This window comes from Aquarana catesbeiana, linkage group LG01, assembly GCF_042186555.1.
Source record: "Aquarana catesbeiana isolate 2022-GZ linkage group LG01, ASM4218655v1, whole genome shotgun sequence".
Taxonomy (NCBI): Eukaryota; Metazoa; Chordata; class Amphibia; order Anura; family Ranidae; genus Aquarana; species Aquarana catesbeiana.
In genome coordinates this window covers 289,729,569-289,873,747 of record NC_133324.1, presented here as the reverse complement: position 1 = coordinate 289,873,747, position 144,179 = coordinate 289,729,569, and the positions used below count along the sequence as shown (strand labels likewise).

At 44.5% G+C, this 144,179-nt stretch overlaps 3 protein-coding genes and 1 pseudogene across 4 annotated transcripts; 2 read left to right on the top strand and 2 right to left on the bottom strand.

Annotated features, from left to right (window-relative positions):
- Window positions 1–8,932: 8,932 nt before the first annotated feature.
- RNF10 (ring finger protein 10) lies at window positions 8,933–37,197 on the bottom strand. Of its 2 annotated transcripts, XM_073629302.1 has the most exons (17): window positions 36,646–37,197; window positions 33,496–33,677; window positions 33,209–33,405; window positions 32,970–33,060; window positions 31,501–31,685; window positions 29,420–29,556; window positions 28,670–28,830; window positions 22,094–22,213; window positions 21,353–21,566; window positions 21,138–21,271; window positions 15,890–16,007; window positions 14,250–14,351; window positions 13,886–14,047; window positions 13,710–13,795; window positions 9,820–9,877; window positions 9,576–9,731; window positions 8,933–9,481 (listed from the first exon to the last, which is right to left on the bottom strand). In XM_073629302.1, the coding sequence occupies exons 1-17, from the start codon at window positions 36,749–36,751 to the stop codon at window positions 9,408–9,410; spliced, it is 2,283 nt and encodes a 760-aa protein (XP_073485403.1). In that variant the 5' UTR covers window positions 36,752–37,197; the 3' UTR covers window positions 8,933–9,407. The 2 variants fall into 2 exon arrangements, with proteins under 2 accessions (XP_073485403.1, XP_073485402.1); XM_073629301.1 differs by having other exon boundaries at window positions 13,710–14,047.
- A 19,014-nt stretch (window positions 37,198–56,211) lies between these two features.
- Window positions 56,212–101,918, top strand: COQ5 (coenzyme Q5, methyltransferase). The gene is made up of 7 exons (XM_073629300.1): window positions 56,212–56,450; window positions 73,035–73,184; window positions 84,386–84,610; window positions 96,778–96,884; window positions 99,389–99,477; window positions 100,440–100,551; window positions 101,643–101,918. Exons 1-7 carry the CDS (start codon window positions 56,297–56,299, stop codon window positions 101,742–101,744), a joined length of 939 nt encoding a protein of 312 aa, XP_073485401.1. The 5' UTR covers window positions 56,212–56,296; the 3' UTR covers window positions 101,745–101,918.
- A 20,914-nt stretch (window positions 101,919–122,832) lies between these two features.
- Window positions 122,833–127,468, bottom strand: DYNLL1 (dynein light chain LC8-type 1). Its single transcript, XM_073629299.1, has 3 exons — window positions 127,310–127,468; window positions 126,716–126,853; window positions 122,833–123,179 (listed from the first exon to the last, which is right to left on the bottom strand). Exons 2-3 carry the CDS (start codon window positions 126,845–126,847, stop codon window positions 123,042–123,044), a joined length of 270 nt encoding a protein of 89 aa, XP_073485400.1. The 5' UTR covers window positions 126,848–126,853; window positions 127,310–127,468; the 3' UTR covers window positions 122,833–123,041.
- Window positions 127,469–139,296: 11,828 nt separating this feature from the next.
- On the top strand, window positions 139,297–139,401 carry LOC141124321 (U2 spliceosomal RNA; annotated as a pseudogene).
- Window positions 139,402–144,179: the final 4,778 nt, after the last annotated feature.

The window sequence follows — 144,179 nt, the reverse complement described above, 5'->3', positions numbered from 1 at the left end:
CTCTTTTTCCATCCCACAGAGTAACACAGTTCTTTATTTTGCATAGAGTGTATCCTACACCAGAATTTTTGTATAAGATAGGCTGCAGGGAGAACTTACACTGCTAGATGTGGCCATCCACATGCTAATCTTATACAGTGCCTTGAAAAAAGTATTCATACTCCTTGAAATTCTCTACATTTTGTCATGTTACAACCAAAAGCATAAATGTATTTTTTTTGGCATTTTATGTGATAGACCAATACAAAGTGGCACATAATTGTAAAGTGGAAGGAAAATGATAAATGGTTTTCAAATTTTTTTACAAATAAATGTGAAAAGTGTGGCGTGCATTTGTATTCAGCCCCCCTGAGTCAATACTTTGTAGCATTGCCTTTCGCTGCAACTACAGCTGCAAGTCTTTTTTGGGTATGTCTCTACCAGCTTTGCACATCTAGAGAGTGACATTTTTGCCCATTCTTCTTTGCAAAATAGCTCAAGTTCTGTCAGATTGGATGGAGAGAGTCTGTGAACAGCAATTTTCAGGTCTTGCCAGATTCTCAATTGGATTTAGGTCTGGACTTTGGTCATTTGGGCCATTCTAACACATGAATATGCTTTAATTTCAACCATTTTATTGTAGCTTTGCTTATATGTTTAGAATCGTTATCCTGCTGGAGGGTGAACCTCTGCCCCAGTCTCAAGTCTTTTGCAGACTCTAACAGATTTTCTTCTAAGATTGCCCAGGATTTGGCTCCATGCATCTTCCCATCAACTCTGACTAGCTTCCCTATCCCTGCTGAAGAAAAGCATCCCCACATCATGATGCCACCACCATGTTTCACAGTGGGGATTGTGTGTTCAGGGTGATGTGCGGTGTTAGTTTTGTGCCACACAGCGTTTTGCTTTTAGGCCAGAAAGTTCAATTTTGGTCTTATCTGACCAGAGTACCTTCTTCCACATGTTTGCTGTCCCCCCCCCCCCCCCCCCCCCACATGGCTTCTCGCAAACGGGACTTCTTATGGCTTTATTTCAACAATGGCTTTCTTCTTGCCATTCTTCCATAAAGGCCAGATTTGTGGAATACATGACTAATAGTTGTCCTGTGGACAGATTCTCCCACCTGTGGATCTCTGCAGCTCCTCCAGAATTACCATGGGCCTCTTGGCTGCTTCTCTGATTAATGCTATCCTTGCCCAGCCTGTCAGTTTAGGTGGATGGCCATGTCTTGTAAAGAGCATGGCACAACTGCAAATCTACCATTTTCGGATGATGGATTGAACAGTGCTCCGTGAGATGTTCAAAGCTTGGGATATTTTTTTTTATAACCTGCTCCACAACTTTATCCCAGACCTGTCTGGTGTGTTCCTTGGCCTTCATGATGCTGTTTGTTCACTAAGGTTCTCTAAAAAACCTTTGAGGGCTTCAAAGAACAGCTGTATTTATACTGAGATTAAATTACACACAGGTGGACTCTATTTACCTATTCTAAAGGCAATTGGTTCCAGTAAAGCAGAAATATGTCACAGCAACAAATACCATAACATTAGCAGCACTAAAATAATCCAAACATTTTAGGATTTGTTAAAAGTTCACTAGAATAGTTAAATAAGTATGAAGTCCACTTTATATAAAAATGAGGCAGATGTAAATGTAGGATTTTTCCATCACAGAAAAAACATTGCTGATAAACAATCACCTCCTCCACACTGCATGTGTCACAATCCCCCTAGGAAATACACTTACCAGATGATACTGGGTTATACGTCAATGGATGATGTCTGCTCACTGCATACACTCCGTCAGATGATACTGGGTTATACACCTTGACATATAAGTGTATAACCCAGTATCATCTGGTAAGTGTATTTCCTAGGGGGATTGTGACACATGTGGTGTGGAGGAGGCGATTGTTTTTTATTAGCAACGTTTTTTCTGTGATGGGCAATCCTACATTTACAGTTGTATGCAAAAGTTTAGGAACCCCTGACAATTTCCATGATTGTCATTTACAAATATTTGGGTGTTTGGATCAGCAATTTCATTTTGATCTATCAATAACTGAAGGACACAGTAGTATTTCAGTAATGAAATTAGGTTTATTGGATTAACAGAAAATGTGCAATATGCATCAAAACTAAATTAGACAGGTGCATAAATTTGGGCACCCCAACAGAAAAATCACATCAGTATTTAGTAGAGCCTTCTTTAGCAGAAATAACAGCCTCTAGACGCTTCCTATAGCCTGTAATGAGTGTCTGGATTCTGGATGAATGTATTTTGGACCATTCCTCCTTACAAAACATCTCCAGTTCAGTTAGGTTTGATGGTTGCCGAGCATGGACAGCCCGCTTCAAATCACCCCACAGATGTTCAATGATATTCAGGTCTGGGGACTGGGATGGCCATTCAAGAACATTGCACTTGTTCCTCTGCATAAATGCCCGAGTAGATTTTGAGCAGTGTTTTGGGTCGTTGTCGTGTTGAAATGTCCAGTAACTTCAACTTTGTGACTGATTCCTCAACATTATTCTCAAGAATCTGCTGATATTGAGTGGAATCCATGTGACCCTCAACTTTAACCAGATTCCCAGTAGCGGCCACACAGCCCCACAGCATGATGGAACCTCCACCAAATTTTACTGTGGCAAGTGTTTTTCTTGGAATGCTGTGTTCTTTTGCCGCCATGCATAACGCACCTTGTTATGACCAAATAACTCAATCTTTGTTTCATCAGTCCACAGCACCTTATTCCAAAATGAAGCTCGCTTGTCCACATGTGCGTTTGCATACCTCAAGCGACTCCATTTGTGGCGTGTGTGCAGAAAAGGCTTCTTTCGCATCACTTTCCCATACAGCTTCTCCCTGTCCAGTGCGCTGAATTGTTGAAGGATGCACAGTGACACCATCGGCAGCAAGTTGATGTTGTAGGTCTTTGGAGGTGGTCCGTGGGCTGTTTTTGACCGTTCTCACCATCCTTCGCCTTTGCCTCTCCAATATTTTATGTGGCCTGCCACTTCTGGCCTTAACAAGAACTGTGCCTGTGGACTTCCATTTCCTCACAGTGGACACTGACAGCTTATATCTCTGCGATGCCTTTTTGTAGCTTTCCCCTAAACCATCATATAGAACAATCTTTGTTTTCAGGTCATTTGAGAGTTGTTTTGAGGCCCCCATGTTGCCACTCTTCAGAGGAGAGTCAATGAGAACAACTTGCAATTGGTCACCTTAAATACCTCTTCTCATGATTGGATGCACCTGTCTATGAAGTTCAAGGCTTAATGAGCTCACCAAACCAATCATGTGTTCCAATTAATTAGTGCTAAGTAGTTACACGTATTAACCACTTCAATACAGGCCACTTATACACCTTCCTGCTCAGACCAATTTTCAGCTTTTAGCGCTGTCGCAGTTTGAATGACAATTGCGCGGTCATCTAACACTGTACCCAAACTAAATTTTTATCATTTTGTTCCCACAAATAGAGCTTTCTTTTGGTGATGTTTGATCACCTCTGCGGTTTTTATTTTTTTCTAAACAAAAAAAAAGACCGGACATTTTGAAAAAAATAAAAGTTTTGCTTTTGTTTCTGTTAAAAAATTTTGTAAATAAGTAAGTTTCCTCTTTCACTGATAAGGCGGCCCAGATGAGGTGGCACCAATGAGCAGGCACCGACGATGGGCACTGATATGCAGCATTGATAGGCAGCACTCATGGGCAGCACTGATAGGCATCCCTGGTGGCACTGGCAGGCATTGTGAGTGGCAGCTTCCTGGGCACAGATTATTTCCCTGGGGGTCTAGGGAGCATACCTGGTGGTCCTGGGCGGGATCCGAGGGGGGGGCTGTGCTGATAAACAATCAGCACAGCCCCCCCCCCGTCAGGAGAGCAGCCGATCGGCCCTCCTCTACTGTCAGAAGCGAGTGAGGAAAAGCTGATCACCGGCTCTTCCTATTTACATTGTGATCAGCCGTGATTGGACACGGCTGATCACGTGGTAAAGAGTCTTCGTCAGAGACTCTTTACCTAGATTGGTGTTGCAGGGTGTCAGACTGACAAACTGCAACAACGAGGGGCGCACAGCGGCTCAATATCCTGCGGATGTCACATGACGCCCAGTCAGGATATCGAAACCACTTTGCTGCCATCATTCTGCTATATGGCGGGCGGCAAGTGGTTAAAAATCAACAAAATGACAAGGGTGCCCAAATTTAGGCACCTGTCTAATTTAATTTTGATGCATATTGCACATTTTCTGTTAATCCAATAAACCTCATTTCACTACTGAATTATTACTGTGTCCTTCAGTTATTTGATAGATCAAAATGAAATTGCTGACCCAAATATTTATAAATGACAATCATGGAAATTGTCAGGGGTTCCTAAACTTTTGCCTACGACTGTATTTACATCTGCCTCATTTTTATATAAAGTGGACTGCATACTTATTTTACTATTCTAGTGAACTTTCAACAAATCATAAAATGTTTGGATTATTTTAGCACTGCTAATGTTATGGTATTTGTTGCTGTGACATATTTCTGCTTTAGTGTTTTATTATTATAGTAGCTGCTTTTGTTATTTTAAAGTAACAACTTTTCATGAGCGCAGAGGGAGAGATACCAACTGATTGTTGAATTTTTTTCTAATTTTTCTGCCAATTGGTTCCACTAGATGTTAGGGGTATCAGAGTAAAGGGGGGCTGAATACAAATGCACACCACACTTTTCAGATATTTATTTGTAAAAAAAAAAATTTGAAAATCATTTTCCTTCCACTTCACAGTTATGTGCCACTTTGTGTTGGTCTATTACATAAAACACATTTACGTTTTTGGTTGTAACATGACAAAATGTGGAAAATATCAAGAGGTATGAATACTTTTTCAAGGCACTGTACATTTACTGTGGAGATGCCCAAAGTGTAGGCATTACTGGCGGGCAGGGGGTTTATCTCAACTTTAAAATGATTCATATGGTATTTCCCTGGCCATTTTTTTATGTATCCTGGGATATGTTGATTCCAATACATTGAACTTAAAGTTAATTGTTGCAGTTTTAAGATCCTTTTTATTGCATGAAAACTGATTGGTTCATGATGGGTATCCTCTACTCCGCCATCAGTAGATGAGTGGAAATTCAAAGTGAATAAATATATTGCTTTTGAGAAACACACGTACCTCTCTCGCAATGCTCTACATAAATTTGCTGCAATGTGGTCTAGTTCAGTGATGGCAAACCTTGGCACTACACTTCCCATGATGCTCACCTACACTGCAGAGTGCATATGCATCATGGGTAGTTCCAAAACATCTAGAGTGCCAAGATTCACTATCACTGGTCTAGTTGGATAGATACGATGGGCCTTTCTAATACTTTTTGTTGAGAACGTTGCTCTCATTGTATACTTGTGGGATATTTATTATGTTCAAGGGGTACAGGTGTTACACTGCTATATTTATCTAAAGGGTAACTCCACTTTTGTGGGGGAAAAAAAAATAGCAAATAAAGAAAAAAAAATAGCACATATACCGTATTTATCGGCGTATATCACGCACTTTTTTCCCCTTAAAATCAGGGGAAAATCGTGGGTGCGTGTTATACGCCGATCCCCGCTAATTGTGATCTATCGGCGGCGATCGCCTCCGACATTCACATAGCGTGCCGTTTTAAATATGGCGCCGCGGAGTTCGGAGGGACTCGGCGGAGCTGAACGAGCGCCGCCGAAATCACAGTGAGCCGAGATACACATAGTCGAGTGTTCTCGGCTCTTTCCGGCGCCGCTCACAGTCACGCCCAGTCCCGCCATTGGACCTGTGTTATGTCCATCATAGGGCAAGGCTGCACTGGGGTAAAGCTGCACTGACAAGGCTGCAATGACACTAACAAGGCTGCAGATGAACACTGATAAGGCTGCATTGATGGGCATTTTAATGTAAGTTTTTTCCTTAAACTTCCCTCCTAAAAGTCTTTTTCCTTAAAATTCTCTCATAAACTTGGGGTGCGTGTTATACGCCGATAAATACGGTAATTGTGACACTAATCATATTGTAATTGAATGTTATTAAAAATTACCTTTCCTTTTCAATCTGCAGCCAATGTAATTTTCTGAGAATATATATGGCTACCTGGGGTTGTTCTGTACACAGAGTGTTTTCTGACCACTCCCTGGAAACATTTCCTGCTTGTGTGACTGGCTCACCAATTTTCACAGAAGTCTACCTAAGATACAAGTCAGATTTCAGGGATCCCCTGCATCAAAAATGTCATTTTTGGAGAGATGCTTTCAATAGGAACACATCTAAAGGGATGCAGGTCCAGCAGATTTCCTTGTTAGTGCCCTGCTGTTGTCACACCTGACAGTTAATTATGAAACCACTCCCATTAGACCCACTCAGAACAGAGGCAGAGACAAACACACAGGGATTACTTCAGAACAACAGGTAGGAATCTGCAACAAAGTTTGTTATACTCCTTGCAATGTACATGGAACAACCAGAGGGGAATGTTTTTTTTTTTTTTCGACAAAAGTAGGGTTACACTTTTTTTTTTTTTTTTTCCCCCCTTTCATTACTATTTTGTTCTCCATTTTTCGTTTTCTATTCTGTGTGACTTATTGTGTACTTGTAAAGAAAAAATCTCTAAATAAAAAGTTTAACTACTTGCTGAATAGCCGCCGTCGTTATACAGCGGCAGGTTGGCTCCCCTGCGTGAATTGCAGCTGCTTTAAGGGGTATAGGGGCGCACACCGCGTGACATCGGAGCTGATGCACGTGGCCGGTGGCTGCGATGTCCGCTGGCGACCCACAATCGCTCCTGAGAGAGACAGAATTGGGATCTGTCAATGTAAACAGCAAGATCCCCATTCTATCAGGGAAGTAGAGAGATATGCTGTTCCTAGTAGTCAGGAACAGCGGTCTCTCTACTCCTGGTCAGTCCACTTCCCCCCAGTTAGAAACACCTCCCTAAGGAACACTTAACTCCTTCCCTGCCAGCGACATTTATACAGTAATCAGTAGCTATTTTTAGCTCTGATCACTGTATAATTGTCAATGGTCCCAAAAAAGTGTCCGATCTGTCTGCCGCAATGTTGCAGCCCCCCCCCCCCCCAAAAAAAAAAAAAAAAAAGTTGTTGCAGGTCACCACCATTACTAGCAAAAAAATAAAATAAAAATGCCATAAATCTATTTCCTATTTTGTAGACGCTATAAATTTTGCACAAACCAATATAAGATTATTGTGATTATTTTTACATTTTTTTTAGGAACTGCTAAATGTCAGGATCCTCCGTGTCTAATTCCCTGAAGTGGCAAACTCCCGGTCAGGGGGAAAAACACCTTAAAAAGGTGCTTCTAACCTCTTATCTGGGGCCACATCTAACAGGACCATCAGGGTCTTAAGCCAAGCAGAAAATTGCCAAGTTAACAGCTGCAGAACCCCATTTATTGTAGAAATTCTCCCATTTAGCACGGTTGAACAAAATATTTCAGCAATAAAATATTCTTCGGGCGAGTGCAAATTAGCATACATCACTTCCTCCAAGTGTGGTTGCAGTGGAAAGGACTTTGTGGCTTCCAGGAACACCAAACCAGTAACTTTACTCTCATCCAGGGCATCACTACCCTGGACCTAACAAAGCACCCTGCCAGCAAGGTCTCTGTACCCTGGAGATTGTTGCCAGCAGGATCCAGTGCAGATCAGCAACATTACAGGCAATACCCCCTCTTCGGGTACAGTCGCCTCTTGGCCATCAGGCTGTAGCAGCAGCTCTAGATAAAGCCCTCTTCTACCCCAGCAGAGGTGTTAAGAATAGTCCAAGAAATCAAGAACTAAGCCCTTCATAAAAACAACCAAAAACATCCATAACCTAAAAGGACACTTAGGCTGGCCATGCATGTTCAATTTTCTTGTACAATTTTCCATAAACTGTATGCAAGGGCCTGCCTAATTGGCTACAATTAAAAGTTGATCAGTTTTGACCTCATAATATGATTTTTGGTAAATCTAAAAGGAAAATTGTACAAGAAAATTGAACATGTATGGCCAGCCTTAGCTGAGCTAGGAGAGGGTTATGCCTGGCCGGGGTTTTCCTGCCTTTTTTGGCCACTGTTCATTCACCTGAAGGTGGCAGCATAACCCAAGTAGTCATAATTATGTAGTCCTCTGTGTCATGTGATGTACAATTAAGAAATAAATTTTGTATTTTCTTTACACTAATGCCTTAATCTTAGTGTACGTCCAGAATTGTATGTGTGCTGGAGAGTGTGGGCGAAGGATTAAAACCAGTTAGGTTTCTACTGCTATCACAGGTGCTTTGTGTGCCCTTTGTTCTCACATTGTCCCAGTGTCCATGGTTTTAGACAAAAAGATTTTTTGAACGGGGAAAATAAATAAATCCCACACGAACACAGCAGAGGTTTTAATCCCTCCCCCTCCCTTTGAGAGACTAAAGGGTTTTAGGCTGAAATTAAACTTTGTGATCTTTCCTCAGAACTCCTAGTCAAGGGGAGTAAATAAATTTCTATCCTCCTAAGGGAAGGACTGATTTCATAAGTGGTTTTCCTGGTACAACTTTCTGAACGCCATTTCCCCCAGTCCCTAAAACAGAAACCCGACATGTACTTATATAAGAAAATATTGCACAATCCTGTAATCCACAGGTTTTTAAGCCTTAGCCTTAGTGGGCAATAACTGGCAGTCCACAGGAAGATCTCTCACTAGTGTATTCTTGTTTATTGAAGGAGCTGATGTGAGCTACAATTAAAGGATTGTGGTGTCATGAAAGAGAATGCATTCATATTCATGAATATTTTGTAGGTAAATCAGATATGTTTAACTGCATATTGAGTACTGCTTTAAATGGAACCTAGGTTTATGGAGTTGACCTTAGCGTTAAACTGTTCTTGCCGTACGAGTCCCCACAATGCAGAAACGAAAAATGAACAAAACTAGACTTTTAATTTACAAGAAATTTATTGTTTAAATCTACAATTTGAGAAAAAAAAATAGATTCCTTCGACATGATAGCCACAACCAGAGTAATGATGCCTGTCTTCAAATAAAAAGCTTACTACAGAACATGGGCCTCCATTTAATACACAGGCCTACAGCCATTAGTTTCATATCATATACCTTTCCAATGGCAAGAAGCCCTTCAGGTCTGCTAAGCATTGCAACTTGCTCGTCTTCAATTGCTCCACAGCAACACACACTACTCTAGAGTTATACACTGCATCCAGCACCATATTCAGCCCTACAACCCTGGAGCCTTAAATTAGCATTGTGTAAGCAAATTATGGCTCACACACCCATCCAACCAGTGGCAAATAAAGAAGAAAATAAAAAAAAAATCAAATACTGCAGATAGTGATACCAAGCAATGAGTGCAGAGAAGATGGGAAGATGAAGATCAGATCAAATGTGCTCTGTTTATTTTGTGTGAACCATAGAGGTACTAAACAGAAGTTTTTTTTGCTTCTTTTTTCTCTTCCCTCCTTTCTCAACTGAAAAAACAACAACAAAAAAAAAAAACACACATTAAAGACATAAGGATCTTGAAGCAGAACTACTTAACCATTTTCAGAAGCACTCTCTTACTTGACAGAGGAGGAGTAGGAAGCGCAGAGTCCAGCTTCAGAAAGGCTGCTTCCATGGCCTCACTAAATGAATTCTGGAAGCTTGGTACTGGGACTCTCTCAGAGCAGTCACTCTCCCCATCACTGTCTGCAGGTCCTGTGCTTACTGCTGGACTTTCTAACATTTAACAAAGGACAAAATCAGTAAGATGCCTGTTTAAAATAATGGATGGATTGGGGGGGGGGGGGGGTGTAGACATGCTGACCTTTCTTTATTGCAGCTTTGGGCCACGATTCTGCTTTTGCTTTTCCAACCCTTAGCATCTACAAGAAATTAGTACAGTTAAGATACAACAAAAGAAGAAAGAAAAAAAATCAATTTCCATAAATTAGAAAGTATTTTTGGACCATTATTTAACAGGACCTCTAACAAAAAAAAAAAAAAAATATATAAAAAGGACTGCAGGAAAGGTCAATGACAGCTTAATATACAACATTAGAGAAAAATGAAAACAGTACTCCAACTTCAAACTGCATTAAAGGGCAGCAATTAGTTTTGGATGGAGTTTTTTTTTTGTCCGTCTGTGTCCTCACTGGGAAGATTAACTCTCTCCATTTGTCCATGTCCACCATTATTGAGATGAAAATTTTGGGTTGGTACCAGAAGAAAATAGAGGGGAAATCTTGTAATGGGGAAACTTGTTTCTGTGATATCTAAAAGGAGGTAATCCCCCCCCATTTCGCAAACCGTACAGAAAATAAAGGAAAACCTAAAAAACAAACATTTTTGGCCATAGATGTGCTTTATCCTAGAGCTGCACGATTCTGGCTAAAATGAGAATCTTTTTTTTTTTTTTTTTGGGCTAACTTTACTGTTTTGTTTTTTTTTTTATTCATTGAAGTGTATTTTTTCCCAAAAAATTGCGTATGAAAGACAACTGGGCAAATACAGTGTGACAAAATATTGCAGCAATTGACATTTTGTTCCCTAGGGTCTCTGCTAAAATTATATATAACTTCCTGCATTTACACGTTCTTAAAAACTTGGCAGACTGCCTGGATTTTTTCTTTACACACAGAAGTTTATCCCTTTGATCTAAGAAGGAAGTTAGTTACAAGGTTTCATGTTAAAAACTTGGCAGACAGCCGGATGTTTTCTTTTGACAGCTGAGTGAGCAGATAAGTCTCTCCACTTGTTATATGAAAAAATCAGCAAACTCTGCGATAGAGATGTCGGGGGTGAATCGAGAACATGATTTAATTGTGCAGCTCTACTTTATCCCAGTAAAACTCACTGTTCACTACAGAGTTCAACATAGAATAAAGTTCTGAGAAATTCAGTCCATGCCAAGCTTTGCTTCAATACAGGAGAGACAGTCTCTCTAAAAGCAAAACAAGGTGACAAAAGTCTATTAAACTCAAGCTATTGTGAATTACAATACCTTTGTTCCATAGAGAAAATGAATCAATGAAGCTACTGAAAATGTTTCTCAACTGAAAATGTATCTTTACAATAGGGGAATAGCTACCTGAGCCCAAGATCTGCAGCTAGATTAAAAGCCTAGTTGAAGCAACAGCCAGCTACGACAACTAACTGGACATGGAATTTCCAAGACAAATGGTAACCAGGGTATTAACCTTTATTTTGACTACATAAAGAGCCTTGCAGCGAAGAAGCCCATATAAACTTTGTGTGCACGATTAACAAGTCATTCCTGCACTTTAACCACTGGGCACTTAAACCCCCTTAATAACCAGACCAATTTTCAGCTTTCGGTGCTCTCACACTTTGAATGACAATTACTCAGTCATGCAACACTGTACCCAAATGACATTTTTGTCCTTTTTTTCCCCACACAAATAGAGCTTTCTTTTGGTGGTATTTAATCACCGCTGGGTTCTTTATTTTTTGCGCTATAAAAGAAAAAAAGACTGAAAATTCTGTAAAAAAAATGCATTTTCTTCGTTTCTGTTATAAAATTTTGCAAATTAGCAATTTTTTCTTCATATATTTTGGCCAAAATTTATACCACTACATATCTTTGGTAAAAATAACCCAAATCCGTGTATATTATTTGGTCTTTGTAAAAGTTCTAAAGTCCACAAGCTATGGTGTCAATCTCTGAAAATTGATCACACCTGAAGTACTGACGGCCTATCAAATTTCTTGAGACCCTAACATGCCAGAAAAGTACAAATACCCCCCAAATGACCCCTTTTTGGAAAGAACATTCCAAGGTATTTAGAAAGATGCATGATGAGTTTTTTGAAGTTGTCATTTTTTCCCACAATTCTTTGCAAAATCAAGATTTTTTTTTTCTCACAAAATTGTCATATTAGCAGGTTATTTCTCACACACAGCATATGCATACCACAAATTACACCCCAAAACACATTCTGCTATTACTCCCGAGTATGGTGATACCACGTGTGAGACTTTTACACAGCGTGGCCACATACATGCAGGGAGCACCTTCAGGCATTCTAGGAGCACCCAGGCCAATTCTGACATTTCTCTCCTACATGTAAAAATCATAATTTATTTGCTAGAAAATTACATAGAACCCCAAAACATTATATATGTTTTTTTTTTTTTAGCAAAGACCCTAGAGAATACAATGGCGGTCGTTGCAACTTTTTATCTCGCACGATATTTGCGCAGCAATTTTTCGAACACTTTAAAAAAAAAAAAAGTTTTGTGCTTTAAAAAACAAACAAAACAGTAAAGTTAGCCCAATGTTTTTGCATAATGTGAAAGATGAAGTTATGCTGAGTAAATAGATACCTAACATGTCACCCTTCAAAATTGCTCGTGGAATGGCGCCAAAGTGCGCTACTTAAAAATCCCCATAGGAGACGCTTTAAAATTTGTTACTGGTTACATGTTGTGAGTTACAGAGGAGGTGTAGGGCCAAAATTATTGCTCTTGCTCTACCGATCGCAGCGATACCTCACATGTGTGGTTTGAACACCATTTTCATATGTGGGCGGGACTTACGTATGCGTTCGCTTCTGCATGCGAGCACACAGGGACAAAATTTTTTTTTTTATTGTTCATTTTACTTTATTCATTTTAGTTTGACACTTTTTTCCAAAAAATACATTTTTTGATCACTTTTATTCCTATTACAAGGAATGTAAACATCCCTTGTAATAGGAATATGGCATTACAGGTCCTCTTTACAGCGAGATATGGGGTCAATAAGACCCCACATCTCACCTCTAGGCTGGGAAGCCTGAAATAAAAACAAACAAACAAAAAAAAAGATTCTGGCTTCGATCGTAGCGGCGAGTCGGTAGAAGCACCTGAGGGCGGCGGGAGGGGGACGTCCCTTCTCGCCTCCCGTAAGAATGATCAAGTAGCAGAACTGCCGCTATGATCGTTCTCATGGTGTAGGGAATCGCTGGCTGAAAAAGATGATATCTGAATGATGCCTGTAGCTGCACCCATCATTCAGATATCCCCGCACAAAGTCAAGGACGTCGTATGACGGCCGGCGGGAAGTGGTTAAAACACTTTTTTTTTTAACACAAAGTTGTCAATTTATTCAATATTTCTAACACATAGCATGTACATACTTCCACAGCCTGGCCACATACAGAGGCCGAGTATAGCAGAGCATGGCTGGGTATGGCTGAGCATCACAGAGTATTGCAGGATATGGTGGGGCATTGCAGAGTATTGCACAGGGAATTGCAGAGTATGGGGGGAATGGCTGAGCATGGATGGATGGATGGATGTGACTGCACGTCACTGAGCAGCGCTGTGGGCACTACACATCCAGCCCACAGCGCTGCTCCCATTCGATCTCTCCACCTCTGTACCGATCGATACAGGGAGGGGAGAGAAGAAGCGGCGCCATGACATGACGCCGGAGCGATCACATGGTTAACGGCCGCGATCAGCAGCCGTTTCCCGTGATGCGCTGAGTCCAGGGGTCACGGATGTTCCCGTGTGCGTGCCCCAGGGGGTGCGCGGGAGCGGTTTTCTGGGATCATGTCATATGATGTGCTCCCAGAGTTATCCAACCGCCCTGCAGCTGTAATTTGGCTATGGGCTGGTTGGTAACTGGTTAAATTACCTGAGAAAAAGAAAGCCTTCAAAATGTTTTTAAATATTTTCTAGTCCAAGAAATGAAAGCTTTCTATGACTTACCTGAGCAAAGGAAGGACACTGGGCACTGTCCTCTGGGATTACAAAAGGATCAATGGGACTTTCAGCACCTTGGCAAAACATAGGACCTACGAAAACAAATGTATTAAACCAGAAGTAATTTAACATTTTCAGGTCAAAAACAATCACTTGTCTTCTTAAGGTTAACAAATACTCACCACTCTGTGAAGCTGGGCTGCAGCTTAGAGGTGAGAGCGACATAGAGCTTTGTGAATCTGCAGTGGACAGTGCAGAAAATGAACCAGGGAATGTGAACTCAGCAGAGGAACTCACTGCAGGAAACTGTTGCAAGTTTTCCAGGGCAATATGCATTTCAGGATCTGCCCAAGTAAAAAATAAAACAAATTAAACACAACACCGCCATTAAGTCACCCCTGTACATAAGGCTGGCAGTTTTTACAGCACGATAAAAAGAATGTTCTGATCAGCAATGTAGCATGAAAATATTGCAGAGAGCGGGTTATGAAGCAGCGTAGACAAGGAAACTGACCAGTTCTGACCCAAGTCTGTGTGGGGGCTTACATTTTCCCTGCTTCTGGTTTTCTTCAATCTCAATTCTTTTCTCTCTGCGACGTTCATCACGTGCCTTTCTCTGACGCTGCCTTTTTCTCTTCTCTACTTCATCTAAAAGAGAAATGTTAAAGCATTAAGCATTTATACAGAGATTATGTTGAGCATGCTAGACTCTTGCTTTATATACTGAAGTAGACTTCCATACAAAAACAGTTGGTGCTGATCCAGAGGGTACTAGAGAAGGGATTTACACAAACACTGATGTCACTTATGACCTTTCTGCATCACCGATTAGAAGACTAAAGGACACATTGGGGTGCTATGTACTCTTCCAATACTGGGTCTAAAAGGGTGTACCTAGCTGATAAAGCACAATAAAATGATTATGGTCAGACCACACAGACCTGTTAAACGTTGCTTCCCAGATGGGCTGCCCCTTAGAAGAATGCAGCTAAGAATATAGCAACAGCTATAGGTCTCTGACATTCAGAGGAAGAAAAAAGTTTTCTCCACAGACTAATGGTCAGCAACTACAGACATAGTTTAACTGATCAAACACTTAAAATCTATTTACAAGTGGTATGCCCCAATCCTATACCATGGTTACAACTTCCATGATTCATTCTTTGAATATATGCCTGCAGATGTGAAAACCTATGTAGATAGCCTAAATTAATAAATCAAAATTTGGAGTCAGGTCTGATTTCTTTAGTCCACTTGCTTTTAGCACAGAAATCTCAAAAGTTATTTCCCTCAAAAGTTATAAGTTATGCCTTTTGACCATCTGTATACAACATTGTTTTACTAATAAAAACATCTCTACTATCATTTTAGAGTGAACTTCTAAAGGACAAGTTGATGGGATTGAATATTCTTGGTATTAATTTTTTAAAACTGGGCTTGAACTACCTGTTATAGCAATGACCTGAAGCAAGCATGCAGGGTAGCAATTCAGAGTTTACTGGTTGCATACTTGCTTCACATCTAGCCCTAGGTAGCGATATCAAGGAAGAGGATAACAGCTCCTAAGCCTGACAAAATAAATAAAATAATATTAGTAATAAATATACACACACTATTATATATATATATACATACACACACACACACACACTTTTAAGCTATAGATCACTGTTCTTTGTGAATTACTAACTGCCAATACAAGATTTTGTTTCAAATGGCCAATACAAGTGATCAGTAGGTTGCTCTGTTTAGGTAAGCTAAAAAGCATGACATGTTATTTACATTTCCCATAGATTATTATTATTCAGGATTTATATAGCGCCAACAGTTTACACAGCGCTTTACAATATAAAAAAGGAGACAATACGGTTATAATACAATAAAATACAAGAGGATTAAAAGGGCCCTGCTCAGGCGAGCTTACAATCTAATAGGGTGGGGCAGATGGTACAAAAGGTTGTAACTGTGGGGAATGAGCTGGAAGTGGTAAAAGATTAGTTGGAGACGTGATAGGCTTCCCCCTGAAGAGATGAGTTTTCAGGGATCGCCTGAAGGTAGCAAGAATAGGGGTACTAGCCGGACAGGTTGAGGTAGAGTTCCAGAGGATGGGAGAGGCTCTGGAGAAATCCTGGAGACGAGCATGGGAGGAGGAGGTGAGAGCTTGAGAGGAGCAGTTTTCCACTCACCAGCAAAGTAAGCCAAAGTTTGTTCTGAAACAGCAGGTGGTCCAAGTGCCATCTCGCAAATACTGAATTCACAGGTAAGAGGTAGATGGCAGAGATAACGGTGACGTCTTCGCACCTCCTAAAAGTAAAAAAATATACCAGGATCTTAAATAATGAATTTGTACTTTTTGCAGCTGAATTACTGTAATGGTTTGTACAGAACCACAGAATGACCTGCGATTACTTCATTTAAAGTGGGTAAAAAGAAGCATCATGCAGATTCTTAAACAAGAAGCTGAGAACAGTAAACCCACAGTAAATATCTACATTTGGTGTAACACTGACTAGGACAGAGGCAGCTTGCAGAGTATTCCTGGCAATTAATTTCCAGGTTTGGTGTTATATCGTTGAGAGCTAGAAGAAGCACTTCAAGGATAGGCCAGAAGGCACAGAAGCTCCAAATTGAAATTAAAAATAAAATTTCCTGAAGGTAGGGAAAAAAACAACTTTAAGATCTTTTACTCTTTTCTACAATACCAACCTCACACTGAGCTCTCACTCACATCAGTCATACTAATTACAAGAGGGATAGCAGCATCCTTTGTCCTTCACTCCTAAGCCCAAGGCTTATACCCTTGAGGTGTGCTGTGTTTCAACCCAAAGAACGTTCAGAGAAAAAGGATATTTCATGAAAAGATGGATTTTCTGACTTAAAAAAAAAAAAAAAAAAAAAAAAAAAACCACACATACAGGTGGTCCCCTAGTTACAAACATCCGACTTACAAACGACTCCTACTTACAAACGGAGGAAGACAACAGGAAGTGAGAGGAAATCTACCCCTAGGAAGGGAAATTCACTCCTGTAAGAGCTATTATGGGGAAAATGTACCTCCACTGATGCTTTATCACCAAGGCTTGTTTCCACAACAACCCAAAATTTTCAAAATCCAATTGTCATTGGGACAGAAAGTGAGGTGAAATCTTCTTAACAGGGGCACACACAGCAAAACAAATGTTACAGGGGTGTTAACCCTTCCCTATGCTATCCAAAAAGCTTAAAAATAGTTTTTTTGGCTGGAGCTACACTTAAAAAATGTACCTGTTCCGACTTACAAACAGATTCAACTTAAGAACAAACCTACAGTCCTTAACTTGTTTGTAACCCGGGGACCCCCTGTATTCAAGCTCCACAAACGAGAACCAACTAATGAACAACATTACTTCTGTTCCTCAAATAGATGTCACAAAGCTGGCCATACACAGTTCGTTTTTTTCTCATTCAGCCAATGGACTGAACAAAAACTGAATAAATTTCCCCATCCACACATTGGAGGTGGATAGCCGAATTCTCCCTGTTGTGTCATTGTACTCTGACAGGGGGGCTCCCCTGCTGTCAGAATACAGTGCTCAGAGCTGCAGCCGATTGGCTGGCTGCATGTGCTGATTGAAGCAAAATTTTCCAACAAGCCTGTTCATCAAAGACTTCTTATGAATGAGAAACAGTCAGATGGATCAAAATTGAGCTGGTCTCCTTGAACTTCGATCCAGCTTTGCCCAGCTTTACTCGCCCCCTACAATCAAAAATACCTCATAATCCTGGAAATACAGTGGGGACAAAAAGTATTTAGACCCCCTTAATTTTTACACTCTGTTATATTGCAGCCATTTGCTAAAATAAGTTCATTTTTTTCCTCATTAATGTACACACAGCACCCCATATTGACAGAAAAACACAGAATTGTTGACACTTTTGCAGATTTATTAGAAAAGAAATACTGAAATATCACATGGTCCTAAGCATTCAGACTCTGCTCAGTATTTAGTAGAAGCACCCTTTTGATCTAATACAGCCATGAGTCTTTTTGGGAAAGATGTAACAAGTTTTTCACACCTGGATTTGGGGATCCTCTGCCATTCCTCCTTGCAGATCCTCTCCAGTTCTGTCAGGTTGGATGGTAAACGTTGGTGGACAGCCATTTTTAGGTCTCTCCAGAGATGCTCAATTGGGTTTAAGTCAGGGCTCTGGCTGGGCCATTCAAGAACCGTCACAGAGTTGTTGTGAAGCCACTCCTTCGTTATTTTAGCTGTGTGCTTAGGGTCATTGTCTTGTTGGAAGGTAAACCTCTGGCCCAGTCTGAGGTCCTGAGCACTCTGGAGAAGGTTTTCGTCCAGGATATCCCTGTACTTGGCTGCATTAATCTTTCCCTCAATTGCAAACAGTCATCCTGTCCCTGCAGCTGAAAAACACCCCCACACCATGATACTGCCACCACCATGCTTCACTGTTGGGACTGTATTGCACAGGTGATGAGCAGTGCCTGGTTTTCTCCACACATACTGCTTAGAATTAAGGCCAAAAAGTTCTATCTTGGTCTCATCAGACCAGAGAATCTTATTTCTCACCATCTTGGAGTCCTTCAGGTGTTTTTTAGCAAACTCCATGCAGGCTCTCATGTGTCTTGCACTGAGGAGAGGCTTCAGTCAGGCCACTCTGCCATAAAGCCCCGACTGGTGGAGGGCTGCAGTGACGGTCAACCTTCTACAACTTTCTCCCATCTCCCGACTGCATCTCTGGAGCTCAGCCACAGTGATCTTTGGCTTCTTCTTTACCTCTCTCACCGAGGCTCTTCTCCCTCGATAGCTCAGTTTGGTCGGACGGCCAGCTTTAGGAAGGGTTCTGGTCATCCCACGTCTTCCATTTAAGGATTATGGAGGCCACTGTGCTCTTAGGAACCTTAAGTGCAGCAGAAATGTTTTTGTAACCTTGGCCAGATCTGTGCCTTGCCACAATTCTGTCTCTCAGCTCTTAAGGCAGTTCCTTTGACCTCATGATTCTCATTTGCTCTGACATGCACTGTAAGCTGTAAGGTCTTATATAGACAGGTGTGTGGCTTTCCTAAGCAAGTCCAATCAGTATAATCAAACACAGCTGGACTCAAATGAAGGTGTAGAACCATATCAAGGATGATCAGAAGAAATGGACAGCACCTGAGTTAAATATATGAGTGTCACAGCAAAGGGTCTGAATACTTAGGACCATTTGATATTTCAGTTTTTCTTTTTTAATAAATCTGCTGAAATGTCAACAATTCTGTGTTTTTCTGTCAATGTGGGGTGCTGTGTGTACATTAATGAGGAAAAAAATTAACCTAAATGATTTTAGCAAATGGCTGCAATATAACAAAGAGTGAAAAATTTAAGGGGTCTGAATACCTTGTCCCCAACTGTATGTAACAGAATACTGGACTTGTGCGTTTATTAAATCCTATGGTTCTCACCAAACTTTTATAGTATTCATTGCCATTTCCAGCACACTTTGAAATCATCCACAGCACCCTCAAATCCAGGCCACTCAATAATACAAAGTAATTTCACTTCTGAAGTCAGAGCTTTTGTCCTTTTGAGAAGTTAGGCCTTGTGTTAAGTTGACCAATGTTCAGGTGCAGGGAGCATAAAGGCTCCCTTTGACCGCCATTCTTTGTCGAGCACCCATGGTTTTAGGATTTCTGGGACACTCTGGAAGATATGTGAAGGTACATGGATTTTACCCCCACCAGTAGTTTATAACTTTTAAACTTCAGCACTGCTTCACCTAAAGCGACACTAAATATCCTTATTCTCCAAAAGTAATCCATAAGCATCTGCTACCTAATGGTCCTATAATAAATTTTTCATGAAATGGTTACAACGTATTTCTGCCTCCTTGCAACATCCCCCACAAGCTCCTGAAGCTTCCACCCACTTCCATTTGTTTGGAATGAACAGCGCATGCTAGTTGTGGTCACATTCACTGCTTTATGTGAGCAAGAGGGTGACTACGTTTCTATAGACCAGGGGGTCATAGAGAATGTAGCCACCCTCAAAAAGGAAGTTGGATCACAACAGCAAAACGCTAAAAAAGTGAAAAGCATTAAAGTGGTGGTAAAGGCTCAAGGTTTTTTACCTTCATGCATGCAAAAAACCTGCTGCGTGCAGCAGCCCCCCTAATACCTGAGCCGCATCGCAATCCAGCGATGTGCACGAGAGCTTTGGCTCTCCTGGGTCTCTCCCCCCTCATTGGCTGAGGAAGCAGCAGTAGCCACTGGTTGCCGCTATTGTCAATCACACCCAGTGAGCCAATGAGGAGAGAGCGGGTGCAGGACCGAGCTGGGCTCTGTGTGTGAATGGACACACAGAGCAGCAGCTCAGGAGTGAGAGCCTGCTTGGGTGTCCCCAGGAGGCAGGAGGGAGGAGCATGGAGCAGCTGCAGAGGCACCAGAAGAGGAGGATCTGGCTGCTCTGTGCAAAATCATTACACAGAGCAGGTAAGTATAACTTTAAAAAAAACAAAAATGAACCTTTAACCACTTGCCGACCATTATGCTGCATTTGTACTGCGGCAGAATGGCACGGCTGGGCAAAACAACGTTATGTAACGTTGCTTCGCCCTGTGCCCACTAGGGGGCGCGTGTGTGCCCCCTGCTAGTCCACAGAGCCGATGCGAGTGCCCGGCGGTCGGGATCACCGCCGGGCTCCCGCGATTGCTCGGGGCACACGGAGAACCGGGATCTGTGTGTGTAAACACACAGTTTTCGGTTCTCTGAGGGGAGAAGTCACAGATCGTCTGTTCATACAAAGTATGAACAGCGATCTCTTTCCCTACACAGTCCCCACCCACCTTCAGTTAGAACACACAATAGGGAACACATTAACCCCTTGATTGCCCCCTAGTGGTTAACCCCTTCACTGCCAGTGACATTTTTACAGTAATCAATGCATTTTTATAGCACTGATCGCTGTATAAATGCCAATAGTCCCCCAAATATGTCAAAATTGTCTGACGTGTCCGCCATAAAGTCGCAGTCCCGATAATAAGAAAATGGCAGATAGTTGCCATTACTAATAAAATAGATAAAAAATGTCATAAAACTATGCCCTATTTTGTAGACACTATAACTTTTGCGCAAACCAATCAATATACGCCTACTGCGATTTTTTTTTTTTTACCAAAAATATGTAGAAGAATACATATCGGCCTAAACTGGGGGAAAAAAAAAAAGTTTTTTTTTTATATATTTTTGGAGAATATTATAGCAAAAAGTAAAAAATAATGCGTTTTGTTCAAAATTGTCGCTCTTTTTTTGTTTATAGCGCAAAAATAAAAACCGCAGAGGTGATCAAATACCACCAAAAGAAAGCTCTATTTGTGGGAAAAAAGGACGTCAATTTTGTTTAGGTGCAAGGTTGCACGACCGCGCAATTGTCAGTTAAAGCGACGCAAATATCTCACCTCCGTCACAGTGAAGCCATCAATTTCTACCACTGTAGCAGTAATCATTTCAGGGCATTGCTCCAGGCTTCCATATTGATGGACAAGGCATCGCACGTTCACTGGATGCAGATATATGTGCTGACCGTCTACAGCTGTAGAGCAAAGGATATGTTATGTTATTAGTTAGAAATATAAACTGTTGAACTCGGATGGCAGTAACTTGCTACACACACCTTGATAAAAGTAATAGTAGTGAAGTGGCCCAGAGCAGGATGGAACAGCTGCTGGCTTACTCTTTTGAGCAAAAGTAGCTTCATCTGTGGGTACCAGATCACTGCCCTCAGCAGCAGAGACAGGTGCCAAGCTTGCAGACTCTAAAGACTGACACAAGTCTTCACATAATGGATCCTGAACCTCCTCATCAAAAGCAGATGCACAATTCACTACCTGTTAGGAAATGAAGAAAAGCATGCTAAGCAGACAGCGACATCTCCCATCTGTGTTTATTTTCACGTTAAAATAGTAGGTGTTTCCTATACTATGAACCTGCCTGTTTTTTTTTTTACGGATAAAAAGTGCATTGTAGCCTTTAATCATTTTAAACATATTTGTTTTCAATGTAATACACTTTTTTTTGCTCATTACAGCTTTGTAAAGGAAAGGGTAAAAAAAAAACCCATCAGAATACGGATGTATTGTTCAAAAATGTTGCTTTAAGCGTTAGCAATGTAGTAATATTATAAAACATGTCCTTATCAAACTTTCAAACCACTGCATTATGCAAATTCCACAAGTTACATAAGCAAGAGCTAAATATACATCTCAAGTTTTTTTGACTGTTTAGCTGAATGAGATTGTATTCAACAGCTGCCATTTACCATTCTAAAAGAACAAAACCTCTTAATGGCTTTGCTTACATTTATAGATGACCTAGTTTCTGTGTAAGATGGATATAAAAGGGTTTTGGTACTAACACTATAGTCAGAGTCTGACTTTTTCTCTTGAGTGTGTGTCTCCACCTCCAAAACCTCTGCATGTGCTTCAGTGGACACAACATCCCGTTTATAGGGTGCCCGAAGGAGGTCTTGACGATCCTGTAAAGGAATAATAAAAGTGCACATATCAGTGATGCAGAAAAGGTCCCAAAATGATGTCATTTTATAAAATATATCAAGCAAACAAGGAGCCGGCCACTCTGGAATACCTTCTGAAGTTTATTGATATGTGTAAAAGCAAATGGCTAACATGTTTCAGCAACTATTGTTAGATAATCACCTGAATGACCGCAACATACAGGGATATGTAATGTAATACTGACACATAATCACACACATAGGTTGGACTTGATGGACTTGTGTCTTTTTTCAACCTCACCTACTATGTAACTATGTAACTCTAGCCTTGATCACAGCACATTTAAGACAGAAAAATACACACACACAGAATACAAGTGATCAGAGAGTCCCCTCCCATTACTCAATTGACATCATTCCATTAAAGTAAATTGGAAACACCGCTGTGAATGTGCAGATTTCGGGTGGCAAGTTTTCTCCAAATATATCGCAATCGTTTAAAATCAATGATCTGGATAATCAATCTAGATGAGGGAATACATGGGAAGATAAATACAGTGTAAAAGAATTTTTTTTTTTTTTTTAATAAAAGATACACATATTAAATGCACAAACACCTACATGTCTCTTTATATATAATATCCGGTTATAACAAAGATTAAGCACTAATATATATGGCATATACAAAGAAAATTACCAGTTACACTTACCGGTAACGGCGTTTCTAGGAAATCTTCCAAGACAGCATACCTGATGACTGGTCTCACCCGACAGGAAACACAAACAGAGTTTAAAAGGCCCCACCCTTCCCTCTGGCCCTCAGTTGTGACAAAGTATTAGCCCACACCAGTGCAAGAGGGTACATTCTGTGAGAAATTGACATCACCCACAATTAAGGGTAGAGAAGTAGGCCTGCCATCCTGGAAGATTTCCTAGAAACACTAATACCGGTAAGTGTAACTGGTAATTTTCTCCAGTCATCTTCCAGGACGGCACACCTGAACAAGCAGCTCAGGCCTACCTTAGGGTGGGACCACCGCCTGTAAGACTTTCCTGCCAAACGCCAGGTCCTGAGGTGACAACAGCTCCACCATGTAGTGCCTCAGAATGGTGTTCTGGCTTGTCCATGTGGCTGCCTTGCAGATCTGGTCAACTGATGCGCCTGCTCTCTCTGCCCAGGAGGTCACCAGTGATCTAGTCGAGTGAGCTTTAAGGCGAGCTGGGACTGGTCTACTCGAGTACTCGTATGCTACCGAGATAGTCTGTTTTATCCACCTCGCTACAGTCAGTTTGGAGGCCTGGAGACCCTTTCTCTGGCCACAGAAACTAATAAGTGGTTGGATCTCCTAAAACATCTAACTCTTTCCAAGTAGACTAGTAGACACTGTCTAGCAAATTAAATTTTGCCTCCCTATCATTTTGGGGGTTCTCACAAAATGAGGGAAGCACAATCTCCTGTGACCTGTGTAAATTTGAGGTCACCTTAGGTAGGTACAGGGGGTCCTGTCTGAGGATTACCCTATCTTCTAGGAGCAAGAAAAAAGGCTCTTTAATTGTCAGAGCCTGTAAATCACCAACCCTCCAAGCTGTCGTAATTGCCAGAAGGAAGGCCATCTTAAGGGAAAGCAGTTTAACTGAAATCTGAGCCACCGGCTTAAAACGCCCTTTAGTTAGGGCATCCAGCACCAGGAACAAGTCCCACTGTGGAAACCTGTTTGTTTTCACCGGGGTTACTCTTTCCCTGGCTAACAAAAATCTTTTTATGAGAGGGTCCATGGCGAGCTTATTATCCAAAAATACGGATAGGGCCGCGACCTGGACCCTGAGGGTATCAACCCCCTCCTGGAGGAAGACCAGGACAATCTGGATCGTTTGGAGAGGGCCCTCTCTAGCTTGAGTCCAACGAGAGAAGATCCTCCAAACCTTTGCATAAAAATCCGCCTAATGACTGGTTTCCTGCTTAGTAAGAGGGTATCAATCACCTTTTCTGAACACCCACTCCTCCTGAGGATTTCCCTATCAAGCACCAGCCCAATCAATCAGAGAAAGGAACCCTGGGTCGGGATTGTAGAACTGGTCCCTAATAGAGAAGATCGCGTCTGGATGGAGAATATAACGGAGGGGTGATTGACCACCTCTTTAGGGTTGGGGAACCATGCCCTCCTTGGCCACCAAGGTGCAATTAGAATGAGACAACAGTCTATCTGATACAACTTCTGTAACACCTGGGTGATGAGTACCAGGGGAGGGAACGAATATGCCAGACCGAACCTCCAGCTCTGGGCTAAAGCGTCCACCCCTGGGAGCCCTGCTCCCTGGCGAGAGAGAAGAACTTCCGGACCCTTCCGTCTCTTCTGCAAGCAAACAGATCTATTTCTGGTTTGCCAAAGTGTTGGCTTACCAGCAAAAACACCTCACTGTTTAGCTCCCACTCTCCCTGATGGATGGGCTGCCTGCTGAGGAAGTCTACCTCTGTATTGAGGGTCCCTCTTATATAGATTGCTGAGATCGAGGGGATTCTCCTCTCTGCTTCCCCCAGGATCTCCTGGGCCAACTTCACTAGCCTCCGGGACTTCATTCCTCCCTGGTGGTTTAAGTAGGACACAGCCACTGCTTTGTCCGAGAAGACATGCGCTTCTCTCGCCCGGATCTGGTCCTCGAAAACCTAAGGCTTTCCCGACCGCCAGGAGTTCCCTGAAATTGGTGAAGGCCCGGCTCTGACCCTGGTCCCAGGGTCCAGAGATCTCCCAAGTGAGCCCCCCATCAGATTGCTCGGACTGAGCCACCAGAACAGAAAGTCTCTTACTTCCCCTGAGAGGGATACCCTTATGTACAGGGATTCCCTTCTCCTGTCCCAGGAGGAGAGAAGGAATCCCTGGAAAACCCGAGAGTGGAGCTGGGCTCAGGGTACTGCTGGAATGCACAATGTCATTACCCCCAGCACTCTCGTGATGGTCCTCTGAGAGACCCTCATGGGTTCGAGGAGAGCAGACACTGCCCAGCACCCTTGTGATCTTTTCCCGGGGAAGGAAAATCCTTTGAGCCACCGAGTCCACTAGGTATCCCAAATATACCTTGGGCTGCGAGGGGTCCAGGGAGGACTTCTCCCGGCTGATCGTCCAACCTAGAGATTTTAGGGTGGACATCACCTTGTCCCGGTCTGACCGGAGCTGTTGCAGAGACAAATTGTAGATCAGCATATCGTCCAAATAGGGAATCAAGGCTACTCCCTGGAGGTGAAGGAATGATACCGCCTCGGCAAGAACCTTCGCAAAGGTTCTTGGACTGGCCGCTAGGCCGAAGGTGAGCGCCCTGAATTGCCAATGTTAGATGCCCTGACCTGACTAAACCGCAGGAACATTTATTGTTTCTGGGCAATGGGGACATGAAGTTACACAGCCTTCAAATCCAGCGTGACCATGAAGACTCCCTCCTGGAGTTGCCTCCTGACCATGTAGATGGTTTCCATTTTTGCACTGCAAGTACCTGTTTAGTTTCCACAAGTTTATAATCAGTTGAAAAGTTTGGTTTCTGAAACAAATATGTGGAAATAAAACCCCAACCGATCTGATTTGCTGGAACTGGGATGATGACTTCCTGTTCTGCCAACTCCCGGACACACTCCAACAGGCCCCTTGCTTTCTGTGGGTCTTTGGGGAGAAGGGGTGGACAGGAACTCCAACCTGTAACCCTCTTTTACAAGGTTTAAAATGTATGGGCTCTGAGTGATCTCTTCCCATTGAGGGAGAACCTTGAAACGGTCCTTTAAAGGGGGTCTCAAAATTATTTTTTACCCTTATCGGGTTTAATCGGGAACTTTTTGCCCTTCTCCGCCGACCAGGACTTGCTCCAAGCCAGTCCCGAAGAGCAGAGAGCCCTCAAAGGGTACACTACAAAGTCATGACTTAGAGGTATAATCCCCATCCCACGTCTTTACTCAAAGAGCTCTCCTGGCTGAATTCAAGAGGGCTGCAGATTTGGCTGTCATGCTTACAGTTTCTACCGCTGCATCTGCCAGATAGGCTACTGCCTTTCCGATTACCTCCAGGGAATCCAACACTTCCTTGGTCTTGCACTCTTTCATGGCCTGTGCCATCTCCTTGCCCGCTGACTTATGGATGCACTTGAAGCAAAATGGCTTGGTGTGGTCCTGCAGGAGTTTCTCATTGCAGTACCCACAACGCTTTGACCTAGAGGGGCCCTTGGACTTGGACCTGCTGGCAGTCCCCTGGGCAGGGCATTCTGTTTTTATAAAAAACAACACAGACAAATCCCTGTGGTCTCAAGCGATGTGGCCGCACTTGGCCCGTGCTTCTCCATCCATCCGTCTTCTCCGACCGTGCAGGGAAGGATCGCCTTAGGCAGTCTTGGAAGGCACCAGGACCTCGGACCCCCGTTCCACTTCCGCCTTATCGCTCGCCTAACTGTGCCGTCCGCCGTCATTTTGCTGGAGCCTCTGTCCCCGGGAATGACCTGGTGGAAGAGATGCCGTCCGTGCACTCCACCCCTCTGCCTGGCCTCTGGACCTGCGCAGTAGCGCTGGCAGAACGCCGAGCATGCCTTGCCAGGGATCCTGCATGATTCTGGGAGGCTCTCGCCCCCCCCGGGCAGATGGGGGTTGCAGAGCAGCTCCTCCATCCCATCCACCACTGTCAGGTAGGAGGAGAGAGTGGGAACGTGGTCCCTGGAGTTCTGCCCACACTTTCACTGTGTCCAGGGGCCTCCAGCTCTCAGGGGGACTCTTCCGAATCCTGCTGCCCCCCGAGTACTCTTTGGGGACAATATCCCCCCTGGGTAAAGCCAAGCCTTACCAAACCCTCCATCCACCACTGGTGTGCCTAGGGTCTGACGCCTGGGGGGGACCTCAGCCCCAGGCCTTGGTCCAGAGAAAAAATAAAAAAAGGTTTTGCTGCATCTTGTGGGAAAACGCAATCAAGAACTGAGGGACAAAGGGAAGGGTGGGGCCTTTTAAATTCTGTTGTTGACTGCGTTTCCTGTCGGGTGAGACCAGTCATCTCTCAGGTGTGCCGTCCTGGAAGATGACTGGAGAAAAAAGGATTTAGAGCTTTTCCCAGGAGCGTGACATTGTTGCTTCTAGGCTTAGAGCACGATGTTACAAATCTCAGGATATAGAGAGCCACTGACATGATCTCTACGAGAGATAGAGCGATCTTTTGGTAAATGCCTGACGAGGGAAAAATATAAAAATAGAGGGGATGGAATTACAACTTTTGTGACCACTTATTCACAAGAATTCAATCAGATCAAAGACATCTTTAATACTTACCAGTATTACTTGCAGATAGAGAACTTAATGAGGTCATGAAAACTTGTTGCCCTTTTTTCAGTCGTCAGGCTACTACTCTGGGGAGGTATACTTTCCCCTAGTCTGTTTCATTCAAGCACCAACATCAGACATGGCTTCATACTAGGGATCGACCAATATCGTTTTTTCGGTGGCAATACGATCCAGATATTTCGGCCACCTCTCAGGCCGATATTCTCTGACGATCTTCTGTACATTTAAAATTTATATTTTTACTCTGTCCTTTTACATTTTTTTTTTTTAGGCAGTGACAAGTACTCTTTATGGAGAGATTGGGGGTCTAAGACCCCAAACCCCGCCACTGCATTTCAGAGTATTCAAAAAAAAACAAAACTTCAAGATCAGCATTTTTGAATACTTTCTATTTTTTAAAACTGGCGCCTTTATAGGATGCCAGTAATCAGGGAAGTGATGTCATCACATCACTTCAAAGTTACTAGATCCGAGACCCGAACAAAGCATCAGCTTTGTTCAGTTCTTCGGCCAGCCGGCGGATGTGCCAGTTGGTTGCTTGGGCCTCTTGGTGGGACGGGAGAGCCCGGGAGAGCGTGGGTGGGGTATATATAATTTAATCTTTGTTATAATGAAGATATATGAAGAGACATGTAGGCGTTTGTTGATTTAATACAAAAAAGTTATTTATTTATTTTTCTTTTGCACTGTATTTATCTTCCCATGTATTCCCTTCATCTAGATTGATTGTCCAGATCATTGATTTTAAACGATTGTGATATATTAAAACTTCCCAACTCTCTGATCACTGGTATCATAATATATATATATATATATATATATATATATATATATATATATATATATATATATATTTATTACTGAACCATATTTCAATAAACTTCAGAAGGTATTCCAGAGTGGCCAGCTCTCCATTTGTTTGTTTGCTTGAGATATGCTGCATTGATGTGTGGGAGGACATCCGAGCCTGAGCACCTGGGAAGGAACAGCCGACTTTTACTGAATAGCATTTTGCCTCATTGATCACAGCGGTGTTTTTTTCGCGTTGTATCTCATTTTATAAAATATATGCTTTATGTACTCAATCTTTGTGACTTTAGGCCACAATCACTACACAACATCAATTACTCAATAAGTATTTCCCCTGTGTTAGGCAAACCTTCCAACATGGAACTAACCTTTAAATCCTGAATGGCAGCTTCTATAAAACAAGCTTCAGGGGTTTCCCCCTCGACACTGTACTGTTCCAGGAGTGCTGCCTTCTCTTCATTTATGACCTGCTGCAAGATCTGTTCTTTGGAAGCCAGAAGAAGCTTGGAGAACAAACTATGTTCCTCATCTGGAAAAGATTGGGCATTGTAATCCATAACAAAAAACATTCCCAGTTTCATATAAGAATAATGGAAACCTATTACTTTCATCCCAGCAGCCACCTTTAAAGGATACGTTCACCTGTTGTAACATGTTACCCCCATATTCAGGGTGTAACATGTTACATATGTACCAGCTCCTGCACCCCCCCCCAATCTAAAGAAGAAACTTAGCTCCACCCACTCGTGCCATCCAGTCACAGGGTATCGGGGGTACAGGCAGACAGCTACACAGACAGTTTGCAGGAGCCGGAATTTCTCCCACGATCTACTGATCGTGCATGCAATGCTTTAAAAGGATCCTAACAAAAAAAAAAAAAAAAAAACACATGCTTTTTTTTAACTGCAAAAAAAAAAAAATGCATTAATTATTTTTTTAAAGTGAACTTATTATCCTTTAAGTTATTGTATGCATTTGTTTCAGTGCTAGACATTTTATTAAAAAAAAAAAAAAAAAAAAAAAAGCCCTCAGTACAATTTGTTTTCAATGCTCAAAATGGGTTTTACATTCATAAACTCAATTCCTACATGTGTACTCCATTTTCTATCACATTTTACCTCCCAGATGAATAGGCTCATCCAGCGTCATCCACTTTGATTTGGGCATTGCAACAAGGACACCCTTTTCTCTCCTCATTAGCTGCATCGTGATGGTATCACCCACACTATAAAGACGAGTTTCTGTGGCAGCAACACTGAAAGCAAAGGAGTAGAAACAGTTTAACTCATTTTGTCCCTACCCAATTTAATTGTGAGTCAAGTAAACCATTTCTGGATTGTGGAAAAAAAAAAAAAAACATTCAAGCATTGAAGCAAACACAAAAGCACTAGTTGAAACCACATTAGAGCAAACCCACTGGACGGCTATGGACATTCAACCACAAATATTCTTAAGCCTAGTACACACGGGCCACATGTCAGGCAGCATCAGCCAGTTCAATAGAAACTGGCCGACATTCGACCCGTGTGTACTGGGACCGTTCCAACAGAAGCCGGCTGTTCAGCTGGCTTCTGTCGAAGGGGCATGACCGAAAGAGGTCTGCTGATCGGCTCCTGATCAGCGATCTTAGCCAATGGCTTGACAGCGCTGACCAGAAGTGTTTTGGCCGGGAGCCGTCCCCCCGGTCAAAACACAATAAAACAGCAGGAGAGATCACTGTACTAACATCGGACTGTAAAAAACTAGCAGTGTTTACGAGGCTTTAATGTGTTACAAAAGGCAATTTTTTTCTTCAATTAAAAAAGTAAGCACCTGCTCTATGCAATCGTTTTGCGCAGAGCAGCCCTTAACCTGCTCTTCTAGGGTCCCCTACTGGCAATCTTGACTACTCCTTTCCATGTACCCCCATAGCATGCCACTTGCTATGGGGGTACACAGTGTGTGCTCTTTCCCAAGCTGTGCTCCATAGACACACACAGCGGGGCTGGCTCTGCCCCCTGCTTCCTCCTCATAGCATTTTTTTGACAGCAGCAGGAGTCAATAACTCCTGCTGCTGCCCGAGTCCCTGTGTGAAGAGGGGAGAGCAGAGATGCAGCCATGCATGCATAGTGATGGACCAATTAAGGACTCAAGTAAGCTTTTAGGGAGGTGGGAAGGACAGAAAGCAAGATGAGCTGAGCTGCAGGAGGGAAAAAAAAAAAAAAAAAAAAAAAAAAAAAAACACTTTTAAAGCTTTCATTGTTGAAATGGAGGATAAAATGATCCCCAGCAACTACAAGCTACAGAAGTCAATGAATGATTGTACTATAGAGAGAAAATTTACTGCCTGTTAATATGCAAATCATAAAATGCTCACAAGTTCACGTTAACCCTTTGCCAACCACATAATGCATATGTGTGGTGGCAGAGGGGGGCACCTCAATGGCCACATGCGTCTATATTGGCTGAGGTTTTGGTGCTGACAGTGTGCTCACAGCAGAGATGCCGAAGCCATTACAGACAGCTCCTGGTCTCTGATTGGGAGTTGGCGGGACGGACTCCAGGTCATGACCACTGTTGACAGCTAATCAGTGAGAATGTGATCAGGAAGGCCACCCAACCAATGGTGCCAAGACTAAGTTAAAGGGCCACAGGGAGGGGCGGGAAGAAGTTCGGAACCTCCAGGACTGCATTAGAATAGTACAAAAAAGTGGCATTCAAAAGACTACTGTTAGAACTTTCACATTCATAACCAAATCATTTTTATTTAAATCTACCTATAGACAATAGTAGGTGTCACAAAAAAAAAAATCTATGGAACCGATTAACACAACTTACCACCACACCTGCCACAGAGGTATAAATGTAAATTTATACATTGCTGGGGACGAGTTGCCTTATCACCTTTTGTCGTTTCTGCCAGCAGAATCTGTTAATTTACAGAAAACTGCAGTGTGTATGGCCCACAATAGGGTTACGTTTTTTGCAAAGGTATCGCTATGTATAGCTTGAAGCCGTTTAACATTTTGCTAATTTTCCTTTCACCACAAGCCCCACACCGAAAACAAAATTAAAGTGCCCCGACACGGATGACCAACGTATCACAGAATATGCAAGATTGAAATTGTTCCATGCCATGAAGGAAACATTCTTCCAGAGCTGTAACTGTATTGTGCTTGACAGTCTTTACCTAAAGTTTGAGGGTCTTCATATACATTACCTTTTAAGGTCTTTCTTTATAACAGAGCTATAACAAATTGGACACCTACTCCATTCCTTTTCACTCAGTGACAAGTAATGCAAGATGCAAGCCCAGCAGAAAATATGCCCGCAGCGGGTAATCTTGGCTGCAACCGGAGGATAAAGACAAATGGGACAGGAGGGCACTTCATGGCTGCAAATGCGCTGTAGAAATGAAGGAGGAGACATTTACCAAAAAGGTATAAAGGGATAATAGTGCCCATACCACAAAAAATTTGCAATGCTTGCACATTATTATTTATTTCAGGTACTTGTATAGCGCCATCAATTTACGCAGCGCTTTACATGTATATTGTACATTCACATCAGTCCCTACCCTCAAGGAGCTTACAATCTAAGGTTCCTAACTCACATTCATACATACTAGGGACAATTTAGACAAAATCCAATTAACCTACCAGCATGTCTTTGGAGTGTGGGAGGAAACCCACGCAGGCACAGGGAGAACACATAAGCTGAAACTGCCTTATAGTCTACATTTTTTATTAGGGAAAAAAAAAAAAAAAAAAAGAAAGAAAGAAAGAAAGAAGAAGAGGAAGGAGAGGAAGGAAAAGGAGAGGAAGGAAAAGGAGAGGAAGGAAAAGGAGAGGAAAGAGATATATACAAATTGCGTGGTCATGAAACACTGTACCCAAATGAAATGTTTTCACACAATACTGATTTCTATTGGTGGTAATCACCCCTGGGTTTTTTATTTTTTTGCTAAACAAACAAAAAAAATTAACACTTTTTCTTAACTTTTGTTATAAAAATTTGCAAATAAGTAATATTTTTTCTTCACTGATGAGACTGCACTGATGGGCAGCACTGATCAGTACCCTGATTAGCAGTGTGAACAATGTCCTGAAAGCCTTGCCAGTTAAACAGCTCTCCTTTCCCCCAACAGACACAGCGTGGGAGGAAAGGATTGCCGATAACCAGCAAGTCTGTTTACATGATCAGCTGCGATTGGACACAGCTGATCACATAGTAAAGGGCTGCTATTGATTGGCCCTTTACCCCAATCTGTGGGGTCTATAATCATTCACTTCAACCTTTTAAAAGGCAGATGAGAATGCAGTAAAGCCAGAAACTAAAAAACCTTGTGCCACCTGCACAAGCCTGCAGTGATAGCCTTGAAGCCCCCTCACTACTGCTAAACTGCAAAGCCCCAACACTTCCTGGCACTGTGGAACTTTGCCTGCCCTATGCTATCTATTGGCCAGTGAGACAGTCAATCATAGTGATGAGTCAAAATAGAATGTCGGAGCTTTCCCCGATCAGAACAGCCTATCATTCAGGAGTAGTGGTTATGGGAGTGGGTACTGAAGCCAACAGTCATGGCATAAACTCCATAACCAGGACCTACGGGAACTTTACAAAGCAAACCCACTGCAGTAGATAGCAGTTACCAAACACATTTTAACACACAAAGATGGGAATACTGACCACTTGTTCCACTAGGTCCCAGCCGACCAAAGTGTCTGGATCAGTGAAGTGGACACTGTAATCGTGATCATCCGATACCACAAATTGGCAGCTACAGAGAAAATCACAAAAAAAAAAAAAAAAAAAAAAAAAAAAAAAAAAAAAAGAAGAAGAAGGATTAGTCCAGTCTACAGAAAACACTTACATAATATACAAAGAAAGAAAAAAAAAAAAAAAAAAAAAAAAAAAACCACACTCACTTTGCTTGCAGAAATAACTCCTTGTTAAACGGCTTGTTGCCCCACTTGTTGCGTCTGCTCCAGTTTCCATGGCTCTCTCTATGTGCACCAGGATGACCTCGAGGCTCATACGTAAAGTTCAGCAAGTGGTTCAAGTTTATTTTCCTAGGTCCTGAATACTGGGCTGGGCTGAGCTCTGCCCGTTGATTCTCTGCTACCTGTAAACAAGAAAAGCGGCATGTGTTACCATCTACTAAATACTTTTCACTGTGCAGCTCACAGCTAGACCTTGCTTACACGGCCCTTACCTCTTCTCGTCTTCCATACGTAAACTGTTTAGGGACCCCTCTCTGAGGAGGAACCTTGTTAAAAGTTTTGCTTTTCTGTGGACCGGAGCGGCGGGTCGGGCCGGCAAAGCTCTCATTTTTGGGACAAGAATTTTCACGTTTGCGGCTGTAGCGTTGCTTTGAACTGCTGCCACTTTTCCCGTCTATAAGACAAATAAATGGAAGTTCCAAATAAGATTGTAAGACAAAGCCATGTACTATTTCCATAGGCAGAGAAAATGGTCGTCCCTGCAAACTGCTTCCTTCCACTGTAAATATTCTGTAAACAAACATGACACTGTATACCCCTATGACAGGGCGGGACGTTATCTGTAAGAGCACAGCTGGGTGGAGCAAGGTTTAGACGCTTTAATGCAAGATCAGATTGTGGAGAGTAAATCAGGTAACACACACAGCTCAGACAAACACACACTAATTTTTCCTTTCAACTATTTCTGCTCAAACTAAAATGATATATGTGCATTTGGTGTCTGCAGTCAGTGTTAAAATATAAAATACTTAAAGGAGGGTTATACTTCATGAAGCAATCTGCAGCAAGCTTTTTGGTGATACATAAACTCCAGGCTGATTATTTGAGCCAATGTTACTTATGCAATTCTGCAATAAACTGTTTTAGGGCCCGTGCACACCAAATGCAGTACTCCCAGCAATTTCCAGCCCAGCCCCAATGCACAAATACTAAACGGTGTTAGTTGCTGTGGTTTGCACTGAAAAAGATACAGTATGCAGTACTCAGCTCAGTGGGCTGTAAAGCGAACCACCACATTGCAATGGTGCTGCAGTAATAAAACTGTTGAATTGTCACTCATGACATTCCAATAACATTCAGCGAGGGTTAAAAAGTAAACAGCGTGATGTGCCGGATAAGCGAAGCATGCTGGTGAGAAGGGGCTCCTAAAGTGACCCTGTCCAAAAGCATACCTACTAAAAGAAGAGGAAATATACTTGCCTTTCTGGCAGCCTGTGTCTTAGTCTTAACTCCTTCCCGCTGCCGCCTCCCGGCCCTTTAAGAGCTTCTAAATGCCAGCAGATGGGAATTCGGGTCATGTGACCGCTGTGATTGGCTGTCACATGATTGGAAAGCTCCCAATCGCAAGTAGGCATCGGGAACTTCCCAGCCCTCACTGGAGACTGAAGGGAGTGCACTTTCAGAACAGAAAGCGGTTTCCGTAAGGCCGCATATAGTGTTAAAGCCCGCCCACGAGAGGCCGTATGCATGTGCCTTGTCAGCGAGAAGTGGTTATAATGCTGCTACTTTTTTGCTCCTCGGCCACTACATGTATTCCACCATTCTGGGTGTTTGGAATACCCGATCCACTGTTGTTCCTCCCCAGTTTGTACATTACTCCATGAAACAGGTAAATTTATCCAACTGGTTGAATACTTGCGGCAGCTAGAAAACAGCAATGTTCCAAGACAGGAACCACCAGAAAGGCAAGTATATTCACTCTTAGAACCCATTCACATCAGAAACTCACGTTCCATGCGCATTTCCCACACCACGTTCAAAATGTACTGCAGTTCCTATCTGCAGCGGGTGTCCACATTAAGTTAATGACACCCCAAACACAGGTCAAAGTACCATGCAATCCGGTTGCAGTTAGTTTCCAAAGGTAAAGCACTACTTTTGGTGTGGTGTGATTTGGGCTAAAACTTCAGCTTTAAAGTCGTACTGAAGTAGCTCGATTTAAAAGCTGCACTGGTACCAGGGCTTAAATGTTTATTAAAAAAAAAAAAAAAAGTGCACCTCCAGCCAAAACTTTAGTATTGAATAGAAAATTGGGTTTTCTGCTATATGGAGCCCTGTTACAGGGCTTTCTTCTCACTAAGGCCATCACACCAGAGAGTAAAGCTGCAAAAGCAAACTGTTGCCGCAGTTCCTGGTGTGGCCCACAGACCCCGTTCACTATAAACACAGGTCGCCGGTGGTCACAACTATTCGCTGCTCTATGCACAGCCAGCGATTATCTGCTGGACACACAAAGTGCATCTAGCCATGACCACTGCAGATAATCGCAGGCTGTGCAGGGAGCGATGCATAGATCCGTCCGCCAGCAACATTATAGTAAACAGGGCTGGCAGCCGCACCAGGAACTGCCGCTACAATTTGCAGGGGCTTAAAGTGGAACTAAATCCTCCTATTAATGTCTGCCAAGTAAGCTGCCATCTTGGCCTCTGTTTGATCTTCATCTGCTATGATGCTGCACATATGATCAGTTAGGACACCAGCCATTGGATGGTTTGACAGTGGTTGAGAGCACAACCAATGTGACAGTTACATTCCTGGCATGTTAACCTGTTAAATCTATGGGTTTACATCTGCTTTAAATTGCAAGTGTGCATGCAGCCTTAGACCCCATACACACTATTAGATTTTCTGCAGATTTTTGTCTTCAGATTTACCAAAACCATAGAGTGCAAGGGCCTGCCTGATAGCATACAAATTGAAACTCTTAAGGTTTGACCTCATATTATATGTTTTTTGGCAAATCTGAAGACAAAAATCTAATAGTGTGTATGGGGCTTTAGGTTGCGGAATCATCATGCGATTTCATACGGCTGCAGGACGTGTTTAAGATCTCATTACTTCTAACGGCACCCCAATCGCGCCGCACTTACCACGCAGCAAATCGCGACGCTGTTACCCAAAAGAAGCTCACGTTCCTTTTTGAGTAACAAGCGTTGAGAGCAGCACGATTTGGGTGCCATTTGAAGTAACGGCATCGCAAACGTGACCCGCTTTTTTTCCCCCCCATTACTTTTTTTTTTTACGGAAGAGGAGGGCTTTGATCCGTTCCAAAAAAACGGATGTTGAGGGAAGCGGATGTAAACGGATGATCCGTTTTTCCATAGAGATGCATTGACGAATGCAGTTTTATTATATATGAAATCAATTCTGCGATAGCCACATATGGAAAACACTGCCAGTGGTTGAAGCCTTCCTCTACCAGACTGAAAAAATACATAAGAGTACAAGAATGGGACTTGATTGTGTGTTGATTCGCCCTGACCTCCTGTTGGGTACACGGTTGTCTCTTGGAATGTGTGAGCGACCACAATAAAGGTGTGTGGTGTGTGTCGGGGATGGTGTCGGCCCCGCCCCCTCCTTACCACTCTTAGGCTTAGAGTCCCCGGCAGGCCCGGTGGAGGCCGATCGGTTCTGGGTCTTGCTGGGATTGGATCCGGGATCCATGTCTGTGGCCGAGCTGAGCGGCATAGACCGCGGGAAGGGCGGGGGCAGCACCGTGCAGGGGGCGGCTGGTAGCCAAGAGCATGGCGTTCAGGAGAGCTGGGGGACGAGGAGCGCGATTCATGGCGACATCTTGCTGTGTGTCCAGACAGAAAGAGAAATAATGACAGGAGACCGGAGGAAGGGAGGGAGAAGTGCACGGGATCGGGGAGCGGAGGGCCCCACGGGACGGCGAGCAGAGGACCGGGCCTTGTTGGCCTACTTCACAGATCCGATAGGGAGGCGGCCGGTCCCGAGCGGGGAGCGGACCCGGGTGCTTGGAGTCCCGCGGGGACTCTCAGGGAGGGGGAAGATGCGCAAAGGATCAGGAGCTGCCCCCTCCAGGAAGGAGCAGAGCTACGGACACCACTTCTGTAATGGCGACTGACCGCCTGACGGTGCCAGAGACCCGGATGACGGGTTTATATAGAGGGGGCGTGTCCTGGCCGTAAGGGCTGCCGGGAGTTGTAGTTTCAGAGGGGTGACAACAGAGACAGGGCTCATTCCTGGCCTGTGTGTCCAGAATAGAGTGTGGAATGTAGCTGGCTCTATATAGAACAAGATGTATTGGAGGGGCCTTTTTGTGCGGCCCTCGAGGCCACTGCTGATACTGATCAGTGTTTTCTTATTGCTCTGATAAACCTTTTAGATTGTAAGCTCTTCTGAGCAGGGCCCTCTTAATCCTCTTGTATTTTATTATATTATAACTGTATTGTCTCCCTTTTATATTGTAAAGCGCTGCGTAAACTGTTGGCGCTATATAAATCCTGTATAATAATGTTTCTAGACATCCCAACCTGTAAAGACTAATTTCAGGGAGGTGACGCTCTGCGCCCGCATACACACCAACCCACCCCGCAGCGAAATCTTTTTTAAATCACTTTTCACAATTTTTTCACAGTGCTTCTGGGGAAGGGGGTGGGGGGTATGTGGCAGTAGATGGTGTCAGTCATTTTTTAATTTTATGTATTGATTTTTTTTTACAATTTAATTTGTTTTTAATTTCTTTACCATGAGTGAAAGAAAAGTTTTTGTGTTATCATTCAAATTTTCTGAAAAATGGCCAAGAAATCAAATTCTGCCAGGGTATGTAAACTTATGAGCACAACTGTATCATGTCAGCAGTCTCTGACTATCTCTTGTATCACATCTGCAGCCTCTGACCATCTCTTGTATCGCGTCTGCAGCCTCTGACCATCTCTTGTATCACGTCCGCAGTCTGACCATCTCTTGTATCACGTCTGCAGCCTCTGACCATCTCTTGTATCACGTCTGCAGCCTCTGACCATCTCTTGTATCACGTCTGCAGCCTCTGACCATCTCTTGTATCACGTCTGCAGCCTCTGATCATCTCTTGTATCACGTCTGCAGTCTGACCATCTCTTGTATCACGTCTGCAGCCTCTGACCATCTCTTGTATCACGTCCGCAGTCTGACCATCTCTTGTATCACGTCTGCAGCCTCTGACCATCTCTTGTATCACGTCTGCAGCCTCTGACCATCTCTTGTATCACGTCTGCAGCCTCTGACCATCTCTTGTATCACGTCTGCAGCCTCTGACCATCTCTTGTATCACGTCCGCAGTCTGACCATCTCTTGTATCACGTCTGCAGCCTCTGACCATCTCTTGTATCACGTCTGCAGCCTCTGACCATCTCTTGTATCACGTCTGCAGCCTCTGACCATCTCTTGTATCACGTCTGCAGCCTCTGACCATCTCTTGTATCATGTCCGCAGTCTGACCATCTCTTGTATCACGTCTGCAGCCTCTGACCATCTCTTGTATCACGTCCGCAGTCTGACCATCTCTTGTATCACGTCTGCAGCCTCTGACCATCTCTTGTATCATGTCCGCAGTCTGACCATCTCTTGTATCACGTCTGCAGCCTCTGACCATCTCTTGTATCATGTCCGCAGTCTGACCATCTCTTGTATCACGTCTGCAGCCTCTGACCATCTCTTGTATCACGTCCGCAGTTTGACCATCTCTTGTACCACGTCTGCAGCCTCTGACCATGTCTTGTATCATGTCCGCAGTCTGACCATCTCTTGTATCACGTCTGCAGCCTCTGACCATCTCATGTATCACGTCTGCAGCCTCTGACCATCTCTTGTATCACGTCTGCAGCCTCTGACCATCTCTTGTATCACGTCTGCAGTCTGACCATCTCTTGTATCACGTCCGCAGTCTCTGACCATCTCTTGTATCACGTCCGCAGTCTCTGACCATCTCTTGTATCACGTCCGCAGTCTCTGACCATCTCTTGTATCACGTCCGCAGCCTCTGACCATCTCTTGTATCACGTCCGCAGCCTCTGACCATCTCTTGTATCACGTCCGCAGCCTCTGACCATCTCTTGTATCACGTCCGGAGCCTCTGACCATCTCTTGTATCATGTCCGCAGCCTCTGACCATCTCTTGTATCACGTCTGCAGCCTCTGACCATCTCTTTTATCACGTCCGCAGTCTGACCATCTCTTGTATCACGTCTGCAGCCTCTGACCATCTCTTGTATCACGTCTGCAGCCTCTGACCATCTCTTGTATCACGTCCACAGTCTGACCATCTCTTGTATCACGCCCGCAGTCTCTGACTATCTCTTGTATCACGTCTGCAGTCTCTGACTATCAGTTGTATCACGTCCGCAGTCTCTGACTATCTCTTGTATCACGTCCGCAGTCTCTGACCATCTCTTGTATCATGTCTGCAGCCTCTGACCATCTCTTGTATCACGTCTGCAGCCTCTGACCATGTCTTGTATCACGTCCGCAGTCTGACCATCTCTTGTATCACGTCCGCAGCCTCTGACCATCTCTTGTATCACGTCTGCAGCCTCTGACCATCTCTTGTATCACGTCCGCAGTCTGACCATCTCTTGTATCACGTCTGCAGTCTCTGACTATCTCTTGTATCACGTCCGCAGTCTCTGACCATCTCTTGCATCACGTCCGCAGTCTCTGACCATCTCTTGTATCATCTTGTATGTATGTCTTGCATAATGTCGGGAATTGCACAAAAACCACCCTTGTGGTGCATCCCACCCACACTGCAAGGGTTAAATGCCAGATAATTCTAGAATTAGAGGAACAAGGTACAATGCTTACCATATATCTCGCTCCAGCAGTCTCTTTTCATCTGTGCAACTGACCTTCTTAAACATCTTTTATAAGGCGGTCTGACTGGCAGTTGTACAATGATATCATCAAGTACAATGCAGGGCCAATAGCACTGTAGTATACATGAGGACAACAAGGGGCAGCTCTGAGCTTCAGGGAGAAGTGGGGGGCACCAAAGCCTGCTAAAGCGAGATATAAGGTAAATATTTCTTCCTCTACTTGGACGTAACAAGGAATTAAACCTTGCAGTGTGGGGGGACCCAATGCAAGGATGGTTTTTGTGCGATTCCTGGAATTTAATGGGAGGAGAGAACTTTGCCCTCCATCACCACATTCTGCAAGCCCTCCATCCAATTCTGTGGAGAGCACCTGAGAGTAAGACAGCACCTTGTTTCTTCCCCCAGTCAGTGCAAGTGTGTCAGCATCTTTAACAGCCACTAGCAATAATTGCATGTAAAATCCGACAGGCCGATTTTACCAAAGTTGATCGATCGATCAACTTGGGTACATTCAACTTGCCCATACAGGATTCGAATCACAGATTGCAGGCTGCTAGGTACAGGTGGGGATAAAGGGGCAATAATAGATTGTAAAGTGCCAGGTACAGTGGGGGGAATCACAGATTTCAGGGTGCAGGTGGGGACAGGGGACCACAGATTGTAGGGTGTTATGTATGGGGGGGAGGAGTCAGAATGTAGAGATGGAAGGTCCCAACAGCAGTATTGGTAGAAGGAAGAGTCAGACTGCAGTTTCCAGAATAGGTGGATGAAGATAAGGTCTAGGGGGGGCGTGGCCGGCCGGAGAGGAAGATGGACGTCTAAGCTCACAGCTCACCAGCCAGGGGACACAATCCAGCGCAATCGGCCGCTACAACGACGCCATCCACACCCATCCTCGCTCCTCACCTTCAGGAGACGACGATGCAGGCATCCAGAAAGAGATTTACCGACCACAGGCCCCAGAAACTGACTGAATTTGCCTATAAGCCGGTGGGCTGGGATATCCAAGATGGCGCCGACCAGGCCGCGCCGACCTTACACGGACCTCCCGGATGCCTTCACGGATGAATACACGGATCAAGGTACTGTAGCTGACCCATCCCAGGCTCTGGAGGGTGACCCCCCCCCCCCCCAGCAGCCCAGCCAAAGCTAAAATGCGGCTAGACACGCCGCCGCACCGATCACAGCGCCAGCAAATTGAGGCCCAGGCTCCTATTCCCTTCCCCCTAGACCAGGCCATGAACTCCTCTATGGCATCCTTCCCTACATCAGGCCAGCCAGTCATGGACACCACACTGAAGGACATGCTGCTCTCCCTCCAGACCTCCCTCATGACGGACCTCTCATCCATGTTCCACAGAATCACCTCTGATATTCACTTACTGGATGACAGGGTGACTAACACTGAGAGAGGGATACACGCATGCACATCCACAGTTAATGAAGTCATTGACGCCTATGACACAGTTAAAGAAGAACAGGCATGGATGCGGGCCAAGCTGGCCAACTTAGAAGACAGGTCCCGCAGGAACAACATAAAGTTGAGGGGTGTCCCTGAAGCCATACTCCCCGCGGACTTGCCGAGATACGCAAAAGAACTGATGCACATTGTGATTCCTGAAGCGTCTCCGCGTGATGTAATCATAGATAGGATTCACAGAATTGCCAAGCCTGCCCACCTAGCAACCTCGGTCCCCAGAGATGTCCTAATGAGGGTCCTCTTCTACCACATCAAAGAGAAACTCCTCATGGGGCTCAGAGCTAAATCACCCTTGCCTGCTCCCTACACTGGCATCCAACTCTTCCCCGACCTGTCCAAGTACACCCTCCAATCGAGAAGACAACTTAACCCGATAACCAAAAGCCTGCAAAATCACAAGCTACAATATAAATGGCGCTACCCCGCAACCATCCTTATTGTACACAATGGCCAAACGCACGCCATTGGAGATCTAGAAAAGGGCCTAAAACTTCTCCACTCTTGGCGGATAATCCCCGAGTTACCCAAACCACCTCCTTCAGACAGAGGACCCAACACGTCCCGCAACTCGCAAAATCGCAATCTCAACTGAAGGTGCATACATCATTACTGCACTTGGCCGATAACATTCATTATGGCTCCCCTGAGCTTTGGCAACCTGATTCTCCTGCCTTCTCCTTCCGGTATCACTGACTCTTTGCACCCCCTAATAGAGGATTATACGGTGTTCTTCACCCCCTCTAGAGATCCTTCTACCACTAGAAGCACCACCTCCAACAACTAAACCGAACTTTCCACTACTGGATCACTTCGACAAGCTTCACCACCTGTATTATACTATACAAGTTACTGTTCTTGCATTGACTTTTTTTTTCCTTTTTCTTTTCTTTATTATTACTGCATTCTAACACATTGCTCTATTCGCAGCATTCTAGTCCTATCTTTTTTCAGCCCTCCAGAATGCCACGAAGCTACCACTAATCCCTTGACCCAGGATCCTCCAGCACCTACCTCCACTACCAGCCTACTACCGCTACAACCTACACTCAAGTCTCGTACTTCTGCTACCCATCTGCTGAATCCCACCGCCAGGTACCTCCGGACCTACTCACCAACAACTAACTGTAAGTGTTGTGCACAACTCACACCGCAAGATGCCAATCACCATCCTCTCCTTGAACGCCAACGGGCTAAATCACCCCGCCAAACGTCACTCACTGTGGAAAACCGCCTCGGCTCTCCACAGCGACGTGCTGTGTATCCAGGAAACCCACCTACTGCATTCCAATACACCCTTATGCAACAACCACCAATATCCACACATCTTCCATGCCACGCACCCCACTAAATCAAGAGGGGTCATGATAGCGTTTCGGAACATTTTAGATTTCCAACTCCTTGATACATTATCAGACCCAGAGGGTCGGTTTCTTATCCTAATCTGCACAATCAACAAAGCAATTTATACCTTAATCAATATCTACGCCCCGAACTCGCACCAAATGAGATTCCTCCACAAAGTTCTTCGCTCTGCCAACACCATCCAAAAAGGCCACCAGATCATCTGTGGCGACTTTAATCTAGTCCCAGACGTCTTGATGGACTCCACCTCACCGACAAAACGCCGTGAATCTCCTTTAAAGAAACTCATCGCCTCCCAGGACCTATACGATGTCTGGAGATGCCACCACGGCTCTGAACGTGACTTTACTTTTTTTTCAGCCAGACACCGCTCGTATTCGAGAATAGACTTGTTCCTTTCTGACAAATGTATTTTGCAAAAAATATCTGACTCACAGATCCACACCACGACATGGTCGGACCATGCCCCCATATCTATTACAATACAGGACACCAATCTACAACAAAATACGCTTCTCTGGCGTGCTAACAACTATATTATACAAAACGACACATACGCCCCAGAAATATCAAAACACATCACTGAATTCTTCTCCTTGAACAAAGGCTCGGTACCCGACCCTGCCGTGGTGTGGAGCGCTCACAAAGCATTTATGCGGGGAATGTTAATTAAACTTAGCTCTCAGCATAAGAGGAAGAGGACGCAGCAGATAGACGAACTGACAATCCAGATAACGACCCTAGAGGACAGGCTCAAAAAAGACCCCCAAGACCCGCAGGCCAACCAACTACTAAACCTCAGACAGGAACTTAGAACACTACTCCTCCACTCCTACGAATTCCTTCACAGGAAACTTAAAGCGTCTACATACTCCACCTCTAACAAAGCTGGCAAGAAACTCTCCCAACGACTAAAAGGTAGACGTACCAAAACTAAAATAACCCAACTCATCCACCCCCATACGCACACCCCCTTAAGCAACCCCCAAGACATAGCTGATGCCTTCAGCACATATTATAAAGACCTCTACAACCTGAAACAGGACTCCAATACCCCACAACCCTCCCAAGATGAAACAGATCACTTCCTCTACAACCTAAATCTACCCAAACTGACTGAGAAACAACTGACCTCCTTAAATGCCCCATTCACTGATCAAGAAATTAAAAAAACCATAGACTCCCTCCCTAGCGGGAAGGCACCAGGCCCCGACGGAATAACCGGGGAATACTATAAACAATTTCATTCACAGTTGATCCCACATCTTAGTGACCTATTCAATCACGCTGCTTCCTCTTCTACCTTTTCGCCAGAATATTTAAAAGCGTTAGTTATTACGATACCGAAGCCAGGGAAGCAGTCGAATGTCCCCCAAAACTTCCGCCCCATTTCCTTACTCAACCTTGACCTCAAATTATACGCCAAAACTATAGCGACAAGATTACTCAAAATTATGCCCACAATTATAAACCAGGACCAAACAGGATTCACAAAAGGCAGACAAGCCTCAGACGCCACCAGGAGGATGATTAACTTTATTCACCATGCTGAGTCCACCGGAACGCCTTCTCTGCTCCTATCCCTGGATGCAGAGAAGGCGTTCGATAGGGTTCACTGGTCCTACCTAGCGTCGGTCCTCCGGAAGTTTGGATTTCAAGGCCAAATTCTCAGAGCCATTATGGCTTTATATTCCAACCCCGAAGCTCAGGTTCACACAGAAGGCATGCTATCCCGACCATTCCCAATTACAAACGGCACCCGCCAAGGATGCCCCTTATCCCCCCTCATATTCAACATGATCATGGAACCCCTAGCAGAACATATCCGCTCTAATGCCGACATCTCGGGCCTAAGGATTGGCCCTCATCACCACAAAATTAGCCTGTTTGCGGATGATGTTATCCTCTTCCTCACCAACCCGACTGCTTCCCTGGCAGAAGTACAAAAGATGCTAAATTGGTTTAGCTCGGTATCATACTATAAAATCAACACGACTAAATCCTTCATACTAGACATCAATGTAGACGCTACTATAAGAAACCTCCTCCAAGTACAATATTCATTTGCTTGGGCAGACTCTGACATATCATATCTAGGCATACAACTACCGAGGACGACTAAAAAACTCTATTCATGTAACTATCTTCCACTCCTCCAAAACATTCAAGCGACCACACAAAACATAGCGAAACACGAACTCTCCTGGACAGGTAGGCTTGCGGCCTTTAAAATGATCTGCCTTCCCCAAATACTCTACTACTTTCGAACCCTACCTATTCCCCTGCCCACCACATTCTTTAGATCCCTCCAGACGCTATTTAATAAATTCCTCTGGAAAGACAAATGACCCAGATGTGCCCACACAAAACTGGTCAAACACAGACTGGTAGGTGGCTCGAGCTCAATAGACTTCGAAGACTACCACCTGGCGGCTATCCTGGCCCAACTACCCTGCTGGTTTCAACCATCCCCGTCCACTCTGTGGGGCCACATTGAACAATCTTCACTCACAAGACCAAACCTGCAAACATGGCTACTAAGTATTCCCCTAGGCGCTCCAATCCCAAAATCCCTATTTCCCACCGTGAAAGCCTCAGCACAGGCATGGAAAAAAGCGTCATCCCAAATGCAATACTCTCCTATCACACCACAATCCCACATTCCCATACAATCCTTACTCCATTTAATGCCAGAAATCTCACTCTCGCCTTGGATCCTTAAAGGCATAAATTACATACAAGACATACTACAAGACAACCACATCAAATCATTTCCTCAACTACAAACCACATACGCCATACCCGCATCCGAATACTTCACCTATCTCCGTATACGTCACTGCTTGAAAACTATATCACTCCCCATCTACAATATACACCCCAAGACTTGGGAATACCTCACCAACCCCGACACAAAAATTAAAGGGATCTCATACTTTTATAATAACCTACACCAAAAACGTACCTTTACCAAACTGCCACCTCACCACACCTGGGTAAAAGACCTTGCCACAAATTTTACAGACACACAATGGCAACAAGCCCTCAAGACTATTTACAAATCCACCAAATGCGCAGCCCTATGGGAACTTACACAGAAGATTACACTAAGATGGTATCTGACCCCTGCCCGCATAACATCTTTTAACCCTCAAATCCCTAATACCTGCTGGAGTAAATCTTCCACAAGCGACCTACTACACATCTTCTGGTCGTGCACCAAACTACGCAAATACTGGGAAGACACCTTCCACTTAATCTCGACCATCACCCAAATCACGACCCCCCCAACACCGGCCCTAGCGATCCTCAACCTCACTATTGAGGACTTTCCTCACCCCCTCCAATTCACAACCACCCACATCCTCATGGCAGCCAGACTCAATATAACCAGACACTGGAAATCTGACACACATCTGACGCTTACTCAAGTCACTTGGTATCACTACACTACAGCTACGAGACCATCACAGCCACACTATCTGGGCAAGCCACAAAAATACGCAAAGCATGGCAACCTTGGACCGACTGGACTAGAAACTGCGCACCCCGCGCACAAACGAACAGATCTACTGACCCCTCTTCTTGACCGAGCAATACCTATCACTCATTTAGAATGTTAAGTTACCTTTATAACTGAAAATTTTTCACTGATTGGAACTGTCGTGTCTATCACAAAAGGGTCCGCTTCGCTCCTGTGCCACTAAAGGTCCCACATGGGGTGACACACTAGTGAAGGGGACCGAATACGTCCTTTCAGAGTTTCCTTTCTGTTAGCATAATACGAAATGACACGATTACTTCTTATATACTTATATACATGTTTCTACTAGATCCCTGTCTGTGGACAGAAGTTCATATCTATGATTGTTATACAGACGTCGTTGCACGACGTACAATGTTTAATTGTACAATGTACTCTTTAAAAATCTAATAAAAATATGGAATTAAAAAAGATAAGGTCTCAGATTGTCAGATGACTTCCTTGTCAGCCTTCCTTTCCTGAACTGGTAGATACAATGTTAAAGTATAACTAGAGGCAAAACCTTTTTTTTTTTTTTTTCGTTTTGGATAGAGTGGAGAGGGATTAGTACACCTGCTGTCTGTACCCTGTTAGGGAGATTCACCCTCTCCATTTGTCCTGTTTACCATTATCATTGAAAGTAAAAGAAAATCCCAAATTTTGTCCCCAAAAATAGAAGAGAAATCTTCCAATGCGGTCACTAGTGTTACATATAATATATATATATATATATATATATATACACATATATATATATATATATATATATATACACACACACATATTCACAGACAGGTGATACTCGAAAAATTAGAATATCGTGCAAAAGTTCATTTATTTCACTAATGCAACTTAAAAGGTGAAACTAATATATGAGATAGACTCATTACATGCAAAGCAAGATAGTTCAAGCCGTGATTTGTCATAATTGTGATGATTATGGCTTACAGCTCATGAAAACCCCAAATCCACAATCTCAGAAAATTAGAATATTACATGCAATCAATAAAACAAGGATTGTACATAGAACAATATTGGACCTCTGAAAAGTACAAGCATGCATATGTACTCAGTACTTGGTTTGGGCCCCTTTTGCAGCAATTACTGCCTCAATGCGGCGTGGCATGGAAGCTATCAGCCTGTGGCACTGCTGAGGTGTTATGGAAGACCAGGATTCTTCAATAGTGGCCTTCAGCTCTTTTGCATTGTTCGGTCTCATGTCTCTCATCTATCTCTTGGCAATGCCCCATTTTGAATGGCCTTTTCCTGACACTCCTCTCCAAACTCCGGTCATCCCTGCTGCTTGTGCACCGTTTTCTTCCACACTTTTCCCTTCCACATAACTTTCTATTAATGTGCTTTGATACAGCACTTTGGGAACATCCGACTTCTTTTGCAATTACCTTTTGAGGTGCTTTTGGCAGTGTGGGCAGGTGCCAAGTCCTGCTGGAAAACGAAGTCAGCATCCCCATAGAGCTTGTCTGCAGAAGTGCTCCAAAATCTCCTGGTAGACGGCTGCATTGACCCTGGACTTAATGAAGCACAGTGGACCAACACCAGCAGATGACATGGCTCCCCAAATCAACACAGACTGTAGAAACTTCACACTGGACTTCAAGCATCTTGCAGTGTGTGACTCTCCATTCTTCCTCCATACTCTGAGCCCTTGGTTTCCAAATGAGATGCAAAATTTGCTCTCATCAGAAAAGAGGGCTTTGGACCACTGAGCAACAGACCAGGTCTGTTTTTCTTTAGCCCAGGTAAGACGCTTCTGACGTTGTTCGTTGTTCAGGAGTGGCTTGACAAGAGGAATATGACATTTGAAGCTCATGTCCAGGATCAGTCTGTGTGTGGTGGCTCTTGATGCACTGACTCCAGGCTCAGTCCCCAACACTTTTGAATGGCCTTTTCCTGACACTCCTCTCCAGGCTCCGGTCATCCCTGCTGCTTGTGCACTGTTTTCTTCCACAATTTTCCCTTCCACATAATTTTCTATTAATGTGCTTTGATACAGCACTTTGGGAACATCCAACGTCTTTTGCAATTACCTTTTGAGGCTTCCCCTCCTTATGGAGGGTGTCAATGATGGTTTTCTGCACAACTGTCAGGTCAGCAGTCTTTCCCATGATTGTGATTCCTACTGAACCAGACTGAGAGACCATTTAAAGGCTCAGGAACCCTTTGCAGGTGTTATGGATTATTAGCCTGATTAGAGTGGGACACTTTGAGCCTAGAATATTGCACCTTTTCACAATATTCAAATTTTCCTCTGATTGTGGATTTGGGGTTTTCATGAGCTGTAAGCCATAATCATCATAATTATGACAAATCACGGCTTGAACTATCTTGCTTTGCATGTAATGAGTCTATCTCATATATTGGTTTCACCTTATAAATGAACTTTTGCGCGATATTCTAATTTTTTGAGTATCACGTGTGTGTGTGTGTGTGTGTATATATATATATATATATATATATATATATATATGCCAGCCCCTCTACTAGAGGCTGGCATAGCACACTGTCACTAGTTTTACAAAATGAGCGCTGTAAATACATAATATCAGCTGTCTTCAGGCTGGTGACATGACTCACGGCCGCTTTCCAGATCTGATGAATGGCTTCTGAGGGAGGGGCTGTGATCTCCCTCTGACGTCAGCCGGGGAGATCACGTGACCACTCGTGTCCTCCACAGAAGCCCTGTCTCCGAGCTGTAGAGCGGCCGCGAGTCATGTGACCGGCCTGAAGACAGCTGATATTAGGTATTTACAGCGCTCATTTTGTAAAACAAATGACCTAGTGTGCTATGCCAGCCTCTAATAGAGAGGCTGGCAGTGAAAATTTTATGATTTTAATTTACAAGCAATAGTAGGGAGGGGGGCGGAGACAGACATTGAGGCAGATGACCGGGAGGAAAGAGGGGGGGGGTGAGGGGGAGAGAGGAGAGCAGAGGGGATAGTGTTTGAAGAAGGAACGCATAGACCACTGTGATCAGGGCGGAGCTACCCTTGTCATCGTGGTCTATTTAAAGAGGGCATACAGGAAGTGCAATATTCAGGTTTTTTTTTTTTTTTTTACAGTTTAGAGGGGGGCAGATTACATAGCACAAGCGCTGTGTAATCTGCTTTAAGGTACCAGAATCTATTTTCTTTTTGGGTTAACAAACAATTTAATTTGCAGGGATTTCTTCTCACTTCCCGTTTGGCTATTGGACAGGAAGTAAAGAGAAATCTCCACAATGGGACAAAGATGGCGAGAAAAAAAAAATCTAGCCCTCCCTTTCTCTGTCCAAAATGAAAACAAAAAAGTTTTGCCCTTAGTTCTACTTTAAGTCTCTTTGTGTAAACTATTCTTGCTGACAGATGGCACAGGAACCTCAAGCACCCTCATCATCCACCCCCAGTAGCTAGAAAGTGAATGTAGTGAAGGATCAAGCAGATCCAAAGCTGTCATACTGTATGTGGCTGTAGGGAACAGGTGGGGGGGGGTAAAGTATCAGAATGCTGCAGTCCACTCCTTACTGAGATCCAAAGTGCCCCTCAGGATCCATCTTCCACTCTACAGAGGCTACCTACCATGGCTGTGGGTGGCCATGGTGGAATCACTCAGCTTGTGTCCACCTGTGCCCATTTTAGCCCAAGAAAAAGCAAACAGATTTTGAACTGCAGAGCGGTTTATAAACTGCACCATCATTTTCAAATCCATACAGGTGACAATCTTGCCCTGAGGGGCTATCATATTAACTGCTTGCCGAACAGCCGCCGTCATTATACTGTGGCAGGTCGGCACGTTCCTGTGAGCCATCGTAGCTGTATGTCAGCGCTTTAAGCAGGCGTGGGAGCCCACTCCACTGCGGGGGGACCCGATGCATGTGAACAGACACAAGGGAACACAGTTAACCCCTTGATCGCCCCCTAGTGTTAACCCCCTCCCTGCCAGTGACATTTACACAGTAATCAGTGCCTTTTTATAGCACTGATCGCTGTATAGATGTCAATGGTTCCAAAAAATTGTCAAAAGTGTCCGATCTGTCCGCCATAATGTCGCAGTCCCGATTAAGAAAAAAAAAAAATTATCGCAGATCACCGCCATTACTAGTAAAAAAAAAAAAATAATAATAATAAAAATGCCATAAATCTTTTGTAGACGCTACAACTTTTGCGCAAACCAATCAATATACGCTTATTGCGATTTATTACCAAAAATAAGAAGAATACATATCAACCTAAACTGAGGAAAAACTTCCTTTTTAAAAAAAAAAAATGGGGATATTTATTATAGCAAAAAGTACAAAACATTGTTTTTTCAAAATTGTCGCTCTTTTTTTGTCTATAGCGCAAAAAATAAAAACCGCAGAAGTGATCAAATACCACCAAAAGAAAGCCCTAACAATTTTGTTTTGGGTACAGTGTTGCACGACTGTGCAATTGTCAGCTAAAGCGACGCCGTAACGCAAAAAATGGCCCGGTCAAATCTTCCGGGGCTGAAGCCTTGAGAGTCAACATGTGCACCTGTATGGATGTATACCCCTGGGCACAGTCTATGTTGGGCACTGCATATATCCAAACACAACCATATCTTGCAATTCATTTGGACAGTCAGCTGTATGCAACACCTGTGGCTCCAGGGTGGCAAAATCAAAACGTATTATAAGCTCCAATACACCCGTATACATGAGGCCTAAAATGTAAGTGTACATACCCGTGTTGCAAAACTGTCAAAATGAAAAAAAGAAAAGCGCACACTGGGAGGTTGCCCATATAATGCGTTTCACCCTCACAGACTCAGTCGTAGCGTTACAACTAAGCCCATGAAGGGGTGAAACACGTTAGTGGCATGGCGTAAGAGACAAGCTGGGGCCTATTCGATACACATTTGACTGGGCAGTCTCTCAATGTGTGCACTTCTGTTTTTTTTTTTTCTCTTTTGGCAGGTCAATTTTTATCGGGCAAGATGGGGCCTTTGGAAGCCAGCACCCCGGCAGTGTTCGGAATCAGCGGGTTGAGAACTTTAGGGCTTGAAGCAGTGCTTTTCTGTCTACATGGGTTACCACTGATGCAATTAGTACAATTAACTGGTAGGTACCCTACCCCATAGCCTCCCCCCTCCCAGGCTTTTATAACTGGATTAGGGACAGATGAGTGGATCCACAACTATACTGCAGAGCTGCTTGTCAAATGTTCCCGGCAGGTCCTGTCTATATGCTTTCCACACCCCACTTATTCCTGTGGATTTCTGAGAATGAACTTGTGATAGGAAGTAATGGTAATAGTAACAAATTGGCAGGGCCTGGATTTGAACCCGGAACCTCTGCTTTGTCAAGCAATGCTCCAACCATGGACTTCCCGATTTAAGCCATGTCTCTGCACTTCCTGTTTTCCAGATTATTGTGCTCTCTCAGCCAGTATCCCTCTCCTGTCTTCCATGTTTTGCTACTACTCGTTGTCAACCCTTGGCTTGTTCCTAGACTACGCTTCTGCCTGATTCCAACCTGCAACTACTTGTTACCAACCTTTGGCATGTTTACCGACTACTCTTCTGCTTGATCCCTACTTGCTATATCTGTTTCTGAACCCCGGCTTGCTCACCTCCTGGTGGGGCGATCCCAAGGACCGCGACCTGGTACTAACACACAGCAAAATCCATCTCCACCTTCAGGAGCTCCGGTAACCCCGGTTAGTACTTAGACCCCGCACCTCAGGTGAGCCAGCATCATTCACCAGAGAGACTGCCTGTGTACCTATCCTTCTGGTTGGTGGTAGTTCCGCTACTGCTATAGCAACTGATCTTCGAGCCTGACCCCTGATCGTGAAACAATAGGTGTGCAGAAAGCATGCACAGGCCTGGCTGAGAATATTTTGATATGTGGCTCTGGAATCTACCAAGCAATATTTCTCTAAATTGGTGATAGATTAGGGTGTAAGATGTAGGGATCTTATCACATAAATGTAACTGCACAAAAAGGTGTAGTTAAACTTTAAGCGGTTTCAGAATGAATATATGTGCACTGGTTCAGGCACATAGTGGTAGAGCAAAAGTTGCAGCTCCCCACAGTGTCTTCCGTACACACCGCTTCTCCCCCACAGGGCCTTCCGTACACACCGCTGCTCCCCCGTAGTGCCTTCCGTACACACCGCTGCTCCCCCGCAGTGCCTTCCGTACACACCGCTGCTCCCCCGCGGTGCCTTCCGCACACACCACTGCTGCCCCACAGTGCCTTCCGTACACACCGCTGCTCCCCCACAGTGCCTTCCGTACACACCACTGCTGTCCCACAGTACCTTCCGTACACACCACTGCTGTCCCACAGTGCCTTTCGCACACACCACTGTTGTCCCACAGTGCCTTCCGTACACACCACTGCTCCCCCGCAGTGCCTTCCGTACACACCACTGCTGCCCCACAGTGCCTTCCGTACACACTGCTGCTCCCCCGCAGTGCCTTCCGTACACACCACTGCTGCCCCACAGTGCCTTCCGTACACACCGCTGCTCCCCCGCAGTGCCTTCCGTACACACCACTGCTGCCCCACAGTGCCTTCCGTACACACCGCTGCTCCCCCGCAGTGCCCTCCGTACACACCACTGCTTCCCCCGCAGTGCCTTCCGTACACACCACTGCTGCCCCGCAGTGCCTTCCGTACACACCACTGCTCCCCCCTCAGTGCCTTCCGTACACAACACTGCTCCCCCCGCAGTGCCTTCCGTACACAACACTGCTGCCCCACAGTGCCTTTCGTACACACCACTGCTCCCCCGCAGTGCCTTCCGTACACACCACTGCTCCCCCGCAGTGCCTTCCGTACACACCACTGCTCCCCCCGCAGTGCCTTCTGTACACACCACTGCTCCCCCCCGCAGTGCCTTCCGTACACACCACTGCTCCCCCGCAGTGCCTTCCATACACACCACTGCTCCCCCTGCAGTGCCTTCCATACACACCACTGCTCCCCCCCCCGTGCCTTCCGTACACACCACTGCTCCCCCCCGTGCCTTCCGTACACACCACTGCTCCCCCCCCCCGTGCCTTCCGTACACACCACTGCTCCCCCCCCCGTGCCTTCCGTACACACCACTGCTCCCCCCCCCTTGTGCCTTCCGTACACACCACTGCTCCCCCCCGTGCCTTCCGTACACACCACTGCTCCCCCCCCCGTGCCTTCCGTACACACCACTGCTCCCCCCACAGTGCCTTCCATACACACCACTGCTCCCCCCCCCCCCCGTGCCTTCCGTACACACCACTGCTCCCCCCAGAGTGCCTTCCGTACACACCACTGCTCCCCCTGCAGTGCCTTCCATACACACCACTGCTCCCCCCCCGTGCCTTCCGTACACACCACTGCTCCCCCCCCGTGCCTTCCGTACACACCACTGCTCCCCCCCCCCGTGCCTTCTGTACACACCACTGCTCCCCCCCCCCCCGTGCCTTCCGTACACACCACTGCTCCCCCCCCCCCCGTGCCTTCCGTACACACCACTGCTCCCCCCACAGTGCCTTCCGTACACACCACTGCTCCCCCCCCCCCGTGCCTTCCGTACACACCACTGCTCCCCCCAGAGTGCCTTCCGTACACACCACTGCTCCCCCTGCAGTGCCTTCCATACACACCACTGCTCCCCCCCCGTGCCTTCCGTACACACCACTGCTCCCCCCCCCGTGCCTTCCGTACACACCACTGCTCCCCCCCCCCCGTGCCTTCCGTACACACCACTGCTCCCCCCCCCGTGCCTTCCGTACACACCACTGCTCCCCCCCCCCCCCGTGCCTTCCGTACACACCACTGCTCCCCCCACAGTGCCTTCCGTACACACCACTGCTCCGCCCACAGTGCCTTCCGTAGACACCACTGCTCCCCCCCCCCCGTGCCTTCCGTACACACCACTGCTCCCCCCACAGTGCCTTCCGTACACACCACTGCTCCCCCCACAGTGCCTTCCATACACACCACTGCTCCCCCCCCCCCGTGCCTTCCGTACACACCACTGCTCCCCCCCCGTGCCTTCCGTACACACCACTGCTCCCCCCCCCGTGCCTTCCGTACACACCACTGCTCCCCCCCCCCCCGTGCCTTCCGTACACACCACTGCTCCCCCCCCCGTGCCTTCCGTACACACCACTGCTCCCCCCCCCCCCGTGCCTTCCGTACACACCACTGCTCCCCCCACAGTGCCTTCCGTACACACCACTGCTCCCCCCACAGTGCCTTCCGTACACACCACTGCTCCCCCCCCCCGTGCCTTCCGTACACACCACTGCTCCCCCCACAGTGCCTTCCGTACACACCACTGCTCCCCCCACAGTGCCTTCCATACACACCACTGCTCCCCCCCCCCGTGCCTTCCGTACACACCACTGCTCCCCCCAGAGTGCCTTCCGTACACACCACTGCTCCCCCTGCAGTGCCTTCCATACACACCACTGCTCCCCCCCCGTGCCTTCCGTACACACCACTGCTCCCCCCCCGTGCCTTCCGTACACACCACTGCTCCCCCCCCCGTGCCTTCTGTACACACCACTGCTCCCCCCCCCCGTGCCTTCCGTACACACCACTGCTCCCCCCCCCCCCGTGCCTTCCGTACACACCACTGCTCCCCCCACAGTGCCTTCCGTACACACCACTGCCCCCCCCCCCATGCCTTCCGTACACACCACTGCTCCCCCCAGAGTGCCTTCCGTACACACCACTGCTCCCCCTGCAGTGCCTTCCATACACACCACTGCTCCCCCCCCGTGCCTTCCGTACACACCACTGCTCCCCCCCCCGTGCCTTCCGTACACACCACTGCTCCCCCCCCCCCCGTGCCTTCCGTACACACCACTGCTCCCCCCCCCCGTGCCTTCCGTACACACCACTGCTCCCCCCCCCCCCCGTGCCTTCCGTACACACCACTGCTCCCCCCACAGTGCCTTCCGTACACACCACTGCTCCCCCCACAGTGCCTTCCGTACACACCACTGCTCTCCCCCCCCCCGTGCCTTCTGTACACACCACTGCTCCCCCCCCCGTGCCTTCCGTACACACCACTGCTCCCCCACAGTCCCTTCCATACACACCACTGAACAAAATATTACAGCGCACACATGCAAAATGACATTTACCTCCTGCAAGGCTTATTTAAAACACCTAGACATTTTCAAAAAGCGTTATCAAAAAATATGGGGATTTGGTCACACCATATTGTTACATGGTGCTTAAGCCCACTTACTGCGACAAAGTCCCCCCTAAAAATGTTTAGGTGTTTTAAATAAGCCTTGCAGGAGGTAAATGTCTTTTTGCATGTGTGTGCTGTAATATTTTGTTCTGTTGTATGGTCTTATGGCTGCACCATCTTTAATTTATCTTTTAGGCCCCTTTCACAATGGGGCAGTTTGCAGGCGCTATTGCGCTAAAAATAGCGCCTTCAAATCGATCTAAAACTGCTGCTACTGTTTCTCCAGTGTGAAAACCCCGAGGGCTTTCACACTGGAGCTGTGCGCTGGCAGGAGAGAAAAAAAACTCCTGCAGACAGCATCTTTGGAGCGGTGTATTCACTGCTCCTGCCCATTGAAATCAATGGGGCAGCGCAGCTATACCGGCGGCATAGCGCCGCTTTTAACCCTTTTTCGTCCGCCAGCGGGGGTTAAAAACGGACTGCTAGCGGCCGACCGCCACTAAAAATAGCAGTTCTACCACCGACGCCCCCATCACCCCAGTGTGAAAGGGGCCTTAGGGTGTGCGCCCCAGATATCTTGTTTGTTTCCCTATACACCATTGCTCCCCCGCAGTGACTTCCGTGAGGTATTTTATGTAATTCTTCTGCATCACACATTGCATTCCCCTGAACACCCCACCTCCCATATCATCGCCCACACAGTGTATATGTTCCCCATGTTTGGTCACACGCCGCTCTTCCTGTGTACTCCCCTGATCCGCACACATCTCTCACTGTCAACTCCTACTAACAAGGCGGACTACGCCATCATGAAGCAGCTCCTCCCTCCCATGTGACATCTGACGCCCCGCCCCCGGTTCCTGTGGCGGAGGTCAGTGTGTGGGGCGCATGTAGAGTATGGCGGCGCCCATGAGAGCAGTGAGCCGGTGTTGGCGGCCATGGTGGAGGAGGGGGACAGGCGGCTGTCTGTTCTCTCAGGACACACACAGCTCGGGGAGGGACACTCACTTTGGCTTCCAGACCGTGTCTGAGGAGGAGAAGGGAAAGAAAGGTAACCCCGTCCAGAGACTTCTATCCCATGTGTACAGGCTGACCCCATCTCTTCACTCAGGCGCTACACTAGTCCTGGGTGTCACTAGACAAGTCCTGGGTGTCATTACACTAGTCCTGGGTGTCACGAGTCCTGGGTGTCATTACACTGGTCCTGGGTGTCATTACACGAGTCCTGGGTGTCATTACACTGGTCCTGGGTGTCACTAGACAAGTCCTGGGTGTCATTACACTAGTCCTGGGTGTCATTACACTGGTCCTGGGTGTCATTACACTGGTCCTGGGTGTCATTACACTGGTCCTGGGTGTCATTACACGAGTCGTGGGTGTCACTAGACAAGTCGTGGGTGTCGCTAGTCCTGGGTGTCACTAGACAAGTCCTGGGTGTCATTACACAAGTCGTGGGTGTCACAAGTCGTGGGTGTCACAAGTCGTGGGTGTCACAAGTCGTGGGTGTCACAAGTCGTGGGTGTCACAAGTCGTGGGTGTCACTAGACAAGTCGTGGGTGTCACTAGACAAGTCGTGGGTGTCACTAGACAAGTCGTGGGTGTCACTAGACAAGTCGTGGGTGTCACTAGACAAGTCCTGGGTGTCACTAGTCCTGGGTGTCATTACACAAGTTGTGGGTGTCACTAGTCGTGGGCGTCACTAGACAAGTCGTGGGTGTCACTAGACAAGTCGTGGGTGTCACTAGACAAGTCGTGGGTGTCACTAGACAAGTCCTGGGTGTCACTAGTCCTGGGTGTCATTACACAAGTTGTGGGTGTCACTAGTCGTGGGTGTCACTAGACAAGTCGTGGGTGTCACTAGACAAGTCGTGGGTGTCACTAGACAAGTCGTGGGTGTCACTAGACAAGTCGTGGGTGTCACTAGACAAGTCGTGGGTGTCACTAGACAAGTCGTGGGTGTCACTAGACAAGTCGTGGGTGTCACTAGACAAGTCCTGGGTGTCACTAGTCCTGGGTGTCATTACACAAGTTGTGGGTGTCACTAGTCGTGGGCGTCACTAGACTAGTCGTGGGTGTCACTAGTCCTGGGTGTCATTACACAAGTTGTGGGTGTCACTAGTCCTGGGTGTCATTACACAAGTTGTGGGTGTCACTAGTCGTGGGCGTCACAAGTCTTGGGTGTCAATACACAAGTCCTGGGTGGCTCATTATATGTCTGACTCTGTCCTAGTTTGGGATATGTATTATGGATTTATTACCAGTACTTGTATAGCTCTGTCCATTTACGCAGCACTTTACATATATATCCACTTGTGCTCCGGAAAGTTTTACCTCCCCCCTGATGACCAGGCAATTTTTTTGCTATGCGGCACTCTGCTACTTTAACTGATAATTGTGCAGTCATGCAACGCTGTATATAAATGGAAATAACATAAAATAAATATTATATATATTAGGGTTGCACCGCTACTAGTATTTGAACAAGTATCGATACTCATGCAAATGCACCAATACTTTCAGGCTCCTTCTTTGAGCTGTCAGTGGAATAAAAAGAAACATTGTTTCTTGTATATTTCTATTTCTTCATCTGCAGACTAACACCTTATAAACCCTTAATTAACTCCCTATTTTCCTCCATTTAATTATTTTCCTGATTATTATTTTTTTTTTCACGTCTATTTTATAAACGATAAACAATTAAAACTTTTTTTTTTTTTGCTTTTGTGAATATTTTTACACACATAAATATTTACACGTTTCACATTGAAAAAGCACATCATTTTAAAAAAATCTATTTCATTTGTAAATAACTTTTCAATGCTTTGTACCATTGCTGAGAGCTAAAGTGAAAACAAAACAGTTGCGGTAGGTATCGGTAATTGGTATCGCCGAGTACTAAGAAAAAGACGTCCCCCCCCACTGCTCTTACCGGGCCTCCCGTGCCATCGGGAGGCCCGGTGACCAATCGGATGCCTCCGGCGGCTGGGGGCGTGCTGGAATGAAGCTGTGGGCGGCTTCGTTCCAGCCTACTAATTGTAAACGCAGAAGCGACGTCATGACGTCACTTCCCGTTTACTCGGCTGCCAATGGCGCCGATTTAAAAAAATTATACAGTGTTCAGAATCGCCGTTTTCGGCGATGTGAATACTGTGAAGTGCAAAGGAGGGATCAGGGGTCTTTTAGACCCTGATCCCTCCATAAAGAGTACCTGTCACCACCTATTGCTGTCACAAGGGATGTTTACATTCCTTGTGACGGCAATAAAAGTGATCAAAAAAATGTTTCCCCCCTCACCTTCCTCTACAGGAAACACAAATCAGATAGAATTTAAAAGGCCTCTCCCTTTCCTCTGACCCTCAGTTGTTTTGTGTTTCCAGACCCTCCAGGAGCACCGACACGTTTTTTTTGTTTTCTTATGGTCTGGTAACTGTGGTTGGTGGACCCCCCTTCTCTGGTTTCATCCAGGACTAGTTGTGGCCAAGTCCTGGATGATGGTCTGTACCAGAAGGGTTTCCTATTTCTAAGGGTTACTTGCCTGTGTAAATGGTGGCAACTCCCTTCCTTTCCCCAGCGCTGCTGTGTGGAACTGTGTCCTCCTAAATACTTCATTCCGGTGTACCAAGATGGCGTCAGGAGGACTTCCGGTGATGCAGCAAGATGGCGCTGGGACCGGAAGTCACATGACGCACTTCCGGACGGCGAGGTTTTATAAGGAGCATGGTGTGGAGACACTGAGGACATGCTGCAGGGGTATGGCCTGCTAAAAACACCATTCTAGGCGCAGTTTTTGCAGTACAGCAGCAGTCTTCTCTGCGACCGTTCTCTGCTTGCTTCATGGAGCCTGAGGACAGGTCTGAGGATGGAACGTCCGCTCGTGTTGAACCAGCGGCAGCATCCGGGTCCCATACTGCCCCCAAGGTAAGCCCTGGTCTGTGGGTAGCTACAGCAAGGGACTTCTTTTATATGGATCCTTTTTATTCATGGCCCTTGTTTCTGCTCTCTTCTAGGCCAAACCTGTGAAGAAGAAATGTGGGAACTGTAGAGCCAGGCTCTCTGATAGTTATAAAAAGCTATTTTTTGAGGATTGTATCCCACCCTGAGCTAGTTCAGAGTCTTCCTCCTTTAAGGAGTTAATGACTTCTATGAAGGAGTTAGTGGACTCTTTTCGGTCACTAAATGACAGGGTTACTAGTATAGGCCCTCCCTCTTTTAGACCCATAGCTCAAGATCCTTCAACCTCTGCCAAGTCCCTTCCCTTATTAGTATTTGAGACTATTAGTTTACGCAATACCTCTGATCTGGAGGAAGGTGAGAATTCAGTCTCTTCATCTGATGAAAAGTCTGCATCAGAGGAAGATACAGGTAGCTCATCTAAGTATCTTTTTCCAGTTGAGGATATTGATGAACTATTAAAAGCAATTTTATACCTCAGAGCAAATTGAGATGCCACAGCATGCTCAATCTGTACAGGATAAAATGTATAGGGGCCTTCAGGGACGGAAATCTAGAACCTTTCCGGTACATCAGTCTCTTAGAGACATGATTCTATCTGAATGGAAAGAACCTCAAAAAAGGTTGTTCCAATCCAGAGGACACAAAAGATTTCCTTTTCAGCCTGATTTTGAGGAGGTTTTCTTTAAGTGTCCTAGATTAGTTGCCCCTATGCTGCAGGTGTCCAAAAGATCAGATCTTTCTTTTGAGGATTCTGGGGTCCTTAACCCCCTCAATACAGTGCATTTTCGCCCCCTTCCTGCCCAAGCCATTTTTCAGCTTTCAGCGCTGTCGCACTTTGAATGACAATTGCGCGGTCATACAACACTGTACCCAAATGAAATTGTTATCATTTTTTCCCCACAAATAGAGCTTTCTTTTAGTGGTATTTGATCACCTCTGTGGTTTTTATTTTTTGCACTATAAACAAAAGAAGAGTGACAAGTTTTAAAAAAAACACAATAATTTTTACCTTTTGCAATAATAAATATCCAATTTTTTTTTTCTTTAAAACAAATTTTTTCTCAGTTTAGGCCGATATGTATTCTTGTACATATTTTTGGTAAAAAAAATCGCAATAAGCGTATATAGATTGGTTTGCGCAAAAGTTATAGCGTCTACAAAATAGAGGATAGTTTTATAACATTTTTATTTTTTTAAATTTTTTTACTAGTAATGGCGGCGATCTGCGATTTTTTTTTTTTTTTTTTTTTTTTTATCGTGACTGAGATATTGTGGCGGACACATCGGACACTTTTGACACTTGGGACCATTCACATTTATACAGCGATCCGTGCTATAAAAATGCATTGATTACTGTATAAATGTGACAGGCAGGGAAGGGGTTAACACTAGGTGGTGATTGAGGGGTTAACTGTGTTGCTAGGGAGTGATTCTAACTGTAGGGGGCGGGGACTCACTAGGGGAGGAGACCGATCGGTGTTCCTCTGTACTAGGAACATACCATCGATCTCCTCTCCTCTGACAGGACCGTGGATCTGTGTGTTTACACACACAGATCCACGGTCCTGCTGTGTTACCGGTAATCGCGGGTGCCCAGCGGACATCGCGGCTGCCGGGCACGCGCACCGGGTGCCTAGTGACACGGCGGGCGCGCGCGATCGCCGGCGGCGCGCGCACGCCCCCTGGTGGCGTAGGAAAGCGAGGACGTCATATGACGCCCGCCCGCCACGAGAGCTGCGCCGCCTGGCCGTCAATTGACGGCCGGCGGTCGGCAAGCAGTTAAGGATTAAATGGATAGGAAGGCCGACTTATTGCTGCATAGGGCCTGGGATGCTTCAGCTTTTTCTTTAGGCCCAGCGGTAGCATCCACCTGTGTGGCTAGAAATTTAGATGTATGGGTTCAGCGTCTAGATGATCTTCTGGCATCTGACACCCCCAAGGAAGAGATTAGAGAATCCCTCCCACTCATTGCCAAGTCAGTCGCCTTCTTAGCTGATGCAGCAGCAGGTTCAGTGAAATCCACAGCCAGGGCTTCTGCTCTCATTAATTCAGCTAGGCGGGCTATCTGGCTTAAATCTTGGGAAGGTGATCTTACTTCCAAGAATAAACTCTGTGGCATTCCTTTGGAAGGCAAACGGTTTGGTTCTTCCATAGAAGAAGTCTTATCTCGTTCCTCTGAGAAAGGTAAACGATTCCCTTCTTCCCAAAGGAATAAGCCCCAGAATAAGAGGCCTTTTCGTGGCTTCCAAAACAAGGCTAATTTTAAAGCCAACAGGCAACAGACTAAAAAGAAATGGTCCTTTAACAAAGACAAACACAAAGGGGGGGACTCCCTTTGCTCCTTCAGCCCCTTCCAAGAATACCCAGTGACGCCAGGTTAGGGAAGATTGTGCCATTTCATCAAGGAATGGGCAGAGATTTCCACCAATTCCTTCATCCTTCAAACTCTGGAAAAGGGTTACAGATTGGAATTCAAAAATCCCCCCCCCCCCAGAGGTTTTTTCTTACCCACCTGCCGAGAGACCAAGAGAGACGGCAAGCCATGTTAAATTTGATCTCTGTGTGGGAAACAGAGGGAGTTATTTCTCCTGTCCCAGAAAATCAGAAGTTCCAGGGATTTTATTCTCACGTCTTTCTGGTCAAGAAAGCTTCCGGCGGCTTTCGTATGGCCATAAATTTAAGCGTCCTGAACCAATACATAGTTTACAGACGTTTCCGTATAGAGAACATTTATTCAGTAAGAAATCTGTTGTTACCAGAGGTCTTCATGGTGACCCTGGACCTTCAGGACGCTTATCTTCATGTACCAATCTGCCAGAGCCACCGAAAGTTCCTCAGGTTTGCAGTGCTCGTGGGAAACGAGCCGTCTCATTGACAGTTCAATGCCCTTCCTTTTGGTCTCTCGGCAGCACCGAGGATTTTCACAAAAATCATGGCCGAAGTCATGGCCTTTTTTTGGATTCAAGGTGTATCAGTCGTCCCATATCTAGACGATTTTTTGATTTTTTTTTTTTTTTTTTTCTCAGGGCAAGGAGTCCCTTATTCAAGACCTGCAGTTGGTTTTGCAGACCTTTCAAAAATTAGGGTGGAAGGCGAATCATGCAGTTGCTGGGCCGCTCCAGACCCCTTCAGGCTTTTCTTTTGCTCCATTGGGATCGCAGGAAAAATTCTCTGGATCAGCTGGTAAAACTACCAGAAGGGAATTTTCTAGATCTCGCCTGGTGGGAGCAGCGAGAACATTACAGAGGGGAAAGGATTGGACACAACATTGCCCGGTCAAGATTACCACAGATGCCAGTCTGTGGGGTTGGGGTGCTAACTCACAGGGCTGGCAGGCTCAAGGAGCCTGGTTGCCAGAGGAAGCAGGTCGCTCCTCGAATTTCAGAGAACTTCTGGCTGTGAGGAAAGCACTTATGTCTCTGGGAGAGAGGGTCTATTCAAAGGACCTTTTAATATTTTCAGACAATGCCACAACAGTGGCGTACTTGAACAAGCAAGGGGGCACTCGCTCGGAATCACTCCTGTCATTAACGCAGCAGATTCTGTCCTGGGCAGAGATCTATGTCACTTCAGTAAGGGCAGTCCACATCAAGGGGTCAGAAAATGTGCTGGTGGACTTTCTGAGCAGGGTGAGCATCAGTTCCAGCGGTTGGGAACTACATCAAGGCACGTTCCAGGAGGTGGTGCTAAGATGGGTTCTCCCCACAGTGAATCTTTTTGCCTCCAGTCTCAACAAGAAACTACCGGCGTTCTTCTCTCTGGAGAGAGAAACAGAGTCCTTGGGGACAGATGCACTGTCCTTCCCTTGGGACTTCAGCCTGACCTATGCCTTCCCTCCTTTTCCCCTTTTGCCCCTAGTGGTTCGGAAAATTATTCAGGACAGAGCAGAAGTCGTTCTGATTGCCCCCTGGTGGCCCAGGAGGAGTTGGTTCTCCTCTCTGAAGGCCCTATCTGTGTATCCTCCCTGGCCCCTTCCAGTTTGAAAGGATCTACTCCATCAGGGACCGGTATTGCATCCAAACCCTCAGACCTTCCATTTGACGGCCTGGGGGCTGAGCGGCGCATCCTACAGTTAAATGGGTGTTCAGAGAGGGTTATTCATACTGTCCTGGATAGCCGTAAGTTGGTCACAAGAAGAATCTATGGGAAAGTTTGGAAAACTTTTATTTCCTGGCAAAGGAAATCTGGTTTAGATTCTTTTTCCCTTCCCGCATTTTAGATTTTCTGCAGGAGCGAGTGGAAAAGGGGCTATCTGTCAACACCCTTAGGGTTCAGGTTGCTGCCCTATCTTTATTTTCAGAGAGAAGACTAGCGGAAGATCCCTTAGTCAGGAGGTTCCTTTTAGCCAGATCTAGACATACTCCCAGGATCCTCAAACATGTTCCTCCCTAGGATCTGTCGTTAGTATTAAATGCACTAACAAGGGCTTCTTTTGAGCCTTTGCATGAGGCTTCCCTGAAAATTATTTCTTTGAAGTTGTCCTTCCTTTTGGCTATTACATCAGGGCGAAGGATTTCTGATCTAGAGTCTCTTTCCTGATTTTAGAGGACAGGGTGGTGATTAAACCCGATCCACTCTATTTACCCAAAGTTTCTTCCAACTTTCATAGGTCCCAGGAGGTAGTCCTCCCTAGTTTCTGCACCTCTCCCAAGAATACGGAAGAGGAAAGGTTTGGTCTTTTAGACGTAAAGAGATGTCTTCTGCTTTATCTAGAAAAGACCAGTGGGATCGTCCGAGCGAGAGCAATAATTCTAGCACTAGACCTCCTCGGTAACTCTAACCTGGTAACCGTAAAAAAAAATTGAAAGCGTCGCTTATGGAGAATTTTAGGTACTGTAGTTTGTCGCCATTCCACGAGTGCGTGCAATTATAAAGCGTGACATGTTTGGTATCTATTTACTCGGCGTAACATCATCTTTCACATTATACAAAAAAATTGGGCTAACTTTACTGTTTTTTTTTTTTTTTTTTTTAAATTCATGAAAGTGTCCCTTTTCCCAAAAATTTGCGTTTAAAACACCGCTGCACAAATACCGTGTGATAAAAAAATATTGCAACAATCGCCATTTTATTCTCTAGTTTCTCTGCTAAAAAAATATATATAATGTTTGGGGACTCTAAGTAATTTTCTAGCAAAAAATACGGATTTTAACTTGTAAACACCAAATTTCAAAAATAGGCTTAGTCATGAAAGTGTTAAAATGCAAATAAATTTATAACGTTTTTGAATTGCGTTTTTCTGGATATTTTTGTTCTGTCTCTGTTAAAATAAACCTACCATTAAACTATGGACTGATCATTTATTTGTCAGTGAGCAAACGTACAAAATCATCAGGGGATCAAATACTTTTTTCCCCTCACTGTATACTGGAATTTTATTTATTTTTTTATATAATAGCTTTACTTATAGCAGGACGGTGAGAAATCTGACATCACCAGTGCCATTATTACAGTGATCAATGCTAATAATATGCACTGTCACTGTACTAATGGCAATGGGCAGGAAAGGGTTAGCTGTTGTGCCTAACAAGTGTTTGTGTGTATCATGTGCTGCTTTTACTGGGGATCTAGTTTTCTTTGCATGCTTAGCAGGGAATGAAAAAGCAATCAGCTGTCACTGAACACAGCTCTGTGTTTACACTCAGAGCTGTGTTCGGGGGAAGATCAGAGCCAATTGCCAGTGGTCAATCACTGGCCGGGACTCGGTGATCGGCATGTGCAGTGACGAATCACAGCTGGGCAGGCGCACAATCCCCCTACCTGGAAATATAGAGTCACATAAATATGTGATTATGCGCAGCCGGCCTGCGCTGTCACAGTAAATGTACAGTGCGCAGTCGGCAAGTGAATATTGTACATTCACATCCCCCCACTTCCTGTCCCTGTGACCCCAGCACAAGAAATGAAAGGTGCAGGCGGCACAAAGGCCATGCTAACATGTCAGGTAACCCTTGACACCCCTCTAAAAAGCGGGTCATAGTAGATCACTTTTTAATGAATGTTAAGGAGGGATATTTTCCCTATTTCGTCTTTCAGGGCAGCACACTTGAGAGACCTCGGCTCCTCCCCTCTTAGGAAACACCGCCTCCACCAGACCTTTAAGTCGCCCCTTCCCTCCAGCCCGTCAGTTTTGGTGTTTCCTCCAGCAAGGAGACATCGCTAGGAACCTGGGCTAATTCAGCTGGTGAGGCTGAGGCCGGTGTAATCCTGGAAGGAGAGACAGAGGTCTCATAAACAGCAGAATGGATGGGGAATCTAGTTACCTGCAGTGGCATTGCGCTCGCTGTCTTCCCTTGGGGAAAGTGGAGGCCTGGGCGTACGTTTCTCCACTGCCTGGGTAGGGCGTTGCGGAGGTGTCCAGATCCCACTCGCTCTGGGGAGTCAGCATGGAGCTCAGCGCTGAGTCGGATGACGGCCGACGTAATTTCCGGCGGGGAGGGCACTTCCGTTCGACCCGCGGCTTCCGGTTCCGGCCTGCAGGACGGAAAACGAACGGCGCGACGGCTGGTGCCAGCTTCATTAAGGCTGTAGTGACAGCCAAAGGAGCATCCTGAGGCGGACCACTCCTCTGGCCTGAGGGATGTCTGAGACCGATGGTTCCCGTTCTGTGCCGGGTGACGTCAGCACCAGCCACACTAAGGTAAGTGGAACCCTGGGGTGGTGTTCCCTTACCATGTTCCCACTTAGCTCCATGGGTGAACCCCCCCTCCCTCCTAGTGGTCAGAGGGGAGGAGAGGCACGTTTGGGACCCTGGTGGTGGTTGGTCCTGGGGGGTGCACTCCTGGTGTTGGTCACATGATTTTTATTTTTTAAAAGAGACTTGCTGATGCTGGCGGGGCTTGTTTTGTTATTTCAGGACAAATCTGCAGAGAAAACCAAGCCCTTGCATGTGTCCTAAGAAAGTGCCCATCATGTAGGAGTACTTTAGGGGAGTCCTGGGGGAACGTTTTGTGCAATAAATGCATTGAAAGCCTAGTCAGGGAACACTCTATGGAACAGAGCTCTGACCTGGCAGCTTCTGTTAAGGAGCTTTCCAGCACTTTTCAATCTTTTAAATCATTGTTTGAAAATTTTCAGCCTATACAGCCCCCAGCCGGTCCTCTGCCAGCGCAGCAAGATGTCGCACCGGGTCCTTCAGGTCCCTCCGTCAATGAGGAGTTACCAGGGGGCTTCAGAGAGGCTTTGGAGGATGAACCGGATAGTGCATCCTCCCATTCCTCAAGAGAATCAGACGGAGGGAAGGTGGACGGCGAGTCCTCCAGAACCTCCCAATATAAACTCTCCTTGGTGGAAGTGGAAGAGCTCTTGGGAGCAATCCACACCACCATAGGCATCCAAGAGGAGAAGAAGTCTCTGTCTCTACATGACCGAATATACGTGGGTCTTGGAGAGCAGAAGAAAAAGGTTTTTCCGGTACACGAGGTCCTAGTAGATACCGTTAAAAAGGAATGGCAGGACCCAGAAAGGAAACCTTTCTTTTCTAGAGCCTTAAAGCGCAGATTCCCTTTTTCAGAGGATGAAGCTGCTGTTTGGAACAAGTCACCTAGATTGGATGCAGCTTTCTCTCAGGTATCCAGAAAAACAGACTTGGCGTTTGAAGATATGGGGGTACTCACAGACCCCATTGACAAGCGGATGGACTCTCTACTTAAAAAATCCTGGGATTCCTCTCTAGGCAACCTTAAGCCTGCCATGGCCGTCACAGTGGTGGCACGTAACATGGAGCACTGGCTAACACATATAAAAGCTCATATTGAAGCTGGGACTGCTAAGGAGACGATTCTCTCCTCCTTCCCAATGCTTTTGAAGGGGATCGCATACATTGCTGACGTCTCAGCAGAGTCGGTCCCTATGTCTGCTAGATCTTCTGCTTTGGCCAACTCAGCCAGGAGAGCTCTTTGGTTAAAGACCTGGCAGGGGGACAATACTTCAAAAGTCAAGCTTTGCGGAGTCCCTTTCACGGGGAACTTGCTGTTTGGTCTGGATCTGGAGGCGGTTCTTGATCGAACGGCCGATAAAAAGAAGGCCTTCCCCTTAAAGAAAAAGTTGGGGGAACAGCCTAAAAAGAAAAATCGCAAAGGAAGTTTAATTTTCCGAGAGCAAAGTCTCGGAAAAAAGTTTGGACCAACAAGGGCAGAGGGTGCGGAGGAGCAATGTTTCTGGCCCTTCCTCCCACAGTGGGAGTCAGTTACCTCCAATCCGTTTATACTAGGGATTGTAAGGAGAATTCTCAAGCGCCCCCCCCCCCCCACACACACACACAAGCTGCTAGTCACGGACTTGCCAAAGTGTACGGAAAAGGCAGCGGCATTACTAGCCTCATTGGAAGATCTAGAACAGCAGGATGTAATATCGCGTGTCCCATCCGGAGAAATAAGCAGGGGTTTCTATTCCCACATCTTTGTGGTTCGGAAGCCTTCGGGGAAATTCAGGCTCATCCTGAACTTGAAACCCCTGAACCTATCAATCTCCTACAAGAAGTTTCGGATGGATTCCATTTTTTCCGTAAAAACACTACTTCCTCCAAATTGCTACATGGCGTCCATAGATCTAAGGGACGCCTATCTGCACATTCCGATCGCAGAGGACAGTCAGAAATTCCTCAGACTGGCAGTAAGGTCCGGGGAGGAAGTAGTGCATCTTCAGTTCCAAGCCCTCCCCTTTGGGCTATCCTCTTCGCCCCGGAGGTTACGGAGCAGTTTAAAAAATCCGATTCCTTTTTTTGTTTCTTTTTCAGGGGCAAGGATGGGTTCCAAACCCTCTAGACACACTATAGCCAGATGGCTAAGATTGGCTATCAGTCAGGCCTATATAGCAAAAGGGGTGGAAGTTCCGAAAGGTATTAGGGCTCATTCCACTAGGGCTATGGCAACGTCACAAGCAGAGTGGGCTGGTGCTACACCCGATCAAATCTGCAGAGCAGCAATGTGGTCAAGTTTTAAGACTTTTTTTGTTAAGCACTACAGACTGGACTTATTGTCTGCCCAGGACCAGGCCTTTGGGCGTAAGGTTCTACAGGCAGTAGTCCCACCCTAGGGTAAGTGCTCGCTTATCCTCTCAAGTGTGTTGTCCTGAAAGACGAAATAGGGAAAATCGAAGTTACTTACCGGTAATGTTTTTTCCAAGAGTCTTTCAGTACAGCACCGATACCCACCCAAAATGTTGTCTTGCCACTAGGACGTGAGAACATCAGGAATATGAAGATTGTTATGATGTGTTCTTATGTCTCCCAAACTGGCCGGAGGTTCTCGTGCAAAAACTGACGGGCTGGAGGGAAGGGACGACTTAAAGGTCTGGTGGAGGCGGTGTTTCCTAAGTGGGGAGGAGCCGAGGTCTCTCAAGTGTGCTGTTCTGAAAGACTCTTGGAAAAAACGTTATCGGTAAGTAACTTCGATAAAGGCGGGAGAGGCTGTAACATGTTCCAAAGGTGAACTAAAAGCGTAACTTCATCCAAAAGGGAAGTTACACACTCCCCCCTCCACCCACTTCCTCCTCCCCTTTACATTTGGCATTTTTTTTTTTTTTTTTTTTTTTTGAGGGGAAGCAGATGCCTGATTTTGCCAGGTACCCGCTTCCCTACTTCCTGTCAGATCGCCATGGTGAGGAACAATTACTAAGGTCTCCCTTAGTGAAAATGCCGACGCCTGCACCCGAAGCCGATTCAAGAATGTTCTTGGGTGAGGACATCACTGGATCCAGGGGCAGGTAAGTGTCCTTATTTTAAAAGTCAACAGCTACAGTATTTGTAGCTGCTAACTTTATTTTTTTTTTGGGGGGGGGGGGGGGACTGGAGCTCCTATCTAAGGTAGCCATAGAAGATATGATTTTCTTTCCTGCATCCACGGGTTACAGGAAAGAAAATGGGAATCCTTCCCGTGGAGCTCTTGTATTCTTCCAGCGGTGGAAGCCATCACTGCTGTGATTATTGCTAGCTGCTATAGCAATAATCACATCCTAAAAATAAGAAATGCTGGTTGTTCCCAAGTCAATCAATGGATCAACTTGGGTATAATTAGCCTGCCCATGCATGGTTCGAATCTCCACCAGTCCCTGTTGAACCGGCCGAGATTCAAACCTTCAATGGCTGGTTTTAGCCTTTAAAGAAGAGTTGTATCTACCTAAACACTTGTAAATGCACATCCCAGTGGTTATATGCGATTGGGTACAGATGAGCAACCCTTGATTCCCAGCATGTCATAACTGACAATAGTGATAGCGGTTACATATGCAGTGATGCTCCCAGTGATGGTAAGGGTGGTCCTAGATAACAAAATATTCAGGTTGTCTGGTTTAAGAAATGGACTCATTTGCATACCAGCAGCTATTTGTGTTTCTCAGATAAAATTGTTGAGGTTATTTTTAAAACATTTCCGGAATCTAGAGCACTGCAAATCCAAATTTAAATTAAAATGTCTTTAAATGTAGTTTGATGAAAAAAAACCTAAGAATCCCAAAATGAGGCAAAATGCCATTCTGTGATTGTCAGCCTTTTCTGACATTAGATCTCAAAACTAAACCTTAACACAAATGGTGACCTTATGGCCTCATTTAAATGGGCACAGACACCTGTTGTCTGTGAATGGGCCGTGTGTTTTATGCAGCTTGAGCCACCAGGTGCTGATTGCAGGCTGCACAGACGCAGCCGCTTGTCCCAAGTTGACAATCTTGCGGGCTTTGGTGAGTGTCCCCTAAAGCACACTGTCTGCGAAAGTGTCTGATCACTTGCACAGCTGACAATTATGGATAAGCAGCTATATCCATGCAGCTACTGAATGGACAGCTTGCACGTTGCATCTGGCAGCCCAAACTGCATAATCATGCAGCCCAATCACAGACTACGGGTTTCGGGGGCCCATGTGAACAAGACCTTGTATCTGCTTCTATTAAAGTCTAATGGATGCACATAAACACTAAAAAAAGCAAACCTGTGTTTTTAACAAATTTTATTAGCTCTTACGTCAGTGGGCTTATGTATTATCAGAACTTTTTTTCCATGCAAGCCAACATCATAAGTACATACAAGGTACATCAAAGCAACTTGGAAGCATCAGAAAACCTTCTGTATTTGACTTACTCCTAAGGACTATGGCACACTAGCAATCATCTTACTAGCGACAACGCACCAGCGACAGGATTGCTATGCACAGCAGAGAAAATATTGTCCTACGTCCACATGTTGATCCCACTTTGTACATAAGATGGTTTAAGAGGACCTTACTCCAAAGGTCTGCATGGCTCTTTCAACTTAATGAGTATTTCTGAACAGAGGCTATAAACACCTTGCGGAAGTCCTCCACTGCCATTGGAACGTGGTAAGTGGGCACTTGAGTGGGGCAGAGGTTACCTTTTATAGTAGAGTCAAAACTAATCGATTATGAAAATAGTTGACAGCTATTTTCATAATCGATTAATCGGCCAGCTGATTAGTTGGCCTGCATACAGAACGCATTATTTGTTTACATATCAGGAAATACAGTGCAGTACACATACAGCTCAGTACACCATCCATACATGTCAATAAGTGCCTGAGAACTTGTCAATGTAAATGTGTGAGGAGCAATGGCTCATTGGACATGTAGTCCTAGGCAGAAGGTGAGTGGTTCTAAAGGCTGAAGGTTTTTTTTTTTTTTTTTTTTTTTACTTAGGGACATTCTATACTATACTTTGCAGCTTGCTATTGGGGCACTCTGAAGGCAGGAGGAGCCAGAAGCGTCGGTGGGGGACCCCAGAAGAGGAGAATCAGGGCTGCTCTGTGCAAAACCATTACACAGAGCAGGTAAGTATAACATGTTTGTTTAAAAAAAATAAATAAATAATTTTAAAGACTGTGCAGGGAAGATCAGCATCTGAACCCAGAGAAGATGGAGGTAATAGAAGGCATTACAATTACATTTAAAGTCAACTTTTACCAGTATTGTGCTTTATATTTAACCACTTCCCGCCCGGCCTATAGCAGATTGACGGCCGGGAAGTGGTTCTGTTATCCTGACTGGGCTTCATATGATGTCCAGCAGGATAACATGCCGGCGCGCGGCGATCATGGCGTGTCAGTCTGACACGCCACATCTCCGATCTTGATAAGGAGCCTCTGTCAGAGGTGAAATACCACCAAAAGAAAGCTCTATTTGTGGGATAAAAATTATAAAAATTTAGTTTGGGTACAGTGTTGCATGACCGCACAATTGTCATTGAGCCCTGGTTCACATTGATGCTACTTTGAAATCGCGCTACTTCACTTGAAGTAGCACAATTTCAAACTAGCAAGGTCAGCGCCATTTCAGGTGCTACTTGATAGACATCTGTGTCTTACTCCTAGTTATAATGCCCATATATCCTACTTCTGAGTGTATTATTTTTATATAAAAAATATATATATACACACATTCACTGTTTCACAGTATAAATTAACCCCTTTATAGTAGCGATTATCTGCTCTTTTTGTACTATAAAGGGATCATTTTGTTTTTTTTTTGTTTTTAACCCCATGATGACAGGTGATACAAAAAAAAAAGCATGCTGCTGCTTCTACTAAATGTCTTAGACCTGGTTCACACCTAATGCATTTTTTGGTGCTTTTTGCAGAAACGCACTACAGTCCATTTAACGTGGTTTCCTATGGGGCACATTCACATCTATGCTTTTTTCTGCCGCTGCATATTTGGAAAGGGTCAAGGATTTTATTCAATGCAAAAACTGCTTTTTTTGGTTCAATAGACTTCAGTGGAGAAGCTGCAGAAAAGCATGTAGTGTGTTTTTGCTGCAATTTGTTTTTTGATCTGCCCAACAACAAATTGGCCAAAAAAACAAACAAAACGCAAATCGTGTGTGCAAAAATGCAAAACACACAGCAAAAAAGCACTGCAAAAACGCATCAAAAGCAAACTGCATGGGTGTGAACCGAGCCTTATGCTGGCCATACACGTATCGATTTTCAGAGGAGAATATTCATACGAAACATCTTTGTACATTTGTACATCATCAACCACTTTCACTGCTGATGATTGGATGGCGACAACAGCGTATTGTATGCAACATGCCATGGATGGACATGGTGGGCGGAGCCCACTTGTGTAGGTGTGGCAGGCTCTGGTGAGCGTTTACCCATACGTGTGATTGTGGGTATATTAAGGGGAGGGTAGAGGAGATCAAACTACCATCGCTATGGCTCAGAGGAAGAGGTTTCACCCTCATAAAGCATAAGCCAATCGCGATGTATATTAGTTCTGTCTGAAAATCGGCAAAAGAGTCTTGAAATTTTTTTTTTTTTTTTTTTTCTTTAAATAAAAATTTGATCTCGGAGTCTGATATTTACCAGATTCAACCTCTAATAGTATATCTCTTCTGTTCTGAGTGGATTAGAAATTTTGTTTCCTAACCATATAGTTGGTTATTCATATATACCACTGCATAGAGATAATTAAGAATAAATTGCCTTTTTTTATTTTAAACTTTGCATAGCAACTAAATTTATACACCACACTTTTAAGGTTATTATCGGATTAATCAAAACAATCGGCCAACTAATCGATTATGAAAATAATCGTTTGTTGCAGCCCTAGCTTAGAGTAAGGTAGAGGCAAAGGGCTGGGCACTTTTTATCTAAACTATATGAGAAACCCTTTAATGTATGACTCAAGATAATTTGCAATATAATTTGTCTTACCCTCTTACCTTTTTTCAGTCTATCACGTATTTGAGAGTGTTGCTCAGAAATACGACATTATGAATGATTCAATGAGCCTGGGAATTCATCGATTGTGGAAAGACTGGCTGATACGTCATATGAATCCCACTCCCGGCACTCAGCTGCTAGATGTGGCAGGAGGGACAGGTAACAATTTGAATATATAATGAATTAACTCAAAATGAAGAAGACGAGTTGCTTATTTACAAGCAGACCTATGCCAGTGCTAATTTTTGCACTTGGATTGGCAACAGGCTGTAAATAAATTCCGGGTACACTTACATACTGGTTCAGTTTTGGGGTAAACCTGTGGTGTTTTTTTTTTTTTTTTTTTCAGTCCAAGCAACTTTCATTGCTTTACTTCCTCTAATCCTGTTATCACCAGGGTTTGTGCATCCAGCTTTACCATATCAAATCGTTTGGAGAGAGTGCAGACACAGCCAGGCAACTAGCAAACACAAATGACAGCTCTTGATCATCTCACTAAAGTTAGAAGAGCTCCAGCAGCCCCCCTCCCACCAGAAAAATTCAAAGTCAGCAGCTACAAATACTGTAGCTGCTGACTTTTAATATTAGGACACTTGCCTGTCCAGGGATCCCGCAACGTCGGCACCCCAGCCGATTTTTCAATTGGCTCTCGGGTGCTGCCGCTGCCGTTCCTTCCAGCTGCGCTTTGTGAATGGCCCAGCAACAGGGAAGGGAGGGGGGGGGCTAAACTTCCGGGGGACATCTCCACGTCAAGGTCACCCGGAAGTGGGGATGGGTACCCCCCGAAAGGTGCCAAATGTGGCAGCGGGGAGGGAGCAAACAAGTGGAGCTTCCCCTTTTGGGTGAAGCTCTGCTTTTAAAGACATTTAAAAATACAGATTTTTGGATTGCAGTGGAGTGGGCGGCATTAGCGCCATCTGAAGTAGTGACATATATGTGCTACAGTAACTTTATACATATACACAATATCTAAAGGCATTTGAAAAATGTACAACCATAAACATAGGCAAAAAGCATAGTAGTCAAAAAGTATGATTTAAGGCCGCCTCCCAACAGCCCTTTAAGTAGGCTTTAATGACTGAGAGGTTGCGCAGCTTCTCTATCATGTGACCCCTGTGATTGGCTCTCACAGCTTGTCCTGCTCTGTTGGCTGCCAATCAGAAGCCGTGACCGAGAGCTGTCAGTGACTGGTCAATCAACGTGTTGGGAGGGCACAGTGAGTGGCTCTCAGTACACAACCTTTGGCTGCTGTGGATACATGTGTGGTAAAAGCACACTTTACATGCTTGCTTTTTTTTTAAATTATTTTATTTATTCAATCATAAGACAAATTCAAATACATATACAGAAAAACAGGATAACACAACATCAATTCTCACAATAAGAACTTATCCTTATATCTACCTTGCAATAAATTAAGTCGCTACCCAGACACTCCTCATCAATACAATATTCTTGACCAAGGATCCCGTGTCCTGCCAACTTATAGATTAAGACGAGTTTGAGACTGTTTTATACAAAAACAACAAAGCAAAACAAAACCAGAAAAAAAAAAGGGGGGGGGGGTCAAACCCCTCCATGGGAATACACCTCAATTGTGCTCGTAGATCAAAAGGAGGATTGAGATAAGATCTTACCTTAAATTAAGTACCCACTCTAACTACCCAAATTATTGTCAAGGAGGGTGCTTCCCTCCCCTGAGGCCATAAAAACATTCCAAAGTGACCAGGTCCTAGAGTAACGCTCCTGCTGATGTCGCGCAGAGAGAACCAAGTCTTCTAGTTTGTTAATCTTTTACTTTACGTAACCACATCCCTATTGTCGGGGGCAACAGTGATTTCCCTGTCAGGGGGATACATGCCTTAGCGACATCTAAGAGATGATGAATAATGGATTCCTTATAGACCTTTTCTGGTATATGAGACGCATGGAGGAGAAAAAAGGCCGGGTCTTCTGGTGTTTTACCATTCATAAAAATTTGGACAGTACGTCTAACTTCTGTCCAAAACTTCTTTAGTTTGGGGCACTTCCAAAAAATATGTAGCATAGTACCACTGTCTCTCTGACATCTCCAACACAGGTCAGAGGAGTCAGGAAAAATTCTCTTCAATTTCACTGGCGTTCTGTACCACCGAGTAAAAATTTTGAAGTTAGTCTCTTGAATTTTCGCACAGATCGATGATTCGTATGTAAATTTAAGAATATGTTGTAACTGTATTGAGCTAAAAGGCTTACCCAGCTCCTGTTCCCTTTCCTGAACACAATTTAAAAGATTAATTCCCTTAGGTGTAATCAGTAATTCATAATTGGCCGATAGGGTATGAGATATTGCTCCAGCCTCTGAGCACATTTTCTCAAAGGTAGTGAGGGACCTGGCAAACCATCCTGGGGCCGGAAGAGTGCTAAAAAAGTGGGTGATCTGAAGAGCACTCCAGAATCTTAATCTAAACTTACCCGCCTGCTCCATCAACTCCGGGACTGTCAGCCACGCCCCAGCTTTTATATAGCTAGACACCTGTACATAGCCCATATTCCATAAGTGCTTAAATGCCATGTCTTCCATCCCAGGAGGAAAGCGGGGTTTCCCAGTATCGGGTACAAGGGTAATTCCTCAGGTGTTATGCCCATACTAGGTAACAAAGCCGAACAGAGCTTGATAGTAGTACCTATTAAAGGGTGTTTGATAAGCTCTCCAGGAAGATGGGCAGAACACCAGGGGGTTCCGTCCAATGGAACGGGCAACTGGGCATGTTCCATCTGTACCCAAAGTTTAAAGTCTTTGTGTCTATTCCAATCAATTACTCTGCTCAAATGTGTAGCTTGATAGTATCTTCGTATATCTGGGACCGCCAGTCCCCCAAATCTTTTTGGAAGTGTTAGTTGGTTGCGTTGCAAACGAGGTTGTTTATGTGCCCAAATAAAATCAAAAATTAACCTCTGAGTTTGTTTAAAGTATGTAGATGGTATATGTATCAGCAATGCCTGTAGAAGAAAAAGAAATTTGGGGAGGATGCTCATCTTAATGATGTTGCAGCGTCCAAGCCATGAGTGAAAGCCCGTTTTCCAATTGTCCAATAAACTCTTGACTTTTTTAAGCAATGGGGGAAAATTTGACTCAAAGATCTTACCTATATTGGGTGGGATCAGCGTACCCAAATATGTTAGCGCTTTATCCGTCCATTTAAACTTAAAATGTTGCTTAAGTTGCTCAATTGATGTTTGAGGACAATTGACCCCCATTGCCTCCGACTTAGAAAAATTTATACGAAGATTGGAAATTAGACTATACTTCTCAAATTCTCTCATTAAATTTGGAATTGTGATCAAAGGGTTCGTAAGAGAGAATAGCATATCGTCTGCATACGGTGAAATTTTACATTGGGCCTCCCCTATCTGTATTTCTATGATATCCTGATTTAAACGTATTGTGCAGAGAAACAGTTCCAGTGACAGGGCGAATAGGAGTGGTGACAGGGGACATCCCTGGCGTGTCCCATTAGAAATTGAAAAGGTTTCTGATAATACTTCGTTAGCCCGTACTCGGGCTGCCGGGCGAGAGTAAATGGAGGTGATCCACTGCAACATTTTACTCCCAAAGCCTCCATATCGCAGAACTGCCAACATATAACTCCAGTTCACCCTATCAAAGGCTTTCTCCGCATCTGTGTTTATAAACAAACATTGTGTCTGTGTTTTATTCGCTACCTGTAAAAGATTCAGGACCTTCGTAGTATTATCTCTTGCTTCACGTGTGGGAACGAATCCCACTTGATCCAGGTGTATCAGATTCGGGATATACTGTTGGATCCTTTTTGCTAAAATTTTGGTAAAGAGTTTGTCTAAATTAAGCAGAGAAATCGGTCGATAGCTTCCACAGGAAGCTGGGTCTTTCCCCTCCTTCGGTATCACTGAGATATGGGCTAGCAAGGTGTCCTGTGTTAATGTTGCTGGCGAACCAAGAGCATTAAATAATTTAACCATATATTGAGCTAAAGAAGGGAGCAAGATCTTATAATATTGGGCCGTCAAGCTGTCGGGACCTGGTGCTTTACCCATTTTAGTGGCCTTTACAGCTCCTTGAAGTTCTTCCATAGTTACGGGACTTTCAAGGTTATCTCTATCCTCATCCGACAATCGAGACATTAATGACCACGAAAGATACCGGTCTATCTGAGCTTGAGTAGGGGGTTGCGTCTGCAAATTATATAAAGAATTGTAAAATTTTTGAAATTCTCGAGCTATGTCATATGGTTTCCTGACCTTGAGCCTATTAGATGTAACCAAGTGTGGGATATAGTTCCTTAATTTCTGCTCACGCAAAGACCTAGCTAAAAATCTTCCACACTTGTCCCCAGACTCGTACGAGAGCTTCCTACAGGTTTGTAGTGCTTTTTTTAGAGGGGGTTCCTGTATGTCTAACTGCAGGTAACGCTGGTGCTGTTCTTGACCAGAAACATCCATTTTTTGTCAATAAGAGGTTTTCTTTGGGTGTCTGTGCCCCAAAAATATCCTACTTAAAGAATGGTCATCTAATGTTTTTGGGTACCTTAAAGGTACATTCCAGGGGGCGTGTCCAAGATGGCCACTGGAACAGTCACTCCTTGAGTGAGCTCCGCTCTACTACCTGGCTTTTCACTCCTTTCCCTGCAGACTGAGGGCTACAAATTACCTGAAACGGGAAGGGCTTACTCCTGGGACCAGCATGACCAAAGGGAAGGGCACCTCAACCTCCCGCAAATAGCAAGGTAAGGCTCTTCATAGTACCGTGCCACAGCACCTGCCCGCCGGAGCAAGCAGTATGGTGTCTCAGATGGAGGACGCAGGCCCATCGCTGAGGGAACAATCGAACATTGATGCCCTGATGCAGGCGATCACCACATGTCAGACCACCCTCATGGGAAAGATTAACACAATGCAGCTGGATATCAGCCTGATTCGGCGTGACATGGACGGCTTTCACGCCCGGCTCTCAGAAGAAGAGCAATGTGTGGGGGACTCGGAGGACACTCTCCAGGAACATATTGCCTCACTCCGCACAATGCATACTAAGATGAGGGCTTTGGAGAACTGTGGGCGGAAGATGCAGAGAACCGCAATCGGCGGAACAACCTCCCCATAGTGGGTCCCCCAGAGGGCTTTGAAGGTAACAACCCAACAGCTTTCACTTAAAACCTGCTGCACACCCTCCTTCCCCGTGCCCAGTTCTCGGCCTTCTTCATTATGGAGAGGGCACACAGAATGCCTGCTGCCGTGGGTCCTCGGGAGCTTCTCCACGAACCTTCATCCTCCGCCTCCTAAACTTTAGGGAACGGGACCTGGTTCTCTGTGAGGCAAGGACAATTGATGTACTGCGCCATGAAGGAGCAAAACGAATGATTTTTCCAGACTACTCGGTTGAAACGCAGAAGCTTTGCAGTAAGAAGATCAAGTACAGCATGCTGTTCACGGCGGGGAGATGGTTTGTTTCTTCACCTCCCCTGAGGATGCGTCGCAGTGGCTGGATCCCTTGCCCAGGGGACAGGTCTGACCGTAAGCTGATCTCTTATACAAAATATTTCCCCTCTGCAGGCCTGGCAGGGCCCTAGTCCTCCCCATTCTGCCTGGATAGGTTGTTCTTTCCTTTTTGCTTGTTTGGGCTGGTAGGATGAACTTCCCTGTAAATACCGCTGGCTCAGTATGCCCTGACTAGGCCCCAGCACTAACCATGGCGGTGTATCTGCCTTCAGGCAGGCAGCTGATGACCTGGGATCCCACCTAGCCAAAGTTGGTAACCCAGTTTAAAATTTCTGCCCCCGAAGCGCTCCGGGAGAACTATTGATCTGGACTGTGACTTTTTGGTGCTCTACAGTTCACAAACCCAATTGGCAACAGCCAAGAACTGTTTTGGGAGGCAAGCAAACCGAAGTGTTGGGGGGGTGGGGACATTGTGGTTTTCAGTTATTCCATACTGTTTTAGTGGAGTTTTTTTCTTTTTCTTTTGTGATTTCCCTTTTACTCTTTTTGCTTAGACCAGGGATCCTCAAACTACGGCCCTCCCAGCTGTTGCAGAACTGCACATCCCAGGAGGCATTGTAAAACTCTGACATTCACAGACATAACTAGACATGATGGGAATTGTAGTTCCTGAACAACTGGAGGGCCATAGTTTGAAGACCCCTGGCTTAGACCTAAGGCATGTAGCTTTGCTCTCCCGCCACTAGGTGGTGTTGGAGACCCTCTCAGATATACTACAATAATGATGGGATACTGCACTGTTGTACTCTCTCTCTCTGTGTATATTGCTTGTGATGACCTGTAGTTCACCCATCTCTCTCTCTCTCCCAGATGTGATGGCACCTATTACTATCTTGTCCTGGAATGTTAGAGGCCTGAACTCCAGATTCAAAAGGTTGCTAGTGTTTAATAATTTGAAAAAATATAATCAACATATATGCTTGTTGCAGGAAACCCATTTACAGGGGGTCCCCGGGTTACAAACAAGTTAGGGACTGTAGGTTTGTTCTTAAGTTGAATCTGTTTGTAAGTCGGAACAGGTACATTTTTTTTTTTAAGTGTAGCTCCAGCTAAAAAAAAATATTTTTAAGCTTTTTGGATAGCATAGGGCAGGGTTAACACCCCTGTAACATTTGTTTTGCTGTTTGTGCCCCTGTTCAGAAGATTTCACCTCACTTTCTGTCCAAATGACAATTGGATTTTGAAAATTTTGGGTTGTTGTGGAAACAAGCCTTGGTGATAAAGCATCAGTGGAGGTGCCTTTTCCCCATAATAGCTCTTACAGGAGTGAATTTCCCTTCCTCTCACTTCCTGTTGTCTCCCTCCATTTGTAATTTGTCATTTGTAAGTCGGATGTTTGTAAGTAGGATGTTTGTAACTAGGGGACCCCCTGTACTTGGGAGCAGGATACTGGCACTTAAGAAGACCTGGGTGGGTTCCTACTACCATTCCACTTTCTCGACCTACTCAAGAGGGGTCAGTGTCCTGATTCACAAGTCCCTCCAGTTCACTCTTCTGGACCTACATTTGGATCCAGAGGGGAGATATGTGGTCCTCCATGCCCTGTGTGACAGACTTGAGCTCTTAATTGTAGGGATTTACATTCCTCCCCTGGCCACTCTTACACTGCTGCATGGGTTACCCCCCCTATTGGCTCGCTATCCTGTGGCTGGTATTCTGCTGGCTGGAGATTTTAATGACTCCCAATCCCAGTCTAGACAAATTTGGCAGTCGACTCGGGCTGAGGTATATGGACTTAGCAATGTATGGCGGTGGAAACATCCGGGGGAAAAACAGTATACTTGCCACTCTGTATCCTATAGTTCCTTTTCCAGAATTGATCTGATCTTTGCCAGTGACTCTCTGCTCTCCCTTACTCAGAAGGTTAAAATCTTACCCCATGGTATTTCAGACAATGCCCCGATGCTGCTTAAGCTACAAACAGACCTACCAGTTGGCTCTAGCTTATGGAGAATATCCGGCCTTTGGGTCACGGATGAATGGGTGGCCCCTGAGGTTGCAGGGGAGCTGGGTGTCTATTGGACACAAAACAAAGATTCAGCGGGACCATCAATGCTTTTGGATGCCTTCAAGGCATATGCTCGGGGCCAGTACCAACTGGTCATTGGGAGGGTCAGGAAAGAAGCAAGACTCACGTTAGAAGAGGTGGAAAAGAAGGTTCAGGCTCTGGAAACTAGATCCGTCTCTGCCTCTTTATCAGAAGTATATCTACCTATGCAGTCATTGTACAAGGAAATTTCACTCTTGAGAGCTGCCACCTGTAGAAAACTTATTTGAACTCAATCTCAGAGGATTTTTGAGCAGGGGGAAAAAACGGGTAGACTGTTGGCATGATTGGCTAAAGAACGCTCCACGACATCGCACATAGCTAATCTTAGGGACGACAATGGAGACTTGCAGGCCAACACTGAGTCTCAAGGAATGGTGCCCTCTCTAGACACTGAGAAGGCCTTCGACTCGGTGAAGTGGGAGTTCCTCTGGCAAGTACTTGAGAGATTTGGACTAGGCCCTTCATTTATCTCATGGATACAATTGTTATACCAAAATCCCTCGGATAGAATTTGAACTAATGGTAGGCAATTCTAGGCAAGGTTGCCCTTTGTACCCGGGGTTATTCACCCTAGCTATAGAGCCCTTGGCTATCCTTGTAAGAACTTTGGAGGTGATTAAGGCCCCTTTCACACGGGCGGACTGTCCAGGTCCGCCTGTCAGTTTTTTAGGTGGACCTGAACGGGCACTCCATACAGGTCGATGGAGTGATGGATGTCAGCGATGACATGTCTGCTGACATCTGACCCGCTCCGATCCGCTAAAGTGTGACGGATGGAAACCCTACTTTTCCTTCCGTCTGGCGGATTGGATGAAAACGGATTCTACTGTCCGTCTTCATCCGATCTCCTATAGAGAGAGCGGTGCTCTGACAGGTCTGTCCCTGCACAGTGTGCAGAGACGGACCTGTCATCTGCCTGCTCAGCGGGGATCGATGGAGTGATCCCCTCTTGAGCAAAGCGGAGCCCGTACACGGACACGTCTGTGTGAAAGAGCTCTAAGGGAAGAACCGTGGGACCATTAACCAAAAAACTCTCATTGTATGCGGACGACGCCTTACTATCTCTCTCTGATGCTTCTGCTTCCCTGGAAGCGGCTCTGTAGATTATAAACAGTTATGGATCCTTTTCAGGCATCCATATTAACTGGACTAAATCAATCCCCTTCCCCTTATCCCAATCACTCCCTCCTCCAGCAGCTCATGGTACTCTGGCCACGGTAACTACGTTTTAGATACCTGGGTGTTGAGGTTCAAAGGGATCTGTACCTGACTGATGATCTATACCCAATCCTTCAGCATTTTACGGCTAGGTGCCAGACTTGGAGGTCCTTGCCCCTGTTACCGGTTGGGAGAATTAATCTCCTTTTAAAATGATGTTCCTTCCAAAGTTCTTTATATATCTTTCCTAACACCCCGGTTCCCATTCCTAATGTCTTTTTTTCAGAAACTAGATCAAGTGGTGACCGCATTTATTTGGGTGGGTTCAGCCCCTTGAGTAGCTAGAGCTAAGCTGCAGATTCCCCTCTCCCTTGGTGGACTTGCACTCCCCTGCTTTAAACAGTATTGCTGGACTGCAGTTGTGGTGACAGTGCGCTGGTGGTTTACTCAATCACATACCAACCCAACAGTGAACTTAGAGGCTGCTATCCTAGGGTCCTACTCTGTATTGAGCAACTTGGTATTCCGTGGCCCAAAAGCACACCCAGACATGACGATTTTGATGTGCACAACAGTTTGAGTTTGGGAACAGACGTCTGCGAGACTTCCTGGAACCAACACAATCTCCCCATACACGACATTGTGGGGTAACCCTAAACTGTGACACCTACAGTCTATCCCGGATCTGGCCCTCTGGGCAGGGTTTGAGATAAAGGTTATCCAACAGATTATGCCTGCAGGTAGACTGCTCTCCTATGACAGCTTAAAAACCACCTTCCAATTCCCTTCACAAATGTTTTTTAGGTACTTGCAATTACGCCACGCCATACAAGCACAATTCCCCAATGGGGTTGAGGTACAGTCCCATGGAGTGGAGAGTTTTCCCATTTCCAGCAGGGTAGACAAGATCCTATCCTCCAATATATTTTTGGATATCTGTGAGGATTCCAGCAAGGAGCGTGGACTTTTCAATAAATGGAAAACAGATTTGCCAACCCTCTCTGATGACTGGGAAGAGAGGCTTCAACAATATATCCTGCTGATGATATATACAGCTTGAATTTTTGCACAGGGTGTACTATATCCACAAAGACTCTCAAGAATATACCCGACTCAGTCGGACCAGTGCCCTAAATGTACTAATGAGTTGGGTACTTTTTTACACGTAATTTGGTCCTGCTCTTGTATACAACAGTTCTGGGTGGACGTGATCAACTCTGTAGGAGGTCTACATATAACTATGAACCCAATCGTCCTCCTTTTGGGTTTATGTGATAATATTACACCCAATACATATAAACGCTTGTTCATATTCTACACCACCTTTTATGCTAGGAAGGCCATACTAACTAAGTGGAAACAACCTGAGCCTCCCAATGGAAAGCAATGATTGATGCTGTGCTGCCACTATATAAACTCGCACATATGAGTTGAAAATGCCTGAAATAATTTGACAAAATATGGGGTTGCTGGGTTAAGAGTTAAATGATCTTGCACCAGGTAGGTCAACTCTCTGGCTCACTGGACTGCCATCAAGGATTGCATCCCCCACTGGGTGCTCCCTGACCCCCCCCCCCCCCCCTCCCTTCTCCCTCTTTCCTTTCTATTTTCCTTCCCTTCATGATACAGACTATGCCCAACGTTCACCTGGACAATAGGCTGAATTGTAGCACCGGGGGAAATTTTATTGAAGCCTATAAAATTTAGTAACTGTCTTTACTACTCCCTGCGAATGTAACATTCAAGGTATTATTTTGTTCTGACTACATTATGTGCCTTATGAAACACTGTACTGTATAATTACATGCTGTGAATCGTTGACTATTAACTGTACTTCTATGCAAAATTATCTTTCCTTTTGGAGATAAATAAAAAAAATCTGTTAAAAATAAAAAAAAAGGTACACTCCAGTGAAACAATAACCTTTTAGCATTAATTCTTTCTGTAGATGCTGAATGGCTCTAATTATCATATTGGTGTTGTCTTCTGCAGCCTGACTACCCTTGCTAGCCTGACAACTATATTTAAATGTTCATCTGAGCCTTTGAATATTGTTTACTGGTTCAAACTCCTGCATCTCTCTGAATATATTGCAGAGAAGAGCAGTCATGACGATGGTGTGCAATTCTCTTCAGGAGCAGTGCGAGAAGCCTCATTAATCTGGCTATTTTATTTTACACTTAATTTTGTAGAGTTCAATTCAAAGCTCAACTCCAGGAAGATATAGAAATACAAATAAATGCAGTCCTGTATTTTTTTTTTTTAAATTGAAATTATATTTTAAATATAGCTAGTGTAAATAACTAAATTTTGATTTGATATTAGCTTTTTGCAATACCCTGTACAACACCATCAAAACTGGGACAGGGGGGTCAGTCTGGTGTCATGTATGTATTGTTGCTTAGGGCAAGTGGAAAGATGACCTCATCAGTCTGTTGCTGCTCTGTCACTGTCCAGTCACAGGCTGTGGTTAAGTTGGGTGCATTTTATGAATTCTGCAGAGCTGCTGTGTTTATTGAATAGTGTTCCCAATTCTTCAATCTGTTTTGTCTTATCTGACCAATTTCATATTATCTTTACATGGAGGTGGCTGTTAGCACAATATTATTTTCTATATATTATATTCTTTGCCTTGCAGGAGATATTGCATTTCGCTTTATCAATTACATACGTGCACAAAGGGAGAAGCTGATTCGCAATCAGTTAAAATCTCAGCAGAATCTGTCCTGGTCAGATATCTCAAAATCATACAGCCATGATCAGCTAGGGTCACTGATGGGATCCCAGGCTGTGATCTGTGATATAAATAAGGAGATGTTGAAAGTTGGAAAAGAGAAGTTACTGCAAATGGGTTACTCTGAAGGTAAGCTTAAGTTAACATACCAAGAAAACAACCTTTAAAGCAGTGGTTCTCAACCTTTCTAGTGCCATGACCCCTTGATAACATTTCCCAAGTTGTGGGGACCCCTAACAGAAAAATAATTTTCGTAGCGTGGGTTGTCAGCACCCAAGGCAAGACAAGTAATTTGCACCCCTAACCCACGGACATTTAGATCTCCGTGAGTCCCTTCCACTCGTACAGTATTAAAACCCCTCGTGGTACATTTTAGGATGTACCACTCTCTTTGTTCTCCTGTCTTTGCATTTTATCTCTATTGTAATTTCCTGTTTTTTTTTTTTTTTTTTTTTTTCCCCATCCCTCTCTCTAGCCATCTTTCTTGTTCTTTCTCTTATGCTTTCTCTCTGATTTTCTTTTGTTCCTCCCCCTCTTTTCCTCTCCCTTCCATGTATTCTTTTTTTTATTCCTTCTCTTACTCCTTGGTGGGTGGGTGGGAGGAATGGGATAAGTGGCAGTGCTGGTGGGGGGGGGGTTGGGATCAGTGGCAGTGCTGGTGGGGGGTGCGATCAGTAGCAGTGCTGGGAGGAGTTATGATCAGCCAACTTAGGTGCTCTTAAACAAGGTCATCTGCTGATACGAGAAATGTAGTGCAGACTTTTAATGGCAACTACAATCACAGGTAGTGTTACTCACTGTGTCTCCAACTTTGTGGTGTCTCGCAGCAGTGACACCTATGCAGAAATCAGGAGATAGGGTCTCCTCCAGCCCCTCCCACTTCACATTCCTCACCGGTCAGCTGACCTCTAGTCTCTGCCTCCAGCCATGCTGTGAACTGAATGGGCGGCTGGGAGAGCAGTGCGGGCTTCAGGAACAGTCCAGGATTTGGTGACCCCTGGCAAATCATGATTCAACCCCTGAGGGGGTCCCGACCCTCAGGTTGAGAACCACTGCTTTAAAGGGAAACTGTAGCAATTTTAATGCATTTTTGTTTGTTTGTGTGTGTGTGTGTGTGTGTGTGTGTGTGTGTGTGTAGATGTGTATATATAATACACTATATAGAGAGGGGTGAAATACATTTATAAAAAAATGTAGCAAATGAATCTTTCACATTAAAGCGGGCTACCGCCAATCTGCAAAAACCTAAATCAAAAGAGGGATGTGCTCTCCATATACTGCAAGATAGATATATATATAGATATATATATCTATATATATATATTTTTTTTTTTTAGATCAAATTCAAAATTCCATCACAATGTAGCTTAGTGGATAACCTTTGTAAAAAAAAAAAAAAAAAGTAATAATAAATGCACTTCTTTATGCAGATTAAAAAATGTGCATTTATTATTTATTTATTTTCCTAGGAGCCTGCAAAGCATGGACCCACGATCAGCAGATCATGGGTGCAGTAGAAGGCTTCTACAGACTGTCAGTGTAAGCTTTCTGCTCATACCTCATAAAGGCAAGCAGTTACACAATGGCAGGAATTATCAGTGGATTACCTAGAGTGCTCATCAGCGCCCTGGTAGTTCATTGAGAACTACAAGCCGACAGCTGCAAAGGCTGTTACTTGTTCTCCCATTCACAGAACTCTGTGAATGAATGATGCGGCCATGTGTGTGTTGTGTGTTTTTCCCTTTCCGTCATTTCAGGACAGCCACAATAGAGAGATAGTCTCCTCCCCTTCCTCTGGAAACACTGCGCCAGCCCATAAAATCTCTCCTCCCCTGCCAGACCTCAGTTATTAGTGTTTCCTCCGGTGGGGAGACACTGTGCAGAGGAACCAGGCCGGGTGCAGTCAGGGAGACTGTGGCCTCTTTCTAAGAAAATCATCCCTAGGGAAGCAGGGGCTTCCAGGATGAAGAGTGGCGGTACATACCGCAGCTGAAAGCCACCCCTTCCTTGCCGAGCGCGGCATCAGGTCGTGGGGGACCCCTATCGCGTCCACAGGGCCGCAGCATGGAGACAGTCCGCTCTCCCCTGTATCCATACAGGCCGCAAAATTTGGAACCAGCGGGCCGGACGACGGGCGACATCATTTCCGGCGGGGGGGCGGACGCTTTCCCTTTGAACCGCGACTTCCGGTTCCGGGTCGCGGGGCTGATAGGGGGCCGGGCTCAGGCTGGAGTGAGTCGCTTCACATGTACACAGTGTGAGACTCTACACAGGCAACCACCTGCAGTCATGTCTGAGGCTGATGCTGCAGCTCATTCGGACGCTGTCTCCAGCCTTCCAAAGGTAAGAGTTCCCTGGGGAGGGGTCCTCTCTATCTAAGGTTTGCTCTCCCTCTTGTATGGTTCCTTACTTAGAGGGAGGGCAGTCCCCCTGGGTGGTCAGGGGGTGGGGGGGTGAGCGCAGTTCCCTTAAGATGGATCTGGTACTCCCCCAGGGTTGTTTCCACTTAAACTTGCTGGAAGTAATATGGTTTTTTTGTATGTATTTTCAGAAATCTACAGAAAAAACAAAGTCCACTCATGTCTCTAAAAGGAAGTGTGCCTCTTGTAGAGACAGTTTAGGGGAAGCATGGACTAAAGTTTTATGTAAGGAGTGCATAGACTCCCTGGTTAAGGAAAGGGAATCTGAACAGCAGTCTGGGTTGGCAGCTTCTGTGAAAGAGCTGTCATCCACCTTTTCATCTTTTAAAACCTTTTTTGAGACGTTCAAGCTTCCCTCTAAACCCATTCAGCAGGACACAACCCCGCCTCATGCTCAGGGCTCTGCACCTGCCAGATCTACCAATTTAGTTATGGCAGAGGAGATGTCAGGCCCTTCCGGGGTGGAGCAGAGGCAACCGGACAGTGGCACGTCTGATTCCCATGAGGAATCAGAAGGGGAGGACCAGGACGGGGAGTCCAGGAAAATCTCCAGGTATAAATTGTCCCTGGATGAGGTGGAAGATCTCTTGGGGGCAATATATACAACCCTCGGGATACACGAGGATAAAAAACCCCTATCTCTCCACGACCTTATGTATAAGGGCTTGGGAGATCAAAAAAGAAAAGTTTTTCCAGTACATGAAGTGCTGGTGGAAACGATTAAGAAGGAGTGGCAGGATCCTGAGAGGAAACCCTTCTTTTCTAGCTCCCTTAAGAGAAGGTTTCCATTTTCAGAGGATCCAGCGTCCATTTGGAATAAAAATCCCAAGTTGGATGCCGCCTTCTCTCAGGTCTCTAGACATACAGACCTGGCATTCGAGGATATGGGGGCTTTGTCGGATGTCATGGACAAAAGGATAGACTCACTTCTAAAAAAGACGTGGGACTCAACTGTGGGTAACTTAAAGCCAGAAATGGCTGTTACGGTCGTAGCCCGCAATTTAGAGCACTGGCTTTTCCAGATTCAGGAGCACATTGAAGCTGGCACAGCCAAGGAGACTATCCTAGCCTCGTTCCCCACGATTCTGCGAGGAATCGCATACATTGCAGACGCCTCAGCAGAGTCAGTCCGTATGTCGGCCAGATCAGCGGCGCTGGCGAATTCGGCCAGAAGAGCGCTCTGGCTGAAAACTTGGCCGGGGGACACCGCCTCCAAGGTCAAATTGTGCGGGATACCCCTGACAGGTGATCTACTCTTTGGCCCTGGTTTAGAGACGGTCTTAGACCGTACAGCGGACAAAAAGAAGTCCTTTCCGCCTAAGAGGAAAGCCCCAGCTCAGACGAGAAAGGGGTTTCGTCCGAAAAAAGGCAAGGAATCTCCCAAGCAAGGGAAGAAAACTTGGGGCCAAAGAGGCAAGGGCAGAGGAGGGGCGATTTTTCGCCCTCCTGAGAAGGCCCGTAAAGATCAATGACTCTCTAGGGACGGTGGGAGGAAGACTGGGGGCCTTCCTTCCACAGTGGGAGACCCTCTCACCCAATCGATTCATCCTGGGGGTCATAAGAAGGGGGTATCTCTTGGAATTCTCAAGACCACCCCCGCAAAGGTTCCTTGTTACGAAGCTTCCCAGCTGCACAGCAAGGGCCGAAGCTTTGGTGGACGCCCTGAAGGAACTGGAGATTCAGAACGTAGTTCACAGAGTACCAAGGGGGCAGGAAGGAGAGGGGTTCTATTCCCACGTATTTGTGGTGAAAAAGCCCTCGGGAAAATTCAGACTGATTCTGAATTTAAAACCCTTAAACAGGTCAATTTGCTACAAAAGGTTCCGCATGGAGTCAATCTTTACGGTCAGGGCCCTGCTACCACACAATGGTTATATGGTGTCTCTGGATCTCAGAGACGCATATTTACATGTCCCTATCGCAGAAACCTCCCAGAGGTTCCTCCGTTTAGCAGTAGACCTGCAGGGCACAATACTGCATCTGCAGTTTCAAGCGCTGCCCTTCGGGCTATCCTCCTCGCCCCGCATATTCACAAAGGTACTGGCAGAGGCGTTGGCCTTCCTGCGACTCCAGGGGGTATCAGTTATAGCCTATCTGGACGACCTGCTTCTTTTTGCAGTATCCCCAGAACAGTTGATCAGAGACCTCGATCTAACCAAGAGGGTTCTAACAGGTTTGGGGTGGCTGCTGAACTTAGAAAAGTCCAGTCTCATTCCCTCACAGCGCATTGTGTACCTGGGGTACCTGTTGGACACTACGCTCTCGAGAGTTTTTCTTCCAAGGGAAAAAATTCTAAAACTGGACAGAGCAGTTCTCTCCCTCCAGTGCAACCATCTGGTGTCCAAGAGGTCCATAATGTCAACATTAGGCCTGCTAACTTCTACTCTTCCAGCAGTGCAGTGGGCAGGATTACATTTTCGCCCCCTACAATCATATGTACTAAGAGTATGGGACCACAGTCAGAGGGATCTAGACACCTTAGTACAGGTTCCCCATCAAATAAAGAGATCTCTTTGGTGGTGGAGGAAGGAAGTGAACTTGTCACAGGGACGTCTGTGGCTCATCCCAGTCCCACAGATCCTAACCACGGATGCAAGTGGCAAGGGCTGGGGGGCACATCTGGGATCCCTTCTAGCGCAGGGCACATGGAAGGGCGACGAGCTGCAGAGGTCTTCCAATTGGAAAGAGCTGAGGGCAGTAGGCCTAGCCCTCAGATTCTTCAAAAAGGAACTCCAGGGCCACCATGTACAGGTACGGTCGGACAACTCATCCACCGTGGCCTATATAAACAAGCAGGGAGGCACCAGGAGCGGAAGTCTGCTGGCCCTAGCAGAAGACATTCTAAGCTGGGCCGAGTCCAACACTCTCTCACTCTCAGCGGTTTTTCTGAGAGGGGAGAGGAATATAATCGCAGATTTTCTCAGCCGGAGGAGTCTAAAGGAAGGAGATTGGGCCCTCAACCAGGAGGTTTTCAATCTCATATCCGAGAAATGGGGACCCCCGGAAGTGGATCTTTTCGCTTCAAAAGACAACGCGAAAACCCCCTGTTTTTTCTCCCTAAACGCAGGGGAAGGAGCACTGGGAGTGGACGCATTATCTCAGAGTTGGCATTTCAGGACATGTTATGCCTTCCCTCCTCCGGTACTATTACCGGCGGTTCTGAGGAAGTTTCAATTAGAGAGCACCTCTCTTATTCTGGTAGCTCCACATTGGCCGAAAAGGGCATGGTTTTCAGTCCTCAGTCAGTTAGCAGCGGAACCTCCCCTTTTCCTTCCACCTCGAAAGGATCTTCTGTCGCAGGGTCCAGTCCTCTGCCCACAGGTGCAGCAGTGGAAATTAGCGGCCTGGCTACTGAGGAGGGTATATTAAGATCCAAGGGGTTTTCAGAGAGCTTGATCTCTACCCTCCTCAACAGTAGGAAAAAGGAGACCCGTAAGATTTACAAAAAGGTCTGGCTCCTTTTCAACAAATGGTGCATAGAAAACTCCTTCTCGGTGCAGAGTCCCGTAGCTGTGTTGGAATTTCTGCAGTGTGGAGCGGACAAGGGTTTATCTGTAGCTACCCTTAAAAGTCAGGTTTCAGCACTCAGTGCTTACCTGGAGAAGTCTCTGGCTACCAATCCATGGGTGGTCAGATTCTTTAAGGCACTGTCAAGACAGAGGCCTACCAGGGGTCCTCCCTTTCCCGGGTGGGACCTATCTCTGGTTTTACAGAGCCTTACGGGAAGTCCCTTTGAGCCATTGGACAAGTGCCTGTTAAAGGAACTTACCCTAAAAACAGTATTTTTAGTTGCAGTAACAACTGCCAGGAGGGTCAGCGAAATTGAGGCGTTATCAATTAGACCTCCTTTTTGTGTTATTTTGCCAGACAGGATAGTCCTTAAGACTGATCCAGCTTTTGTGCCTAAGGTGGCGTCAAGCTTTCATAGAAGCCAGGAAATAGTCCTACCCTCGTTTTGTCCCAATCCTTCAGGTGAAAGGGAACTAAGATTTCATTTTTTAGATGTAAGGAGGTGTATCCTACAATACCTAGAGATGACTAAGACAATGAGGAAGTCTGATTCTCTATTTATTTTATTTTCTGGGGCCAGAAAGGGTCTCAGAGCGTCCCGACGCACGATTGCCAGGTGGCTTAGATTAGCTATTGGGCAGGCATATTCTTTAGCGGGGAAGGAGGTCCCTAGAGGCATAAAGGCACACTCCATCAGAGCAGTGGCAACTTCCCAGGCAGAGAAGGCTGGAGCAACGCCAGAGCAAATATGCAAGGCAGCAACATGGTCCAGCTACTCCACTTTTGTTAGACATTACAGAGTGGACCTGGTGGCGGCAGGTGAGCAGGCTTTTGGGCGAAAAGTTCTGCAAGCTGTAGTCCCACCCTAATTGGTAAGTGCTCGATTATCCTCTCTATTGTGGCTGTCCTGAAATGACGGAAAGGGAAAATTAAAGTTACGTACCGGTAACGTCTTTTCCTGTAGTCTTTCAGGACAGCCCTAGTTACCCACCCTAAGCTTGGGGGGGTCTTATTAAAGACCAGAACGCAATATGGTAATGATATTGATTGGTATGTTATTAATGTGTTCTTGTGTCTCCCCAGCGGCCGGAGGTACTCTTGAAAGAACTGAGGTCTGGCAGGGGAGGAGAGATTTTATGGGCTGGCGCAGTGTTTCCAGAGGAAGGGGAGGAGACTATCTCTCTATTGTGGCTGTCCTGAAAGACTACAGGAAAAGACGTTACCGGTACGTAACTTTAATTTTTTTTTTTTTTTTTTTTTGTGACAGTGGGTGCTGGGAGAAGATCTCCCTCCTTGCTGTCATAACAGGGGTGCGGGGGTTGCTGCAACAGTAACCTATTACACCCTGAATACGGGTGTAATATGCTACTTACTTATTTTTTAATGTCATTAACCATGAGTTATCTAGGGTGACAGCACACAACTGATACTTCCCTATTACGCATGATGTCTGTTATTAGACTGTAAAGGAGACACGCAATAAAGGATAATTCACTGCTATGAACTGTTGCATGTATAAATTGCAGCTGAACATCATAAATCACACGGCATTTACAACAAGTAAGCTATAATTAAAGCTAAAACTTTTGGGGGGGGGGGGAATATTATTATAGAGGGTTTATGTATTGCCAACAGTTTGATTACCTTTCACTTCCTGTCCTGTAGACTGAACAGGAAGTGAGAGGATATCTTTCCAATGTAAGGGAAATCCTCATTGGTGACATGGTGTGGGTGCGAGTCCCTGTGCGATTGGGGACCCACACCCACATGCTTGTCAAATTGGGAGCAGTGGCTGTGTCTGTGAAGCCGTTGTGTCACAATTGACACTAATGGGACTGCCTGCATGTGGATGCATGAAACACCCGTGCATCCCGTCCAGGCAAAACGCGGCTCTCACACAGGTGTATGCTTAAGTACGCCCATGTGAACGAGGCCTTGGGCTGACTTGCTGGATCCAATACTTAGCCTCCGTTTTACTCTTCTTCTTCCTTTTTTTTTTTTTTTCTTTACCTTTTTTATAAGTGTTTTCTTCCTTTTTTTTTTTTTTTTTTTTTAAATCACACTTCCCTAGGTGGATGCAGCATCAGTCCCCCGCCAGCTCTAAGGCTGAGAACCGAGCAATCAAATACCTCTGATCGCTTAGTCCCGCAGAGAGCCGTTCACTGAAGCGCTTGGCTGTGGAGGGGGAGGGAGCAGCTGGCTTAGACTCTCAGTAGCTCACAGAGAGGCTGATCCATATGCCGGTCCAGGCTCCTGGGTGGATCTCAACTATATGGTCACGATCTTTATCCAGCCTGGACCGGCTCTGAGACATCTGCCAACAGCGGGCTTCAGCCTGCTGTTGACTGAACATGGGTCACAGGAGTGCAGAATGAACTGCACAACTGTGATCTACAGAAGTATAGTCAAACAAGCTTTGGCTGTACTTCTGCTTTAAGTGTTTCTTAAGCATTTCTATTCGGTTATAATAATGCCCAAATAGTTTAGGTCATCTACACAAGAGAATACATTTCCAAGTTCTCCCTTTTCTCTCCTCTTTTAGTCTTTTGCATGCAGTAGTTGGGGAGTTTTAATGTATGCTTCATAAAATAAATGCAAAAACATTAACAAAGAGGAAAGGGAAATTCATGATCTAGTTTTCAATTTGTCATCTATTGCTTACCTGTAAATCTCTTTCATGTATTTATGGCAAAAGTAGAGAATTTCAGATAAATATGATGACATTGTGGTAATTTACATTAGGATACTAAAAGATAGATATCCTTTCTAACATTTTCTTTTTCCATGCTAGTCCTTTTTTATTGTATGGATGGTCGTATATATTTTTTCCCCCATGCATTCGTTGCTGGCATGACCCCAATAGCATACTACTTTGGTGTGGATCCCATCTGTTGTATGTGAAGACGTAGAAATTCACGTATAACAATTATTAGTACTTTCTTTGAGCAGGCCTGTGCTGTCATGGAAACCAAGGCTGTAGAATTAAATATAACCAGAGCTGTCCTAGATTGTGAAGAAATGGCATGCTGCAGTTGTACATATTGATGAAATCTAGGATAACGCAAAAAAAGCTCATTTTGGTGCAAAAAGAAGAGGCAGAGAATAGTCTTGAAACTCCTCAGTTTCTGGATATCAGGCAAGTTGACATATTACATAATTATGCCTTTAAGGCTGATTGAATCATTTGTAACATATATGTTCTATAAGTCTTTTTTTTGTGGAGACTAATAAGGGGGATTTATATGTATCCCTTGCCTACTTGTACTCAAAGGAGGCAGCTGTTATATAGGTATATCCAGCATTTGCATGATTTTGGACTCTGTTCTGCTCAGTTTTCAAACACTTTCCTAGCAAAAGGTAGTGCGTTAGACCTATATATATGTAAAGCGTCTGATTGTAATGCTCACTCCTGTATAGATGGTCAGAAATGATGGCCTTTGTAGCTTCACCTGCAACCCCCGTTCCTTTAAGGCAAGCAGTCCCAGCGGTACCTGGTTGCTGTCAGGACCTATTACACAATTTTATATTCTCTGGCCAAGCTAGGAGAAGCTGAGCAGAATACTAAGGAGGTACCTATGATCCTGTAGGAAGTACAGGTGTCCGCTGAGGATGGAGATGACTGGGTGCCTCGACAGGTGCATAGTCAAAGGCAATGTGGCAGTAGGTGGACCAGAAGACTAGGCCGATAGGAACATAGCTTACTGAGATTGGTTGGCATTGGGCATTAAGCCAGGGTAGGGACAGTCAACTGGTATGGTGTAGTTGGCATAATGTGCACAGAGGTCACGACGTTCAGGCAGCAGCCAATCAGTAATCTGGCAAGGTCAGTCCAGGCGGCAGGAAAAGACCTGGTCAGGAAACAGGCAAGGGTCGGCTAAAAGGCAGGTCAGGATTTTGGTACAACAGTGGCAGGTAGTGAGGAATGTTGAAGTACATGGAATCAGGCCGGACAGGTAAGGTCCTTACCCATGGAAGTAAGCCAGAGAGAGTTTAGGGTAATACAGCACAGTGTGGAGTGAAAGTGTAGTTTGATTGTTGCTGTGTACTGAGCCATTCAAATGTGTACGACTTGGGCAGTACATCTGTCATGGTAGCATTATGAAGGATGCAATTGACACTCTTCTAAAAACACTGAATTCTTTTCTGCTCTTCAAACCTATATATCTTGGCTTTAGTACATTTTTTTCAGAGATTCAGAGAAAAGTCATTGAAGCCAGTGGAGCATCATGACAACTACAACCCCTGGCTAAAAGTATGGAATCACCACTCTTGGAAAATTTTTATTCAATCGTTTAATTGTGTCAAAAAAAAAACGAATCTCAGACATGCCTCAAAACTATTTTCATTAAGCATTCCAACCTCTGGCTTTTAGAAACGCTTAAAAAAAAAATAAAGTAAACTGTAGTCAATTGTAATGCCGCGTACACACGGTCGGACTTTTCAGCTACAAAAGTCCGACAGCCTGTCCGACAGACTTTCGACGGACTTTTGACAGACTTGCGGCGGACTTTCTAACGAACAGACTTGCCTACACACGATCACACAAAAGTCCGTCGAATTCTTACGTGATGACGTACACCGGACTAAAATAAGGAAGTTGATAGCCAGTAGCCAATAGCTGCCCTAGCGTGGGTTTTTGTCCGTCAGACTAGCATACAGACGAGCGGATTTTTCGACCGGACTCGAGTCCGTCGGAAAGATTTGAAGCATGTTTCAAATCTAAAGTCCGTCGGATTTGAGGCTGAAAAAGTCAGTTGAAAGTCCGGAGAAGCCCACACACGATCGGATTACCAGCCAGCTTTAGTCCGTCAGCGTCCGTTGGACTTTTGTAGACGAAAAGTCCGACCGTGTGTACGCGGCATAACTGTTTTTGCAGATCTAACAGAGGAAAAAAATATGGAATTGCTCAATTGTAAGGAAAATATTATGGAATCACCATGTACTTTGCAATTCTAAAACAAACATTTGCATCAGATTACATCTACTAATTTAGTCTGCAGTTAAAAAAGAGTGCTTGCACACCTTGGTGAGCTGTTGCGCCAACCTGATTGACACAAATCATGGCTCCAACACGAGAGATGTCAGTTGAATCAAAGGAGAGGATTATAAAAACTTCTTCAAGAAGGTAAATCATCACGAAATGTTGCAAAAGATGTTGTTCTGAGTCAGCTGTGTTCAAAAAATTGGACCAAGTACAAATCAAATAGAAGGTTGTTAAAGGGAAGTGTACTGGTAGACCAAGGAACACATCAAAGCGTCAAGATAGAAAACTTAAAGCAATATGCCTTAAAAACAGAAAATGCACAACAAAACAAATGAGGAACAAATGGTCAAACTGGAGTCAATGTCTGTGACTGAATTGTAAGACCTCGCCTAAAGGAAATGGGATTTACATACAGAAAAGCCAAACGAAAACCATCATTAACACCTACACAGAAAAAATCAAGGTTACAGTGGGATAAAGAAAAGCAATCCTGGACTGTGGATGACTGGATGAAAGTGATATTCAGTGATGAATCATGGGGTTGCATGTCCAGTAAAGGTACAGGGGAGATGACCGTCAATAAATGCACAAGTTTATTTTGAGATTTTAGACACTTTTCTTATTCCATCAATTGAAAGGATGTTTGGCGATGATGACTTAATTTTTCAGGATGATAATGCATCTTGTCATAGGGCAAAAGCCGTGAAAAATTTCCTTCAAGAAATACCTATGTAAATGGCATGGCCTGCAAATAGTCCAGACCTCAATCCAATTGAAAATCTTTGGTGGAAATGAAAGAAAATGGTCCATGACAAGGCTCTAGTCTGCAAAGCTGATCTGATAACTGCAGTAAAAGAAAGTTGGAGCTGGATTGATAAAGAATACTGTTTGTCGATGGTTGAATCCATGCCTCAGAGAATTCAAGCTGTTATAAAAGCCAGAGATGGTGCAACAAAGTACTAGTGGTGTGTGTGTGTGTGTGTGTGTTGTTTTTTTTTTTTTTTTTTTTTTTTTTTTGTGTTTCTTCAAGCCAGAATGTTGAATACAAATAGTTTTGAGGCATGTCTGTGATCAGTTTTTTTTTTCTGCACAATAAACCAATTGAATAAACATATTCCAAGAGTCCATACTTTTTGCCAGGGGTTGTAGCATTTTCAGAAACGAGTTCAGGAAAGGCAGTCTTCTGATTCTGGAGCTGATTTTAAGATTCCCAATTTTGTTTTATTGATTTTATAATGTTGATAAAAGGGTAGCTTGCTTTTGAAATACTGGCAATTCTAAATCCGACTCTGTTATGACAATCACAAAAGGAAATGTGAAACCTTCAGAACACTGTAGTCATATTTAAAACCAACAAGTGCTGTATTTTTTCCTTTTTCCAGGTTTGTCTTGGGTAGCTGGTGATGCTGAGGAACTGCCCTTTGCTGATGACAAGTTTGATGTTTATACCATTGCCTTTGGGATTCGAAATGTGACCCATATAGAGAAAGTGAGTAAAAACAAGCAAAAATGACCCAGAATAACTATTTGAAACGTTCACCTATAGTATAACCCTTTTGATTTTACAGACCAGGCAGGTTTCCCCACCCAGGCATAAACCCTTTCAGCTCATCAAGTCTTATGCCTCGTACACACGATCGGACTTTCTGACAACAAAACTGTGGAATTTTGTCAGAAGGGTGTTAGCTCAAACTTGTCTTGCATACACACGGTCACGCAAATGTTGGCCAACAATTACGAACGTGGTGACGTACTACGGTGTTTTTCAGCTCTTTAGCACCACCCTTTGGACTCCTTCTGCTAATTTCGATTTAGTAGAAGTTTGAGTGTTGATTCACCCTTTTCTTTTTCTTTTTTCTTTTCGCGTTTTTCATTTAGAGCTTTTCAGTTCGCGCTTTTCAGTTTGTTTCTGAACGGCCGTTCGTCAACCAGACATGTTGCGGAATCGGAGGAGATAACGTGTTATTTACTATTGGCCTTGGAGTTATTTCTTTGACATTATTTTTTGGTTGAATAATGATTTGGTATATTTTCTATATTTTTGGATGCACAGAATGCGCTTTTTGGTTAAGTTCTATTGGCAGATAGCATGTCTAATTTTTTTTTTCTTTTAATGCACAATAAAAAAAATTGTGGAGAATAATACTTGGCTATGTGTTTTACTTCAAATGACAGTTTGGGAGTAGGCAGTTACATATTAAAAAATACAATGTAAAATTGACAAGGGACACCAACATAGTTGTAACTTTGATCTTAAAAACTACGGGATAATGGTGTTCTGGTAACTTGCACAAATAAAAAAAAAACATAATAATATTCTTGATATCACTAGAAAAAAAAAGCCTTTGAAAATTTGTTTGCAATAATGCCATCAGCATCGCCAGCAAAGCGGCTTCATTATTATCCCATTAAAGAAGAAGATAATTGTGCGCTGCATTTGGAGATTTCATAATTTGCCACGTCATGAATGTTAATTCTCCATTACGAAAGCTAGTTTACAAGACCGACTGCTTCTGCTTCCGAGCATGCGTGTTTGTACTTTGGACTTTTGTCTGACGGACTTGTGTACACGCGATCGGAAAATCTGACAACACACGTGCTAGCCAACATTTGTTGGCGGAAAGTCCGACAATTGTCCGATGGAGCATACACACGGTCAGATTGTCCGCCATACATTTCCTGTTTCTCCTAAATTCAGGTCTATAAACAGGTCTTCTTCCCAGTCATGGGGTTCCCCCACTAACAAATCGTGTGCGTTCCTCCCACCCTCCACAAATGTTGCTCCACCTTGAACTTGCATTCTCACGTGGGTCAAATCTATCGCGTGAAAGCACATCTGGTGGAAGTGGAGCACTATTTGTGAAGGAGAGGAGGAATGCACACGATTTGGTGGAATTATTAGTATATGGTTTAAGAGATATACATTAAACTATATGAGAGACTTTATGCACGCAGGACATTATGTATTATATGTTTCATATGCTTGGGGTGGAAAATTGTATTTTATTTTTTTTATATGTTTGACATTTTGTTCTATAAGTGCTACACCGTTATTTATTAAAATGTTATGGTTGTCTTTTGTGGTTGCCATTACTTTTAGCTGGTAGTGTTTCGGAATTGGCTATGCTCTCCTGATTCTTCGCCAGGATAAAGTGACGTTGAGGCCTCTGTCCTTTTTGCCTAAGGTGGTTTCCTTGTTCCACATAATTCAGGTCATTTTTGCTATGTTTTTTGTCCTGATCCTAAACATCCTAAAGAGAAGTAGCTTCACTACATTATTCAAAATGTTCGGAATTAATTGAAGTCTCTTGACAGTCTGATTCCATTTGTTCTACCTGAGGGTCTACGCAAGGGTCATACTGCTTCTCGATCCACAGTTTCTAGGTGGATTTGTCTTCTCATTTCTTAGCCCTATGGTACCAAGGGCAAGGTTTCTGGGTCAAGGCCCATTCCACCAGGAGTGTCAGTGCTTCCTGTTCAGCAACAAGTGTCTGTTCAAGTTTGTAAAGCTGCTACCTGATCTTCTCCTCACACGTTTAGTAAGTTTTACATGCCTCTGCGGACACCAATTTTGGACAAAAGGTTTTGCTATTAGCTTTGTAGTGGGGTTTTCCCCTATTCTGTTTCAGGCATGTAGGCTCGTTGCAATGTTGCCCACCCCTCAGATGTAGTGCTTTGGGATGTACTGAGTAGTCATGACTGAAGAAGCCCTGTGTCCTGTGATGCAAGATTAAGAGATTCTGATTTTTGGTTTACCTGCAAAATTACCTCTTTTGTCTGTGTTCCTCATTGCTTGCTACAGAACTGTCTGGCTTGGTGAGCTTGTAGAAGTTATGCCTGGGAAAAGGGGGGGGGGGACCAGACTTTTATTGGCCAGTGTTCTTTTAAGGTGGTAGCATAGCCTAAACAGTTATGAATATGAAGAAGTCCTCTGATCTAAACTAAGAAAAGTGTTTTACAGGTAAACCAAAAATCCTCATTTATTTTTCAAAGGCTCTTGAAGAAGCATATCGTGTGTTAAAACCAGGAGGAAGGTTCTTGTGTCTGGAATTCAGCCAAGTCAATAATCCATTACTAGCAAGGTAACTGTTGACTTTACAATACTTTGCAGTGTTGCTCAGTTTAAATGGAAGGTGAACACCTTTTGGACTTTGAATTTCCCTTTAATGTTTTGATGCAACACTCACAATTTATGTGGCTGCACTATCATATTTCATTATTGTTTTGTATATACTCCATCTAGTGGCTATCTGTATTTCACTGAAATCAGTCTCCCTCACCAGTAGATAAAATCTCAGCCACATGGAAGTATATTCTTTTCAGTCCGTCAGACTTGACTGATTGAGATACATTGATCAAGATCAATATCATGCATTTCTAAGCAAAACTTGCATGTATAATGAGCAAATAGGACTGCCCTATGCACATTTGTAATTTTTATACTAATGTGATACAAATTTTGTTGATTCATTTCAATCACGTGGTACATGTAATTTTATTTTTGCAATTGATGATCTACAGTAGGTGTATGGGGTATATAGCTTATGATTTGAAGCCCTTGATAGGATTGATTATATGCATTTAGAGCGGCATAATTTACAAATACACTAGAAAGTGTAAATCCCTAATAAACTTTTTTTTTTTCAGCAGACTGGCATGCTTAAGGTGCTCATTCATGGCCTAGTCTTTGTAGGCAATGTGCTTTATTTGATCATCACTTGCAACAATTAGACCATGATTGGATCAGTGAAAAAACCTGAGATTTTCTTGCTGTAAGAACAGTATCCTTATTTCTCAAGAATCCACTTTAAAACAAAATGTTCACAACCCAACAAGCATTCTCAATGCTCTACAGATAAAGTACAGCTAAAGCATACATATTGATAGCAAATAGCCACATTGGTGTTGTAATAGTTCTAAAAGGAACAGACAGTAGAAAAAAAATGGTGTAAAGTTCTTTAGTGTGTATTTCTGCACGAAAACAGCCTTTACAATAGCACGTAAAATCTTAATCAAACATTACCTATTAATTTCTCCTTGGCAGGCTTTATGATCTATATAGTTTCCAGGTTATACCGGTCCTGGGAGAAGTCATAGCCGGAGACTGGAAATCTTATCAATATTTAGTAGAGAGTATCCGACGCTTCCCTCCGCAGGTAATATTCATGACTTGTGTCACACATGCCTTATGTCTGTTCAAATTTTAGGAAATGGTTCAGATTTCTTGTGATCTTGGATTAAAATCACCATATGTTTGTAGGTAGTAGAATTTAGGCTTCATCTTACTCTTAGTGTAAGGTTTGTAAGATACCAGATCTATATAGTCTTAGAACAAATCTTCCACACTAAGCGAAAACCAGTATGCTTTAAGGTAGATGAAAAGTAAGTGAGCATTAACAGATTATACTGAAATATGGAGTTGTTGGGTCATTTAAAGTATATGTAAACCCTCACCTTGCAAAACAACCCATTCCGTAAAATAGAAATGTAAGGCAAAACATTTGTGTATAGATATAAAAAAGGGGGAAAAAAGTATTTATAATTTCTTGATCACATACCCTCTATCACTTGCATAAGATATGTGGGAGGAGAAACAGCAGCTCACTGATCTTCAGGGTGAAAGGCTGTGCAGGGTGGGTGTGTCAGGACAAGTCTGATCATTGGAGGAGAAGCAGGCTGAGTTCCCAACATAGCTAGAAAACTGACCACGGGACAGTTAAGCAAGGAGTCAAACAATCTGTTAAACGGTTTCTGGATTATGGGAGAAGATTTACCTAATTTACCTAGACATGGATGTCCAATTCTGAATGCTGTCTCTTTCAGAAAAAGGTGTTGGCAATGTCCGGCTGGGATTTGTAAAGGATGCAAGTGAAACATGTGGGTAATGTGAAGTTTGTGGCCATGTGCCATGGCTGGGAAGGCTAAACATCCCGTTAAAAGCTAAAATAAAAACCGCTTTAGATGCAACCCTTACATGCAGTCCAAAGCTGGCCCCTGCAATAATACCTTTTTGCCACCAGATGTCCTCAATGCTCTCAGCTAAATGGCAATAAAGTCATTCAGCCCACTTTCTTTGCTCCTAGTCTTTTGGGGTGGCATCATCACAACACCCAGGCTCAGCAATATATTTTGCACTGAAATTGCTGAATTTTTATTCTTTATTTTAATGTCTATAAAACTATAGACAGAAAATGCAGAGTTTTCATTGGTGAAAAGTGGTTGATATGTAACTGTATTTTTACTTTAGGAGGAATTTAAAGAAATGATTGAAGATGCTGGCTTTTTCAAGGTGAAATATCACAACCTAACATCAGGTGTTGTTGCTGTTCACTCAGGTTTTAAATTATGATCCAAAATGCAGGAAAAAAAGGAACAGAACCACAACACTGTTCAAACACAAAAAAATACTGCTCTTGTAATGTATGCAGATATAGTTGCTGAATATAACCTGTAACTTATTTTTGTATTAAATATTGTTTATTGTAAAAATTTGTACTTTAATAAAATATATGGTCACATAGTATGATATTACTATGAGTTGTATAATGGCAAATGAAAAACAGCTGTGGTCATGGTGTGCAGACCAGCTATATGTGTGGTAGCAAGCTGTACTCTAACGTTTACATGCTTGAACATTTTGATTGGTTGAATGTAGGAATAATGCAGGATCCAGTTTTTGTGCTTAAAAGGGTTGTAAACCCTCTATGCATTAAGGTGAAAAACTTTCTGTAGTGCTGCAGCCCCGCAGCCTCCCCGTTTTACTTACCTGAATGCTGTAATCCTCCATCCAGGAACGAGCACACCATCTCTAGCTGGTGTCTCCTGTCCTGATTGGATAGATTGATAGTAGTGCAGCCATTGGCTCCTGCTGCTGTCAATCAAATCCAATGACGCGGCGCTGGGGCAGAGTCCTGCATTCTGTGTGAATGGACACAGATGCAGGACTCGGGAGCAGGCCCGCACTAGTGTCTACCAAGGAGAGCACTTCTCCAACGTGGACACTCGACGTGGCACTGAGGAACCCCAGAAGAGGAGGACCGGGCCACTCTGTGCAAAACGAACTGCACAGTGGAGGTATGACATATTTGTTGTTAAAAAAAAAATGAGGGTTTACAAACCCTTTTAAGTGATTGTAAACCTCTGACATTAAATATGAACAAAGCATACCTCTTTGTACTTGTCTCAATCAAGAGCACTAAGTTTCATTCTGTCTGCTGCTTCCTTTCTCTATCTGCATGAGTCACTTCTGACAAGTTTTCTTGACACCAAGAGAAAAAAGGTGACCGGAAAGGAGCTTCAGCACACAGCTTGTGATTGAAGGCCTCAGCTCTGTGCTTATGTGTTGCGTGTGAAGGGGGGGTTGCGTCTTCCCTCCAGTCCGCTCTAGAGCTCTTCTCACTGAGCTCTGCCGTTTGTAAATCCAGTTCCCCGCCCCCTGTATTCTGAAGCTCAGACAAGCTGTACGAGGCTGGGTGCATACATGTGTGAATTGGATGCAAGTTTCCCCCACATCCAATTCGCATGACATGAGAGTGTGCCTGGCTTGCAATGGAGCCGGTTCACACATGTCCAGGGCGGCTGCGGTCCGCATTCCAAAAGGGTCCTGTGCTTCCTTGGGTCTGGTTAAGGTGTGAATTCAGGCAAAAATTCAGACCTGATTCACACCTGAGCGGTAAACAGGGACGCACCAGACCCCATGCTGGGAACCGCAGCTGGATATGTGAACCCGGCCTAAACTTTGAACAGCTGAAGAGAAGACTGCATATAAACAGGAACAATTTATGTAGGAGGATTTGTTTCATCTTTGTGTATTACCTGAGGCCAGTCACTTCACTGAGTATATGTGTGGGTTTACAACCACTTTAACTGCTTGTCGACTAGCCACCATCGTTATACGGCAGCTGGTTAGCTCCCCTGCGTGAATGGCCGCAGCTGTATGGTGCCCGCTTTTAATGGCTATAGGGGGCGCGGGCGACCCTGGAGCCGATGCGCGTGGCCAGCGGCCGCGATGTCTGCCGGCCACCCGTGATGTCTGCCGGCCACCCGTGATCTCTCCTCAGAGAGCCAGAACGGGGATCTGTCAATGTAAACAGACAGATCCCAATTTTGAAAGGGGAGTAGGGAAATCTGCTGTTCCTAGTGATCAGGAACAGCGATCTCTCTCTACTCCCAGTCAGTACACTCCCCCCACAGTTAGAAACCCCTCCCTAGGGAACCCCTTGATCATCTCCTAGTGTTAACCCCTTCCCTTGAGAGAGAGAGCTAGAAACACACCGCTCAAAGCCACCTGTGAGGATCTGATGAGCTGCTGAAGAGGCCAGGGTGCCTGCCTGGTCCACAGCCAAGGAAATCCAATGGAAACAAAGAATGATGGCACATCCGGAAGTAAAATATAAAGAATTTATTGAAATTCCATAAAATTTACATAGTAGGTGAGGTTGAAAAAAGACACAAGTCCATCGAGTCCAACCTATGTGTTTGATTATATGTCGGTATTAGATCAAGCGAACAAGACAAAATCAATCCAAAAAAGGTGCTTGTGGGATACAGTGTCGCACAACAGCGCAATTGCCAAATCTTCTGGTCCTTAAGTGGTTAAAGCGTAAGTGTGGACAAAACTAGACTCGTACATCACCCAGCAGTTACTAAAAACAAATAAGTAACTCTGGCTGTTATCCTCCTTTCCTCGCTGATGCTGTCCAGTGCACGATTTCTGTCTGGAATTTTCTTTTGGTTTTGTTTGAATCTTAAACAGAGTTCTGGGTTTATAAAAAGTGCACTGTACCGTGAACAGGCAGTAAAGTAAATCTACACACATTACACATTGTTAGGCACACCATTAACCCTTTGACCTAGATGTTAAACCCTTCCCAGTCAGTGACATTATTGCAGTGACAGTGTATAGTATTAGCACTGATCACTGTATTAGTGTCACTATTGACGTCAGTGTACCTCCCAGCTAGTGCCAGATTGCTCGCCACACTAGCACAGTATAGTAGTGTTATAGCTGCGTAAATTCCTGTGTGTGTGTGTGTGAGATTGAGATTTATTTATATATTATATATATTCTCATAGTTTGTAGACTGTATAACTGTCGCACAAACCAATTAATATAAAGAAAATAAATAAATATATATATATATATATATATATATATATATATATATATATATATATATATATATAAAATTTTACATATTTTTTACTTTCTGCTACAAAAATATTAAATATTTTTTTTCAAAATTTTCAGTTTTTTTTTTATTTACATAATACCCATTGGTGATCAAATACCATGAAAAGAAAGCTCTATTTGTGTAAAAAATGTATATAAATTTAATTTGGGTACAGTGTTGCATGACTGTGCAATTGCCAGTTAAATTAGTGCCAAATAGCAAAAAAATGGCCTGGTCTTGAAGGGGGTAAAATCTTCCGGAGTTCAAAGTGGTTAATGACAAATACAGGGCATTTTCACTCCCTTCCTGCCCAGGCCAATTTTCAGTTTTCATCGCTGTCGCACTTTGAATGACAATTGCGCGGTCATGCAACACTGTACCCAAATAACATTTTTATCATTTTTTTTTTCCCCCACAAATAGAGCTTTCTTTTGGTGGTATTTGATCACCTCCTGCGGTTTTTATTTCTTGCGCTATAAACAAAAGAAGAGGGACAAGTTTGAAAAAAACACAATTTTTTGCTATAATATCTCAATTTAAAAAACAAACAAAAAAAAACAACAAATTTTTTCCTCAGTTTAGGCCGATATGTATTCTTTTACATATTTTTGGTAAAAATCGCAATAAGTGTATATTGGTTTGCTCAAAAGTTAGTGTCTACAAAATAAGTAATAGATTAATGGCATTTTTTTTTTATACAAGTAATGGCGGTGATCAGCAATTTTTAGCGTGACTGCGACATTGTGGTGGACATATCGGACACTTTTGACACTATTTTGGGACCATTCACATTTATACAGCGATCAGAGCTATAAAAATGCACTGATTACTGTAAAAATGTCACTGGCAGGGAAGGGGTTAACACTAGGGGGTGATCAAGGGGTTAAATGTGTTACCTAGGGAGAGATTCTAACTGTAGGGGAGGGGACCGATCGGTGTTGTTCTTTACTGGGAACACACGATTGGTCTCCTCTCCCCTGACAGGACGTGAATCTGTGTGTTTAGACACACAGATCCACGTCCCGGCTCTGTTGCCAGTAATCGCGGGTGCCCGGCGGACATTGCGACCGCCGGGCACGTACATCGGCTCCCAAGTGACGGGAAGCCCAGGACGTCATATAACGCCCTCCCAGGATGGGAGATCCCTCCTGCGGACGTCATTTGACTATGGGAAGGAAGTGGTTAATTATAAGGCCATTTTAAACCTTGCAGTGTCAGATGTCTCAACAATTGCAGCAAATGGGAATCCATTTCTGCATTTATCATAACTGCACATGTTTAGAATGAGTAATCCTGGAGACATTAAGAGAATTATAAAGAGTAATCAATATCTAAATATATATTTTTATCTTTTTGATGGTACAAAACATTAGCAAGCAGTTCTGCTGAATGACACAAACATACCCATAAAGTGGCTGCTGAAGTGTCATCAGTAAAGTTTTAAAACCTTTGGAGCTTCTCTTACCCGAAAATGCTCCACAAGGTCACACAGACACATAGATGCAACAATAGTATCTGCAATACTTGTGGTGTTGTAAGAGATTAAACTTAAGGTATCCTCATTGTGGGAGGCTGTAAGTGTGTTTTAAAGCTGAACTCAACTAGATACACAGATGAAATACATACAGTATGTGAAAGTGGTTGTACCTGCAATGTACTGCTGTCAATCCAGTCCTGAAATTTACACAGCACAGCCCCATCTTGTACTTTACACTGCTTGCATTAAACAAAAATACATTTGATTTGTTTATTGTATTACTGATTACAGAACTGCACTAATTTGTTTCCGTAGTTTACCATTCAAGCAAAAATATTTTATTGTAATCCTGGGCTAAAATATAACTAAGGAGTTTGCTTTGGGAGGACTTTATTTTATTGGCCAGCAGTCTCCAAACTATCAGTTGTGAGTCATGACCAGCTTGCTACAAGATTTTCTCTGGTCCACAGCAACTGTCTGTGAAAATACCGTCTGGCTGGCAGTGCTCTGTGTATCGTGAAATAGAGACTGGTTCATCCATTGCCAGCCAGGGGGGACTCTGATGGGCACTCTTGGATGTAGGGAGGAGACACTATGGGATGTAAAGGGGTACTCAGATGGGCACTTCTGGATGTAAAGGTGACCCTTTATAAACTAACTGCGAATAATTGTAAAATCCACTCTCTTACTGACAGTTTGGAGACCCCTGCTATAGGCAGAGTGTAGCCATGTTATCAGCACACCAAGGATTCCACAAAAGGGTCCAAAGCTTTATTCACATGGTACACATACAGCAAAGTTTCTGAGCCACACAGGGCCCCTTCGTCAGGCAAGTGACTGGGTCACGGCGTTATGTAATGTTGTGGCCGCTTGCCCCCCGGGGCTGATGCAAGTGCGACCGCCGGGCTCCCGCGATCGCTCGTGACACACCGAGAACCGGGATCTGTGTGTGTAAACACACAGTTTCCGGTTCTCTGAGGGGAGAACAGACAGATTTTTTGTTCATACGAAGTATGAACTGTGATCTGTCATCTCCCCTACACAGTCCCCTCCCTCCTTCAGTTAGAACACAGAGAGGGAATACAGTTAACCCCTTGATCGCCCCCTAGTGTTTTAACCCCTTCCCTGCCGGTGACATTTTTACAGGAATCTGTGCATTTTTTATAGCACTGATCGCTGTATAAATGCCAATGTCCCAAAAATAAGTCAAAAGTGTCCGCCATAATGCTGCAGTCCCAATAAAAATCATAGATCGCCTCCATTACTAGTAAAAATGCTATAAATCTATCCCCTATTTTGTAGACTCTCTAACTTTTGCGTAAACCAATCAATATACGCTTATTGCGATTTTTATTACTAAAAATATGTAGAAGAATACATATCGGCCTAAACTGAGAAAAAATTAGCTTTTTTTAAAAAAAAAAAAAAAAAATGGGGATATTTATTATAGCAAAAAGTACAAAATATTGTTTTTTTTTTTAAATTGTCGCTCTTTTTTTGTTTATAGCGCAAAAAATAAAAACTGCAGAGATGATCAAATACCACCAAAAGAAAGCTCTATTTGTGGGGAAAAAAGGACATACATTTTGTTTGGGTGCAGCGCCGCACGACTGCGCACTTGTCAGTTAAAACGACTCAATGCCGAATCGCAAAAAATGGCCTGGTCATTCAGCAGCCATATCTTCTGGGGCTGAAGTGGTTAAATCGGTGCGATGCGAGTGGATTTTGAGGGCTGGCGATGACTAAGGGCTGCCTGGGAGTGGGGGGGACGCACCGCCGGCAGGCGTGTTGTATGGAAATAGAAAATAAAAAACTGCGCTTAGAAAAATAAGGTAAAAGCTGCGGTTATAAGTGAGGCACACCAATATAAAAACAAAAAAAACGCGCTATAAAGTATTATAAAAAATCGTGAAAGTGTATAGTCCTATACAGAAAAAAGTCCAACACTAATAGGTGAGTGACGTGAAATTCATCAATAGTTCATATGTTGTAGGGTGAAAATTCAAATGAAACACATCCATGTGGTGAAATGCTTACCAGAAAGTAAGCCAAAAACCATCTATCATCTACTATAGTCAGTCCCCTCCCCCTACAGTTAGAACACTCACTAGGGAACACAGTTACCCCCTTGATCGCCCCCTAGTGTTAAAGTGGAGTTCTGCGTAAAAAAAAAAAAAGTCCACAGCTACAACTACTGCAGCTGCTGACTTTTAATAATCGGACACTTACCTGTCCCAGGGTCCAGCGATGCGGGTGCACGAAGCCCTGCTTGTCCCCCCCCCCCTCCTCTTTGCAGTGCCGGCATTGTAAATGCAGGCGCCCAAGCGTGGCTTCACAGCCAAGCACCTACTGCGCATGCGCGAGCCGTGCTGCGCGCTGTGACTGGCCGGGCAATCTGGGACCTGTGACGTGTTCCAGATGATTGCCGGGGCAGGTGATCTCCCTTCTGGTGCCGTGGTGCACTGGGAGAAAATGGGAGCTGGAGAGGGTACCGACTCCCCCTCCCCCCCCCAAAAAAATGACATGCCAAATGTGGCTTATCAGGGGGTCACCTTCCTTAACCGGTTCCCGACCGGCACACGCCGATGTACGTCGGCAGAATGGCACGGCTGGGCAAATGGGTGTACCTGTACGTCCATTTGAATTCCGTGCCGGCCAGGAGCTCCGTGAGTCGGGTCGCGGGTCCCGCGGACTCGATCGCCGCGGGGATACCTGCGATCGCCTCACGGAGAGGACGAATGGGGAGATGCTGATGTAAACAGCATCTTCCCGTTCTGCTTAGTGATCACAGCTCCTTGTCATCAGGAGCTGTGATCAGAGTAATGACACTGCTAGCCCATCCCCCTACAGTTAGTAATCACTCCCCTAGGACAACCCCTCCCCGCCCCCTAGTGGTTAACCCCTTCACTGCCAGTGTCATTTACACAGTAATCAATGCATTTTTAATTGCACTGATCGCTGTATAAATGACAATGGTCCCAAAAATGTGTCAAAAATGTCCGCCATAACGTCGCAGTCACAATAAAAATCGCTGATCGCCGCCATTACTAGTAAAAAAAAAAAATTATTAATAAAAATGCTATAAAACTATCCCCTATTTAGTAAACGCTATAACTTTTGCGCAAAGCAATCAACTCTTATTGCGATTTTTTTTTTTTTTTTTTTTTTACCAAAAATATGTAGAGGAATACCATGGGGATATTTATTGTAGCAAAATGTAAAAAATAATGCGTTATTTTCAAAATTGTCGCTCTTATTTTGTTTATAGTGCAAAAAATAAAAATCGCAGAAGCAATCAAATACCACCAAAAGAAAGCTCTATTTGTGGGGATAAAAAGGACATCAATTTTGTTTGGGAGCCACGTCGCACGTCCGCACAATTGTCAGTTAAAGCGACGCAGTGCCGAATCGCAAAAAACGCTCTGGTCAGGAAGGGGGTAAAATCTTCCGGGGCTGAAGCGGTTAAAGCGAAGTTCCATTTTTGGGTGGAACTCCGCTTTAACCCCTTCCCTGCCAGTGACATTTATACAGTAATCAAAGCATTTTCATAGCACTGATCGCTGTATACCTCTCAATCGTCCCAAAAATGTGTCAAAAGTGTCCGATGTGTCCACCATAATGTCGCAGTCCCGATAAAAATTGCAGATTGCCGCCATTACTAGTAAAAAAAAAAAAAATAATAATAATAAAAATGCAATAAATCTATCTATTATGTAGACGCTATAACTTTTGCGCAAACCAATCAATATACGCTTATTGTGATTTTTATTACCAGAAATATGTAGAAGAATACATATCAGCCTCAACTGAGAAAAAAATTAGGGATATTTATTATAGCAAAAAGTACAAAATGTGTGTTTTTTCAAAATTGTCGCTCTTTTTTTAGTTTATAGCGCAAAAAATAAAAACCGCAGAGGTGATCAAATACCACCAAAAGAAAGCTCTATTTGTGGGAAAAAAAGGTCAATTTTGTTTGGGTACAGCATCGCACGACCGCGCAATTGTCAGTTAAAGAGACGCAGTGCCGTATTGCAAATAATTCCAGGGCTGAAGTGGTTAAATACCACCAAAAGAAAGCACTATTTGTGTATAAAATGTCATATGGGTACAGTGTTGCATGATTGTCATTCAAAAGTGCAACAGCGCTGAAAGCTGAAAATTGGCCTAGGCAACAAGGGGGCCAAAGTGCCCAGCAGGCAAGTGGTTAAACCCAGACCATGAAAAACTTTCAGTGCATGTTATAGAACAGAGTGTTCATACTCATAAAGCACTAAAGTCTTCCGTAGAGTGAAATATACCTGGTTGATCCGGCCTCCCTGTTTCTCTGTGTCACCATTGCAGTCTGAGATTGTGTAGACCAAGGGTCTCAAACTCAAATTACCTGAGGGCCACAGGACAAATTTTCACATCCAATGGGAGCCGCATGCAAACTGTCCTTTCCCCCAGCATTGGTGTCAGCGGACGCACTATATTAACCCCCAGCACTGGTGTCAGCGGATGCAATATTAACCCCTAGCATTGGTGTCAGCAGATGCACTATTAACCCCCAGCACTGGTGTCAGTGAACGCAATATTAACCCCCAGCACTGGTATCAGTGGATGCAATATGAACCCCCCAGCACTGGTGTCAGCGGACGCAATATTAAGCCCCAGCACTGGTGTCAGCGGACGCAATATTAACCCCCAGCACTGGTGTCAGTGGACGCAATATTAACCCCCAGCACTGGTGTCAGCGGACGCAATATTAACCCCCAGCACTGGTGTCAGCGGACGCAATATTAACCCCCAGCACTGGTGTCAGCGGACGCAATATTAACCCCCAGCACTGGTGTCAGCGGATGCACTATTAACCCCCAGCACTGGTGTCAGCGGACGCAGTATTAACCCCCAGCACTGGTGTCAGCTGACGCAATATTAACCCCCAGCACTGCTGTCAGCGGACGCAATATTAACCCCCAACACTGGTGTCAGCGGACGCAATATTAACCCCCCAGCACTGGTGTCAGCGGACGCAATATTAACCCCCAGCACTGGTGTCAGCGGACGCAATATTAACCCCCAGCACTGGTGTCAGCGGACGCAATATTAACCCCCAGCACTGGTGTCAGGGGACGCAATATTAACCCCCCAGCACTGGCGTCAGGGGACGCAATATTAACCCCCAGCACTGGTGTCAGGGGACGCAATATTAACCCCCAGCACTGGTGTCAGCGGACGCACTATATTAACCCCCAGCACTGGTGTCAGCGGACGCAATATTAACCCCCAGCACTGGTGTCAGCGGACGCAATATTAACCCCCAGCACTGGTGTCAGCGGACGCAATATTAACCCCCAGCACTGGTGTCAGCGGACGCAATATTAACCCCCAGCACTGGTGTCAGGGGACGCAATATTAACCCCCAGCACTGGTGTCAGGGGACACAATATTAACCCCCAGCAATGGTGTCAGCGGACGCAATATTAAACCCCAGCATTACCCCCTACACTCCACAAATACCCCCCCCCCCTACACTCCACTTCACAAATATACCCCCTTACACTCCACAAATAACAACCCCCCTCCCCACACACACACACACACACACACTCCACAAATACCCCCTCTTCACAAATTTCAACCCCAGTCACGCAACTAAGGACTTTGCTCAGCCTCTGTGCGATGGCTCACTTACATCTCCTCCTGGCAGTCAGCTGGTAGCCTGATCTTCTGCCTCCCGAGTCCTCTCCTCCTGTCAGGTCCTGGCTTCATCACAGGCCTAGTAGCAGGGCACCCTGAGAACGCCACATCTTCTGCCCTGAGGTGGCAGCAGGACCCTGGATCCGGGGCCAGTGTTCTGTCGAAGTGCCAGCTATCGAATAGTGCCCAGGATGAACTGCGCATGCGCCATACGTAATAGCACAACAGCTGATTTTACGATCAGCCGTTGTGTCTGCGAGACTGGGCGTGTGCACAATAGCCGACTGAAGACATTTTTCAGTCAGATTGTGCCTCGTGCTGCCGAGGAGTATTCACGTATTTAACATGAAGGGCGCAGATGTTTTCAATGATGGCCAGTGCTGCAAAGATTTTTAACGATGCCCAAACAAATCTGCTAAACAAATCTTTATCTGCTATTCTTCCTGGAGGGCCTATTTAGGTAGCTAATCGTTTAAAATTCTGCCCCCATCTTTGCAGCAGTGGCCATCCTTGAAAACATCCACCCCCTTCATGTTAGATCAGTACTGGCCTTCAATGAAAACATCTGCCCCCTTCATGTTAAATTCCGCCCCTCACCTACATGAACGTGCCTCGGCACAATCTGACTGAAAAATGTCTTCAGTCGGCTATTGTGCACAGGCGCCGTCTCGCCGACACAACAGCTGATCATAAAATCAATTGTTGTGCTATTACGTACAGTGCATGCACAGTTCGTCCAGGTGTTCTGTTGAGAAATGCCCCCCATCGAATAGTGCACGGGCTGAAGGGCGCATGTGCAATGCATGTGCCGTACGTAACCTCACAACAGCTGATTTTACCATCAGCTGTTGTGACTGGTGAGACGATGCAGACGCACAATAGCCGACAGAATTTTTTTTTGTGTCAGATGTTGGCCCGCGCTCCCCGTGGCGAGTTCATGTCCATGATGGGCGGATTTCTACACATTGTGGGGGCAGAATTACATGGCCAGTGCTGCAAAACAAAACTTTGTGATGGGTTTTATTTTTTTGCAGCACTTGCCATCTAATTGCGCCCCAAAGTGCCCATAAATCCACCCACAAGAAATGTAGAAATCCGCCCATCACAAAGTTTTGCAGCACTGGCCATGTAATTCCGCCCCCAAGTGCCCATAAATCCACCCACAACGTGTAGAAATCCACCCATCATGGACATGAACTCGCCACGGGAGCGCAGAACACAATCTGACAGAAAAAAATAATTCTGTCGGCGATTGTGCGCCTGCGCCGTCTCTCTGTCACAACAGCTGATGGTAAAATCAGCTGTTGTGATGTTGCGTACGGCGCATGTGCCTTCACCCCGGGGACATTTCTCAACAGAACAGGTGGACGGGGCGATGGGCGGATCCTCCCGCCGCTCTCCTGTGTTGTGTGTGCTGGGCTGCAGCAGCAGAGGGAGGATCAGAAAGAGAAAGCTCCCAGCCACTGCCACCCACCCAGGATCGGTCCTGCCTGCGGGCCATTTGTAACTGGTCCGCAAATGGCCCGCGGGCCAGTACTTTGAGTCCCCGGGTGTAGACCATCTGTTGTCACCTACTGAGCATGTTCTATTTCCTACCAGAAGAGGGTAAGAGTCTTCTGGAAGCCACTGGATACAGTCTATTGATATGGCGATCTCTATTTGTGTAATGATAAGAAAGGTAGTATATTTTCTGGAGACAGATTACTGGTTCACAATAAATGTGGCTTTGAAGTTGTGCAACTTTACTTGAAATCGAATCATGGCAATTAACAATTCTCTAAAAATGGGGGTATACTATAACGTTAAAGTAGAACTATAGGCAAAACATATTTTTTTTTATTTTGGGTAGAGTAAGGGAAGGTTATAACCCGTCAGATTTTTTTTTTCACCATCTGTGTCCCATTGCAGAGATTTCCCTTCACTTCCTGTCCCATAGCCAAATAGGAAGTAAGAGGAAATCCCTGTAAATTAAGGGAATTCCTTGGGGACCCCCAAGTCACCAGAACTAGTGTCCCTATTGGAAGAGTTCCTCCCTATTATTTTTCTGGGGACAACCCAAAATTTGGGATTTTCTTTTACTTTCAATGATAATGGTAAACAGGACAAATAGAGAGGGTAAATCTCCCTAATGGGGGCACAGACAGCACTAAAAACCTGACGGGTTCTAATCCCTCTCCACTCTCTCCAAAACGAATAAAAAAAAGTTTTACCTTTTAGTTATACTTTAAGTCATATTAAAAAAGACAGCCTTATTTAACAAACACTCACAGCAGTTTGGTCATATTTTTAATTAATGAATTCTTGAAACAATGACCATATTTGATGAGAAAACCTCGCTATTCCCTCTGAGATGAGCTTGTGATCAGGCTGTACTGCCTTTCTTTTGTGAATAGTCAACCCAAACGACTGACTTTCCAGAAGTTATTTTCCTTGAGGGTCGCATACATTTTTCTATCACTGACCTTGGGTGTTTGAATTCTTTGTTCAGATGTGTAACATTCTGTATGTATTCTTTGCTAACCCTGCAGGTTCACAGACTTTTTCTCAAAATTCCATGTAGGGTGGCTAAATGAATAAAAAATGATGCGTAGCTGATCTTATACACCTACATAGCAAGAGAACTGCAGTCATTTGTCAAGAACACCAAATTGTTTCTTTTCCCACAGCCGCAGCCAAAATGCAGCATTGCTTTTGGAGATGTATTTTTTGTCAGAATTTATATCAGGATTTTGGCATTAAAGAACTGTTATTGAGAATTAAATGTTTTATCTCTGATTTTAAAATGCCATAATGCTCTCATTTTGAGCAGTTTATATATATATATATATATATATATATATATATATATAAACGATTTATCACTTTAGCTTTAAACATTTTTTTGTTTAATATTGGTCTTCGCAAATGATTATGAAAGATGTCACATGCACGGTGTGCATACTGTATAGTCCAAAGTGATAATCAGAAAGATCCAGTTATTTCTATTAAATCATGTTCCTTTGACCACCTGCTGTGTGGGAACATTGGGCACTGACCAAGGCAGAATTGGCCAACATGTACTGTTAACTGGCAGACAAGCAACAAATAACCCAAATCATTTTCCTATGATAAAATGTTTCCCTGCTCTTAATCATTTTAGCTTTATAAAACTAGGCCATGTTCTTATAGGTATTCTTACAGTATTCAGTTTTTTTTTTTATTTTGTTTTTTTTTTTTTCTAGACGTGTAAGAATGTCATCTTCAGGCTCCATGCACACTGAAGCTCATAAATGTCAGTTTTTAGGAGTTTGGGCGTTTTTTTTTTTTTTTTTTAACAGCCCATAAACTGTTATCCTATGTGTCCATACATACACACATGGACGTTTTTGGATGTTTATCAGCGGTGGATTTTATAGGCTGTTGTCTGAATGCCCTAAAATCGCGTTCAGGAGCTGTTTTTCTGACCACAAAAAACTCTTAAAAAAGTTAAACACTCAAAAACGTGGCTCACCAGCGGTTTTTTAACGTTTTTGAGCCATTTAAAAAAATATATATATATTAATATTTCTTTAAAAAAAAACCCTAACGCGGAAAAAACGCTAATAAACACGATTGCCAAAACGTTGAAAGACTCACTGCTGTTTTTATAACGTTATTTTAACGTCCAGTGTGCATGGAGCCTAATAATGGAAAAATCTGATATATGTGGACTATGTTTAAAGAAAGAAAAAACTCTGCCAAGTGCAAGTCCAGCAGTCTATAAACATATTATAGTAAAGAGGAAAATGGTTCCTCTATGGTTTCCTGAGTCACTGGGGGAGCTATTCGGATTGGATGCTGGTGCCCCATGTGACTCTGGCAGCCATCTTGGGTTGGGCAGAGTCTATTTAAACTGGAACTTCACTTTCCCAATCAACATTGATTATTTTGAATCCTTATGCTGCTAGCATTAGTGAATAGATAAGAAAGTATATCTCTTTTAAAGTTTTTTTTTTTTTTTTTTTACACATTTCTTCAGTTACTGCTTGGTTTCTTGCCTAGGCAAATGATGTATTTGCGCAGCGTTCTTACAAGCGCACTTTTTTTGGAAAAAATACACTTTTTTGAATTAAAAAATAAGAGAACAGTAAAGTTAGCCCAATTTTTTTTTTTAATATTTTGAAAGATAATGTTACGCCGAGTAAATTGATACCCAACATGTCACGCTTCAAAATTGCGCCCACTCGTGGAATGGCGACAAACTATTACCCTTAAAAATCTCCATGGGCGACATTTAAAAAATTCTACAGGTTGCTTGTTTTGAGTTACAGAGGAGGTCTAGGGCTAGAATTATTGCTCTCGCTCTACCGATCATGGCGATACCTCACGTGTGTGGTTTGAACACCATATGCGGGCGCTACTCACGTACGCGTTCACTTCTGCATGCGAGCTCGGGGGGACGGGGCGCATTTAAAAATTGATTTATTTTACCTTTTATTTTTACACTGTTCTTTAAAAAAAAAAAAAAAAATTGTCACTTTTATTCCTATTACAAGGAATGTAAACATCCCTTGTAATAGAAAAAAAAGCATGACAGAACCGCTTAAATATGAGATCTGAGGTAATATCTCATATTTACACTAAAATGCAAAAAAAATAACATTTTTTTGTCATTTGAAAAAAAAAAAAAAAAAAATGGCCCTTTAAGAGCTATGGGCAGAAGTGACGCTTTGACGTCGCTTCTGCCCTGCAATGGTATGGAGACAGGTGGGGGCCATCTTCCCCGCACTCATTTCCATACCACATACGGAAGAGGACCTGATTGCCTCCGCCGCTGCCGACGGCTACGGTAAAGGGCGGAGGGCACCGGAGAGCGGTGGGGGGGGCCCTCTCTCCTGCCTCTAATAAAAGTGATCTTGCTGCGAATCCGCCACAGAGAACACTATTATCGAACACCGGACCGCCCGCTGAAAAAGAGGATACCGGGATTATGGCAGCTCGATATCCCTCTTCAGCCGGCGTATATTGGCGTACGGCAGTCCGGAAGTGGTTAAGACCCTGGCTCCAAGGCTTTTCATGTGTGGGTAGTGCAGGTCACTCAACTGTCAGGGACAGTAATTAGCAGCAGGAAGAGGTTCCAGGCAAATAGGGAAAGAGCAAGGACATGCCATCCTTCCTGGAAGCCTCCTCGTTTGGGTGCGGACTGGCCAGGCCATATTCGGTCCCTCGAGACAGACTCTGTCAGTGCACCTGAGACCTGCTGCTACACTCTTCACTGCAACATTATGTGAGTGCGCCCAGTTGGGTTGTCTTCCCAATGGGTAGTTGTGCTTTGTTGAACTTTAACTACAATAAAGTTCTGTTTCTGCAACTGAAAAAATGTAACATGCAGGAAGCCCATCTAGACTTACCTCTTCCCTGTTCTCCAGCTGCTACAGGTATTCAATGCTTCGGGGTGGGTAAAATACCTGCTCTCTTGCCGCAGTATATGTAGGGCAGGCGGTTGGGAAGTGGTTAAATCATATGTAACTTTTAGATATTTGATAATGTATGGCAGGACATATTGCTTTTAGAATTTTTGATAGGCTAGCTTCATCTACAGTAGCTGTGCTGGCTGGTGCAGCGGGTGACAAGACTTCATAGTGTCACTTCCGGTGCTGTCACTCACTGCTCTGAAGTTCGTTACCTTCCCGCTTTCAGGCTTTTGGCCACAGCACATGTCTGCAGACTAGCCTGAAGTGCATTGGAAGCACATGTGACAGGGTGACAATTCAATGCTTTGTAGGGTGTAAGTGGGCATTGTAATCCTGAAAAAAATGCCAAGAATGAAAAAGTTGAGGTATTTTATTTCATAAAGCAATTATGGTTACAGATTACATGTGCAGCAATATATGCAGTACATAAATGATCCCATTACGTAGTGCAGCGGGCTAAAAATGCAATCTTGGGGTCTGGTTCTTGGTGTAAGGTGGGGCAGAAGGCCAGTCATTTTACTCTTCAACTTTTTTTTTGCTGAACATTTCTGGGAGAGAGGGTTTAGGGGGACACCCAAATAGGACAAGTATTCGGAGAAGGTAATAGGCCTTGTAAGAGCAGCCTCTTGGTAATGGCTGGTGCTGGGAGAGCAGCCAAGGCAGATCTTTGACCCTGTAAAAGCAGTCTTTAAAGCAGAACTTTCCCTTAAAAAGGGAAGTTACACTTATCCTCCTCCTCCCCCTCTCCTCTACCACTATTAGAGCATTTTTTTTTCTGGGAGTGGATACTTATTTTTGACAGGTACCCGGTCACACAGTAAGCAAAAGCGGAAGTTAGGCCCCCCTCCCTGCCCGCAAACGGTACTGCGGGACTATTGGGAGAGCACAGTGAGTCAGGCGGCTGTAAAACACCAAGAAGTCACAGCTGGCTTTCCACAAACCTGATGACGGCACCGTGGGAAACTGACCTTCTCATAGTGCTTACTGGAGCCCTCTTCCCAGTAACAGGTAAAATCAATCAACCCAATGACTTTAGACAAAAGGTACAGAGTGCAGAAAAAGGTAAATTCCAGCCGAGGCTACCGTAGATACGGTCTAGTAGTATGTTTGACTATTCTATATACTCGCCTTGACTATTGCAACTCCCTTCTCATTGGCCTACCTCTCCATAGGCTATCCCCTCTTCTGTCTATCATGAATGCTTCCAGACTTATCCACCTTACCAACTGCTCAGTATCTGCCAATCTCTACACTGGCTCTCGATTGCCCTGTGAATTAAATTCAAAATACTAACCACAACTTACAAAGCCATTCACAACTCTGCCCCGAGCTACACCACCAATCATGTCTCCAAATATCACCCAAATCATCCTCTACGCTCCTCTATAAACCTCCTACTCTCAAGCTCCCATGCTCGTCTCCAGAGCCTCTCCCATCCTCTGGAACTCTCTACCTCCACCTGTCTGGCTATCTCCTACTCTAGCTGCCCTGAAAACTCATCTCTTCAGGGAAGCCTATCACACCTGCAACTAATCTTTAAAACCACTTCCAGCAGCTCATTTACCACAGTTACAACCTTTTGTACCACCTACCCCACCCTATTAGATTGTAAGCTTTTCTGAGCAGGGCCCTCTTACTCCTCTTGTATTGTCTCCCTTTCATATTGTAAAGCGCTGCATAAATTGTTGGCACTATATAATAATAATGTTTAGTTAGGGACACAATTGCATGAGCACTTTACATACGCTTTAAACCAGGGAAACAGACAAGTTAATGTTTGCCACTCTGCTAATTTAACCACTTGTGAGTAATTACCCCATTGTGGCACATCAACATAACTGTGTTTCCAATGAGATGATAGTCAAGAAGGGTTTAAAGTTTGGGTACCGAAACCCTAGCTCCATCTGATTAGATCCTTCTATTCCCCACCAACTAGATCTTTTACCTGTGACCTTACATTTCTGGGTCAATAGATTGTCAGATAGGCATCGCCAGAGCTCCAGGATAAGCCTTCTTTCCACCCATATGTAGGGGATTCTTTGGCTGGTCAAGTGAACTCCCATGCAAGAAGTGCATAGCACTTTTGCCCTTTGAAGGCAAACACCTGTTTGATCCCCTTCGGATAAGTACATCAAAGTGATCACAGGAGAGAAGAGAACTCTCCTCCCCCAGCAAAAGGCAGCTCACTCTTCCGTGGATAAGCCTTCTACTTGAAGCCAAAAAAAAAAAGTCTCCAGCTTTCAACTGAAATCTGGAACAAGCTTTTGTCAGATGACAGTCCTTTTCTTAGTGATGGGGTGTCCCATATCAGAGTTCTCAGTCTACTGCCTGTACAGTAGAGCCCAAAAGAAGTCTATAGGTCAGGTTTGCCAGAGTCTCTGCCAAAAATATGGAGGTGGACAGGCCCAATAGCCTTCAATAGGAGCTCTAGTGTGCTGGAGACTTGAGATACAGGATGTAAAACAACCCTGATCCCAGCAAGTATGGATTTGTTAGATAAGGAGTCGGGGGTATGCAAAAAGACTAGGTGCACATTATAAAAGTGTGCTTATTCTTTAAAGTGTTTGTTTATATATATTTAATAAGTTTAAAAAAAAAAAAAGATTCTGTTCATTTAAAGCATGTTATACAGGACAATGCTTGTGCTGTGTAATTTGCCCCCCGCCCATATCACCTAAAAAAACCTGTCTGGTTCTGCCAGGCTATACCCTCCCCCCTGTAAACTGGCTGCTGAGCCCTGACACCATGGTCAGTTTACATGCCTCCATCATCCACTGTCTCTCCTGTCCTATCAGCTCTGTGTCCTTGCCCACCCCCTCCCGCTGCTGAAATTGCTGTTGATTTTCTTTTTTTTTTACACCATCCTGTTTTATAATGTAAAGTGCTCCACTGTGTACTTTATAAAAAAAATAAATATATATATATATACACACACAGCTATATACCCATTTACAGAGCACCACTCACATGACCAGCCAGTTCTCCTCCTGACCGAGATCAGCAGGGATCTTTAGCCCCACCCACTGCAGACAGTACACCACTCAGTAAACAGTTATATAGCTGCATTTATTTATTTTTTATAAGGCACACACACTGGAGCATTTTACATCAGAGGATGGTGTGAATTGTGCATAGTGGATTAACAGCCACTTTAACTATTCTTATTCACACCATTTCAGCTGTTAAACATATCATTAAAAGAAATGAACTAGCAGAAATCCTGTGCTCCCTGCCATTAGTTAGCAGTGTTTACAGTTCTCAGTGTACTGCACAACACCTTTCCTCTATGTTTTAGGCATGAGAGGAAGGAGTTCTAGAATCCTAAAATACTTCTTGTGCTAGGGGGAACACCACTACTCCTAGATAGAGAACTGAGTGTTGACACTCCAAAACCCCATTCACATCTGGGTGTAGCAGAAACACACATGTCCTAAACGCAGAAAAAAAAAAAAAATGCTAAAATACACAACACTCATGGTGGAAGAGGAACTTCAGTGAAAAAAAAATAAATAAAAAAAAATAAACCATGCAGCAGCTACAGATGTAATGACAATTAGGGCTCTTTCACACGGGGCGGATCAGTGATGATCTGCCCTGTGAATACCCGCTTGCTCAGCAGGGATCACTCCGTTGATCCCCGCTGAGCAGGAAGATGACAGGTCCATTGCCGCACACTGTGCAGCGAAGGACCTGTCAGAGCGCCGCTCTCCCCTATGGGGGATCGGATGCCGACGGCCCGTAGTGTCCGTCGTCATCCGATCCGAAAACGGATGGAAAAGTAGGGTTTTCCTCCGTTACACTTTTCGGATCGGAGCGGGTCGGATGTCAGCGGACATGTCACCGCTGACATCCGACGCTCCATAGGGATACATGTATGTCCGTTTTTCATCCGAAAACGGGAGGATCAAAAAACGGACATATGGATCCCTTGTGTGAAAGAGGCCTTTGGGATTTTTAATTTTTTTTATAAGCTGCATTTGTCATACAATTCCTTAAGTCCTAGTTTACACTTATGCGATGCAGAAAATGCAGCGAATCCTGTGCGTTTCTTGCACTGCGTCCATGCACTCTGCTGCAGGTGTCACTTATCTTGATGACACCCCGAAAATGATTGCAAAACAATGCAATTTAGGTGCGGTGGTAAAAAGGGTCCTGCACAATTTTGGTGCGGATGCGATTTCAGCCATACAAAATGTATGGCTGAAATCACACTGCACAGACATCGCATCAGACTAGACACCCCTCTCCAACCTCCCATAGACAGCTATATATAGGCCATGGATACGCCTCTGTCATTCCTCCCACACCCTCAAGCACGGAGAGCTCAGGGGAGAGAGAAAAAAAAAAAAAAAAAAAAAAAAAAAAAAAAAGCTACCTGATTTGTGTCGATATCTCAGGAGTCCACACTACACAATTCACCTAGGCAATCACAGCAGGGGGGGGGGGTCAAAATGTAGAGTAGTACTTTTTTTATTCCAAACAGCAACTTAAAGGGCAAGTTCACCTTTACAGAAAGGTCTGTTATGGTGAATTTACGCTGGACCTCCTCATCAACCCAACCCCCCCCCCCCCCCCCCCCCCAGTCCCAGAGTCTGGCAAACACCATCTAGGAGACTTCATATAGCTGCCTCACCAGTCCAGGGTTTAGAAATCCCCTCAGCTTAATCTCCTAAAATGTATCTTGTAAGAAGGTACATTTAGGAGCATTTTAAATTGGTCAGCGCCAACCAATCAGAATCTGCGTAGCCCTTCCTGTCACCACAGGCGAAGAGAGAAAGCTGCAGGGATTTAAAATCCCCAGACTGGTAAAGCAGCTATATTATCTGTCAGAACAGGTAACTGCTAGACTCCAGGTTAGCGGGACCGGGTGCAATGGGAGGGGAGTCCAGAGCGCAAGTTCACCTTACAGATTTTCTGTAAAAGGTAAACTTACACTTTAAAGGGAGAGAAAAAAAAAAAAAAAAAAAAAAAAAAGCTCAAGTTCCACTTTAAACATATCCACTAAGATAATATTTTCACTTTAGTAGAAAAATTTTGCAGGTTCCTTGCTGCTGGTTTGTCTCCTCAATTCCACTTTTTCTGAGGGGCCAACCTCATCCAGACCAATTCAGAAAGGTTTACATCCTTACTTCATCTGAACACATTTGTAATATCTGCTCCAGTCTGGCAGCTGATCCCAGGATAACTAAATCAAGCCGATACAAAGCCAAAACTTTAAAAAGGAGAAGTATGGACAAAGCTTTTTTGGCCATACTTCACCAATGGAGCACAGTTTGGTGTGCACTCCTGTGACCTGGTTTCAGCCAATAGCAGGCTGGGCCAGCCCTTCTCTCAGCAGGCCAATGGGAGACTGAGCCTGCCACTCCTGCCCCTCTTCTAGTGAGCGCTGGAGGGGCAGAGCCAAGCTGCTGACTGAAAGTCACTGGATCTGCTTACCAAAGACCAAGCAATCAACGGGCTTTGATCACTCAGTTCTCAGTCTTAGAAGCAGCGGGGGACCAATGCTGAATTCACCTAGGCAACTATAATTTAAAAACCCATACTTTTAATGCATGCTTGCCATAAACTATACAATAGCACTATTACTTAGTGAAGACAGCCATTAATACTTTTTAATCCACACACAAGACTTTTAGTCAGATTCAGATGAAAGCTGTAGCATAGGCAGGACACTGGTTTGTAAAAAGAAACATTTAATGTTAGAAAACCATAGAAAATAAATAGTTTCTTTTTTTCTCACAAACTTTTTATAACCATTAAGGAGTGAACATACATAGGAAATAAATCTCAGTAACAAAAGATACAGAGGGGCATCATGGAAATGAGTTGTTCCCTTCAGTCATTACACTTTCAAAATATTTGCATAGTCCATTTATTTCAGGAATTTAACCTGATTTAAACAACAGAATTGCAACTTGGCCCAAGTAGAAGTAAATGAAATGCTTGGTCTCATGTGTGACGTAGCTGCCAAAGTTTCTGCCCACAATGCAGTGCCATGTAGGGTTATATTTCTTGTCAAATTCCTAGAAGAAAATATTTTGGGTCAATATATATGCGACTGAAAATTCACAGTTTAAAAACACTACAAAGATTAGTAATATGCTGTCAAAGAAGAGTGAAAACCAAATTTAGTTGGTTTTAGGTTAGTAGTGCATATACTGCCTTCAGCTATTTTTTCAACATTCTGTGCAGTGCAGCTGCCAAACAATCTTCCATCAAAAATGGATGTGAAGCTAGATGGTTGCCAGGCCACACTGCACTCCAGGCCTGTCTTCAGATTCCCAAGCACAAGAAATACAGAAACATTTTACAATAGGAGATTCAAACTGTATGTGCTTAAAGCATTCATAACCCTTTTTACGGCCCATATTGGAAAGGGTTTATCCTGTGGCTTTTCTGGCCTGCAGCAGACTTATAGCACTCCCACTAACCTCAAAATCCAGGTTGTGATTATGCTGTACACTATACAAGCGGGATTGTATAAATTACAGTCTTATAGATGTACTGTAATATGAGGTCAAACCTAAACAATCCATGTAATCTGTATCCAAACAGGCAGGTCCTTGCCCTACATTAGCTGATAGAAGATCTAAAGATTTAGATCTACCATCAAATATGTAATTGAAGGGCCTGCCTAAATTGATACCAACTAAATAGACTAAAGCCTGGTACACCAAGCTTTTTTGTTCAACCCAGCAGCCTAAAAAAAAGGACATACTGGTCAGCGTTAACAGCCAATGGCTGACAGTTTTCCAGTATGGTCGTTCAACAGAAGCCAGTTGTACACATGGGTCAGCCCGTTACTAATGTACAGTCTGATTTTGACCGATATTTGGCTCGTGTATACCCAGCTTAACGGGCTGTCCTCATATGGCATACTTCTGGTAAAAACAATGTACAAAGGTGGGATAGACCCCTACAGGTCAGGCCTACCATCCTCACTAGCCATTCAAAAAGGAGCCAATCAGGAAGGGACAGACTGCATTGACTGTCAGATTCTTGGTCTCCCCCATGATCCCCATACAATACCTCAGCTTAGAATTAGCAGGGAACTTTGCAGGAAAGCAAAGTCTAAATGTAGGCATTAACACCCACCCCATCATGCCATCAGTGGCTGCTTTTGGCAGAATAGGATGGTTTAGACCAGAGATATGCAATTAGACCTCCAGTTGTTTCAGAACTACAAGTCCCATGAGGCATAGCAAGACTGACAGCCACAAGCATGACACCCAGAGGCAGAGGCATGATGGGACTTGTAGTTTTAAAACAGTTGGAGGTCCACTTATTGCATATCTCTGGTTTAGACTAAGACAACCCTTTCCATACACCCATGTGATTCAATGTGCCGTTGTGCATTGTTCTTTATACACATGGATGCTTAGAGGCCAAGTTCATCTCTACATTTCCAATATTTTTTATTGAAAGTTTTCAAAAAGTACAAAAGAATCTCAGCACACTTCAGTTGTCCACCTTTTCATCAAAATACACTATGCTGGTCAGGGGTCTAATACACTAAACTGGATAGTTTTCAAATAGTATTTTAATGACTTCCAAGTAGGTCCCAAAGCCCGCCACAAAAACTCCCACTCCCTCAGCCATGTCCTGCCCAAGTTCTAGGATACCTGTTCCCATTACAGGAGCACTCTCACTTTAATTTTCCAAACCCACACATCTCCCTACCCTATAGCAGCAGCTGCATCACAGAAGCCAGCTTCTAATGTTTGAGTTGTCCCTGGAATGGGCAAGACTGCTCATGTCAGTGAAAGTATTTATGGCAGGCTTTGGGGATGTCAGTCATGGCATATTGTTAGAGTGCTTGTGAAGGATCTCTTATTAAAATAAACATTCTATACTTACCTGCTCTGTGCAGTAGTATTGCACAGAGCAGCCTGAACCCCCTCTTCTGGGGTCCCCTGCCAACACTCGACTCCTCCTGTGTGTGTCACCAGAGCAAACAGTGTTATGGGGGCACACATGCTAGGGGTGAAAGTCCATACACAGCATGGCTCAGCCCCGCAGCCTGCTCACAAGATTTGATTGACAGCAGTAGGAACCAATGGCTCCTGCTGCTGTCCTGTAAGGAGAGGAACACAGACCAGCATTGCTCTCAATCCAGTGTGCACACGTTCAGTATTGCTACAGATGGACATAGCACTGGATCAAGAGAACTTTGGTAAGTATTTAGGGAGGCAAGGCGGGGGGGGGGGATGATACAACTGACATTTTTTACCTTCATGCAGGATTTAGTACACTCTACACGCCTGTGATCCATTTTCAGCTGACAACAGGCTGAAACCTGCTGTTGGTTAACATCACTCAGCCAGTCCAGGTTCTGAAAAAAAATCTACCATGTGGGCAGGATCCACCCAGAAATCCGGACCGGCACAGCCTCTTAGCAGTCTGCTGAGAGCCTGACCCAGCCCCTCCCACCTCCTTCACAGTCCACCAAATGAGCGCAGGAGGGGGACACAGAGCAGAGAGTCAGAGACTGACAGGACCCAGTTCCATGCTCACAGAATGGTGAGCGGTCTTTGATTTCTCAGTGCAGAGCTGGCGGGGGACAGATGCAGCATTGGTTCAATACTGCATCCACCTACGGGAGTGTAATTTCCCCCCCCCCCAAACCTCATACTGCCCTTTTAAAAAAGGGGATTAAAGCTAAGGACACCATTTGAAAATCATGTTTAAAAAGTATGGCAATTAGTTTTCTTTTGGAATTGTGCTTACCTAGGTGGATGCAGCATCTGTCCCCCCACTGGCTCTAAGACTGAGAACCGATCAAACACCGCTGATCGCTCATTCTCAGGGCTCCCCAAGCAGAGAGCTAGTGACTGTTAGTTACCCCTGTCTGCTCTAGAACACTGGGCTGTAGAGGGGGCGGTAGCGGGCGGCTCAGGCGTGTGGGCGGATCCTGACCAGATGGTCGCAATCTTTCTCAAGCCTGCACCGGGGGCTCTGTGATGTCAGCTGATGGGTTACAGGAGTGCAGAGCACACTGATCCAAAGGAGAAGTGCAGCCAAATGGAGCGCATTTTACTAAAAAAAAGGTTAAGACCAAGTTAATCTCTTCAAGCCATTAGTGTATGGTAAACAGACATGTTCCACCAACAAATGTGAGCCACGTCCTACCAACAGCGGCTGCTAAGCTTGGGCGCACATGAAACTACAGTTTGCATACATCTTCGTTCTACCTAGAAAATCATGAATGCATATTGCTGTCAAAAAGACAATACTGCTAGTTACATGCTTAGTAAATTACAAGAACTGAAGTTGTCAGCTTTTCTATCCACTGGTATATATTAATATGTTAGTTGCACCTTACACATGCTCAGATGTATGACCCCCTAAAGCAGAGTTGTCTGTGCAGTGCAGACTTGCTGTGGTATTTTCCAGAACAGCCAAGCCATGGGTTATCTAAAGCAGATTCAGTTACGTTGTCTAACAAACAGGTAGGGGAGGGTGACCGAGTGGGAAATGTGATCGGACAGAAAAAGTGAGGACTGTGGCAGGGTTAGGTTTTCACCTCCTACTAATCAGGTAGGTCAGGAGACGGGCTCACCTTCTTGATATGGGCAGCGATGTCCTTCTCGATGTTGTACTTCTCCAGGGCTTGGGTGGCACACTCCACCGAGTCCTGCTGCATCTCCTCCGACATGTCGGCATTCTTAATGACGGCTTTCCTTTCACTCATGGTGGCCTGTGATCAGAGACAAGAGATTATCTGGGGGGGTCCACAAGACTTGTGTGCTCATCCACAGCGCCAACATTCATTTTCACCCCCATTAAGATAGATATAATATAATATAATATAAATAAGATAATATAATATAATATAATATAATATATAATATATCAATCACAAAAAAAAAAAAATAAATAAATAATAATGATATTAAATCAGCTATAGACTAAGAACAATGATGAGATGATGATCCCCCTCTGCAGCAATAGAGGTAGCCTCACTAGATATTACTAGAAAGCTCTACAAGTCCCTCCTGGGAAAACCGTGGGATACAGCTTGCCTCAGCTTTCCACAAGTTCCCTGTTAAGGCGAATCCATGACTGACCACCCTAAAAGCAGCACTTATCCGCCCTCTCTAGTCAGCATCCCCCCCCCCATCTCTCATGCTGGGCTCCGGCTCCCTCTACTCACAGCGTTCCGGGTGTTTTCTCTCGACAGTCACCGCGTTGTCTCCACACACTGCCGCTTGGCGCCTTGGGGCGGCTCTATTACTTACTTCCAAGCATTCCCACGCGGCATCTGATTGGCCCGTAGCTCACCCACACGTTCCCTCATTGGCTTCCCCGTGCGATCTCTCCTGGCTCTTTCTTCAGCGTTTTGTTTCATCCCATAGTGCGCCGCGGTCTGGGCGTCTGTTTCCATAGAGACAAGTTCTGCGACAGGCTGTCTCATACCCCCAGGCGGCGTCTCCTTGGGAACGGAGCATCTTGTAAGGAGGGGTGCGGGCCAGGTGTCGCTGGGTTACTCAGGTAAACGCTAACAAGGGCTAAATGACGAGGCTTGTTATTGTCACCACTTGAGAAGCTCATTTAGCGGCCCATTAAGCTCATTCTTCGATTACTGAACTGGCTCATGTATATTGTATATATCAGTTTCTAACCTTAGTCATGTGTGTTGGTATTTCCGTGTCCATATGTTGGTATGTTTGCTTTTTTTTCTGCAAAAAATACATCAGTGTTTTGTATGCCACCCACACTCACCGGCCACTTTATTAGGTACACCTGTTCAATTGCTTGGTAACACAAAATGCTAATCAGCCAATCACATGGCAGCAACTCAATGCATTTAGGCATCTAGACATGGTAAAGATGACTTGCTGAAGTTCAAACAGAGCATCAGAATGGGGAAGAGTGACTATGAATGTGGCATGTTTGTTGGTGGCAGATGGGCTGATCTGAGTATTAAAAAAACTGCTGATCTACTGGGATTTTCACGCACAGCCATCTGTAGAGTTTACAGAGAATGGTCCGAAAAAAGAGAAAATATGCAGTGAGCGGTTGTTGTGTGGACGAAAATGCCTTGCTGATGTCAGAGGACAGTGGACAGACTGGTTCCAGATGATATAAAGGTAACAGTAACTCAAATAACCACTCGTTACAACCAAGGTATGCAGAATACCATCTCTGAACGCACAACACATCGATCCTTGAAGCAGATGGGCTACAGCAGCAGAAGACCACACCAGGTGCCACTCCTGTCAGCTAAGAACAGGAAACTAGGGTTGCACCCGATACTAAGCATTTGCACGGGTATTGGTACTCATGCGAAACAAATAAGTGTGCAACCTAAAAAATATCGCAGTGCTAAATCCTAGTGGAAAAAAAGTCCATAAGGTGCTCTTTAAGTGGATTCATACAACATCAGTGCTCATTATGGTGCTCTCTCCCACACAAAAAGAACTACACGCCTCTTACCAGAAAGGCTGGATACCAAATTATAGGGATCTAACACGCTTGTTTTAATTTAAGCCAGCTGATATGTTTTTCACTCCCAAGGCTCCAGTAAGATCCCTTTCACACTGGGGCCGCGCCCCGCCGCGTTAGTGGTAAAGCGCCGCTAGTGATAGCGACGCTTTACTGTCATTTTAGCAACACTTTTCGGCTGCTAGCAGGGCGCTTTTAACCCCCGCTAGCGGCTGAAGAAAGGGTTAAAATTTACACATGTTGCGGCGCTTCCGAAGCGCTGCCCATGCATTCCAGTGGGCAGGGGCGGTTTTGGAACAGTGTAAACACCGCTCCTAAACTGCCCCAAAGATGCTGCTTGCTGGATTTTTTTTTCACATCCCGCAAGCGCACTGCCCCAGTGTGAAAGCCTGAGTGCTTTCACACTGCAGTGGCATGGGAGGCGTTTTTCAGGAACTTTACAGGCGCTATTTTTAGCGCTAAAATGCCTGAAAAACACCTTCAATGTGAAAGGGGTCTAAGAAAGGTCCTTCATGGTAAGGTGTTAGCTTCACCTGGATACAATATATTTCCCATATATCTTCGGCTCCACCGATCATCCTGCTATAGATGTTTTCCAGCATAAGGGATTTCAAGAAGGGAGAAACTTCACAGTGTAGTATTTAAAAATGACCATTTATTTAAATGTTTCTTATTGCACTTACAAGAAGATGACCGTAAGAAGGCAAAAAACAAACACACAGCCAAAGACCCCATCTGCAGGCTGGAACATGGTGACTTCAGAGAATTCAGCTCCATCCGACGCGTTTCACCAGAAGAAGCATTGACTGGGAACAGAGGCTCGTGCAAATTCTCCAGTACTCGAAACCGATACCTTCTGGCTCGGTTCTTTCAGCTGTCAGCAGGATTTCCCTACTAACAACTGAAATGTAAAGAAAAAAAATGCCCGTAATTATTAGTTGTTAAGGAGCAAGGCTGTCATGTTCTTAACAACCAATGACATTTCAGCTGTTCATGAGATTTCCCTCTCCGCTTCCTCCTCCCCTCACGCCAGCTGTCACTCATTCTCCCATCTCCACCCCCACGTTCATACCACACTAGACTCCAGCACTCCTGTCCTGGCCCGCCTCTGCAAACTCAGTGGGGGGGCAGGGGTAGAGCGGGCGGGGACTCCAAGATTCTGTGTTAATACCCCGCTGTGCAGCTATTTTTAAAAAAAAAAACTTCTCCAGGTCCCTTATGTTCAGTGGGTGCCAGGAGACAGAGAGCTGACTATTTAACCACTTTTGGGTTTAGGTGGATTAATCCGCAGCAGCGCTCCACACAATTACATTGAAGGCCGGCCTCTTCTATATCAGTACACTGGGGCCGGTCAGGAGCGCACAGCAGGGCATTAACTCATTGGTACACAGAATTTTGGATTCCCCGTCCGCACTACCTACAGCCCCCCCACTGAGTTCCCCCTAGCCTCAGTTGTCCAGGAGGAAGGGACAGGACCAGATATATTACCAGTGCTCAGCTGGTCTCCCAGCTCCAGAGGATCCACGTGCATGAGAGGTTGCATCCCAACCACTCCAGCCCCCAACCCCTATCCCCCCCACCCTCAACTAGCCTGTCTTTACTTATCCCACTACTCCCCCCACCCTGCCCTCACTTACCCCCAGCTCCCCCCCACCCTGCCCTCACCCCCCTACTCTGCTGAAGTGGTTAAGGATGTCAGTGGTGCCCAGTAGACTGTCCATTTTTTGTCCATACCTGTTGAAATGGCAGATACAGGATGAAACACATTGCAGCCTATATAAAAACATTCAGTAATGCGCATTAATGCGTATTTTGATGCATTTCCATTGATCTCAATGGAAAACACATCTGGTAAAAATCTGTCATACAAATTTCACTACACAGTGAGTTACTAATCTGGAACAATCAAACAGTCAGTGAATTGAGAAAAAAAATCTAAACCTCCATCTTTTACCACCACCACCATTGAAAAAAAAAAAATATTTTGCTCATTATTGTTGTACACATAGCCAGTAAAGCTAATGTTAAAGATTGGTGTTACCCCTTTCCCACCCACTTCTATGTGATCACTAGAAAAAAAAAAATGCCTACCTAAATGCCAGTTTTTACTTACCTTAACTTGTGGTCACGTCATGCCACAGCCCCAAGTCTTCTTCACTTGTTTACTTCCTGCTTGGGGTCCTTCTTTAGGTGTCCTCATCACTGCCTGAATGACATGAACACTTCCTATTGGATGGCGCTGGTGGGGTCCTCTCAGGAGAGAGAAGAGGGCTGCTGTCATCACAAAGGGGTGCTAGGAAACCAGTGGTCTCAGGGTGCCATCGCACCACCACTGGCCTTGTATATGAAAGTCCTCCTATCACTAGGTGATAGCCCACATTGCAAAGTCCATATCAACATCCAAAGACTTGTTATTGCCTATAGGAAGCTTCATGGTCGATGGGGCAGCACTTATGAAACAGAAATGATTAGAAGTAGGATGGGTTGAGAAAACTCCATTTGAACATCAGAGATGCTTCCTGGAAGTATGGCTACTATAAGTTGTAGTAAATTTAATTATTGTTATGAAGTTATAATTTAATTTACAGGGTAATTGCTAGTATAAAAGAAATGGCACATGTAGCCTAGCTGCTTTGTTATGCAATTACAGAGCTCACAATTTAAAATCAAACTCATGCCAACATGGGCAGTGCAGTGGCTAAGTGATTAGCACTTCCGCATACCTCCCAACAGTCCCGGATTGGGCGGGACATTCCCGCATCTGCAACCCTGTCCCGCGATCCCACTGTGAGGGAGGTATGTCCTGCATAATTGCTTTTAGCCAGGGATACTGGCAAATTTCCCTGCCCTGTGAACTCTTTGAACTGCGGCTGCAGCGGAGCCGATCAAGGGTGCAGAAGTTAACATGCCTCAGAGTCCTCCTCTCCCTCCCTCCTGCTCTCCTTCCCTGCTGCTCTCCTCTCCAGCAGTGATCTCCCTCACTATCACGCAGCTTTGCTCTAAATTGCTCGGCGGCGCTGTACTAAGGTTCCCCCTCCTAGACTGACCGCTCCTATGACAGATGTCACACTGATCCAATGCCGGGAAATTGGATCAGTATGACATCTATCATAAGAGCCATCAGTCTAGGAGATGGGACCTTAATACAGCACCGCCGAGCAATTCAGAACAAAGCTGCGTGATAGTGAGGTAGATCGCCGCTTTGTGTGTGATCATCCATGTGGGCACAGGTAGAAGGCATTTATGGGCACTGGTAGGCAGCATTGTTGGGCACTGGTAGGCAGCACTGATGGGCACAGGTAGGCAGCATTGATGGTCACTGGTAGGCAGCATTAATGGGCACAGGTAGGCAGCATTAATGGGCACAGGTAGGCAGCATTGATGGGCACTGGTAGGCGGCATTGATGGGCACTGGAAGGCTACATTTGATGGGCACTGATGAGGCTGCATTTGATGGGCACTGATGAGGCTGCATTTGATGGGCACTGATGAGGCTGCATTTGGTGGGCACTGGTAAGCTGCATTGATGGGGCTGCATTTGATGGGCACTGATAAGCTGCATTTGATGGGCACTGGTAAGCTGCACTGATGGGTTCTGATAAGTTGCATTTTATGGGCACTGGTAGGCTGCATACAGTGGGCACTGGTAGGCTGCATTTGATGGGTACTGGTGAGGCTGCACTCTGTACGTAGCTCATCCCAGAACCCTGCACCCTGTAGGCAGCTCATCCCAGAACCCTGCACTCTGTAGGCAGCTTATCCCAGAACCCTGCACCCTGTAGGCAGCTCATCCCAGAACCCTGCACTCTGTAGGCAGCTCATCCCAGAACCCTGCACTCTGTAGACAGCTCATCCCAGAACCCTGCACTCTGTAGGCAGCTCATCCCAGAACCCTGCACTCTGTAGGCAGCTCATCCCAGAGCCCTGCACTCTGTAGACAGCTCATCGCAGAACCCTGCATCCTGTAGGCAGCTCATCCCAGAACCCTGCACTCTGTAGGCAGCTCATCCCAGAATCCTGCACTCTGTAGACAGCTCATCCCAGAACCCTGCACTCTGTAGACAGCTCATCCCAGAACCCTGCACTCTGTAGACAGCTCATCCCAGAACCCTGCACTCTGTAGGCAGCTCATCCCAGAACCCTGCACTCTGTAGGCAGCTCATCCCAGAACCCTGCACTCTGTAGACAGCTCATCGCAGAACCCTGCAGCCTGTAGGCAGCTCATCCCAGAACCCTGCATCCTGTAGGCAGCTCATCCCAGAACCCTGCACTCTGTATGCAGCTCACCCACACTTGCCGTGGCGCGCTATGCAAGGTTACTTCTTTCCTCAAGTGTCCCCCATTTTGAAGTTCAAAAGCTGGGAGGTATGCTTCCGCCTGGCAGTACTAGGGTTGCCGGTTCTAATCCCAACCATGACGCTACCTGCCAGGAGTTTGCACGTTCTCCCTGTGCCTGTGTGGGTTTCCGGGTTTCCTCTGGGTAGTCTGGTTTCCTCCCACACTCCAAAGACTTGCTGGTAGGATAATTGGCTCCTGTCTAAATGGGCCCCAGTATGTTTATGTATGAATGTGAGTTAGGGATCTTAGATTGTAAGCTCCTTGAGGGTAGGAACTGATGTGAATGTACAATATGTATGTAAACTGTGTAAATTGATGGCACTGTATAAGTATCTGTAATAAATAAGAAAAAAACTCCCATGACTCACTACTGTCATTCAGACAACCAATTATAGTAATAGAGCAGGGAGGGGGGTGCTGAAGTTGGTACTTGCGCCTGGGGGTGAACTACAATCGTCAGCCCTTTGTAACCATGACCTGCATGCATTTACTTTAAATTTAACCCAATAACATTTACATTAACATCAAAATGACTTCTAACACTGTATTTATGAGCACAAAGAAAACATAATTACTATAGTAACAGGAAAAAAATAGAAGCAATATCTGCAAGGAAAATAATGCTAATGAAAACAGTTATAAACAATTCATCTTATCTGTTTTGATACAGTTATTAATTTTACAAAAGATAATAAGCATACACATACTTGGATTTATTAGTACACCTAAAGTAAGCAGGATACAGGATCATGGGAACTGTATATTGTAATGAAGATAATGATGACATATATAGATGTTTGAACATGTACAAACACCCCAAACATTTGAAGCACACCTACCACACCTATATACCTCACACCCAGATATTGTTACAGAGGTGCCCTGCCCTGTGGTGAGTGGTGACAGGTAGACATTCACTTTGACTCAGTAAGACCCTCACTAATAATGCCTCAACTACAAAACAATCAAATTGTAGGTACACTGCAGCAACAGTATACATCTCTCCAAAGTGTTTATATATTTTGGTCTTTGGACACAAAAGACATACATGTGACTGTAACGAAGTACCAGCTTGTTTTGAAATATTGTAATTGCAATCAGATTTTCCCTAAAAATGATCTCTGTGCGCAGAGGCCACAAATGAACTTCCCTGTTACTATTAATTGGTAGATCTTTGCTTGGGGCATTGGTCTCCAAACAGGTCCAGATGCGGCCCCTAGCTTGCTTTTATCTGGTCCTTGGGGCACTATTTCATCTACTGGAACCAACAATGGAGCATAACTCCCCCTCCCCCATTGACCCCAATGAAGGGGCACAAGTCCTCCCAATGACATTTTAGTCAACTAAAATTAATTTTTAAAATCTAATAGGTGTAGTTAAATTGTAATGCATTATTTAAGCATTTCTCTACAACTTCCAAACTCATATACTGCTGGAGTGAAAAATCTCATGTTATATTTATGGTATGGATGTATGAACATGCACTACAGACCAGTGTTAATTTTGACGTCAAATTTCAATTTAGTTTTAGTCTTTTGACTAAAATGGCATTTTAGTTTTAGTCCTATTTTCGTCTTTTGACTAAAATGCCATTTTAGTTTTAGTCGTATTTTAGTCATCTCAATTGTTTTAGTTTTAGTCGTATTTTAGTCAACTAAAATGGTATTAAGTTAGTCGACTAAAATGTTTTAGTCGGTTTTATTTGACGAAATTAACACTGCGTGCGACTGAGCCCTAACTAGGTTCAGAGGTGTACACTGTCGTGTCCTGGATTTTTTAAAGATGTCGCATCCCCCTACTTTTTTCAGATTCAGAGTAGGTGAGGTGTTCTCTAACTCTAACACACTTTTTGTCCCAGGGTAACAATGTAGCTTCTCCATAGATTCAGTAGAGAGAGTAGGGCTTGTCATCCTAGGACAGAAAGTGTGTTACTGGCAGGATAACCCGGTGAAGATAAAGAAAACATAAGGCTGAAAAAAGAAAACTAATGCAGCCATCACATGTAAGATCCATTAGTTTTCTTTTTGTTTTAAAGAAAAAAAATCCATTTATGGACACAGAAAGGAACATGCCTAGAAACAAAATCAGTACCCTACTGACAGAAAGAAACATGTCCCAAGAGACGCAATCAGTACCTTATGGACACTGAAAGGAACATGCCCAGAAACAAAATCAGTACCTTACTGACACAGAAAGAAACATGTCCCAAGAGACACAATCAGTACCTTATGGACACAGAAAGGAACATGTTCCAAGAGACACAATCAGTACCTTACTGACACAGAAAGAAACATGTTCCAAGAGACACAATCAGTACCTTACTGACACAGAAAGAAACATGTCCCAAGAGACACATTCAGTACCTTACTGACACAGAAAGGAACATGTCCCAAGAGACACAATCAGTACCTTACTGACACAGAAAGAAACATGTCCCAAGAGACACATTCAGTACCTTATGGACACAGAAAGGAACATGTCCCAAGAGACACAATCAGTACCTTATGGACACAGAAAGGAACATGTCCCAAGAGACACAATCAGTACCTTACTGACACAGAAAGAAACATGTTCCAAGAGACACAATCAGTACCTTACTGACACAGAAAGAAACATGTCCCAAGAGACACATTCAGTACCTTACTGACACAGAAAGGAACATGTCCCAAGAGACACAATCAGTACCTTACTGACACAGAAAGAAACATGTCCCAAGAGACACATTCAGTACCTTACTGACACAGAAAGAAACATGTCCCAAGAGACACATTCAGTACCTTATGGACACAGAAAGGAACATGTCCCAAGAGACACAATCAGTACCTTATGGACACAGAAAGGAACATGTCCCAAGAGACACAATCAGTACCTTATGGACACAGAAAGGAACATGTCCCAAAAGCCACAATCAGTACCTAATGGACACAGAAAGGAACATGCCCAGAAACAAAATCAGTACCTTACTGACAAAGAAAGAAACATGTCCCAAGAGACACATTCAGTACCTTACTGACACAGAAAGGAACATGCCCATAGAGACTCAATCACAAGCCGAGATGTATTTTTTTTTTATAACAAGTGCAACGATGAAAAAAAGACCATCTGGTAGCAATGTGTCAGCTGGCTCAGGAGGCTCTGTCTCTTAACCACTTAAAGAGGTTGTAAACCTCAGAAAAAAAAACTGCAAGATAAATGATGAGCTAGTATACATTATGAAATACCTTAGAACAAAGCTGTTGCAGCGGCCCTAGCACACCGCTGACACGGCTGACATCTTCCCTGGAGTTTCTTCCGGGTTCACAGGCTCCGGCCAGAAATCCAAACGGGGAAAGGGATACCACCGCTTCTGGTCGGGCGGCTGAAACACAAACTTCTCCTCTGGAATTAGAGAGCCCCAGGTGCTGGCTAATGCATATAGCAAATGAAGACGAATGGGAAAACTCTGGACAGCCACACTCCAGAAAACAAATATTTTCTTTTATTGAAAAGTTGGGATCACACTGTACAAGCCACAGCAGAGCGATACAGACAAGAACTGATGCATTTCACACTACGATGACTGCTTACTCATAGCTTATGGCTTGTACAGTGTGATCCCAACTTTTCAATAAAAGAAAATATTCGTTTTCTGGAGTGCGGCTGTCCAGAGTATTCCGGTTCGTTTTCATTGTTCACGGGCTCCGGCGCTGTGATTGCCTGCAGTTGCGATGACAGCACACTTGTGGGCTGGGTTTATAGTCTTCCCAGGATTAGAGCTCAGGGCTCCCACTTGGAGACAGCTCCACCCAGGCAGACAGGAAGTCTCGCTGAGGAGTCAGGAGGACTCCGTCCTACAGACACGAGGTCTGTGTATGAGTGTCAGGAGGACACTTATGTTCCCTAGGAGAGAGAGGCTGCAACTGGCAGCATGAGCATACGCTCTGAGGAGCAACCCAAAGGCCTAGGAGTGAGGTCTGAAGCAGCGGTGCTGCAAGTGAGTAAGTCAGGAGGCTGAATGTTCAACTATACAGTAATGGTGGAACCCCCTGCAAGGGAAATTGTTGTTTTTTTCATTGAACTTTGTCTCCAATGCACCACTTGAGTTGAATCATCCCGATAACTTAATATATATATATATATATATATATATATATATATATATATATATATATATATACAGTATCTCACAAAAGGGAGTACACCCCCCATTTTTGTAAATATTTTATTATATCTTTTTATGTGACAACACTGAAGAAATGATACTTTACTACAATGTAAAGTAGTTAGTGTACAGCTTGTATAACAGTGTAAATTTGGTGTCCCCTCAAAATAACTCAACACACAGCCATTAATGTCTAAACCGCTGGCAACAAACGTGAGTACACCCCTAGGTAAAAATGTCCAAATTGGGCCCAAAGTGTCAACATTTTGTGTGGCCACTATTATTTTCCAGCACTGCCTTAATCCTCTTGGGCATGGAGTTCACCAGAGCTTCACAGGTTGCCGCTGGAGTCTTCCTCCACTCCTCCATGATGACATCACGGAGCTGGTGGATGTTAGAGACTTTGCGCTCCTCCACCTTCCGTTTGAGGATGCCCCACAGATGCTCAATAGGGTTTAGGTCTGGAGACACGCTTGGCCAGTCCATCACCTCTACCCTCAGCTTCTTTAGCAAGGCAGTGGTCATCTTGGAGGTGTTTTTGGGGTCATTATCATGTTGGAATACTGCCCTGCGGCCCAGTCTCCGAAGGGGGGGATCATGCTCTGTTTCAGTATGTCACAGTACATGTTGGCATTCATGGTTCCCTCAATGAACTGTAGGTCCCCAGTGCCGGCAGCACTTATGCAGCCCCAGACCATGACACTCCCACCACCATGCTAGACTGTAGGCAAGACACACTTGTCTTTGTACTCCTCACCTGATTGCCGCCACACACACTTGACACCATCTGAATCAAATAAGTTCATCTTGGTCTCATCAGACCACAGGACATGGTTTCAGTAATCCATGTCCTTTGTCTGCTTGTCTTCAGCAAACTGTTTGCAGGCTTTCTTGTGCATTATCTTTAGCAGAGGCTTCCTTTTGGGACGACAGCCATGCAGACTAATTTGATGCAGTGTGCGGCGTATGGTCTGAGCACTGACAGGCTGACCCCCCACCCCTTCAACCTCTGCAGCAATGCTGGCAGCACTCATACATCTATTTCCCAAAGACAACCTCTGGATATGACGCTGAGCACGTGCACTTAACTACTTTGATCGACCATGGCGAGGCCTGTTTAGAGTAGAACCGGTCCTGTTAACCCGCTGTATGGTCTTGGCCACTGTGCTGCAGCTCAGTTCCAGGTTCTTGGCAATCTTCTTATAGCCTAGGCCATCTTTATGTAGAGCAACAATTCTTTTTTTCAGATCCTCAGAGAGTTCTTAGCCATGAGGTGCCATGTTGAACTTCCAGTGACCAATATGAGAGAGTGAGAGCGATAAAACCAAATTCAACACACCTGCTCCCCATTCACACCTGAGACCTTGAAAAACTAATGAGTCACATAACACCGGGGAGGGAAAATGGCTAATTGTGCCCAATTTGGACATTTTTACTTAGGGGTGTACTCACTTTTGCTGCCAGTGGTTTAGACATTAATGGCTGTGTGTTGAGTTATTTTGAGGGGACAGCAAATTTACACTGTTATACAAGCTGTACACTCACTACTTTACATTGTAGCAAAGTGTAATTTCTTCAGTGTTGTCACATGAAAAGATATAATTAAATATTTTAAAAAATGTGAGTGGTGTACTCACTTTTGTGAGATACTGTATTTTAGTATATAAAAAAGAATAAAACAAATCCAATAAAATCTAATTTCCTCATAGATTTAGGCTAAAATGTAATCTGCTACATGTCTTTGGTAAAAAAAAAAGTCCTGAAAAGTGTATTGGTTTGTGTGAAAGTTATTGCTTCTACAACCTATGGTGTATATATTTGAGAATCGATCAATCCTGATGTACTGTAATGACGGCCTATCTAATTTCTTGAGGCCCTTAAATGCCAGGACAATACAAATACCCCCCAAATGACCCTTTTTTTGGAAAGTAGATAGGCAGAGGTGTAAGAGGCATGGCGAGTTTTTTGTAATTTCTTTCACAATATTTTGGAAAATGAAGAAATTAAATAAAATGTGTACTTTTCACAATTTTTTTTTTTTTACATACTTTCACCAGAGCAGTACAGTGTCATCATGTGCCTGATGTAGAGGTAATACATATTTTCATCAGGGTAACTCGGTGTCACCATAGTGACATTGTACTACTCTGGTGGATTGGGGCTTATCAGGGATTTCTTCCTTTTTTTTTTACACTTTGATTTCTGTTACAGTGATGATCGCTTCTCGGCCTTTTGGCTAAGATCAAGTGTAGTATCTGTTCTTATCAGTTTCCAGAGGAGGCGCTGTGCTACTCTAAAAGAGGAGAGCCAGCAAATCCAATGGTGTTATAGTGCCTGGAAAGGCGGTTTCAGCAGGGACTATGCCAAGCTGCCCGACAGATACTGGGGGCTGGCCGATGGTTGAGTCTGAGCCATCGAGAAGGGTGCTCCTGGTGAGGATGGGTGCTGCATCTGGGTCTCACCAGAGGGTCGGGTCCCTGGCCTTCTGGCCTAGATTGTGGTAGCTCTAGCTACGGACAGTTTTTCGGGACAGAACACTGGCTCCTCTCTAGCAAGGGGGGGAGCGGTTAGTAATCCCGAATGTAATTAGGAAGGAGTGATGAGAGTGACGGTGGGGCCTGATGGTAAAGGGCTCTCACCAAGCTCCCAGAACTTCATGCCTTCCTGCCTGGAGTGCGGGCTGCTGTGGTCTGGGCTGTTGGTCAGGGTTGGGGTTTGAAAGTCTATGGAGTATGTGCCCCTGGAGTGGCAGTCCAGGGGTGCAAAAAAAATCACTGTGAGTGAGGGTCACTTTGATTTGAGGCACCATGGTCACTGCACCATATGACACGCTTTTTTAACACCTGCCTCTTGGGCCGGGCCTTTTGGCTAGGACCAGGGGAATTTTTTATTCCTAGCCGGAGGGCCTGCTCATTGTTTTACACAATGGCCACCTTTTCACTCTCCTCTCCACTTATTCCTTCCCCACTTTATTTTATTTATTGCCTGTGTTTGTCACCTTTTTGTATTTTTGTGTTGTACACGGTTTGTTGCACTGTGTGATGAGTAGGGTTGCAGGTCCTCGGGCCTGCCCTGAAAGTCTTGGGAGGGGGTGGACATGGCCTTTCGGCTTAGTTCGCCCTCTCTCATGGGGTCTCCCTTCGGGGGAGCCTCACCTAGTACTTGGGTGGGTCTGTTTCGGCAGGCCCTCCAGAGAAAGGGGTCCGTCTGGTTTCAGCCAGATAGACCAAGTGTAAGTACCCTTGTCCCCGTCTGGAGCCTAACGCCTTGGGGGATTCAGGGCAAGGTCCTCTGATTTTAGAGGACTTGTGTACCTGTTGCACTTTTTTGTGTTTCACTCTTTATGTGTGTGCACATTTTTTTGGCACCGGGTGAAGTTTTTGGGTCTGTTTGTACGCCATGGGCTTTCAATAAAAAAAAAAAAAAAAAAAAAGATGATCACTGTAACAGCAATGTTTTAAACTGTGATGAATGGGTTACATTCATAACAGCTATGATTACTATTAGTGCTGTGATTGGCCCACGGCTATCATATGGTACAGGGTGCTGTGATTGGCCCAGGTACTGATAGGCCAATCACAGCATCACAATACTAAGCACAGCTGTTATGAATGAAACCCATTTATAACAGTTGTGTTCTGAAGGCAATTTGGTTCCACTATATTTTAGTTAGGGCTATCAGAGTAAAGGGGGCTGAATACAAATGCACGCCACACTTTTCAGATATTTATTTGTAAAAAAATTTGAAAACCATTTTCCTTCCACTTCACAATTATGTGCCACTGTTTGTTGGTTTATCAAATAAAATCCCAATAAAATACATTTACGTTTTTGGTTGTAACATAACAAAATATGGAAAATTTCAAGGGGTCTGAATACTTTTTTAAGGCACTGTATTGATCATTTATATTTATTAAATGTGTTCACTAGTATTTATTTAACAGGATACCGCAGTTTTATTATGTTTTGTATATTATATGTAGTGGTACATTGATGGAGCATTGTTGCAGAAAATGTGATCATCAACAATATAACTGTGAGATGTGAAGAAGTGAGAAAGTGCATTAATAAACCTAGGCAATTGTGGATTGACAAAAATAAAGACTTTACTGCCGTAACAAAAAGTGTGCTGTTTTTAGATTATGTGAGCAGGAAAAAAATAATGATTGGGTCCTAGATTTTGATGCATCTGGCAGTACTCCAATGCTAACACTTTACAAACTATTTATAGGCTAGCAAAAAATTTATGCAAACAACTGTAAGATGGTTTGGACAAATTTGCAATGTCTTATGACAGTCCCTCCTGTCAAGAAGAATGGTACATACAACAGACTTTTATGAGCATTTTGAACAAATCGAAGAAGAGGGGTTCATGAGGACTTTTAGACAGAATGGTAAATGTGCAAGATGTGCTGTGGTGTAATAGTTATGACAGCATTGTATCGCCGTATCTCCCAGTTCTGTTGGGTTTCTGAGTATTTTCCCAGGACAGTCTAGGCTTTCTATCACCCCATCTAAAAGTAAGGGCTCAAAACTGTTTTTTTTTGTTTGTTTTTTAGGTTTTAGTGGTAAGTAGACTAAGGATAGCCATATAATCTAGATTCTACTCTAAAAAATATAAATGTTTAACCAAGTTTTGAACCAGCAGCCATTCTAAATTTACATGCTTTCCACCAGAGCGTCTGTATTTTCTTTGTTAAAGTCCCTGGGGTTTCTGCCTATTTGCCAAATATCAAAGTATCCATCGGTTAAAGAGGGGCTTGGTTAGGAGATTGAAGAAACGGGGTGAGCCACTGGGATTTTTTATTTGCCAAATAACAAGGTGTCCACTTGTTTAATGTGAGCTTGGCTTGGAGATTGAAAATAGGAGGATGAATCCTATTGGCTAAATAACAGGTTTAGATCAGTTGTGAATGAATATAAAGTGTAAGACGCTGCTCAAAACCGAACCCAGTGCTCATATTAGATTATGTGGCCTCAGCCAGTGTTGCACAAACCCCCCCCCCCCCCCCCCCCCCCCGGTGGGAGAAATAAGACAGATGGGTATAATAATCTATCTATATATATAATATATATAATAATAATAATAATATATAAAATAAATAAATATATATATATATATATATATATATATATATATATATATATAATAATAATAATATAATCCAGGTGGGTATAATAATCCATGAAAAGGGAAGGGCGGGGTGCTATCTCCGGCTCGCAACCGTAAACATGTAGACCAAGTGAGAAAAAGTAGCTGCACACCAACATCCGTCCAACGGGTTTATTGAAAGACTGCCACCAGGACTAAAATAACATACCAAGTGGTGATGATGTTTCACACATACATCGTGCTTCTTCAAACCCCCTTGGTGGGCAGGGTGAAACGCATCGGGGGGGGGTGACCAGAGCGGCACTGGCTGAGGCCATACAATCTAATATATTCTATAAGCCCAGGGTTTGGTTTTGGGCTGCATTCACACCTGAGCGTAGCAATTTGGCATTTTTTTTAACGTTTTTAAAAGTGCATTACAAGCGTTTTACAGTTTTGGGCATTTTTGATTAGCCAATAGAAAGCACTAGAGGGAGGAGAGATGAAGGAGATTAGGGGTGGAGAGCTGCTGTTTCAGCAGAAAACGTGCAACAAAATGCTCCAAAAAGGCTTATGTTGCAGATTTTCAGGCATTCCCATTGAAGTCTATGGGGCCCAATCTGCCAAAAAAGAAGCTTGTGTACTTTTTTGAGTAACAGACATTTTGCTTCAGATGACATAAGGCTCAGATGTGAACAGGTGTCATTGAAATTAATGGGATTTGGCTTGTTAAGCATTTTAGAGCTACAAGCAGATGCGGCTGAAAGTGCCTTGTAGCCTAGGACTACTTTAAACAGAGCTCATCTGGTGTTTCGTCAGATTAGGTGACCCATCAAATTTTGTAACAGAAGTGACGTTCCGACACCGCCATCTTGCTACACCGTGCACTCGTCCACAGTAAGGATACAGTCAGAAGGCGGCAAGCGGACATCTTGTTACACCCACTGGAGTCTTATATTGGGGAGGATCGGGGCTGCTCTGTGCAAAACCATTGCACAGAGCAGGTAAGTATAGGCATGTTTGTTATTTTTAAAAAATCAATCACTTTAATCAATGTGAATATGTCTGCAAGGATTATTGCATGGAATTAGCCTCTCAGGAAAATTAGGTCATGCCAATAGTTTCTAAAAAGAGAGTGAAGAATATATTAACAACTGTGCTCAGTTTTAAAACTAAAATATTGCAGTCACATACATTGGAGACATAAATTGCAAATTGTTGTTACAGACATTTGACTCACTTCCTGTCTGGTAAAACATTGTCATCCGGACAGGAAGTTAGGAGAAATCTGTCTAATGGAGTCCTGGATAGCTGTAACACCTTAATGGGGTTCTTTTACCACTTTTTTAAAAAGAAAAATGAAAAAGATCTAGTGTAGTATCTGTTTTTATCAGTGTCCAGTAGGGGTGCTCTCCCATCATTCTAGCCTTCTGGCTAGGATGGCTGGCTGTATATTGCCCCTGCTGTTTTTATGGGGGTCCAGAGGGATCTTCTCATGTAAACCGGTGCACTTACTGGGTGAGGTGAGGCATAATATTATATGGGAATAATTCTGTAGTGGAAAAACCTGGGGGTCCCAGTGCCACCGAATTCGACTGTGCTACTTGGACTGGTCAAGGTCCCAGAAAAAGAGAGCCTGTGGTGTCAAGCACCATCTAGGAGTAGCATGCTGGAGGTGCCAGAGTAGCACTATGGGTGTGGGGGATTCCACTGTGTGAAACAGCACTAAGCCAGGACATCAATGCTTTTTTTTCGGCACAAGACCTCATTGGCTAGGTCTTATGGCTGAGACCGGGGTGATTTTTGTTTTTTTTTACCAGGCCACAAGGCCTAGCCAATGAAATATATGTACTGGCACTTTTTTTTTCACATCTATTTTCTCTCCATGTGTATCAACCTACACTTGTATATGTGTTTTTCTTTTCACTTCAGTTCCTTCCTCCCTTGCCTTTGTGGGGGTCTCTCTTAGGAAAGCCCCTCGTCTAGTACTTGTTGGTAGACTTCAGC

Coding starts and splice junctions, on each gene's coding strand:
- COQ5 (XM_073629300.1), top strand. CDS start 56,297: ATGGCGGCGCCCATGAGAGCAGTGAGCCGGTGTTGGCGGCCATGGTGG. Junction 96,885..99,388: donor ATGTGACCCATATAGAGAAA/GTGAGTAAAAAC, acceptor TATTTTTCAAAG/GCTCTTGAAGAAGCATATCG. Junction 100,552..101,642: donor TCCGACGCTTCCCTCCGCAG/GTAATATTCATG, acceptor TTTTTACTTTAG/GAGGAATTTAAAGAAATGAT.
- DYNLL1 (XM_073629299.1), bottom strand. CDS start 126,847: ATGAGTGAAAGGAAAGCCGTCATTAAGAATGCCGACATGTCGGAGGAG. Junction 123,180..126,715: donor TCGCTGCCCATATCAAGAAG/GTGAGCCCGTCT, acceptor ATTTTCTTCTAG/GAATTTGACAAGAAATATAA.
- RNF10 (XM_073629301.1), bottom strand. CDS start 36,751: ATGCCGCTCAGCTCGGCCACAGACATGGATCCCGGATCCAATCCCAGC. Junction 28,831..29,419: donor TGAGCCTATTCATCTGGGAG/GTAAAATGTGAT, acceptor AATCTTTTCCAG/ATGAGGAACATAGTTTGTTC. Junction 9,482..9,575: donor TCCTACTCCTCCTCTGTCAA/GTAAGAGAGTGC, acceptor TTGTTTTTTCAG/TTGAGAAAGGAGGGAAGAGA.